Source organism: Periplaneta americana, chromosome 16 (genome assembly GCF_040183065.1).
Source record: "Periplaneta americana isolate PAMFEO1 chromosome 16, P.americana_PAMFEO1_priV1, whole genome shotgun sequence".
Lineage (NCBI taxonomy): Eukaryota > Metazoa > Arthropoda > Insecta > Blattodea > Blattidae > Periplaneta > Periplaneta americana.
In genome coordinates, this window is record NC_091132.1 from 48,437,163 (window position 1) to 48,581,341 (window position 144,179).

Below are 144,179 nucleotides of genomic sequence, written 5' to 3' on the forward strand. Positions count from 1 at the left end.
CAAAAGGAGAACATGTCCTCTTTTCTAATCATCTTATCCTGTCCGGAAGACATTAAAAAAAATTGAAATTTCCGGCATTTCCCATTTCAACTAGAATTAATATGAATATTTAATAACGTGCGATATTATGCATGGAATATCTAAACAAATGGTAAAAACCTATGAAAGAATTTAACTGATTTCCATGGTTGAAGCTGAAGCACATAAAGAAAAACATAAAATATGATGACCTATTGACATGCATTGAATTCTTACACTCTAAAATTGTCACTATTCATGATTCCAAGCTATTTTATCAATTTTATTCTGCAATGTACAAAGATATCCCAATCAAGTTAATTTGGACAAAGATTTAAGTTTAGATAAACAATGGTGCAAATTCTTCAATTCCAATAGTTCTGCGAGCATTGAAACTTTCTCAGAACTCTTAAAAATATGTCAATTCTATTTCAGTTGCAAAATCAGACACATCACGAAAACATAATTTTTCAGTATGAAGAAAAAACGTTTGCAAGGAACCAAGAATTTGCAACCAATACTATTCTTTCATCATACAAATCCATGTGATGTATCTTGGCTTTGGAGCATAATAGTGCTATAGCCGTTGTAGAATCATATGATGATATGAAATATAACATTAACTCATTTTCGAAAAAAAAAAAAAAAAAAAAAAAAGCGATGTATCTGATTTTGCAACTACACGCTTCATTTACCTCATTTATTTATCCCAAGTCATAATGGACGTTCTGAGAGAGTATTTTTCTTAATATCTGCTCAATGGACAAAATAACGAAATCGCATGCTAATGGAGACAGTCAGAGGTATCATCATGATGAAATATAATTTCAAGGACATGTCCTGTGAACAGTTCCATAGTTATTTGTTACAAGAAATAAGTATGTCTCTTCAGGCTCTTGTGCACAAAGTTGGCTCCACTGACAAGCAGGGTAGAGATATAATACTGAACCAGCAGCTAATGAGAAAACTGAGTAAGGTGAGCCATTGTTTTTATCTTTAATTTTGTTCATACCAATTTTTAAAAACTCCTCTTTCTTCAGTAATGTCCTCTTATTTTATATTCCATGTCCTCCTATAGAATTTCTTCTCATGGTAACCCTACTTAATTTGTATTTCTGTTTTACGTATGTAATAGTTTTTTAATATATCTTTTTCATCATCATCATCATCTTCTTCTTCTTCTTCTTCTTCTTAACAGGTGATAGTCCTAGAAGGACTACTCCGGTCTACAAAAGTTTTCCCGCCATCTCTTCACATGGCGACTCAGTGATCTTTTCCCTGTTGGTCTGTAGATCAAGATCGCTCGAGGAATCCTTGTTCTAGGCATACGCTTGATATTGATGACTATACTGCAGTACAGATTCCATTCCCAGTTCTTGTAGGATGTCTTCATTTCTTTTATGATCCCATTCAGTGTATCCTTCTGTTCGGCGCATAAACTTCATTTCACTGGCAGTAACTCTATTTTCATCGCTTTTTCGTAAGGTCCAAGATTCGTTGTCATAACAGAGGCCAGGTCTTGCTAAGGCCCTGTACAGACGAGTGCGGGTATGTTTCTGGGCTGAAGAGGGTCTCATTATACTGTTGATAATGCCTGCAGATTAATCATTATTGAATTTAAAAATGTTTTGTGAGATATCTAGATGAGATAGAAAGGAAAGCTTGAAACCAAGATAATTAAATTCATTAACCCTTTCTAAAATGTTACCATTTATATAAATTTAGCTCCGTACAGGTTCTTTGCCGCAGAATGCCATTATTTTTTTTTTCGTGGATATTTCAATGCGATATTTATCAGCTATTAATTGTAAACTACAGACTGATCGTTGTAAATAATCTTCTGAAGTGGCTAGCAAAACCAAATAATCTGCAGAAGTCAGTAGGTACGTCCAAACACAAATTTCGATTTATAGTGATATGACCATGTCTTGAGTTTATAAATTCCCGTACTATTGGGTTCATATAAATATTCTTATTCTAAGAGGGGTGAGAGAGGACATCCTTGTTTGACACCGGTAAAAATTTCCAACCAATCAGACATTTTCTTATCAATTTTGACAGAAATGAAAGTTTCTTTGTATAAGTTAAAAATATTTTCAATTATTTGTTGTGGAATATTATCACATACTAGTATTTCTATAAGTTTGTTGTGGTTTACATGATCAAAATATTTCTTGAGATTAATAAATGTAATATGTGTTTCTATATTAAATTCCCGATGTTTCTCTATCAAAAGTTTCATTGTGAAATATCCATCACAAGCAAGTTCTTCCTTTCCTAAATCCATTCTGCTCTTCTCAAAAAATACGTTCTCATAATTTCTAATTTGTTTTTATGTTGGAGCAAATTTTACAACGGTTATTTTTAATGTTGTTGTTGTTATTTTCTAATGCCAGGCATTTGACAATAAAGTCATTTGACCTCTTGCACTCCAATATTTTTCAAAGAGACTATCATGGCCAGCCACTGAAGCACAGATTTTGAGATGTTCCGAATCCATTTCTTGGTTTGAGTTGCACAATGGGCAGTCAGGGGACTGATATATTCCAATTCTATGCAGGTGCTTGGCCAAACAATCATGGTCTGTTGCCAATCTAAATGCAGCTACAGACGATTTTCGTGGTAAATCGGGAATAAACTGTGGATGTGGTTCCATTTTTTCCCTTGAGATTGTGTTATCAAATTTTGTTTGTTGAAGTCTAAGTATGTAGATTTAATAAATCTTTTCACAGAGTAATACGTAGATTTAGTAACAGGTCTGTAAGTAGCAGTGCTGCCCTTCTTTGCTAAAGCATCCGCATTCTCGTTTCCCAGGATTCCACAATGGGATGGTATCCATTGGAATACAATTCTTTTATTGAGTGATATTAATTGAGAGAGCATTTTAGTTATTTCTGCTGTTTGAGATGAAGGTGTGTGTTTAGAGACTATTGATAGAATAGCTGCTTTGGAGTCTGACAATATAACTGCATTATTAAATTTATTGATGTGGCATAGAAGATTCCTGAGACTTTCACTTATTGCAATGATTTCACCATCAAAACTTGTTGTTCCATATCCAAGAGATCTATAAAGTGAGAAGAGACAGCACGTAACACCTGCATCGGCACCTTGTTCTCTGGAGATCAAGGATCCGTCGGTGTATAAATGAAGCCAGTTTTGTGGAGGATACCTAATATTAATTGTATCTAAAGACAATTGTTTCATTATTTCAGTTAAGGGGATGCCGGACACCTAGACTGAAAGAGGTAAGTTTACAGGTGAGAATGGATAAAATACAAGAAACCTTCATTTAATATACCTAGTAGTTATTCTCAATTCTTCATAACACGATATTACATAACAAGTGAGCGTCTGTCATTTACTGACACAAATGTAGACTTTAATAAATTCTTTTTCGATAGTATATTGGCGGACCAAAAATTTGGGACACTCGAATTTTACTTTGTATTTAATGTCACCAATATATTTTATATGGTGATTAATTTAATTATACGATTATAAACGTAACATAGACTGAAAACTAAAATGATCATGACTTCATAACACCAATAATTATTAACAATAACATCACGATCTAGATTTGAACAAAGTTTTGCTTATGTAGAGTGTGACAACAAGGGGCATTATTGTTGGTGTTATGAAGTCATGTTCATTTTCTTTTTTTGTGTAGTAAGATTATCTTATTAATCACTATTTAAAACGTATTGGTGACCTATTAAATACATTATTTTGCAAAGTAAAATTCAAGTGTCCCAAATTTGTTGTCCTCCAGTGTTTTTGCTATCAGAACGTCATACCGAAAAGCGGCCAGCAATAGAGTTTCTTGTTAAGTTCAAATAATTAACCTCAAACGGCGTTGTAATAATATTCCATTAAGGGCTTTATTATAACATAAACGCTTTCATACGAATAAATTGAACGCTGCGAAGTGATTTGGTCGATGCATTATAGGCAGCTATACAATTTCCCGTCCCGCAAGCGATTATTTGTAATAATCGTGTGTATGATTGACGGCTAAATTGACAACCACTGTTGCCAACATTATATTTGATTGCACTCATTCTTTAATACACTTTTTAACTGTAGAAAATGTGTCCATTTCCGATTCTGGTGTTCCACATACAGTAATCACTAAATCAATATATGTATATACGAGTAGTATGACATGAGATTTTTAACATATTAGACAAGATTAAGATTAATTCAGTATTATATTTTTTCCCTGTTCTTTCCGGGTCTTTCCGCGAATTAATATGCCTAAATGTGCTGGATTGGTTTAATCCCAGATTTAGTCCCGGATTTTGTTGAGAAAATTAATTCGAAATTGATGTGAGTTGTTTCAATATAGATCACCATTGTGGCTCAATACTAGCGCACTAGACATTTAAATCTGGGTTCAAATCCCGGTCGATCCATTCTGAATTTATACCTTGTGTTGGGACAGTTCAAAGCGACATAGAGGTTTTCTCAGGGTACTCCGGCTCGTTTGTGACTCTCAACAATTCTCCATAATCATAAGCATCATCGTCATCATCATCATCATCATCATCCATTAAGAGTATAATGTGGATCCACCGCCTTTGCTGCATTCTGTACAGTTTCTGACGAACTAAGCGGTCTGCACTTCCCGGCACTAGCGACATCTATGAGCACGCTCGTAGAGTCGAGGCGAATAACAGTAACTTTTAAAGGCCCTGCCATTCCATAGAAAATATTAGAAACTAAATTGTTTCGGGATCCGAAAATACATAAAGAGAAAATATGTCATGGTACAGATGCATTATAGGGACCAATCTCCTTATTGGTTGAATGGTATGAATGTTACTATCGATATGTATTGTTATAGTCGATGTAAAATATGTTGCCAACTTCTAAATTAACAGTCAGTTTTATATTGTTGACTTGTAGCCTACTTCAAAATAGAAATAATGGCAGTAACAGTAAAATGTATTTTCCCTGTACCAAAAATATAATACAAACTGACTGAAATCACATATAGTAACAAAATATTTAAATCATTTTTATTCATTTTTTTAAAATTTGGTAGCATTTAATGCTTATCGAATATCGAATACTAAAAACGATAATCGAACCATCACTTCCGCTGACCTTTTTTTTTTTTTTGCGTATAATGTGTGATCAAAAACGTTATAATAGTATACTAGACTCACACAGAGCGCTGGTGTGCTGTCCAAAATTGAAACCAGTCTGCGCATGTTTACGCCGCCATGCTACTGGTAGAAATAGAGCGGTAAACACGATTGTCATACTTGTCCTTTGTTTTGTCTCGGGTGTTTTTAGTGAATAGTGTGAAAGTAATGGCAATATAATTTTGAAAGATGATATATTATCGCCGCGGACTCATGCTTAACATGTCGGCATCATACAATAACGTGCGGTGTGGTTTAAAAAAATAATTTTGCCGACCGATTGTTGCTCTGTAGGTTTCACTCTAAGCGTCACGTTGTCACGTCTACTTTCTCGATAAGAATAAGCACTAGTTTGTTATATTGTTAAATGGCTATTATTATTATTATTATTATTATTATTATTATTATTATTATTATTATTATTATTATTATTATTATTATTATTATTATTATTATTATTATTTCATATACGAGTACGTTGGCTTTCTTAACTCTTAATAATAACTCTTTAATAATAATTTTTAATCACATACCTTAATGTTCGTCCTCAGCACAAGACATTGCAACCTCGGGTTTAATCTACGTGGATTAGACAAGTAAGTGTCATTTAATAATAATTGAAGCAGCTTATTGGTTGCATTATTGAAATTGAGGCGAGTGATTGGAGCGGCGACACAAGAAATTGAAAACAATAATACAATTAAATTTCAAAGACCTGCCGAACGCATGAGGCCGCTCAAAGACCTGCCGAATGTTAACCATGAGAGCGCGGCGATAATACCATCCCTGTTTAATTTTCCAAGCTATTTGCAAAAGGTACGATATAATATTATCTCTGTTGTTACGATATCAATATCATTAAAAATCAATCAGTAGTTTACGACAATAAAGAATACTTAATTGTTAGTACAGGTATATCAGACTATAGAGAAATCCCACTGAGTGAATTATTTAGACTTACACATCAGATGTTAAAACATTAGTGGAAAGATAACTTTTTGTTTTTATTATGTAAATGAATTTATCTGCAAAATAATACACTTTCATTCAAGATCCATATATGGATAAATAAATATACAGATAATAAATAAATGAATAGCTATAATAGCTAAGCCTCCTTTGTGAATTTATGATTCAGAGTTCACCTATAAATAACTCTTTTACATTTTGCCGGATATATTTTATTAACAAAAGCAAGGAATTGCATCTTATTGATATTGCATATGTGCATAAAAAGTATGTACTATCACTCCGCAAGCAATGATAATATATCTATTTTATTTATTTAAAATAACAATACAATATGTAAAAAATCCACACATAAAAGTGTGTGGTTTTTTTTATCTTGCATAAAGTGATTGTTTAGTTTTTAGGTCTTCACGTTACCTATTGTTTGCAATTTATTAGGTACCGGTACCGATACTTTTTATAGTTGATAGCATTCCCTTTATTAATTGAAGAATGAATTCAATGTAATTCGGCTACCTTCGCACATTATATTTTGCCAGATTACCTATGTCCTGTGGTCTAAAAGTACCGGTAATATAATTTTTGATTCTCTAAAACTTAACAAGTCTGTACTGATTATCGCATATTTATTTCACTTAGGAATTTGATTATAACAAGAACTTGTGTAATCAAGGTGCATATATTTATGTCTTGTGATCTAAGAGTTAATATGTTAATATAATTTTAGATTCTCTGAAACCTAACAATTTGCTGATTATCGTAAAATTATACAATCTATAATGTGTATTGTGTAGGCCTATTTATGGATGTATCAGTATGTTTTCTATAAATTGCTGCGTACGTATTTTCTTTTCTTTAATGCTCTAACACATATCAATGAAACTTTGAATATGTTTATTTCGTCCTAATTTTACGTTAAACGTCGAAAATGGCCATAATATGTCAATTTTAGATCATCACAGCGTTAAATTGCGTGATTTACGCACTGCTATTATTTGTCTGCTCTCCAACAATATGGCGGCAAGCGCAGAGTTCAATTTGCCCCGGTTTCCTCGTTTCGCGCAGCCGAGACTGTAGGGACTTGTGTGTGATGGGTGGCCCCTATAATGCATCTGTTCCTATGTCATTTTCATGAAACGGTTTATTTCTATTGATGCGACCGCCAATACAAAATCGCAGCATAGTGGTATAGCGGAGTTTCGCTAACCCGTTTGAAGATAGTCGTTTAGGAGTTTAAGCAAGAACTAAATTCATTACTCACAGTACATCATCTGCTTCTTTTTATGTTCGTATTATCTACGAGTATATTTCCTTGGCCAAACACCTGCATAGAATTGGAATATATCAGTCCCCTAACTGCCCATTGTGCAACTCAAACCAAGAAATGGATTCGGAACACCTCAAAATCTGTGCTTCAGTGGCTGGTCATAATATCTTTGAAAAATATTGGTGTGCAAGAGGTCAAATGACTTTATTGTCAAACGCCTGGCATTAGAACACAACAACAACATATTTCCTTGGAGGATATTTATGCAGAAAACACATTTCATATCAAGTAACAAATACTTCATTATCAAAATAAGTATTAACGTATTTATACCAGGGCATTCGAAAAGTAATGGTAACATAGTTAATATTTCGCACTAAATTTAGGCATTTAGGTTACTTTCGGCATTACATACTTCAAATATAGCCCCCTGCCATGTCAACAATACGTTGCCAAATCCTTGAGAGAAGACGGATTCCATCTGCAGCATCATTTCTGGATATCTTTCTCACTGATTTATCTAAAGCTCTTTGGTTGTCAGCTCTTGATTGAAAGTGAATGCCTCGCTTCCACCCATCTTGCAATAGTTAATTGTGGAGGTCTTCTCTCCCATAAGCTTTCTTAATACCCTAAAGCATTGAGTTTCATGTTTTTCTCTTGCAACTTGAATTTTTATGAAGCACCTTTGTTCGTACCTTTAGGGCTGTATTGTTTACTACAAATCAGAAACAGACACTGTATTTACAAAATATGGCTACTTCGAGACTTTCAATATTGCAATTTATGAAACAATCGCTGCTCTATTGCGCAGTACAAAATTGCAATGGTCACCGCTAGGAGCACTGATTTACAGCATTGTTGCCATTACTTATCGAATGCCCTAGTATATCTATACTAATAATAAATCTGTAGCCGAAATTTTTCTGGTAATTTTCGATTTTACAAAAATAATTGGTCCTAACATATATAATTAACCACCCTGAAACCGAAAATCGCATTTTTGAAATTTTTGTTTGTATGTCTGTCTGTATGTTTGTTACCTTTTCACGCGATAATGGCTGAACCGATTTATATGAAAATTGGAATATAAATTAAGTTCGTTGTAACTTAGATTTTAGGCTATATGACATTCAAAATACTTTATTTAAAAGTGGGGTTATAAGGGGGCCTGAATTAAATAAATCGAAATATCTCGCTTATTATTGATTTTTGTGAAAAATGTTATATAACAAACGTTTCTTGAAAAATGATTTCCGATAAGTTTTATTCTTTACAAAATTTTGATAGGACTGATATTTAATGAGATAAATGAGTTTTAAAATTAAAATAACGCCATCTAAGACGGTGCAATGAATTAAGAACAAATGACTTCGTCTATAAGGGGCCTTGGACAACAACAATCGAAACAGAGGCCTTGGACATCAACAATCGAAAGCTATTAAATATTGCCTACAGAGAATGTTTCTGTTTTTATATGAAGTAATATCAGAAGCTAAATTAACCGATTTGTATAATTAATTATTATTTCACCATTGGAAAGTGTAGTTTCTCTAGATGGACATAATGCTATAATGTTATTACAGTAACATCTGAGTAAATCGAGGACAGGTAAGATTAAAATAACTTCTTATGCACAGAAAATTTGATAGGCTATTTTGTACATTCGTTTTCTGTATTTCTTAAAATAATATTTATGTAGACTCATTTTAATCTCAGAGAATTAACGAACAACGAGAGTGTATTGATTTAGTATGCAGTAATAGTACGTTAGCTTAGCAATCCATTATTTTATAATTCAAATTTTAACTATGCTCAATTGAATCGTGTTAAAATACATAAAATATATATGCAATAAATGCAATGCAAAAAAATTGGGTAATGAGCGAAGCAGATTATCTTGCGCTGTTGTAAAAGTTGTTCCCTGGATCAAACGTCCTATTTTAATTATGTAATTACTTTATATTTATTTCTAACAGGTGCAGCGGAGCGCAGGGGTACGGCTAGTTCATAATAATATCACAGTCTAGTACATACCGTCACGAAGCTCAATACGTAGTAAATATGCATCCATAGATAGTTGCTAACCACTAGGATCGCTAATATCGCCTCATTACAGACAATGAGAATCAGTACCAGCACAGTCTAGTGTTCCTAGCACCCTCACAACTCAAGCTTCGTGATTGTATATACTAGACTGTCTTAATATCCTAATTAAAACCGAATTAGTAACTTAAACCAAGACTTGAGAATAAGAAATAATACATTTTCCAGTAGAAGAAGAAGATATTTTCATAAATGACTAATTCTTTTCCTGAATTGAACATTAGAGAAACATTCAGAAACAGGAAATGAAAATGAATTAATACGCCAGGGAAAAGTTTTTAAATGCAACGTAAATAAAGCTCTCAGAAGAGAATGGATCTGATATCGGCATATTCACGTCAATTTGTTCGAGACAGGTTTAGAGTTATGTAAAATAGCCAACGGGCCAGCTCTTCATCTGATGATCAGCTTCATAACACTGGTTATTTAATAAATAAAATAATATTTATTTTTCCTTTTAAAGCGGGCGTTGTTTTTTATATTCTCTATAGAATCGTGGAAAGTAATATTTACTGCTCTCACAGTCAATACTCAGTATTCACTGATGTTCTACAAGGATGTAGTCCTAGCGAAACGGTTAGCAGAAACTTATGTGCGCGTGCTTCAGATGTTTACGAACTAAAATTACTAATTATTTATCATTACATTGCCTACTCAAATATTAGCAGTATGATAGTTAAAATGTTACAAATCTGATACTGTATTTCGTTATTATTTACCTACATGTTTAATTCCTGACGAACATGAATTTAGTGGACAATATAAAGAAAATCTTAATTCTAAATGATTATATGGAAAATCAAATATAAAACAGATAGGCATACTTCAGGAAAACTTAACGCAGAAAGCTGAAGGCACTCGTAACTTTACACTTAGGGCCGGTTTCATTAATATATGTTAAATTTAACAAAGTCTTAGACAGATTTTTTTTTATTTCACAAGCCTTACTGAGTGAAATGAAGGTGATATAAGCGAAATGAGTCCAGGATCCTGTGCCGAAAGTTACTCAGCAGTTGCTCTCAATGGGTTGAGGGAAAACCCCGGAAAACCATAACCAAGTAACATGTCTCAACCAGGATTTGACTCCGGTCCCCCTCGTTTCAAGGTCAAATATGTTAGTCGTCACTGCACAGCAGTGGACTATACTGAGCCAACAATAAATTTAACACAAAAACTATTTCATGAACAGTTGTTAACTTTAACAATAAAATTTGTTGTAGCGTACTCTTTGTTAACTTAACATCAGAATTTTGTGCGTTAAAACCTGAACTGAGCCTAGTGTAAATTAAACTGTTAGATGCAGAATTGCTGTCTGATTTTTTTAATATACCGTACTCGTCAGAAGAAAGATGTATATGACTGGTTTCTAAAAACTACTCCAGGACGAATTTTCATCGAGGTTTAGACTCTCGGAAACAGTTGTCAGGAAGATAGCAGATGAAATTCGCGAAAGGTTAGAATAAACAACAGAGATACGCCCCTCTCTCCCAGGCTACAGAATTAATTACGTTAGTTTCTAATGCTACAGTGAGAATGAGACGAAAATATGTAACGTTTCCATCAATAATTGAAGGGCAGCGACCGCAAAATGTTAGTTGTTTTTTAATGTATTAGTAATCCACATTAATTCGTCATCCTTGGCTTTGATTTTCACATCTGTTTTCTTGCATTCCAAACTAACTTTATATTTGTTTACCAATAAAATTCTGTTGCTGTTTTTCCCAACGTCTGATTAAAAAAAAAAAAGACTTCTCTGTATCACTGAAATTTGATCATTTATTTCTTTCCGCTGTTAATTTTCAATAATAAATAATAATTGCCAAATGAGATCGTAATATTTCACGGATTTTCTATTTTTGAAGCCGGTGATACGCTTTCCTGATTCACACTATTCCAAATTTTTTCGAGAGTTAACTAAATGTTGGTGGAACTGAAATGCACGAAAGATTGTTAACAATGCTGTTAAAATTTTAGCACGTCTAAACAAATTACATGTTAGTCCATTTTAAACATTTGTTGATGAAACAGGTTACCTGCATAGTAAAATACATATGATTTTGTTCATGAGGATCCAATAAAATGGAAGTCATTCAGTCACTACTTATAATAATATACAACATATACAGGTAAGTCAGTAAGTTACAAATCGAAGTAGCGACTTACATATTTTAATGTGAAGTGTGAAGCTAGATGAGGGTATTATCCAAGTGTCAAAGTGATCGATATGCTCACAAGCGGCACACGCAAAACAAAGAAGCAGCAGTTACAAGATGGCGGCACCTTGGACGATAGTAGTGCGTAAAATTTCCATGACATTGCGTGTTATATGTGTGTGGTATTCGTAACGATTATAGAGAGAGCATAAATCATTTTTACTCACTTTTCCCGGAGGATGGCCGTATCTGCTCACTCTTGACTTGAAGACAGCATTGCCACGTGGTTTAGAGCATATATGTTCCTGCAATAGGAAGTGAAAGACAATTTTGTAACACTAGTTTATCGATAATTAGTTTGTTTTAAATTAAGCTTACTTTTCTTGTCACAAAGTGTAATTGGAAAAACTTATAAAGCTTTAGATTATTCTAAGTCTACGTAATATTCTTTTACGAACTGAGATAAGATTGTTATTTCATTCTACAGAGCATCCGAAAAGTCTCACTGTTAACATTTTTAGGAACAGTGTTCCTAAAATTGTTAATAGTTAGAAGATGAGTGATTCATTTTACGATCGATAATATTCCCATACTACAACAATTTATTTTGCACATTGTGCCTGACCTTGATGCAGTAATGTGCAGGACTTGGGGCATCCTCCACTTCCCTGGAAATGAACCCTATTTTCCTGGGTTCTGAACTGTCGAACGCCTTCTCCGATTTGCTGTACTTGGAAGGCAGTCTCTTCAGCAATTCTTCTGCCATACCTCTCACTGCATACGACCCTGGTCCTGCAATGTAACAGATTATTGTTTATTCGCCGATACTGCAAATGTAAAGAATTTTAAGTATACTCTTGCACCAGCTGCACAAACTGTTGAAAATCACATACTTGTAAATGAAGGAAAGCTCGACTGTTCTCTTCTCAGAGTCAGAGCACAGATAGCTGTCCTTGCACTCAAATGATTTGAATGTCTATGTTTGGTTACCTGGACCGTCCTCTTTGGCGAGGCGTGGGAACCTGGGACTGTCTTTCAGGAAAGCCGTGATCTTCCGGGAGCCTGGCTTCTTCAGACTGTCCATGGCGCTTCTAGGATCCACGTGGTCCCATGGAGCCGGGGTCTCTGACAGTCTGGTAGCTTCGAATCTCTACAAAACAGAAATTAGTTGCAAATAACACAACACACCCAAAGAAGAGTCTAGAACTTAGATATCGTTAGTGACTGAATATTGCAGTAGCAAATTGAGAGAATGCGTAAAGAAGAAGGATGAAATAATTTATATAATATTGTAGATCAACCGATAATTGCTCCTTTTCATCTCTATCATAAACTTCATCATCATTAAGCTTATTTACAACTTCATAATATTAACCATTACCACCACCACCACCACCACCACCACCACCACCACCACCACCACCACCACAAGCCATCTTTGTAATCTTAAGCACCGCCATCTTCGTCATCTTCACCACCGTAATATTAATCATCTTCGCCACCGTAATATTCGTCATCTTCACCACCGTAATATTCGTCATATTCACCACCGTAATATTAATCATCTTCACCACAGTAATATTCGTCATCTTCACCACAGTAATATTAATCATCTTCACCACTGTAATATTCGTCATCTTCACCACCGTAATATTAATCATCTTCACCACCGTATTATTCGTCATCTTCACCACCGTAATATTAATAATCTTCACCACCGTAATATTAATCATCTTCACCACCGTAATATTCGTCATCTTCACCACAGTAGTATTAATCATCTTCACCACCGTAATATTAATCATCTTCACCACCGTAATATTCGTCATCTTCACCACCGTAATATTAATCATCTTCACCACCGTAATATTCGTCATCTTCACCACCGTAATATTAATCATCTTCACCACCGTAATATTCGTCATCTTCACCACCGTAATATTAATCATCTTCACCACCGTAATATTAATCATCTTCACCACCGTAATATTAATCATCTTCACCACCGTAATATTCGTCATCTTCACCACCGTAATATTAATCATCTTCACCACCGTAATATTCGTCATCTTCATCACCGTAGTCTTAGTCTTTACAACAACAGTCTTCATCTTCAACACCGTAATCTTCGTCATTTCAACCATTATCATTTTCATCAACTTAACCACAGTAATCTTCGTCATCTTCACTATAATCATTTTCGTCCACTTCATTACCATCATTTCCGTCATCTTCACCACAATCGTTTTCGTCATCTTTAACAATACATTTTCGTCATCTTTAACAATATTTTCGTCATCTTTAACAATATTTTCGTCATCTTAAACACATTTCTTTCATATTCATAATCTTCGTCATTTGTCATTTTCAATTTCATCATTTTCGTCTTCACCAATAAACATTTTTGTCATTACTACTTTCATTTTCATCCCCACTATCATCGTCACCACCACCACCATTAGCATCATTTCTTCTTCTTCTTCTTCTTCTTCTTCTTCTTCTTCTTCTTCTTCTTCATTTTGACAACAATCTGCAACTTTACGGTATGGACCATATTCACCTTATTCCTAGTTTCCGTCTTTATTATCACTTTCTTCATAATCCTTTAGGAATGTGACAACGTCATAAGAAAGTAGTTCTTTGTAACTAGCTGCTCGATAAATAAAAAAATTATAGACTTAATGTATTGAATTATTATCCTAACACGATGTGTACAATTATCTAAATATAAATATTAATAATTTATTATTATTTTATTTGTAGTAGGTTATTTATCGACGCTGTATCAATTACTACGTTATTTAGTCTTGATAGAACTGGTGAAAGCGAGATATCATTTGGTGAGGTCAGGTTTAAGATTCGTCTTAGAGTTTCGGAAATCCTCAGAAAAAAACCCGACCAGGTAATCAGTCCAAGCGGAAAATGAATACACTCCACAGCCCGGCTCCGACTAGCAGGAAAACGCGCCTACCACCTGAACTACTCCGGTAACTCCAGGCATGTAGCACCTCCTTTTCAAATCCCGTACTCAGTGCGGCTTTTGAAGGTGTATAAATTCTGTCGTACAATGTTATTTTCCCTTTTTTTCCCGCAGAAGCAAGAGTCGTTTAGCAGAAAATATCTACAATTTCATTCCACACATTGATGCGCAATTGAATCTATCAGTAAATCAAGGGAAGTTTCTGACGTGAGAAAGATCAATCGGCCGATAATTTTTCTCTGTATCTGTAATATATTGCCTATGGATTACTTTACTTCACAAAGCAGTCACGTTAACATTTTTTACCTCCTCCTAGACCAGCTCTAAAACTTCGAACTTCCGAATGAACTGAAAACATAGAAACTAGTAGAACTTAGAAGGAATTTATATGAAGGAAATAAAATTTCTGGTTATGCCCGAGTTATTTGTGTGTGACAATGAAAAAGTTGGAAAATTTTGAGCCCTCAAAATCTCTCAGCCCTATATTATGCAGAAGGATTAGGTGGTATTGAAAAATTACAGAAGCAGACAGAGGATTAAACAAAATAAACATATGCGTCTTATGTTCATAACCCTTAACCTCGGCGAAACTGTAAGCATGAAACCTAGAACTCACCTTGGCACTGGATAAGAACCCCTTCCCACGACGCCGCTGAGTTACTACAGGTGCGTTGAAGTCTTCTGCAGGCAGGTCGTAAGTTCCAGGTCCTGGCAGATTCTGGAATGAAAGCGCGTGATATTCAATGTCCTGTGAAAAGTGTTTACTTCCATAATTAATAGTGATATCCGCTTCATACATTATCCACAGGATGCTGTGAAACATTGGGTTGTAATCAGCGATGCAAAGCGAGTTTTCAATACAAATTGTAAGTGATAAAGGTAACAAACGTATACAAGTGATACAGTACATTTCACTGAACAAGTATGTCTAATGATTAGGGGGCGGATGTTGACGAAATACCATTATTTTCCTTTGAATTTAAAACGATGCCCTTTAATGCAATCATTCATTTTATAACAAAATATATGAATTTTTGTATTGTAACTTCTGTCTTTTTGCCATTCTTGTCCCATAGATTAATTATTTATTTATAAAGAAATTAATTAAAAATTAATAAATTAATTCTTCGTTTCTTCATTACTTTATTTCTTCATTTATTTCTTCCTCTCTTTCTGTATTTATTTACATTTTTATTTATTTACTTATTTATTTACTTGCTTACTTATTTAATTATTTATTTACTTAGTTACTTACTTAGTTACTTAGTTTGTTATTTATTTATTTAGTTATTCATTTCTGTTTATTTATTTATTTACTTGCTTATATATATATATATATATATTTATATTTATTTATTTACGTGATCTATCTATCTGTCCGTCCGTCCGTCCGTCCGTCCGTCCATCCATCCATCCATCCATCCATCCATCTATTTATCTATTTATTTATTTATTTCCCATTTTAGAGATAGTTAAAAATCATTATCTCCGATACTGAATGACAGGTTTTTGTTAAATTTTCGTTTTATTTTACAAAAATGTTACATATCAACAAATCATAGTTAATGCTTTCCCACTGCTCAATATTTTATTTACTAAGGAAAGTGATCCAATAAGGTGACAAAGAATGTGACGACGGTAGTTTTTAATGTCAAGAGTGAGGAACAGGGTGACTAGATGAGCACAAGCAAAATAAGAATGAATACTTAAAATGCCATTTTCTGTTGATGAGATGAAAAATTAAATTAACATGTCATGCTGCAACAGACGTCACAAGGAAAGAGCGTTAACAGGAAAGGAGGTAATACTGAAAAAACGGTTTTGCTGTGAAAAATCTTCTAATATACTCTGGGTACCGGTATCTAGTTCAGTAAATGTCTTCGTTGCAAAACAATTTATTATTTTGTTACAACAAATTGAGTCAGGTTATATTAATATAGATTTATTTTGTATTTCTTCTGAAAAGTGCATTAACATATGAAAATAAATAGGGGTTAATTGAAGCGGTGAGATCAATAACCATTCAAGTCTATTTACACAAGTTTCGAGAAAAATACAAAAAAACTTTTTTTTATTTCTTACCTTATTATTATTTTTTGCACGTAATATTTCTGGTTGTTTTAGAGATCAATATAAAAAAGTAGTATAACAACTTTTAAAGTCGTAACATTTGTGGAAATATCCAAAATTTCATTTCAAATTTGCAAAAAATGAATGACCAGAAGTAAACTTGAATGGTTATTGATCTCACCGCTTCAATTATATTTTTAACATGATTTTTTTCTTATCTCCGTTTAGGCCTTGAATTTCCGTTTCACTGGGCAGTAATCATCTCTGAGTCTACGCCAATAAATTTTACACAGAGTACCACCACCTTTTTTCTCTAGAAAAATCACTGCCTAAAAGTATAATAAGCTGAACCAAGTTTGGAGTAAAATATCCAATATGTTGCATAATATTCAAGTAATTGCGAATTTTAAGATTAAGAAATTTAGAACCGGTGCTTTAAAGATTTTTATGCTCGACCATGCCGAAATGTAGTAATTATACACCTGGTAGCAGTCATTTAATGCATGTCATTAAAGTACACCTACTCATTAAAGTACAGGTGTTTTCAGCCAATGACAATTCAGCTTACAGGTGTTCAGCCAATGACACGTCAGCTTTGTACCGTTATAAAACCGCAAGTATCGATTATTCTCGGATATGCAACCGAAAGAGAATTAGCGAAAAGTCACGGAGGCTGGAAATCCAATACTGTCGCAGAAGGTTATGTTCTGTTACTATAATAATTAGCGTTAATTTTAAATAATATTCAAATAAATTCAATTTGTCATCTCGTTTTTCAATGTCGAATTCAATAATCAAGGTTATACCAAGTTTAACGGGATTACATCAAGGTCAATGACATTATTGTTCCTTGGAAAAAAAAAACAATACTTTCGCGTCTGCGCACATCTCACAATTCACGACCTAGAACAAGGTCACTTCCGATCTTGTCAGATACAAATAAAATGTATACATCTGAATAATTTCAATTTACAAATATGGTCGAGCATAAAAAGTCGTATGAAACTCGCCTATAATGGTAATTAAGAAGCTCGTATGAAAATTATTAAACTCGCTTGCGCTCGTTTCATAAACATCCATACTCGCTTCTTAATTACTATCATTATAGGCTCGTTGTATAATATACTATTTTAAAAACTTCTCATAATTTTAGAAACAGCTGATTTGCAGCCCTATATGCCAGCGACTTTATTAGACCTAATTATTACATTTATCTTATCTGTGTACTGTAATTGAGAAAGTTTCCAATGTTGCTTTCTTAGATAAAACAAAACAGCTCGATAACGGTCATTTGCTACATTTCAGAGCTGCTTCATGTAAATTAGACAGGCTCCGCATACGACCGAATCGCCTGTGAACCTTTTACCTTTCAGCCTGCATGACTAATTCGACACACTCTCTCGTATCGGAGAGTTGATAATTAATTACACGATCAGATTGCAAATTACCGCAGTTGTTGAAGCGCTCTGCAAAGCGGCGCATGGATGGTGGAGTCGCGTTTGAGCCTCTCCAAAGTTTCGCTGCACTCTGATTCACCACGGTATAGGCCCTATTTACATCAACTAGGAGTGAACGAAGCAGTTGCCGCAACATACATACAGATGCGCAGCTAGTGTGTCTATATTCAACCAAATCTTCAAGAAATCAGGAGAGATTTACATTATAGTTCAAAAGCAAGAATTCTTCTTCTTCTTCTTCTTCTTCTTCTTCTTCTTCTTGATGTAGGCCTCAAGACCTGTTAGTTCCAGGGAGTGGACGACCGGGACTCCTCTTGCATTGGTTCCTTATGTCCGCATTTTTTATTTTATCCAGTCTTGTTTTTCCCACAATTTTCCTTAATGTTTTCATTTCTACAGTACTTATCAATTGTTTTGATCTAGTGGTTTCGGCTCTTGTTTCAGCACCATATGTTAAAATTGGCCGTACTGCTGTTTTATATATACGGGTTTTCGTGTCCAATTGAAGATCATGATTATTCCAGATGGTATCGTTCAGAGATCCTGAGATTCGTGATGCTTTCACTATCCGTTGATTAACTTCAGCTATTAGGTCTTTATGGCTTGTTATCATAACACCAAGATATTGGAAGCGAATCACTTGTTCTACGACCTTATCACATAATTGCAATTTACATCTGATAGGCTCTTTAGAAATAATTTAGTTTTCTTTGTATATATTTTCAAGTTACATTTGTCGCATGTCTGAGCAAATTTATAGAGAAGTCGTTGAAGCGAATCCTCTGAATCAGCTATTAACACTGTATCATCAGCATAACATAATACATTTACGTTCTCATTTCCTATTTTAAAACCACGAAGTCCTTTCAATTCTAAAATTATATCATTCATTAAAATATTACAAAGGAGTGGGCTGATAGAGTCTCCTTGACGGATTCCCTTATTTGTTGGTAATATTTTACTGAGTTTACCATCCAATTTTACTTTACAAGAATTATGTGTGTGTATATATATAATCTTGGATGAGGTGTATAATCCCATTAGGTATATTCTGTTTTTCAAGACTTTGTATGACATGTTTTAATCTAATATTGTCAAAGGCAAAAGCAAGAATTGACTTATGAAATTATGTAGGTAGTTGTGAAGCTAGTAAGAAAGTAGGTAGGTATTAGGGTGACCAACTTCTGATCACAAAAATACGGGAGACTTGGCCACGGCAAATTTTAGCACAATTGCTTGAGTTGTGAAGCCACAATTTATTCACTGAATGGTTCATATTAAATAATAAGTTAGATTCCCGGTGTACCATCGATTTATAACTTGTGCTGGACAAGCCTGTGTTCTGATAAAATAGGAGATTTCTCCGGGAGCTCCGGTTCCCCTGTGTCACCCAACAGATCTCCATCATCATCTCTTCTCATCGCAGGTGTAGCGTAGACCAGCCTCTTATGGCGCACCTTGAACAACGATTCTGTCGGTAAATTGCTCTACACAATTGGCTTCATATGGGTGTTTGACGAACAGTCAAGTACTCGCCATTAGTAAAAAAAATTGTCATTTCAAATTAACTTTGTTCTGACCATTTGGAAAGTGACTTGTGTGTCACAGGATATAAGTATAGGCCTATTTGTAAGTAAAAAGACAGGTAGATAGGTAGGTAGGTAGTCAAGTATGTAATGAAATATTTAGTCTAATATAAGACAGAAGATAGGTACATCGGTATTAGAGATGAACAACGATAAAAAAACGAGACTAACAGCGCCCGCAAAGCCGAAAACCAAGACAATGTTGTATTATTTCGCATCCTTGACGTAAAGACTGGTTCTGAGTCTTCCGAGACTCGATATTGTGATCACGTCCCGAAGTCCCGAAGTCAGTAGTTGTTTATACCTGACTGAACTTTCATCTACTTTGGCAACTGTTATATGTCTATAAACAATCAAATAGCTATTTGAATTATCTCTACCTTTCAGTGTATAATAATCCGTCACCCAGTCTTCATTTAATTACTAGGTCCTTATTAAAAGGCTAGAATTTTTTTCTTATGTTTAAGATCAAGTGTGTAATCTCAAGTAAAAAGTATTAACGTCATGTTTTATGTTTCTTAGAAATGTAAATTTATTTGAGAATTGTTTTTTTTTATTTATTTAACCATAGGTAATATCATATAATAGAACCAGAACATTTTGATAACTAAGATACTGTTCTGTTTTGTGTTTTTGTCTCATTTAAACATTTATAATGTTATTTATTTCAATGATGTATGTTATTCAAAGTTACGAAATCTTTCCACGCCGACCAATTGGTATTTCGAAAATGACGAGCGAGACTCGAAGTGCAGCAGGAATGACGAGCCGAGACTCGAGAGACAAATGCAGCGAACACAACGAGCGAGAGCGGAAGTTAGTTTTGTTCATCTCTAATCGGTATGTAAGTAGATAGTTTTCAAGGTAGTTGGATTAAAATGTAGGTGCATAGGTAGATAGGTAGAAATATAGGTGCGCAGGAAGATAGAAAATGGTAGATTGTACCCATGGGAAGAAAATATTAAAATGGATTTGAGGGAGGTGGGATATGACGATAGAGAATGGGTTAATCTTGAATAATTTCAAGGGAAAATTTGTTCCGGGGCCGGGTATCGATCCCGGGACCTCTGGTTGAACGTACCAGCGCTCTTACCAACTGAGCTACCCGGGAACTCCATCCGACACCGTCTCAACTTTTCCCTTTATATCCACACAACTTGCGTGGGCTGACGAAACGCCAGAGACCCATATCGAGTGCACACAATCTCTGTGTGACTTGGAATTGTGGTTTTCTGTTAACGTACACAGTGACGTATATATTATGCAAATCTAGTCTTTCAGGTAAAGCTCCCTGTAAAGCAGATTTGAATAATTTCAAGGGAAACATTCAACCAGAGGCCCCGGGATCGATACCCGGCCCCGGAACAATTTTTCCCTTGAAATTATTCAAATCTGCTTTACAGGGAGCTTTACCTGAAAGACTAGATTTGGATTAATCTTGCTCAGGATAGGGACCAATGGCGGGCTTATGCGAGGGCGGCAATGAACCTCCGGGTTCCTTAAAAACCAGTAAGTATTAGTACCTATAGGTAAGTAAATAGACAGGAGGTAAATAAGGAGATAGAATGGGGTGGATAGCCAACGACAGACTACAAGTAAGTTAGATTTGGATATATTTAGACAGGCAGACAGATAGAGCGAAGAAATCGCATTACTAGAAAAACTCTACCAAGAATGTAATCTCGTGGATGTACAGGTGATTGAGTATATTATTTTACGACGCTGTATCAGCATCTCAGGTTATTTAGCGCCTGAATGAGATGAAGGTGATAATGCCGGTGAAATGAGTCCGGGGCCCAGCACCGATAGTTACCCAGCATTTGCTCATATTGAGTTGTGGGAAAACCCCGGAATAAACCTCAACCAGGTAACTTGTCCCGATCGGGATTCGAACCCGAGCCACCTGGTTTCGCGGCCAGATGCGCTAACCGTTACTCCGCAGGTGATGGATTATGATTATACAATATTATTTCTGTAGTTTCAGAGCATCCAACTTCACGAACTCTCAATGATGAGAGGTTTCCAAATGGATGGACAGAGAGCGCCGGCTCTTTACCTGTCCTACAGATCTAGCCTTCTGAACTATTTCTCCTTGGGATATGCCATAAACATTGCGCAAGCTACGTGAATGTCTCCGAGAAGATCACCGACTGTCGACTGCATGGTTCAGCGGAAATCGAATACCGCTTTGATGTCAGCGGAGTTACGAAATGTGCGCGCACTGAAGTTCGCTAAAGTGGCAGATGAAACTTGGACAATTTCCACGCGTTTAAAAACCATGTACATTTCTACACAAATAAACGGTGTCATATTATGAAAATACACTTACTTAGGGCCGTATTCAAGCACGTCACTCCAACTTTACTTCGCCTTGACTTCAAGTCAGAAGATAGGTAATATAAAGTAGAGTTTCCAATCAGTATTCAGACGCAATTTCCCTTGACAACGTCAAATCCTAGATCATATATGTAACAGATAACTCATCGCTATGTTAAAATCGGCAGCACTTCGAAGAGAACAACCGCCAGGATCGCCATCCGTCCGCCGTAAACGAATACGAGATGGCAGTACAGTCGCTAATGCAATTCAAATGGGAATTATGACGTGACTCCTTATGTAACAACTAGATGGCAGCGTAGTAAACCTGACAAAAGTTGTTAACCTCAAAGGCTATAAGGCCTACCTATCTGGGTATATATGATCTAGGGTCAAATGTAAATAAAAAACAAGTGAACTTGATGTTCCTTGTCAGCAGGTCATAGCTGCTCAAAATGAAAACTGGGGTTATAGCTATTTCTTTCAAACCTATTATTTTTAAAAATATCCATTGAAAGGGAAAGAACCACAGTTGAAAATGTAGGCCTACATCAAAGAACTTGCTTAAATATGAAAACGTGGTGGAAAATAAATCGGGAGTCGTTTAGGTTTCGGCAAAGAAGAAGAAATGGCACGAAATTTTAGTGCACACAAAATATAAGCAGACCCCTAATATTTATGATATTAATTACATGAGAATTTAATTAGAATTTTAAAATTATCTTGAGTAAAGCATGTTAATATAATATTAAAAGTCATTTTTAATCTAAGAAAAAATCGTAGTCCACTATACTGTAGTGTAGATAATATTTTATAAACTCTACTATGTTAGGCCTATATAAATATTTACTGGTCAACCATTTTAAAAAATCAGATCTTTCTTTATTGATTTTCATATGGAATAATAATAATAATAATAATAATAATAATAATAATAATAATAATAATAATAATAATAATAAACAGGTAAAGGTATCCCCGTAACATGCCATGAAGGCACTTGGGGGGCATGGAGGTAGAGCCCCATGTTTTCCATGACCTCGGCACTAGAATGAGGTGGTGTGGTCGGCACCACGCTCTGACCGCCTTTTACCCCCCAGGAAAGACCAGGTACTCAATTTTATAGGAGGCTGAATAATAATAATAATAATAATAATAATAATAATAATAATAATAATAATAATAATAATAATAATGATAGAAATCGAACATACTCTTTATAGCTAGCCTACAAGACTTCTGAATAAACTGATAAAACTGGACTGGATGGGATATAAAATTGAGTTATGATTACATAAGAATAACTTCAGAATAAAGAAGAAAATAATATGATACAGAATGCATAATTCAGGACTTCTTGGGATTTGTCATTTTCTGAATCCATTTCAGTCCTTATACGTAACTTTATCGTACTAAAAAAATGTCTCATTAGTTGTTGAGTCAAATTATAGCGTTAAGTGCGGTGTGACGTTGGTCTTCAAGTATCTTGAATCTTTCTAGTTTTTGGCTAAGTTACGACTAAAGTGTAAGTTAATTTGTGTTAGGAATTAAGAATATCATATAACATCATTTTCGGTTAAAATAGACTTTTAAATTCTGAATATGGACAAACTCTTTCCATAATTTAGAAAAATTTGATGCAAACAGATATACAAAGAGACAAACTGACCGACGGAGAAATGGAAAGACTAGACGGAATATTGTAAATCACTTTTTTCCGTTACAAGGTGGGCCAAAGAAACGGGAAATTTTAATTTTATTGTTGTTAATACATGGATTATTTTAGCAGACTTAGATTCATTGTCATTGTTTAGCCTGATTGTTGCAATTTATTAAACATAATGCACTGGACAGGTGAGTAACGAGGATTTGGTGTAAAATCTCAATTTCTAAATGGTCAATGCGCGGAAGCTGTTTGTAAGGAGTTTCGCCTCCACTTTCAACACCGTCATTATCATGTGCCCTCTCCATAATGAGATTAAAACCTGCATTCTCAATTTAGATTAAAGAAGCTCAATACTAAAGAAGGAACCTTCAAATAAAGAAACATCTGTCAACAGTCGTGCGCAAAATGTTAATGCAGCTCGTTAAATGATAATGATTCAACAATTTTTAAATGGTCAATTGAGACCAAAAATTTTTCGTATTAACAGATTGACTTGGTTCGAGTAAGACGGTGCAACACCACATACTGCAGCCATCTCTATGACGGAAATGAGAAATTTGTGTGGGAATCATGTCATATCGAGAAATGAAAACATTCTCTGGCCAGCACGATCTCCCGATTTAAGTGTATGTGATTTCTTTTTATGGGAGTATCTAAAAAGTAAGGTATACAGAAACATACATACTTATTTAACAAGACAAAAAGAATTTTTTTTTCTCAGCATAGCTCAGTAACGTATGGAACGAAAGAAATTAAGCATTTTTAATAACTTTTAACAAGCTTCCATTAGAATACAGAATTTTACCAAATTGCCGGTGTTTTAAGAATTGTTTAAAAGTACGTTTTTGGAAGATTATTTATTTTCATTCTCAGTTGATTTATTTATTTCATGGTTTCAAACTTTTTCTTCTTTCTGCCAAAAACTTTATGTTATCTTACTATTTGTTCTTATTTTGCTTTCTTTCTTTAATAAATTCTTGAGATATTGTTTATTTTTCACAGACTGTAGTTTCATGACTTTTTCAATTAAATTGTACAACATATGTATGTGTTCTTGTATAGCCCCTACATATGAGTTATACTCGTTGGGTTATACTCAATAAATTAAAAAAAAAAAAAAAAAGAAAAAACAAATCGCGAAACATTGAACAACTGAAGATGACAATTTGGAAGGAAATTTCAAATATCACAGTCGAAATGTTGCAAAGTATAATGAGAAACTTTAAAGAGAGATTACAAAAATGTATGCATGTTTTTCTTTTTTTTTTATTTTAGTAGGTTATTTTACGACGCTTTATCAACAGCTTAGGTTATTTAGCTTCTGAATGAGGTGAAGGTGATAATGCCGGTGAAATGAGTCCGGGGTCCAGCACCTAAAGTTACCCAGCATTTGCTCATCTTGGGTTGAGGGAAAACCCCGGAAAAAACCTCAACCAGGTAACTTGCCCCGACCGGGAATCGAACCCAGGCCACCTGGTTTCGCGGCCAGACGCGCTGACCGTTACTCCACAGGTGTGGACTGTATGCATGTTGGTGGAGGGCATTTTAAATGTGTAATTTTCAAGAAGTAGGGGTTGCAACAAATGGCATACTATATTCTATATTTTCATATAATAAAAGTTAATTTAATACAAGATCTAAAGTTATATTTCACTATTTAAGAATCTCTCATTTCTTTGGCCCACCCTGTAGAAGATGCTGAAAACGTGTTACTTCCGTGTACAACTCGTAAACCAATTTTTAAAGCACCACCATACATGTTCTTTACAGCGCGTATTGTTAGAGATTAAAAAGTTTTTGTTTTAGTTGGAATTACCTGTTACAAAATATGTTTTTCCTTCATATTTTAATAGATAACATGAAAGGGAAATGGTACGGTGTAGATCACATGCCTAAAAATATTACTATCTTAGAGAGATTAATTTTGTACCTCTCGTCTGGTTTTCAGTTCCACTATTTCGGACATTCTCGGCAGGTAGCACGTCTTCCGCTTCCAGAATTTCAGCTGCTCTGTGTAGCTCTGGAAAGCGTTCAGAGGTTTCTTAATACCCACGTCGTAATCAGCGGGTCCAGGCACTCCTGAGTCGATCAAGGATTCGTGTTTACCTTTCATCAAGCTAAAGAAGTTTCCCCTGTACCGCTCGGTGTTGAACGTCTTGTCCTGCGAAAATAAGAAACAAGTTAAACTTCAATGCAACTTGTAGGCCACAAAGCTGCAATGCTCATGATAGAGCTGGGGACGGAGGGAGTAGAACTGTTGAGTTACTCGGTTCTATCGGTTTACGTGTTGGCAGCGGAGCACCGAAGTTACTCGGTTAACCGTAGCCGTTACCGGTCAGTTCAAACGTTCAAACAGAGTTCGCGTGTTTTACTTGATTCTAGCAGACAACAACAGGTGCTGTTGTATTTAAATATTTTCTGCTGCAGGACAAATTATTTCCTTATCCCCAAGGCGGGATGAAAGGCCTCTAGTATTGAAGAGGAGTTCATCCTATTATATGACCTGTCAAGTGGACCTAATGAACATTGACAGTCTGAACATATTCTATACATAATAATAATAATAATAATAATAATAATAATAATAATAATAATAATAATAATAATAATAATAATAATAATAATAATAATATTATTATTATTATTATTATTATTATCATCATCATCGTATTAGAGTGTTTGATTAATATTAAAATACTTTAAAAAAGATGTGCATTATATTTTTCTTCTATTTGTGTTTATTGGATTTGTGTTACCTCATTAGTCACAATTTTATTTGTATTTATTTCTACGAATTATGTTACCTAATTGCTTTAATTTATCAATAATATTACTTTTCACCAAAGAGAACATGCGATGAAAGAGTAATGGAACGGAGAAAAACTCTCTCCGGCGCCAGAATTTGAACCCGGGTTTTCAGCTCTATGTGCTGATGCTTTATCCACTAAGCCATACCGGATACCCACCCCGGCGTCGGACAGAATCGTCTCAGATTAAGTTCCAACCCTTGGGTTCGTGGCCGCCCTCTGCACTGCGTCATACAATAGATGTCTATGAACGTAGGACTGAAGTCCACACATGTGCTGAGGTGCACTCGTTATGAGTGACTAGTTGGCCGGGATCCGACGGAATAACCCAAGAGTTGGAACTTAATCTGAGACGATTCTGTCCGACGCCGGGGTGGGTATCCGGTGTAGCTTCGTGGATAAAGCATCAGCACGTAGAGCTGAAAACCCGGGTTCAAATCCCGGCGCCGGAGAGAGATTTTCTCCGTTCCATTATCCTTTCATCGTATGATGACGCAGAATATCTGCATGGAAATATCATATGTACTTCGGTACATTAAAATAAAGAGAACATGGTTGTATTGAAGGCTAGTAATGTTATAAAATAAATAAACATTATGTTCTTCAGTTTAAGATTCCACGTTTTATTGATTATTTTATCCACTTTCCGTAATAGTAAATAATTCTGTGTGTTATTTTTAAGTGTTTTAGGCAGCGCTTCATGGAGTGCGTATCTTCTTTTTTAATTAGCTGCAACGTTTAACGTTCACATCACATGTTAATTTATTAGCTGTTAGTATTATAAATTATTTTATCAATTTTATTTCCTCTGTCATATATAACAACACTGAAAGTTAAATAGGCCTTTCATACAAAATAACTCGGCAAATAGTTGTAATCACGCAAATGGAATTTGCAACCGCCATCTTGCAATGAAGAGAAGCACTTTTTTCTCGTCAATTCGCAAAGCGAAAGCGCTTTACTACAACGCTTTTAAAACACGCTTGGTTTCACTTTCAAAGTACGTTCTAAAATCGACTCAATCTATCTAAATTTTAAATCTGCCGCCACAAATTTGTACTCTGTACTGTACTCGGTTCAACCGAGTAATGACGTCACAGTAGCTGCTCCGAACCGAACCGCTCCGTCCCCACCCTAGTTCAGAAAAGAATATCCTCCCAACACAGGAATTTCTTTATTTGCAGCACCGTTAGAAACTCAATTGTTACCATTATCGTCATCCAAACTGTTTTTTTACACGGTGTTCCGCACCTGTCAAATTCAGACCGGCGAGAAACGATGCATCACTGCTGGACAGAGGGTCGAATAAACTCAATTTATTAATTTATCCATCTTGACTCGGCTTATATAGAAAATGTATTATAAGGATTCTGCGGTTGCACTGAAGGCTAAAAAGGGTTCCGCAGTGGGAGAAGTTTAAGAAACACTACCCTACAAGACTGTGGGATCTTGTAACGACATTACATACCTGATAATTTGCATCACATTGCTGTACACTTCAAAAGCACTTATTGCTTGTTAAGATATTTCTTTTATGCTCGACCATGCAGAAATGTAGTAATTATACACCTGGTAGCAGCCCTTTAATGGACCTCATTAAAGTACACCTATTCATTAAAGTTCAGGTGTTCCACCAATCAGAAAACACCATTGTAGCACTATGAAAGCACAAGTATCGATTATCCTAGGATATGCAATCGAAAGACAACTAGCGAAACGTCACGGAGGCTGGAAATCCAATACTGTCGCAGAAGGTTATGTTCTGTTACTATAATAATTAGCGTTAATTGTAAATAATATTCAAATAAATTCAATTTGTCATCTCGTTTTTCAATGTCTAAATCAATTTCAAGGTTATATCAAATTAATGTTTATTTTACTCTCTAGATTATATCAAGGTCAATGACATTTGTTTCTTGGAAAAAATCAATACTTTCGCGTCTGCGCACATCTCACAATTTACGAGATATTGCACAAGGTCAGTTCCACTCCCCAGTCAGATAAGAATAAGAATAACATGAATACTTATGAATAATTTCAAGTTAGAAATATGGTCGAGCATAAAAAGTCGTATGAAACTTGCCTATAATGGTAATTAAGACGCTCTTATGAAAATTATGAAACGAGCTTGCGCTCGTTTCATAAACATACTCGCGTCTTAATTACTACCATTATAGGCTCGTTGCATAATGTACTATTATATACTTACACTTGGATTATAGAAGGCTGGCCCAAGAGTCTGGTCGTTGTCATCTGGGGGAACTTTCACAAAAGTGCCATTGGATGCTGGCTTGTACCCGTTCGCGTCTATTTTTGTGGGAACTGAGGGAGCACTTCCACGCTCGTCGAATGTTACTCTGCCCACATAAATCTGCAACGCGATAGCCTAATCAGATTCATTAACTTCACCAATATGTTCACAACTTTTCTGTGAAGTATTCTCAACACAGGCGTTGGGTTAACATGTCCTGTAATTAACTATTTAATTTTTTACAAATAATTAATAAAAGATAACATAAAATACAATATAGTAATAATGATAAACGTGAACACCTAATTACGGTAAAAAATACTGTTAACTTCTCACTCTATTATTAACACAACTTGGAGGAGAAGCCTAGAAGAAGTGGAACATGGCATATATCACACTCGGGCTGATGCTCGCCACGTAAGAGATTTGTGGTCGTTTATGATGATGTAGTCGCAGTAGATATGGACATCATAGTTGTACGGTTAAAAATACTGATTTATTAAATTGGCACCCTTTACACATAGGCGCTTCCACTCGATGGTAATGTATCTCTTTACAAGTAAAATGCCCGGAATTCCAAACATCTCATTCCAGATATGCAAATACAATTCTGAAGAATTTCTTAAAGTTAACTGAGTTCAGAAACAAGTGCTACATATTTCACAATCTGAACATAATTTTATCGTCTTTTTTAAGTTACCTTTCCTCTGCTTGTTGGCTTTATAATCCACGGCTGCGCTTCATAATCTTCCATCAAATCCAGGCCGTCCTCATAGTTGTCCTTGTGTTTAAAACGGGGCTCTGAGTACCACAATGCCGTGCCTCCCTGAGAAATAAACAAAACTTTAACTGTAATATATGCTGCACACCTAACCTCAAAATATACAGTGAGACAGAAAAGTCGCTTGACAAATGTAGAAAATACATCGTGTCCCAGAAGGTTCTTTACAACTTTGAGCATGGTGGAATATAAAAAAAATCTGTTTCTGAACACATTCCTCGTGTAAGCCTAGAAATCCATATAAATATTACACTCTACCGTTTTTTGACAGAAGTATTTACCAGTAGACTACGTGAAGTCAGACCTATCATAGTTACTTGCTAATGCAGGCTATTATTAACATTAATTTATTAATTTCTTTATGCTCGACCATGCCGAAATGTAGTAATTATACACCTGGTAGCAGACCTTTAATGCATGTCATTAAAGTACACCTACTCATTAAAGGTCAGGTCTTTCAGCCAATGACGACTCAGGCTACAACTGTTCAGCCAATGACAGATCAGCTTTCTACCGTTATAAAACCGCAAGTATCGATTATTCTCGGATATGCAATCGAAAGAGAATTAGCGAAAAGTCACGGAGCCTGGAAATCCAATACTGTCGCAGAAGGTTATGTTCTGTTACTATAATAATTAGCGTTAATTGTAAATAATATTCAAATAAATTAAATTTGTCATCTCGTTTTTCAATGTCTAATTTAATTTGAATGTTATCTGTGTAGGTTCTTATGGCCTAGCAAGGTCACTGTGGACATCTGTTCCTCGGAAAAAATCAATACTTTCGCGTCTGCGCACATCTCACAACATTGCTCCAGGTCAGATACAATTAAAATTAATAATATCAAGTTAGAAATATGGTCGAGCATAAAAAGTCGTATGAAACTCGCCTATAATGGTAATTAAGAAGCTCGTATGAAAATTATGAAACTCGCTTGCGCTCGTTTCATAAATATCCGTACTCACTTCTTAATTACCTTCATTATAGGCTCGTTTCATAATGTACTATATTAAATGCTCGTTGTATCACTTTTATACATTGCTCTGGTCTCATAATCATAAGTAGAGAGCGGAATTTTAGGCCCTAAAAACTGGCATTTTAGGCGCCTAAAATAGGCTCTTAAACTTCTTTATTTAGGATCTATAAAATAAAAAATAGGCTTTTTTTGTTAAACAATGTCACTAATATAAGATTCAACATTTATTTAACGCAAAATTCTAAGATGAAAAGAAACTTCCACACATTTCACACTTTACAAGGGTACACGTGCATACACAAAATGAAGACATCTTGTCTTTAAGTTAGTGTTTTTCATTCACCAATCACATTTCCATAGTTTGCTTCACAGTAGATGATCAGCACCTATTGTGGCTATTGTGTCGCTCACTGCTGTACTTACAAATGGTGAGAAAAAAGAAGGGGTTGTTATCTGTCTTGGAATGTAAGAGAATGCTTATTCCGGTACAACCCAGCGAGTTTGCGTTAATTGCTGACAGACAAAGGAAGATATAATAATAATAATAATAATAATAATAATAATAATAATAATAATAATAATAATAGTAATAATAATAACAATAATAATAATTTGTCCCACAGGAGTTCTTTTACATGACAGTAAATCTACTGACATGAGCCTGTCACGTTTAAGCATTGCCATTGACCTAGGCCGGGATCGAACACGCAACCTCGAGCACAGAAAGCCAGCGCTATACCGACTACGCTACCCAGGTCGACTGAAAGTTGGAATTTTAGGATTGAAAGAATGTAAGAATGAGAAGGGGTGGCCCGGAGATACTTCTCTATTGTAAATAATTGATTAAATGGCGATCTTACTCGTGTTAATTGTGTAAGCATGTGCGGCTTACAGCTGTTTCGGTGCTTCTTCACACCATCCTCAGAGCCTACTAGATCTCGACGTCATCTCGAACTTCGCTGCCTGTTGTGTGGGTGCGTTCGATTGTTGAAATGTCGTGTCAAATAGTGTGTGTGTTCTGAAATTGATCTGTGTGTTGAGAATTTGATCAGGGTGTGTTTTAGTGTGTCTGTATATTTCATATTGTTCTAGTGTGTTGAGTTCTTGGTTTTTGGGTTATATGTGTAGGATTTCCATGCCTGTATTTATGTTATTGTATGTGTGGTTAGGATTAGTTATGTATTCGGCACATTGTGCTTACACAATTAACACGAGTAAGATCGTCATTTAATCAATTATGTATATTCAATTGTTAAAAGTAGCGTACGAAAGATTCAATATGAATTCTCTATTGTGTTGTTGTCCGTCTTGGAATGTAAACTGTATAGGATGTTAAGAAAAACAGTCGACAGTTATGAAAAATGATGCAAAAACTTAAAAAACTTAAAAATAGGTACTAACGTCGAAATAGGCGTTTTTAGGCACTATAAAACCTCTTTATTTATACCTATATTTCCATGAAAAATGTAAATATTAAATCTCAAACCTGTATGTATAAAGGAAAAAATAGGTTTTTGCCTAAATTCCGCTCTCTAATCATAAGAGAGTTACTGCTGCTCTGGACTTCAGCGCTGTTACGCCGTCCACTTTCACCGCGGATGTAAACTTAGTCATATCGAGCGTTGCAGCAAGCAACAAGTGTCACTAAGCCCAGACCAAATCGGCGGCAGAGGGGACGGACAATCTTGTTACGTGGAGCAACGTGAAGCGCATAGAGCTGGGGACGGTTTATCCACACGAAAACACATTACACACACAGCAAGCCAAGACTCGAGAAAACTCCCATTACGCGACTTGAAATCTGATTTATCACGAATATAGGAGCATTTTCACAGCATTGCGGATAAAAGTGTTTGCTTTCCTTTGGAATATGTGACCTATTACTCCCAAATTATATTGTAATCCTTTATTTAACGAATCTTTATGACAGAGATTATTCAGAGAAATTCATAAATACAATTTTATTGCAAGTTAGATATTGTCTCACATCTTTTTTACAATGCAAGTTGCGAGAATGTTGTAATTAATTGTAATTCATTACTAGAGCCAGGAAGTTCATGCCCTAAAAACCTACTAAATATAGATTCAAGCATGTCTTTAAAACCCTTAAAATATGCCAATAAATATGCACGAATAAGATTTTACATTTCTTGATATCACTAATATATAAGTAAATAATAATAATAATAATAATAATAATAATAATAATAATAGTAATAATAATAATAATAATAATAATAATAATAATAATAATAAGCAATAGCTCAATAAATGAACTTAATAACATTATAAGTCGAACTAGATGAGATTAAACTACTTTAATTGTTGAGAGCGGCACACTACTGTACCGCGAAATTCGCTGGTGTGCCACGAAACTTTCAATACTTTTCTGGTAAAAATACGTAATTATAATAATTTCACTCAATATCAGTTTTCAAAAATAGAATATGATGCTTTTATTTTTAAAAATCCAAACTATGGATTTTATGCAACATAAAATAATTTTTTTAAGTATTTATTTATTTATTTTAATTTAATTTTATTTATTTATTTTAATTTAAGTTTATTTATTTATTTATTTACTTATTTATTTATTTATTTATTTATTTATTTATGTATTTATTTATTTATTTACTTATTTATTTATATATTCATTTATTTCTTTATTTATGTATATAACAGGGCAAAGCCCCAATTACAATAGACAGCATAGATATTTGTTTAAAACATAGAATTGCAGATAACATGTAAAAAGAGATAAAACAGATACAAATGCAAGATACAAGTGTAAATACAAATTAAAAATGAATGAAAAAAAACAGACAAATAGATACTACCTAAATAAAAGACACAGATATAGAGATACAAAATAAAAATAAATGAAAAATATTTTTAATGAGCTTAAACGCGAAAATATGCCACAATAATATAAATAGGCCTATCATGAAATATTATGAATTTATAAAAAATTCAAAATATGCAAATATATAGAACATACAATTTGGTTTATATAAATATTTAAAGAAAATAATCTGCCCTCAATGAGGGTGACCATAAAGATCCAGAATAAAAGCACTACAGAATAATTTAGAAAGACAGGAATTGTTTAGTAAAAAAATTCAGAGAACTGCAAACCCAACAGAATCATCAATGGCCAAAATATAAATGGTAATGTAATATTTGGATTGAAATGTTGATGATTCATGAAGATAATTAATCAGCAATTAATTAGAGCCAATGAAAAAATATATGCAAATGCATGAACTTTCCGGCCCTATTCATTACAGACAGCCCTTTTAAAATTATTACGTCTATTTACAGGTAGTGAAGTGTTACTAATTTACATGTTTAATGCCATTCATCGTTTCTTTTACAATACAGAGATCTTATAAGAAATACATTAAAAAGGAAAACTGGAGTATATTGAGTAGGCCTATTTCCTGAACAAATGTAACCCATGTAGGTTGGATTTTCTGCAGTAAGAGTCTAACAATGATAACCCTGTGATTTTATTTTTAAATTCCCTCCTTTTATTATCGTATTACGTGGCACATTAAATTATTAAAAGTACGTTTTACAGGAATACAAAAACAACACAATCAAGTTTTATAATCATAGGTACGAGTAGAGGCCAACGAAACAAGGCAAACAATCCTCGCAAACATACGTTCGGAAACCAGACGTTTTCGAAAAAAACTATAGGATTCTAATGTCTCGTTAGTGTAAGTGGTCTGGGCTAATATAGCATCCGATGTGCACTGGAGGAAAAGTGTGTTATAAGTTATAACATGTGCTCAATGTGACCACCCTTCAAGATAAAGCAGGTATCAGAACGTTTCTTCATCGACAATCGTACAAGTTGAAGTTTCCCTGGCGTGTCTTTAATACGTTGACAACCATAGACGCATTCCCGGAGTTCGTTAACATTATCGACAGAGCTTGAATACACAAACATTTTCATTATCCTCATCCAAAAAAATCCAGAGAATTGAAGTCGGGGCACCTGGGAGGTTATGGTGTTGATAAGCCATGGCTGATACACCTGTTGTGTAAGTTTGTGCGTAAGAACTCACGACCGTTCATATGAAAGTGAGCCGGTGCTCAGTCATGCACTTATCACAGCAGCTGCCTTTCTCAAAGAGGCATATCGTCCTAAAGGTCGAGTAGCTCGTGTTGGAAAAAGGGCGGTACGGATACTACCAAGTCTGTTAGGTAAGAAATGGAGATGCAGATGTACCATGTTATTTGAGTGGTGGCCACAGTTATGACATATCTCGGAAACTATTGGTTTCCGGATCAATGTTTGTTAAGAACTTTTCTTGTTTCAATGTGACCTCTAGCTATCCCTCTCTATTACTGCAATTGAAGTACCGGTACATAAGATAATTGTAATATAAGGGCTTTATAAGAAAGGTAATTTAAACGTAAAAATGACGTTTGGTTGCAAAGTAGTAAATTTACTTTTCTATCATTTGTCAAAGTTTTAATTAAGGATGATAAAATGAACATGAATCATTTTAAAAGGTACAATTATTGAAAGTACAATGTTGGAAAACAAAGAAACGAATGCTAGGGAGGTGGTAAAAACAAACAATTGCTAGGGAGGTGATAAAACAAACAAATGCTAGGGAGGTGATAAAAATTGTAGGATAAATAGCCATGATAGGTTGAAACTCGTCGTTTCGTACCGTTTTATTGGTCAAAACTAGTATGACATAGTAGAAGTGTAATAGTCGAAATAAAATTAAATTACATAATAAGATAGACAAAATATGGTTCGACAAAATGTACAAAAATTAAATAACATCAAAATATGCTGAAATAAACATTCGAAATAAAAGTTTGTCATATAATAAAAAGTAAATACAAATTATTAGATGGAAATTTGTATCATACACATCTCAGCAAAATAAAGATTGTATTATCATTTATCGAAAATAAATAAAATTGACGAGTTTAGTTTATGATGCTTATACAAGCAATTTCTGACAAATACATCAAGAATCACAGAACTTAATATAGAGGGATGATAAGTAAATCGAAGTAGAAGTAAGCAAAGGATATGAAGCATAACTACACCAGATATATTATTTACATATGGCAATATTTCTGTGCATGACGATATCAGAAGTATTAAAGTCAAGACCACAAACATCGTGCATACGTCTGAACACACTGGATACGTGTGTTCACAATGAGCATTGACAGTATTTGCTCTGTGCAAGCATGCCGCAGGCGTCTGTCCATGTTCCATTGCACTAAACAAAGTACTTCGTGATTCGATTACAAACGGAATCCCCTGGGATAAACAGCTTGTGTGTGGACGTCCCCAAACGGATTAATATTACAACAACATTGCCTATTTAAACAGAAAATTTTGAGGAAGGATACTTAAAACTCACCTACATGCGTTGAAATGTAGACAGGCGAGACAAATTCGACACTGTCGAACCTCTGAAGACACCCTCTCTAGTTGGCACCATATACATTGCAGTCTATTGGGTTGCTTATATTCTGCATGTTTTCTGAACTAACAGTTTATCCGCAGAATTATCTGTTCCCAAAGGAGATGACGATGACGATGAAATTTCTATACAACTAGTGACACTTTTTGGATGAAACTTCAGTAGAGCTGTTTCGATTTCTATCAGAGATATTGCCCATATTCTTACATTGTGCCGGTGGACATATCCAGAAACGTGAAAAGTGACCTTATGACTGAACAGCATACGCCATAAAAACTGTTCGTCGTTGTCAACATATTTCATTAAGCATACTCACAGCAAACTCATACCTTTCGTGATTATCATCTATATGAAGTGCATGTAATTGCAGTTTATAAGGAGTTAGATTAAGACGTTTCTTTTAAAACTTTATGAACTGTTGTTTTCAGAAGTCCTAATTGTCGGGCACATTTACGAACTGATTTATTTGGACTCTGAACAAATATTCTCCGGATGGCTTCTACCGTTTTATCATTTGTGGATGGTCTTCCAGTATGCTTTTTCTCCAATAGGCTTTTGGTCTCTTTTAACTGTCTATCCCAAAGACAATGTTATTCTCGTGTGGTGATTCTTCATTAAATACGCACCGAAATTTATGTCGCACACGATTCAAATTTTGCCAGCCACAAAACATATTGCACTTTTCTTTGGGCACCCATCTAGTATAATTAATTGTAACAATAACAATTATTATTGGATTTGTTTGATTTTTACCTCTTTTGTTTCCTTCAGTGTCTCAAACTTATAGACGAAAGACTTTGAGAGTTTTATTTTCATCTGGCACCAGTGTTACATATCTACCTCTATTAAAATATATATATATATATATATATATATATATATATATATATATACATATATATATAGTACATAAAACGCTCTGAAACCCTACCAAGACTTTTGGAACACAGGGTTTGCATATCGTCATTCGTTATAGCTTGCCTTTTTTTGCGAACTTGCAAAACATTTACCACAAATTACAAAATAATCCGGATATTTCTGAAGGATGGTTTTCTATTTATGCTGCACTTTTTCTGGAATTGGTTCTGAAAATTTTCTTTTAATACTTTTAGATATCTTCGCTACACGTTTCCGGGCATCTGGCATTGAACTGTTTGTTGATTCCAGATGTTTCATAACATTTAGGTAAATATTATTTGTCAAGAGCCGTTCTACTTGGGAGATCATTTTTATCAGTGTCTGAAATGAGGATTTAAAGCTTTAGAAAACGGAATTTAACAGATATCATTTCAAATTTCACATTGTGTAGCTGAAAATGCTTCTTCACTTTCTTTTCTTGCTGACGAAATAACATTTCTCACATTTTTTTTTACAGAATTACAACGGCATTTTAATGCCTTACAGTCTATTTTACACAACTTACATAGTATTTTTTCTCCTTTTACGGTAAAATGTTGACTTCCAAAATCATCTATAAGGACATACAATTTGAAAACACGCGATTTTCCTGGTTCCGTCTTAATAAAACTGCACTACACGTAAGAGAGGTTACTTCAATCAAGGCGACACTCCAGTTACTGAAACGAAAGTGTACACTCACTCTCTCCTCTGACGTCATGTATCCTAACTCGCGATATAGTTATGCTGATGTCTTGTTTACAAAGGAATTGTTCCATCTCTTAATACAAGTTTCATAAAGCGATAGAGCACGAGCGGAAAGAAATAAGTTTTTGACAAAACGTATTACTGGAAACAATGTAAAATTACAAATTATAATAATTACACGGCATAATGAATTATATATATGTAACTCGGCGGTTCAAAATCATCAATGGAGATAATTAGTAATGGAGAAAAATTCGTCCCGGCATCAGGAATCGAACACAGGACTCTTAACTTGGCGCGCAGAGTGCTCTTACCATCTGAGCTATGCCAGGACCCGATCCACAACGCCGGCGGAACTCTCCTCTATTTGTATCGTCAATGGCCTACTACCTGCATTTTAGGCATGCAGAAGCACATATTTTTATTTTTATTTTATCTTTATTTTCATTTAAATCCACCACCAACAGAAGCAAGCTTCCAATTATAGGTGGCTTACATTGATACATATAGAAAATACACAATAAGAAAAAAAACAAGCAACACAAACGAAAGACAGAAAATACATACCGGTAATAGATGCTAGAATATAATATCGCAGTTAATAGTAGTAGTAGTAGTAGTAGTAGTAGTAGTAGTAGTAGTAGTAGTAGTAGTAGTAGTAGTAGTAGTAGTAGTAGTAGTAGTAGGGTTTAAAAGGGGCGCGTCAGCCACTATGGCTATTTGCGCCCTTATCTGAAATTCTTAATAAAACAAAGACATAAATAATATAATAATCAGAGTGCTAAAAGAACTAAAAAGCGTTGTCACGGTAAAACGAGGTACACAAATGCAGTATACGCAAGGTGATTTGTACAGAATTATAAAAGTGAGCAATTCTACGACCCTAGGTGGTATTCAAAACGATCAAATAAAATAATAAAACTAAGGCCACCAGAGATAAATTGTGTATCACATTTCAAAAACAATAAAATTTTATAAATTATTCGGATGTATAAAGTCCGAAATGTCAACAATGTAAAATCAAATATAAAACAACTAATGTAACCTCCGGATGTAAAGGGTCCGGAGGATAAGTAAAACGGGTTAATAAAAAACTAAATCACCTTATCCAGTTCTGTATTCGATAAAAATCTCAGAACTGCATTTGTACAATTAAAATCATTTCCAAGAGCGTCAAGTAATGTTGGCCGAATTCCATATTGCCGGCGGACACGGTCATATTTCCTGCAACGCCATAACCGTGTAAGTTGAACACGGCACATATCACACTCCGGCTGAGACTCGCCACGTAGGAGATTGCAGTTAATATAGTGCCAAATGTCAATTTAGTAATACAGAATTATTTTAAGACTACTAGAGTAAAAACATTATAATACACTTATTCATTATTTAAATATCTAAGGAAATACAATTCTTTTTAATATTGTATGAAATTTTTTAACTATTAAACTGAAATCTAATTGAGAATCACAGTTTAAAGACAGAGAGTTATAAGTAGGGGTAGGATTTTGATGACCTATAAATCGTAAAAAAATATCCTAAAACAATGCATTTATGACTTTAAAATCTTTCAAAAATGCCCTTAAAATGCCCTAAAAATTGATCTTACATTCTAAAATTGGCTTGGTAAGAAAGGAATTTTATGCTGCTTAATATTTAGACTAGTAATTAAATTAAGTTCTAGTACCAACATTTAAGTTTATTTAATTTTACATAATTTTTTCTAAGTGATACACTTTAATTAATTATTTTACCTGATGTAGTTTCCATGTAGCCCATCACAAGGCCACTCTTTTACGGAATTAACAAGTATAGAGGAGTCTATATTGAAGGGATGATTGGACTGATCCATTACAAGGGGTGTACTACGTTAAAAGGGCAATATTTATGTAGAAAAATAGTTAAAATATTATACAAAATAATGGATATTAGCCACCGGCGTAGCTCGGTCGGTTAAGGCGCTTGCCTGCCGATCCGGAGTTGCCCTCGAGCCCGGGTTCGATTCCCGCTGGGGCTGATTATCTGGTTGGGTTTTTTCCGAGGTTTTTCCCAACCGTAAGACAAATGTCAGGTAATCTATGACGAATCCTCGGCCTCATCTCGCCAAATATCATATCACTATCACCAACTCCATCGACGGTAAATAACCTCGTAGTTGGTACAGCATCGTTAAATAACCAAGTAAAAAATAAAAGGGTATTAATGGACAAAATATGTAGACAAAATATCGAAGGAAATAAACATTATTTTATATTAATAATGGGGATTTGTGGCCAAAATTAAATGAAAATGCCTAAAAAATGTCCGAATATCACAAGAGATGCTCTTATGAGTTGAAACAGGCAAAAATGCAAAAAAAAAATGCCGTAACAAATATGTCTTAAAGCACTCGGTTTATCACATAACATATAAATACTAAAGCGGCTATGTTTCTGGGTTACTAGAAAAAAGATGCAATTTCATCAAAATCCTAGCCCTAGTTATACAGGGACATCATTTTATTTTTACTTCAATTTTTATTGTACCTGAGTTTTTGAATGTACTTCATTCCCACCCCTTCTACTAATGAAGTTTCAACTGTTTTCCAGACAGAATCAAGGCCGCTTATAGTAAACAGCACTGAGTTACTGAGTATAGTACGTTCCAGAAATATGTTCGCGTTTTCCAGTGACGAAAGAACTTTTAATATTGAATCATATTTTCGCACAGGTACTGTCCGTTTGCCTACGTCACATCCCGATTTCCCCCACCTGCTTCTGCACGGCCCTCTGTAAAAGCAGGGCTGTCTTAGCTCTTTTCTGAAAACATTAAGTTCTGTTATGAATTGGACGTTTACGTAATATGATACAACTGTTTAAAATTACTTAAATAAAAGGGTCTCGTTAAGCAATTAACTGTCACGTGATTCCCCTCCTTTCTACGATCCTGCGGCATAACCACTTGGACGGAGAGTAGATAGCATGTCCGAGTAATTTTATCTATGCGGGTCGGGCAGAAGTGAAGATTGAATTTACATTACATAAGGTACTCTTTTATAGAGTAGGTACAGAATTATTTCAACATGAGTTACTAGTACGAAGGACGAAACTGGTAATTGGAATTAGATGCAATAGTCTATAGTGCGATAATATGCACAAAAGAACTGAAGCCTATAGGCTATCGAACTGAATGGCTACCATCTTCAAAAATGTGTTTAAATATCCATTTTATGATTATTTTTCAATTGAACTTCATTATTCTCTATATTGTACGCTAATGTGCTGTAGACAGTATAATATACACTACATAATGAACACGTTCGCATGGATAGCTCAGTTCGTGAGTAAAAACACTCATTCTTAATACAGTACTGCATTTTGATTAAATAAAAATCCTAATGAAAATTATCGAACTCAAAATCGCCATATGTCCTAGTTTACGTAAATGGATGAAGTACTTTTCTTCCATCCTATATCTAGTAAAGTGATGTGTTTGTGTTTTACGCCAGTATCATCGAACTCCAGTTGTGGAAGGGGGGTAGCGAACGGGTTTTCCGGTTCTCTAAAGGTATAGCCAGGTTAATATTAAAAATGTTAGTAAAAATAAAATGATGTCCCTGTATAACACACATAACAAACAATGGAGAGTTTTTGAAGAAAAGAAGTTCTAGGACTTAATGACTTTATGGCCATTTCATTGATTACACAATATTCAATAGAAGACGGCGAGCTCCTCTAATAAGAATACACATACTATCAATGGAGAACCGCCACTGGTTCATACACACTTCTCCTGTCTTTGGAATGAGAGCACATTGCGATCGGACGGAGTTACAACTGTGCTAAATTGTGACACAAAATCAATTGTCTGCCAGGCTTCATGCAAACAATTCATAAAACATCAAACACCTCTCACAAATTGTGTAAGCCACTTCGGTGTCAAGCTATTTGTAAGGATAAACATCGACACGCGATGGGAACATTCATCGACTGGATGACAAATTTCAAAATACAAGTCGCGAAGACATCAATAATTCTTTAAAAATGACTAGAGGATCAGCCTAATATTAAGAGTCTCCAGTTCAATTGCCGGCTAGATAAAGTGAAATTTGTAATATACAAGGATTTATATTTCTGCAAGTTTTTCTAATATTTTTTTCATCGACTATTACACTTTTACTACGTCACACTGCTTTTGACCAATAAAACGGTACGAAAGGACATCTTTCAACCAATCATGGCTGCTTATCTCACAATTTTATCGCGTCCCTAGCATTTGTTTAATTTTATCGCGTCCCTAGCATTTGTTTATTTATGCTCGACCATGCCGAAACGTAGTAATTATACACCTGGTAGCAGACCTTTAATGCATGTCATTAAAGTACACCTACTCATTAAAGGTCAGGTCTTTCAGCCAATGACGACTCAGGTTACAACTGTTCAGCCAATGACAGGTCAGCTTTCTACCGTTATAAAACCGCAAGTATCGATTATTCTCGGATATGCAATCGAAAGAGAATTAGCGAAAATTCACGGAGGCTGGAAATCCAATACTGTCGCAGAAGGTTATGTTCTGTTACTATAATAATTAGCGTTAATTGTAAATAATATTCAAATAAATTCAATTTGTCATCTCGTTTTTCAATGTCTAATTTAAATTTCAATGTTATCTCTGTAGGTTCTTATGGCCTAGCAAGGTCAATGTGGATATCTGTTCCTCGGAAAAAATCAATACTTTCGCGTCTGCGCACATCTCACAACATACGGAACATTGCTGAAGGTCAGATACAATTAAAATTAATAATATGAAGTTAGAAACATGGTCGAGCATATAAAGTCGTATGAAACTCGCCTATAATGGTAATTAAGAAGCTCGTATGAAAATTATTAAACTCGCTTGCACTCGTTTCATAAATATCCATACTCACTTCTTAATTACCTTCATTATAGGCTCGTTGCATAATGTACTATTTTATCACTACCCTAGCATTTGTTTCTTTGTTTGCCAACATTTCAAACTGCACTGGTCTGGACGTGAAACAAAAAAAAAAGTTACAAATCACTCCAGTCAAAGCACAGCACTTTCAAATATGACACGCATTGGCATTCAAGAACAAGAATTGATAAAGATCACTGATCATAGCTATGAATCTTCCCTGAAACCCTAGTTACAAATAAATGAAGAGCACCATTCGAAAATCCTGAATAAGTTGAGGATGTATATCAACGAGTTCCACTTCTTTTACGCACACGTCCAATATAACATCAACTGAACCATAAACCACTAAAACATTCAAATTTAAAAATTGTATATTCAATAATTGTTCCTTTTAAAATTATTCATGTTTATTTTTTATGTCATCATCGTTAATTAAAACTTTTCTTGTGTTATTTCATCATCCCTAATTAAAACTTTTCTAACACTTGTTTATATTATTTAGGTTATGTTCAGGCTTCGAGACTTCGGACCCGATAGAGCAGTTCAGTGGGAAATCCGCATAACGGCGTACTGAGTGTAGTGGTAAAGCGTACAGTGGGTGGGGGTACTGTAGAATGAATGACAACAAATTCGCAAAGGAAAACGCTCTGAATTTGAAGGTTCTGACGAATAATTTGGTTTTCATACAAACCTATTTTCAAACTGTGTCTGAAACTATTACACGGTTATAAAAGTCAGAGCAAGAGATGCCGGAAGCCCTCAAATTAATTTAGAAAATGATGCAGAGAATTAATGAGACATCAAGTACACCGGTTACTGAACGTGTAAAACAATCAATTTTATCTAAAAATAACGGATATGGAACATTGTGTAACATAAACAGCAAATTAGTGGACATAGAGTCACCCGAGAATAAAGGACTGTCTCTTAGAGACTGCAATGGTGTTAGGTTTCTTCATTTTGCACCTATCACGTCATGCGGCGTAGAGCGCAGCTTTCTACAGTACAAGATTTACGTTTGAGACACTGAGAATGTATCTTGTAGTACATTGCAATTCGGTACTGTAACTGCACTTCCTAAAAACGACCAATAGGATAAATGAAAAAATTAAAATTGCTACATGCTATTTCCACCATTAACACTGTGTATAATTAAACACAAATGCTTATAAGATACAGGGGAATAAATGCTTTTATATTCTTTTGACATTTCATCATTGTGTAATGCACATTTACTTTAAGAATGTACAGTTTCCCTGGAAAAGGATGAGACGATTGAATATTCCTAAGTCTCAGATGTAAGACACTGCGCATGATCGGAGACCAGAGCACCGATACACAAGATAACGAATATTGAGTTACTTAAATTCAGGCTATTTGGTTTGTTACTAGCATCGTTCCGAAATTCAATTAAAAAACTGCAAAAAATATGATAATATTACGTAAATAAAAGATAAATATATATATAAATCGTGTAGTTAAATCGACAATGGACCTTCATGACTAGATCGACACCCGCACAGAAAGGAAAGCTTTCATGTCGTTTCCATAGCTCAGACGGTAAGACTTCTGCGTGTTGTGTAGAAGAGTGCGAGTTCGATTCTTAGTCTACACAACAATTTTTTTTTGTCTAAATAACGTTGAAATAGCTAAGTCACGTTGAAATATAGTTTTACAAAGTCCTGAGATTAAGTGTTAATGATCGCAAACAATACAAAATTACATGTTATAATATTATAAACGTTAATCTAATGAATGCATTTATACACACACATATATACAATGTAAATGCATATATATTAAAAACTAACAATTAAAATAAAATTTAAAAAAATATATAATAATAGACAAACTTTTACAAAGGTTTAGAGTCCTTAGGCTATGTCATTTGTTGAGTAATTATTACAATAATTTATTAATAGCTTTCCCATATGTGTAAGAAATGCACTCGCAGAAAACAATTTTTGTTAAAAGTATGGCTTTGGATTATTTCATTCTCACCCCTGCAGTTAATTTTAACTATTTTATCTACGTGTTTGCATTCAATTTTATTCATGTTATGATTGAATGTATAAGCACTGTTGCAGTTATTGACTAATTACATATATTAATAATAATTATTAAATACATCTGTTAAGTAACCAATTGCAGTATCTTTTGCAAAATCTTGAATGTTTAAGTTGTCAATAATATTTCTGTACTATATACTATAATACGTTAAAAGAATTTGCAATAGATTTGGGATCCTCTACTTTATAATCATTGGTTTTAATGAAAAAATATTTTCTTTCTTAGGATATCTACAAGTTTAAATTTAATAATATTACGAATAGGTTTAATTGCATTATCTGAATTTTGTACTTTTCTACTCAAATATATTCTATTTCCCTCTTTCATAATTTTTGATAAATTACACTGTACTTCTTGCAGTATTTAAGAACATGAAGATCATTACATTGCAACTCATTACATATAGATTCTTCTTTTTAATACATGATATTTTGAAGTCCCTGCGTTATCTACATGTTTTAACTTTTGAATTTTTTCACAACATTGAGTGGAGAACATCCACTGAAGTGATTATGAAATTAAGTGAAAAATTCAATATATTTACTCTTAATATCAGTAGTACCAGTATCGTATATGTTTTTCCAAGATTCATTTTGTAGACATAAATGTAAATAATCACTAGATACAGCAATTACGATCCTTTCTTAGTTTTTAAATTAATATTTTGAAATTGTTTAGTGACATTGGAAACACATAGGATTTGTTTATCATGGTCAGACAAGCCATTGATTATAGGTTCTGTCGAATAGGAATTCAGTCTAATTCTGTGTACAAAACGTTTATCAATGGCTGTGTTACTTCAGCTTGTATGCTATGGGAAAATGACCCTACGAATAAGGTTTCCAGTTTCAAGGAGTGAATTTAATTTACTTTTACGGAAAAGTTCCGAGAGATAATCTATGTTTATGTCACTACAGATCACAAATTCCATATGAGATTTCTGAAGTCTTTTCTTTACAAATTCAATGTTGGCTATAAATATTAATAAATCATGTAAGAAATATGAATGATTGTAGTTATAAGTCTGATTTACATTATAAAAAGCAAGAAGTTACATTCCTCGGCAAGATTCGAACTTCCGGTGATGGTTTTGTCGTCCAACGCACAACCACGGACCTATTCAATGCTTATGTTAATAACATACAATTTAGCTGTAGCAATGTGGTGTCATAACTTGGGGTTTGTTTATTTGTTGTAATTAGATTTAATTTGATTAGTTTCGCAACAATTGGACTTCCTGTTATATCCTGTAATTTAGATATTTAATTTAGGGTTGATTTATTAACTCTTACTATGCAAGATGCCTCTTATTTCAATAATTCTATATCATGTTAAATAGTCATTGTCTACACTAAAGTATTATCGTCATCTCTCATATCTCATCGTAATGGCGAACCGACGTGACATGAAACAGCGAGTTATAGCTCTAGTTGAGGCTGGATATGGGGCTAGATCTGCTGGCCGTTTGGTCGGTGTTCCTGGAAGTACAGCCGCGAGATGGGTTCATCGTTACCAAAATTTTGGGGAGGTCGAAAATCGCCCTATTCCTGGGCGTCCGCGGATTTCTTCATTGGAAGAGGATGCTCTTTTATTCGAGACAGTTCGACAGGACCCCTTTCTGACTGCTAACGAAATAAGAGCAGCATCTAACTTTCCCGGCTCTTCACAGACTGTGATCAGCAGGTTGAGGAACCGCGGTATTAGGAGCCGGAGGGCTGCGCAAATGGAAATATTGGGGGAAGCACAAGCTGTCGACCGTCTTGCCTTCGCTACCAATCGAGTGGATTTCGATTGGAGAAATGTAATTTTCTCCGACGAAACAACCATCTCGAGTGATTACGAAGGTCCTGTCCGTGTCTATCGTGAGGATGGTCTCCGACGTGATCAGCGCTATGTGCACCGACGTGAAAGATCGGGGCGCTTTAGCATATCGTGTTGGGGGTGGATGTCTTACGATGGACCTGGCGTTATAGAACGCATCGATGGCCGGTTTAATGCGGAAACTTACGAGCACATTCTGGAAACTATATTCCTTCCCTCCGCCGGAGAACGTTTTCCCGAAGGAACATTGCTGTTCCAGCAGGATAACCATCCCGTGCACTATGCTGTAAGCATTCAAAGATGGTTTCAAAGGAGACCCGAGATCGAAATCATTAATTGGCCTCCGAAGTCACCTGATTTGAATGCCATCGAAAATTTATGGGCGGAATTGAAAAAGAGAAGGATAGCCACCTATGCCCACCGACGCCCTCGAAATCGAGACGAATTGTGGGATCAAGTTGTTGACACCTGGGAAGATCTCGCCGGGGATCAGAACTTATTCCACAATCTCGTGACATCCATGCCAGATCGACTTAGAGCTGTAATAGAAGCTGATGGCATGTGGACAAGATTTTAAGTTAACAGGTCTCTTTTTGTTTCTTATGATTTTTGTTTGAGGAAGAATACTTTTAACTTCCAAGTAAGATTTATTTTTTTTGACGACGTTCAGCCCACTTGTAAGACCCAGAAATTGGGCATAAATTATTCCATATTTTTCGACAAATTAGACAGTCGAGGAACTCTGAACAAATTAATTACACCTCAATAAAAAAAAAGTTTTACCTGGGATCGAACACGAGACGTTTCGGTTATACAATGGAACCGGCACGCTACTATATGAGCTACCGAGACAAGACAGTGATAGCAGCAGTCCAGAATGTAGATCCCTTAGCAGGCATTTGCCATTCGGTACAGTGAAGCAATGATATTTTGGGACTCGAGCTATGTTGTGAAATCCTGGCCTTAAATGTCAGTCTTCTTCGTGATCCTTATTCTGGTCCTTGTCCTTGTTGTGGTCCTTGTAACAATTCTTGTACTATCTGTCATGTTATGTATCCCTACGTCGATATCGAGTGAACCGCGCTGTAGAACTTTAACTTCCGACGACCAAGAATCGTCTCATTCTTTTTCAGGGTAACTGTACATATGTGTGTATTTCCCCATACTACGGTACTTCACTCTAAGTAGCAACGTTGTTACCTCAACACATCTCTATCTACCTGCAGCGAGTAAACAACCTATAATGCATGCAAAGTAAACTTATTGTATCGGGCCCAAAGTCTCGAAGCCTGGTTATGTTATAGCTTCTGCTATATGATATTATGGATAGTCACGTATCAGAGATTGTTTAATACTAAGATTTGTTAAAAATCATCTGTGAAGTGACGTTGATTACTGGGATCCGGATAATTGAAGTGGAATGCAACTGTTTTCATAAAAATGAAATTGAATCAACAAAGCCTTCTTGACTAGTAACCGTCTACAGAGTTCAATGAAGATTCCATAGTTGGCACAACTGATGACAAAAAAAAAAAACAGCTAAACCATCGTCGTCTGGATCCAGAGCTAAACATAACACACTACTGCCATCTAGCGTAATACTTTAGAGATGGGACAATAATACATTTGAAGACAGTTGTATTTTCGTAAATCAATTAATACTGTATTTTACTGTATTGGAGTACTTCGTTACTTCTAATCTTTATATACTTTCTTCTAATCGTGTAATAGTCAATTAAATCCCACACGAGTTTTGATTTTCTCTAGATAAATCAAAACCTCTAGTGAGATTACTGTTGATAATCTGTATCAAAATCATCCGTAGTTTGGGTCTACGAGAGCTGTACCCGGAACTTTGTTTCGAATTTCAGTACTGACAAATACTACAACTGGCAGTTACTTTCTGTTATGCTCACAGCATCGTTTGCCTTTGAAGACGCTGCCTATGTTCATGAAACGAAAGCTACTAGCGAGTTGTTTAGAAAAATATCCGAAGACAGGTTTGAACCTCATAAGTGACGCCAATAAGGCATCACTCATGAGGTAAATAAGCCAGCAGTTAATGGGGTAGGGTGGCCCGTTTACATCCATTTTTCCGAAATCAACTTTCCGACTGACCATTTTTCCGAATGGTCATTTCTCCAAATGATCATTTATTTTACGCGTTCAATGTTTACCGAAATTAATAATCCAATACATTATTAGCATAGTTTCCGTAGTAACCATACAAAACTACAGTCAACTTCGGTTATAGTGAACCTCACATAAGAGTTATTGCAGGAACAACGACGATATAAATAAAATAAGTAAATAAATAAATAATTCATTTTTTTTCAGTATGTAACATTGTGATTTTAGCTGCTTTGGTAATATCTGGTAAAGTTGGTAACATTGAAAAGATGGCCATTTTAGTTTCTTAAGAAATAATATTACCTGAACCTCACTATACATTCATCCCGTGTGATAAAAGACTAATTTAATTTGTCATCTAGTGTAAGTATTCAAGTTCGATAATTCTTTGGCTCATGCATAAGAACTGATGGCCTTAACTCTGCCAGAAAAAGGGCATTATTATTATTATTATTATTATTATTATTATTATTATTATTATTATTATTATTATTATTATTATTATTATTATTAAACAACTGGTAGAGTAAAAAAAGAAAACGAGCCACTTGTACTATATTACACTGTACACCTGTTGTACAGATGTAATTACCCAGTCTTAGTATTAATAATATCAAGAATGGACTACGCGATATTCACACACAAAAATACATTCCTCTTCTCTACTCTTCAAATTACCTTTCTCATTGTAGCGCATGACAATGTAGCTACTGCAATTTGCAGTTGCACAATCAATTTCCGCTCTCTCTCTGTAGCAGAAGCCACGAAAAGAATAGTGTTATGTTCCCATAGCTACCGTTCAAGTAATTGAATTAGTTTTTATGACGCACTATACAGTTTAAATGAACTTATTCATAGAGTTCCATGGCCCATTTAATACCACATATATACTATTTTTAGAGTAATTAATACAGCATCATTTGCTTCGCTATTGTCCTCTTACATATCCACAAAAAAATTACAGAGCACCGCTCAATCGCAGTAAAAATTGTAACTTCGTTATTGATCTCGCATTTGTAACAGGAAATTGTTACGTCAAGTCAGTAATTTCCAACTATAGGATGTTTACAGCGCTCACAAATGAATGGAGAGAGATTGAGTAACTGATTTCACGACTACCAAAGTAAAAATGAGTATTGAAATCCCAACTATAGTTATATTAAAGAATATTAAGAATCTAATCCACTCTAATCTTGCCTCCTGTCATTCAGTTATTCTCTCACATAACTCACTTTAACTTTGTCACATTCCTCAGCCTCATGCCATTTAGCTAATGTCTCATCTAACCCACTATAACTTTGTCACATTTCTCAGCCTCATGCCATTTAGCTAGTCTCATCTAACCCACTGTAACTCTGTCACATTTTTCTCAGCCTCATGCCACTTAGCTAATGTCTCATCTAACACAGTAACTTTGTCACATTCCTCAGCCTCATGCCATTTAGCTAATGTCTCATCTAACCCACTGTAACTGTCACATTTCTCAGTCTCATGCCACTTAGCTAATGTCTCATCTAACACTGTAACTTTGTCACATTCCTCAGCCTCATGCCATTTAGCTAGTCTCATCTAACCCACTGTAACTTTGTCACATTTCTCAGCCTCATGCCACATAGCTAATGTCTCATCTAACCCACTGTAACTTTGTCACATTTCTCAGCCTCATACCACTTAGCTAATGTCTCATCTAACACAGTAACTTTGTCACATTCCTCAGCCTCATGCCATTTAGCTAATGTCTCATCTAACCCACTGTAACTGTCACATTTCTCAGTCTCATGCCACTTAGCTAATGTCTCATCTAACACAGTAACTTTGTCACATTCCTCAGCCTCATGCCATTTAGCTAATGTCTCATCTAACCCACTGTAACTGTGTCACATTTCTCAGCCTCATGCCACTTAGCTAATATCTCATCTAACCCACTGTAACTTTGTCACATTCCTCAGCCTCATGCCACTTAGCTAATGTCTCATCTAACCCACTGTAACTGTGTCACATTTCTCAGCCTCATGCCACTTAGCTAATGTCTCATCTAACCCACTGTAACTGTCACATTTCTCAGTCTCATGCCACTTAGCTAATGTCTCATCTAACACTGTAACTTTGTCACATTCCTCAGCCTCATGCCATTTAGCTAGTCTCATCTAACCCACTGTAACTTTGTCACATTTCTCAGCCTCATGCCACATAGCTAATGTCTCATCTAACCCACTGTAACTTTGTCACATTTCTCAGCCTCATACCACTTAGCTAATGTCTCATCTAACACAGTAACTTTGTCACATTCCTCAGCCTCATGCCATTTAGCTAATGTCTCATCTAACCCACTGTAACTGTGTCACATTTCTCAGCCTCATGCCACTTAGCTAATATCTCATCTAACCCACTGTAACTTTGTCACATTCCTCAGCCTCATGCCACTTAGCTAATGTCTCATCTAACCCACTGTAACTGTGTCACATTTCTCAGCCTCATGCCACTTAGCTAATGTCTCATCTAACCCACTCTAACTGTCACATTTCTCAGTCTCATGCCACTTAGCTAATGTCTCATCTAACACTGTAACTTTGTCACATTCCTCAGCCTCATGCCATTTAGCTAGTCTCATCTAACCCACTGTAACTTTGTCACATTTCTCAGCCTCATGCCACATAGCTAATATCTCATCTAACCCACTGTAACTCTGTCACATTTTTCTCAGCCTCATGCCACTTAGCTAATGTCTCATCTAACACAGTAACTTTGTCACATTCCTCAGCCTCATGCCATTTAGCTAATGTCTCATCTAACCCACTGTGACTGTCACATTTCTCAGTCTCATGCCACTTAGCTAATGTCTCATCTAACACTGTAACTTTGTCACATTCCTCAGCCTCATGCCATTTAGCTAGTCTCATCTAACCCACTGTAACTTTGTCACATTTCTCAGCCTCATGCCACATAGCTAATGTCTCATCTAACCCACTGTAACTTTGTCACATTTCTCAGCCTCATACCACTTAGCTAATGTCTCATCTAACACAGTAACTTTGTCACATTCCTCAGCCTCATGCCATTTAGCTAATGTCTCATCTAACCCACTGTAACTGTGTCACATTTCTCAGCCTCATGCCACTTAGCTAATATCTCATCTAACCCACTGTAACTTTGTCACATTCCTCAGCCTCATGCCACTTAGCTAATGTCTCATCTAACCCACTGTAACTGTGTCACATTTCTCAGCCTCATGCCACTTAGCTAATGTCTCATCTAACCCACTGTAACTGTCACATTTCTCAGTCTCATGCCACTTAGCTAATGTCTCATCTAACACTGTAACTTTGTCACATTCCTCAGCCTCATGCCATTTAGCTAGTCTCATCTAACCCACTGTAACTGTGTCACATTTCTCAGCCTCATGCCACTTAGCTAATGTCTCATCTAACCCACTGTAACTGTGTCACATTTCTCAGCCTCATGCCACTTAGCTAATATCTCATCTAACCCACTGTAACTTTGTCACATTCCTCAGCCTCATGCCACTTAGCTAATGTCTCATCTAACCCACTGTAACTGTGTCACATTTCTCAGCCTCATGCCACTTAGCTAATGTCTCATCTAACCCACTGTAACTTTGTCACATTTCTCAGCCTCATGCCATTTAGCTAGTCTCATCTAACCCACTGTAACTGTGTCACATTTCTCAGACTCATGCCACATAGCTAATGTCTCATCTAACCCACTGTAACTTTGTCACATTTCTCAGCCTCATGCCACTTAGCTAATGTCTCATCTAACCCACTATAACTTTGTCACATTTCTCAGCCTCATCCCACTTAGGAACTGTCTCATCTGACCCACTGTAACTGTCACATTCCTCAGCCTCATATCACTTAACTATCCTCTCAACTAACTCATTCTAATTTGTCCCGTTCCTCAGTCTCCATACCACTAAGCTATTGCCTCAACTAACCTAGTCTAATTTTGTCACAATCCGCAGCCTCACTCACATGACTTAGCTATCGCCTCATCTAACCCACTGTAACTTTGTCCCATTCCTCAGCCTCATCTCACTTAGCTATCGCCTCAGCTAAATCACTCTAACTTTGTCACATTCCTCAGCTTAGCTATCGCCTCAGTTAACTCACTCTAGCATGCTAGATATGCATAATATATAAATATATGTACGTCTGTAGGTACGTTAACGGAAAAACCACAATTGCTCGATTGTCATAATATATACGTTCCTTTAGGTACGTTAACAGAAAAACCACAATTTCAAGTCACACAGAGTTTGTGTGCACTCAATGTGGGTTTCTGGAGTCTTGTCAGCCCACTCGAGTTATGTGGATATAAAGGAAAAAACTGAGAGTGTCGAGTGAAGTTCCTGGGTAGCTCAGTCGGTAGAGCGTTGGTGCGTTCAGCCAAAAGTCCCGGGATCGATACCCGGCCCCGGAACAATTTTTCCCTTAAAATTTGTTCAAATTTACCTCAAAGGGAGCATTACCTGAAAGCTAGATTTTCATTAAAAAAAAGTCATTTGTTTTTTCCAAGGAGTCAATAAAATCACTACATGTTGTAGCACGATCAATGTATCAAGTACGTAACAATGCAATTTTGTCTATAACCGCTCTATAATTGTGTTTTCTTATGTCTACTTCTTTCGCCACAATGGCGACACGTGTACCTCGTTGTTATCGGAACGGCACGGCTAAGATCGTCCACGCCTTTTCTCCAGCTTAGCGCTATTCTTTCGATCTTTCGTTCCTGAATCGTAATATTATAAATCCATAATTCGTTGATAGTTATAATATGATGCAAAAAGTTAGGAGAATTCTCGAGACAGTAGAAAAGCGACTTTGAAGCCGTCACTCTTGAGTTGTTTCTCACCATAGTTCAAGCATTTAGTGATCCATTTATGAGATAATTTTCTCATATGCAAATCGTTATGTACGATGTGAAAGACACGTACTACATAGGAAATTGTTTAAATCTCTGATTAGTGAAATGCTTGAATGAAGACAATAAGGATATAATATCATTATCCAACGAATATTAATATGAGAAAGGCGAATGGGCTGACGAATCCAAGGAGGCATTTTTGCTGCCAATACCGAAGAAAAATAATGCCAAGAAATGAAATGAGGTTAAGAATATCAGCCTGATATCGCAATCGGCGAAGTTTCTACTGCGAATACTGAATCAACGTTTCTATTCTAAAATGGAAGGAGAGTTAGAAGAAGAGAAATGTGACTTCATGAAGAGAAAAGGTAAGATAGATGCAATTTTACTGTATTGCTGCGAACAATCGACATAAGATATCTAGAGAAAAATAAACACGCGGACCTAGAAAAGGCTTTTGACAGAGTGGCTTGAAATCAATTTATGGGGATCCTAAAGAAACTTAATATGGATTGAAAAGAGAGAAGGTTATTCAGTAATCTCTATATGAAACGAGTCCATGTCAGGATAGGAGAAAAAATGTCAAAGAGGAGTAAAATAGGAAGAGGAGTACGACAAGGATGTCCTCCATCACTTAATCTTTTCAACATCTACTTACAGGATTTAGTCAAGAACAGTTTTCAGAACACTGGAGGGATGGTAGTAGGAGGAAGAATAAAGTGTATAAGATTTGCTAATGATACAGTGTTGTTAACAGAAGAGGAGATGGTACTAAGGGATATGCTACTGGAGCTAAATTATAACTGTGAGCAGAATGGGATGAAGATAAAATAAATGCAAACAAGATGACTATGATTATCGAGAGAAAAATAGTGAAAGTAAACTTGCCAGGAAATCAAAAGGATAGCGATGGCAGAAGAAGCTTTTAATAGAAAATGGAGCATCTTCTGTGTACCTCTAGAAAGATACTAATGAAGTACTTCGTGTGGAGTTCGCATTGTATGGGCAGAAACATAGACATTACGACGAAGTCAAGAATAATGTCTAGAAACATTTGAAATGTGTATGTGGAGAAAAATGAAGCGTGTGAGATGGACAGACAGAATAAGAAATGAAGTTGTGACAGAACTAGCGGGTGAAGAAAGAATAATGCAGAAACTCATTAGAAAGAGAAAATGAATGTCTGGGTTAGTGACTAAGAAGAAACTGTCTACTGAAGGATGCACTGGAAAGAATGGTGAACGGGAGAAGAAGATATCATTGTAATATACGTTACAAGAGGGGTATGTGGACGTTTTCATGTTCGAGGAAAAGATTGAAAAAGCGAAACGTAGTTGAGCTTTTTTAATTTCCGAGAATATGAAAATAAACATACCGCTCGTGTATCGTACATTATTTTGTGCGAAGATCGTTTATTACATACCTGAAAGAGGAATTTCTAATTAGTTGCAAAGAAATCTCCATCTTGGTTTCTGTTTAATGACGGCAACTTTAGAAAACAAAAATATATATACTCCAGCAGGCCGTGATATATGTCTGTCTTTTTTCCCCCCAGTCTATAAATGCGAACTTAAAACAAACGGTAAGGTTATATAATGATTTATTTTTCATTTTAATATTTTAACAATATTATTTATATAACATATTGCAGTAATAACATCGGCATCTGGAGTCTTGTTGATTTTTTCACGGCTTCCTTAATGTTACTTGTATCAGGAATACAATAGTTTTCGTGGAGTAGTAGACTTTATTTAATTTTTGCAAATATTTAAAAACAATAATTAACAGTGCAATTTAGGTGAAATTGCAGTGGTAAGTTTCCAATTTATAATTATTACTATGTTAAACGTCTCTAAAAATAATATGTTAAAAGCCTAAAGCAGTAAAATGAATGTCGCGCTTAAGCGGTAAGAAGAGGGAAATTGTTATGTGTGTTACGTTGGGAATACTGAATGTGGAATTTCACACTTACCGCGTATAGAGTTGAGCTTAAACGATATTTCCAAGTATCTGTGACAACTGTGACTGTGACAATTAAATATCTGTGACTTTTATCTGTGATTTTGTCACACCGATATTTTATATCGATAAGTAAGTACAATATGCATGAATTACACAGATATTTTGTCACACCGATAAAAATTAACAGGAAATATTGAAGAGCAGTGCAATGTGAATACGAATTCTCTATACATGCCACACATCAGTGTGTATATGGGAAAATGCAACAAATAAGTTATGTACATGTACCATTAACAAATAAATACTAAGCTAACTCAACAGAAACATGTAAAAAGTTAACCTCATATACAAAGAGGTTATATCGTAGTTGATTTTAGATATGGAATCAGTTGATAATTTTTTAATGTAGTTGGGTATGGAGAAATTGAGGTTATGTGATTATCCTAATTGTTTTAAAAATTGATCCTTTTTATTGTATATAATATAATGGATAAATAATTATTTTAAGTCGTGCATTAACATTATAATATTGAGTCAGAATAAAAATTAACGAAACATCAGTATTCGGAAAAACAATGGAAAATAATTACAAAACAAAACTGTTGTTCAGACAGGATTTTACACAAGATAAAGTATTGGTAACCAATGGTATTATTATTATTATTATTATTATTATTATTATTATTATTATTATTATTATTATTTAAATCGTATAATCATATAATTTATAATAAGATGGTGGAACTAGTGCTGAAGTAGTTTCGGCGAATTCGGATGTGAAAATCGTTGCATTTATAAGGAGAGAGAGTTCCTCGGGTTAAACTAGCGCTGAGGTAGTTTAGGTGATTTCGGAAGTGAAAATCGTTGAATTTGATTTTTTGTGGAGATGCAGTTGATCGTACATCCAAGGCATAACAAAGCCTAAACTAACCAAACCTAACCTGTCACAGATTCGTATATGCAAAGTGTAATGCGGAGTACGAAGGGAACTACCTCAACGCTAGTTTAGTCGTTGATCGTATATGTCTAGGCATAATAAAAGCTTAAACCAACCAAACCTGACCTGTCACAGATTCGTATATGCAAGGTGTATAAGGGGAATACGAAGGAAACTACCTCAAGGTTAGTTTAGCGAAATAAGTTCCCCATCATATCAGCCAGTTTTGTCTCGTTCGGTTTTAATTGAGTGGAAAATACTTGCACATTAATATAAATTGACAGTAAGCTTAATATGAAAATATGAAGATCTCGGAGGAATACATAAAAAATTTATAAAACATATATACAGACTAAAATATGAAAACAAAATGTCAGATTCATGATTATATTATTATAATGCCGCTAATAACTTTGCAACACATCATCACTTTGAAAAAAATAATATTGAACGAAAAAATAATCAAATACCACCGCCCGATTGCTGTTATTGTATCATGCGCATGCGCAAAGAGGTGAAAATATCAGTCACAGACGTTGCAACGGTGACAGAGTACTGAATACGGAGCAGATTTCGATAGCGATATTTTGTCACAGATATTTCGCGTCATCAGTCACAGGTTTATCTGTGACAAAAAAATACCTGTGACAAAATATCGGTTTGTGAAATATCGCCCATCTCTAACCGCGTATTGGTTCTGTGCGGAAAAAAAGCAAATACGCACGATCTAGCACAAAATAATAGACGACATTATAGATCATATGCGGAGACTAGGAGGAAGGTAGAAAACAGGGAAGATTGGATAATGCTGGGTTTGTAGTAAAAGACCTGTCCTTGGGCAGAACACCATGAGTGAACGATGTACGTTTGAGTCCTATTCTTCATCGTCCACAATCTTATCGCGCACGGCTACTTCCTTCCCGGAGAAAATCATGCTAAATATTTTACCGACTTTTTAAATCCACTGCGATTGGCCTGGTTTAAACCCGGGAACAACGGATCCGACAGCTAGCATGGTAGCCTCTACATCACAAAGGACGATAAGAACATTGAGACTGAATTGGATAACGCCATGTCGGTATTAACAGCCAATAGTAATTCCTAGCTTTGTACACTTTTCAATGGTTTCATCGCAATGTTGTCTGCTTTAATCCTTTGAATTCCAAGTGGTTTTGTTTGGTTTTATTCAATTGCTTTTCCAAGATGGACAATTGCTTTTGGTAGTTAGTCTTTTCAGTGACAGCTTATACTGCTGAAAGAGTGACATCACACTAACTGCCTATGTTGTTACAAAATGTGTCATTTACGTTGTCCAACATCTTTTAATTTATAATTAAAATCCAGTATTTGGTCACCGACCCAGTGCAAATATGTTAGCTGGGTACAGGACATGGCGAAACAACACGCTGTAAGTTAGTGCAGTGGTTCCCAACCGGTGTGTCGTGTAACCCCATGGAGTGTATCGCGAAATTTTGGCATTGAAAAATAAATTTTATCCCATCCAGGAAGTTTCTTTACATCGTATTTTTTTTTATTTATAACGAAGTCTTTGATATGGTACATTTTATTTTGAGACAGACTTTACCAATGAAACTTGAAGATCTGCAACAATGCTCAGTTTAATTTTTCTGCCTGGCGATAATTTGAATTAAAGTGAACATCTACAACAATACTTAGTAATTCGTTTACTCTTCCCACTCAGTAATAAACAGAGTTTAGAATCGTCAGAACATATTGGTCAGTTTCAATATATACGTGTGAGTGGGTGATAGTGCGATCATTTCACCAAAATGGTTTTATTTAGATTTTGTATGAACAAATTTTTAATTGAAAACACTCACTCTCTATTAAGTTCTGGGTTAGATTACAGCAGTGCTAATTCAAATAATATGATCGAAAATTCTCTTCAGGGTTCGCAAAACTGTACTGCGGTTCGTAAATATTATTAGTAATGAATACTTGCAATGTGGTTTTACGTGGCATGGAGATGAATATAAACAAAATCCCGAGTGTCTTATATGTGGAAATGTTTTGTCAAATCAGTTGATGGTGCCGAATAAACTAAGACATTTAGAACTGCCGTTTTCAACGTCATACTTGTGTGAATCAGCATTTTTGTACCATGAAAATAAAGTAAAAGATTGCTACATCTTGAAGATGATTTACGTGTTGGCCTATCAGTCATAAAGCCACGTATAGAGAATCTTCACGCAACCCACCAAGCTCAGACTTGAAGCTGTAGTCGGGTGGTCCGGCAATAGTAAGATATTTTTTCTTCTATATAAGTTATAGTATAGTTTCATTTTGATATTTCTATATTTCTTTGAGATGTCTGTTTAACCTACGCTACAGGGATCAGCGAACCGCGTAATAGGTTCTTTATTCACTCAGTCTGACAGGCGCCTAACGCATTTAAAACCAGTAGACGCGAGGTAGGTTACTGAACTTTAGTATAGCATAAAGGGGTTTTTCCTGTCTAGGAACGCGTTGGTAGCGTTGTTTGTATCTGGCAAACAATAGTAGCGTCTGGTGAGCGCGTCACCTTAGTGAGCATTTAAAAGGACGTGAGCCGAGTGTGTATTTACCCAGACGATTGCCGGCCTGTGAGCCGAGTGTGTATTTTCGCAGACGATTGCCGGCCTGTGAGCCGAGTGTGTATTTTCGCAGACGATTACCGGCCTGTGAGCCGAGCGTGTATTTTCTCAGAATATCACCGGCTAGTGAGCCGATCGTGTGTTTGGTTAGAAGACTGCCGGCCAGTGGCGTGCTACTCACTTATATAATTTACGGCCTGTGAGTCGATCGCGTGAGTATTAATAATATTTCCGGCACTTGTTCCGATCGTGTATATCTTATCATTCTCCGTTTCCCAGCCGAACGAAGTGATAAAGTGTAGATTTCGCACCTTTTAGCTTTGTGATTTACTCAATAAGCTGACGGCAGCGATTTTAAACTGGCGTTAGACGAGACGCCGAAAACACACGGAATGACAACAGCCAGTATTCCGTCGCTTGGACTCAAGCAAGGGAAGTGAGCCGAATAAATACACATAGTGGAACTTTACCCCTTGGTTTCTTTTCGTGGGAATTACCAACATCACATTACATCCTACGCCCACAAAACCACAAGGTCCCTGAGAAGAGATCTCCTCTACCGGGGGACAAGATCCTCCATCACCCACCGACGTGTGACTGAGCTAGTCAACTTCACCCCTGCCGGCGACGCGACAGAGAGGAAGATAAACAACAACAACGTGAGCCACCAGGTAAAACCCGTCGCAAATGGCGCCCAACGTGGGGCTCGAGAATAAAAACAACATCGCGTGGCTACGAGAATAAAAACAACAACGTGGGGCTCGAGAATAAAAACAACATCGCGTGGCTACGAGAATAAAAACAACATCGTGTGGCTACGAGAATAAAAACAACATCGCGTGGCTACGAGAATAAAAACAACATCGCGTGGCTACGAGAATAAAAACAACAACGCGTGGCTACGAGAATAAATACAACAACGCGTGGCTACGAGAATCAACAATACCACCGAGGCGTCGGGACGAGAACAACAGTAGCAGCAGCAACGTGATTATCGTCAGTACTAGACGACAGCAGAGAGGCTGACGCAGCATCCCCGCCGAGACAACGAGAGCGGCGACACCGAGGGTGGCGAAATCATCACGGCTACGCGGGACGAGTAGGGTCGACGCTACATCGAGGAGGAAGACAACGTTGATGGTAATATTTTGGAGGGTTATACATGTATGAACTTTCTTTGTGTGTAGGGAGGATAACATTTATTAACGCATAATTTTGTGTAGGGTTGTACGTATATTTATGTCTGTGTGTGTATAATATTTTGGAGGGGATTGTTATTGTGTGATCTGTATATAGGTTATGGCATATCCAGATGTTATTAAGGAATAGGAGAATTGAGACCGAAGGGACGGAGAGTGAGAGGAAAATAATAAGTAGAGAGAATAGAGGGATGGAGAACGTAGGAGACAGCGAAATGGAGGGAAGATTAGAATTGGAGAACAGTACGGGGGACGACGAGATCATAGGAAATAGCGAAGAAACCCAGCAATGTAGCGAGAAGGAAAAGGGAGAAGAAGGGACGATGCTAGGACAGCTAGGAATTTTAATGAAACATATTACAGAACAAATGAAAAAAATGGATGAGAGGTTAGGCCAAAGTACTGAGCACGCGAAGCAAATGTCAGAACAATTTAAGCAAAATTTTGAACAAATGAAACAGGATAATTCAGAGCAATTGAAACAGAGTTTGAGACAGATGGATGAAAGATTAGGTCAAAGTACTGAGCAAGCGAAGCAAATTTCAGAACAAATAAAGCAAATAGATGAGAGGATAGGCCAAAAGACTGAACAACTGATGAGGCAGATGGACAGCAAACTATCAGAAATGGAGAGTAGGATGGGAGAAAATTCCAGAGAGATTAGGGAACAGGTAAACCAGCTGATAGAGAGTCGAATAGAAAACTTGGAGGGAAAGATAGCAGACAATAATACGGAAATAGAAAGTCAACTAGGCGTCGTAGTAGATAAGATGGCAGAGAACATGAGGGAACTAGAGGAGAAGGTGAGGAACAGCACAATTGCTGAGAACGAAAAGACGAGATCGGCCATAGAAGGAACGGTAGATGAGAGGTTACAAGGGGTGGATCGAGAGATGGAGGCGATTAGGCGAGTAGTGAGAGACCAAGGAAAGGAAGAGAGAGAACGCTTAGAGAGTTTAGAATCAAGATGGAATTCGATGCAAGATAGGATCCATGGAGTCACTGTCGATAATTCAATTAGCGAACCGAGCGTGAGCGGAACGCCTAGCGGGAGCAATAGTATGGGATTAGGAAATATAGTAGGAGGCAGTAATATAAGTAATCATGTGGTAGGAGAGAACCAAGACCCACGAAATCAGGAACAATGTAATTTAAATATTGTAAACGAGAGGTCATCTTTAGGTCGCCCACAGTATCCCACGCATATCATTAATGAAATCGGTTATCCCGTATTTGATGAGGTGGAATTCTCAAACCCTCACTGTTATATCCGCGAATTGGAAACGTATTTTCACGTGAAAGGGGTACCAGAGGAACTAAAAATGACCGTCGTGAGAAAAAGTCTGAGAGGACGGCCACTTAATTGGGTTCTCGTAGCTTTAGACGCACAAGTTAGTTATGGAGAATTCAAAACAAAGTTCTCTGACCGGTATTGGGGGCAGAGGCAACAGCAGAAAATCAGAAAAGAAATCAATGATAGTAGGTTTGATGCTAAGAAAGGCATATCGATGATTGATTACTTTATGGAGCTTGTCAAAAAGGGAAAGAGTCTAAATCCACCAATGCCAGATTCTGAGTTGATACAAACTATCATATCCCATTACCCGGAAAATATTAGGTATAATTTAATTATCGCGGGACCACGAGATTTTGGGGAGACAATTGACCTCCTGACCGCGCTAGACAGTTCTGATATGACACACAATGGAGGCGAAAGTTATGACGCAACTAATTGTGCAGAGAAGAGTATACAGGGTTATTCCAGCCACTCGAAGGCGGAGAGAGGGGCACATGGCGCCCTCTCACCACCTCGAGGGAACATGAATGTAAATAATTGGGCAGCTGACAGACAACCAGGCTATGGGTATAATAATAATAATAATAATAATAATAATAATAATAATAATAATAATAGTCGGGGTCAAAGTGGTATTGTCAGCCCAAACCGAAATAGGAGGGATATTCAACCTGTCAGAAATATGTACAACCGCAATAATCCTGGTGCTGACCGCGGTAACGGAGGTAATGTAAATAGGATGAGAAATAATGGGGGCGGACCAGTCCGCAGAATCAATCACATAAGATGGTATCCGGATAGAGAGGCAGATATGCACCCTAGGGACAGCAAACCACCCCACTGGTTTAGAAATAGGAGATATAGGCAAGGATCCTGGCAGCCTAATTTTGGTAGGGGCTGGAATAACAGGAGAAACTGGAGGAGGCAGGAACAGGAAAGAGACCGCAGAAATGCATTGATGGTGGCGGCGCAGCAGGGAAACAATAGAATGCCAGCCACGTGTAGCGACGAGTGTGACAGGCCGGCAAGCCCGGGTAGAGATCCTACAGCAAGGAGGAACGAAATGAGAGATGAGTGTGGAAATGGGTCCGCTTCGGGAAACTAGGATGCAGAAGTCTTAAGGACTCGGAGATTTCTGTAGCCGAGTGTCATAGAACACTATCTGAAGGGTCCGCAAACGCGATCAACATAAACCGACCGAGTGAAATCACATGCCGAGAAACGGATAATAAGGGCATATACACATTACCCTGTATAGATGTAAAGATTTTTGGTGTTAATTGTTGTGTGCTATTAGATTCTGGGTCAACCAACAATGTGTGCAGCATGGAATTTTTTCAGAAAATTAAAGATTCAGGAGTAAAATTGCAGGTACTTCCGATTTGTTCACTGTACTGCGCTGGCGCGTTAGGGAAGAAGCGGGAGAAAGTTAGATTCCAGGTGCTCTTCGAGATCGAATGTGGCGATCTAAGACTACAGGCAATTTTCCTAGTTGTGCAAAAATTAACCATGGATGTTATAATTGGCGTAGAGAGTTTCTACGAATGGCAGGCGTTATTAGATTTCGGAGGAAATAATTTAGGCGTGATCACCCAAGAGGGAAACATAGGACACGTACCGTTTAGCACGGGGGGCGCATTGACAGAAGGAGATGAGAGATCAAAAGGAGAAAGAGAGCTGCAGGAGGAATTATTCTTTGTAGAACATATCCGAATTTGCAAGAATGCAGTAATCGAGATCAATCCGTGGGAAAATGAGGACCGTAAGAAGGGAACATGTAATGTAGACTGCGGGAATTGTGATTTGTGCATTGTAGAATTAGCCCGGGTGCAGCCATTACGTAATAGTCACTTGTACGAAAGTGACGTTGTTAACGCGGTAGGGTCGCGACACTGTGTTGAAGGAATAGCCGCCGTGAACAATAGGATTGACGAGGGTACGTTCGAGGCAGTAAATAGGAAAGTCAGTGAAGCGTACGGGATTAGTGAGAAAGAGAGAAGACAGTTAATGGACGTGGTAGTGAAAAATTTAGATGTATTTTCTGATACGCCGGGGCTGTGTAATGTGTACACTCATAAAATTAATGTAGAGGGGTTAGAGATATTTCGGCATAAGTGTAGGCCCATTCCACTTTCGATACGAGAGCAGGCAGACGAGGTCATCAACAACATGTTGAGGGACGGAATAATTGAGGTGTCAGATTCTCCGTATGTAAACGCCTTGTGTTGGGTAAGGAAGCAGAATGGTAGCCTGCGGGTCACGATCGATGCCCGACATGTAAATTCCTTTTCAGTCCGAGACAACTTCCGCACGGAACCCATAGATACCCTTTTAAGTAGGATGAGTGATTGTTCCGTGTTCACGAGCTTAGATTTAACGAGCTCATTTTGGCAGATCCCTTTAGACGAGGAATCTAGGAAATATACCGCGTTTTTGCACAACGGACGCGTATATCAATACACGCGCTGCCCTTTTGGCATTGCAAGTTCAGGATCGGCGTTATTAAGAGCACTCGATAGGATTTTCATGGATTCCACAAAAGAGTTTTTAGCGCAGTATGTGGACGACTTTTTGATATATGGGAACAATATACAGAGACACATTCGAGACATTGATTTTGTATTAAGTAAACTCAGGGAAGCTGGCATGACAGTGAAATTAGGGAAGACTGCGTTTTTCAAAATTGAGACCGAATTCTTGGGTTATGTGATTTCAACGGAAGGAGTTAGGCCGAACCGAGAGAGAGTGGAGAGCATTATGAAGATCCCACCTCCTAAGAACAGGAAGCAGGTTCGGAGATATCTGGGTATCCTCCAATACCAAAATAGGTTCCTGGTCAATTTCGCGCGACACGTGCATCCACTGAGGGAACTCCTAAAGAAAGATACACCATTTAGATGGGGAGCAGCGGAACAAGAGGCTTTCGATCGGTCGAAACTATTGTTCGCTGACTCTATTCTGCTGGAAAGGCCTAACGACCGCCTACCTTACCAGATATACACTGATGCATCTTCGTATGGTTATGGCGCAGTACTGTGTCAAACTAGCGAAGACAACGAGCGACACGTGATTGCCACGGCCTCGAGAGGTTTGTCGCGAACGGAAAGTAACGCGTCAATTACGGAGTTGGAAATTTCTGCAGTGTACTTCGCACTACAGAAGTTTCGGCAATACGTTTTCAATCGTCAGATTGTAGTGTACACGGATCACGTGAGTTTAGGCTTCCTAAACCGGTGCAAACTGACCAACTCTAGGATATCTAGGTACGTACATGAAATTCTCGCCTATGATGTAACTATAAAGCATATTCCGGGATCAGAGAATATCTTCGGAGATTGTCTGTCCCGTTTGAATTCAAAATCGGGGTTGCCGGAAACTATTACCGCCCCTAAATATGAGATCGCGGTCATGAAAATTCATTCCACCGGGAATAGTTCACTCGCGGGTAGATTTCGTAGGATGGCAGATTTGCAAGATGAGGACCCCGCGATAAGAAATATGAAGAACACGGCTAAAGAGATCTCACAGGCTCAAGGTGAGTCAATCGGTATGCATTCTGGAGTGTTGTATAAGCTACACGGGAGAGACGTCCAGAAATGGAAGGTGTACATTCCTACTAGCATGGAAGAAGAACTAATTCGTGATTTTCACGTATCTATGAGTCACTCAGGGAGCGAGAGAGTTTCGCTAACCCTGGCTGAATCAGTGTATATCAAACAGCTGGCAAGGAAAGTTAGGAAAGTTGTCTCTTGTTGTGTAATTTGTCAGAAGGCAAAACCTATGAATGTAAAATTCGACACTGTACCACAAGTTATTGTCAGGGGAGGCAAAAACGAGCTTGTAGCTGTAGACGAACATGGTCCTATGCCGATGTCTGCATTTGGACATAAATACATTTTTGTAACATATGATGTGTTCACTAAATTTGTAAAAATCTACCCTGTGCGATCATTATCAAGTAAAATTTGTGCAGATAAAATACTTAATGATTATGTACCGAAGTATGGTCCAGTGAAGGCATTGTTGTGTGATAACGTTTCTGTACATAAATCTAGGTTGTTTACTGACAGACTAAGAAGCGCAGGTATCAAAATGTATAACTGCTCCGCCTATTTTCCAAGCGGAAACCCATGCGAGAGAGCCCTCAGGGACATATCATTGTATTTTAGAATCTTATGTCATAGGAACCACAAAGACTGGTTTAAACAATGTACAGTAATTGAGAAGGTGATGAACCATTCGGTGAACCCTACTACCGGGATCGCTCCCATAAAACTAATGTTAGGGATAGACCCGGATCCAATGATCGGAAAGCTCCCGGAGGCTATACAGGAGGGTGATTCGATGAACGAGGAACAACTGTGTAGATTGGCTTTGGATAGGATAGAGAAAAAGGCAGAAAAGAGAAGGTCAAAAGTAAAGAGGTATAGACACCGATGGGAACCGAAGGTTGGAGATCAAGTGTTGTTAAGAGACATAAAGTTATCATCGGCTTTAAGAGGCCGGTACTCGAGGATGGAGCTATTGTATAAGGGACCATTCTCTATAGCAAATAAATTTGGAGACCATACCTACGAGTTGAAGGACCTAAACAAAAACAAGGCTTTAGGTAGATACCATAAACAACTGCTAAGACCATTCAGGCAAGACAATGTAAATATAGATATGTAAGTTGGAATGGTGATCTAGACTCTATTGTGTAAAGGCAGGATACCAATGTACAGTGCGGCGCAGTATAACTGCGTACGCAAGGCGGATGCGTGATGGAATAATGTGTGAAACTGTAAATAAGAATCTTATGAATTTTGTAAATATCGTATGTAAATAGTGTGAGGGATGATTAACATGTATACTTGAATGATGACTGTGTGCACAGAGAGATTGTTTAAAAACATATATGTCATGTTTATTTTAGAATTTGTATAGCTGAGCAAGATGGCGTGTATCCTGGCTGATCGCGATAGGAATAACGGTAGAATGGCATTGTCGAAGGCGAGATTTCCCAACAATGAAAATTCTTTAAGGGAATTTCCATTGTTGAGAAAGGGGCATTTGAAGCTGTAGTCGGGTGGTCCGGCAATAGTAAGATATTTTTTCTTCTATATAAGTTATAGTATAGTTTCATTTTGATATTTCTATATTTCTTTGAGATGTCTGTTTAACCTACGCTACAGGGATCAGCGAACCGCGTAATAGGTTCTTTATTCACTCAGTCTGACAGGCGCCTAACGCATTTAAAACCAGTAGACGCGAGGTAGGTTACTGAACTTTAGTATAGCATAAAGGGGTTTTTCCTGTCTAGGAACGCGTTGGTAGCGTTGTTTGTATCTGGCAAACAATAGTAGCGTCTGGTGAGCGCGTCACCTTAGTGAGCATTTAAAAGGACGTGAGCCGAGTGTGTATTTACCCAGACGATTGCCGGCCTGTGAGCCGAGTGTGTATTTTCGCAGACGATTGCCGGCCTGTGAGCCGAGTGTGTATTTTCGCAGACGATTACCGGCCTGTGAGCCGAGCGTGTATTTTCTCAGAATATCACCGGCTAGTGAGCCGATCGTGTGTTTGGTTAGAAGACTGCCGGCCAGTGGCGTGCTACTCACTTATATAATTTACGGCCTGTGAGTCGATCGCGTGAGTATTAATAATATTTCCGGCACTTGTTCCGATCGTGTATATCTTATCATTCTCCGTTTCCCAGCCGAACGAAGTGATAAAGTGTAGATTTCGCACCTTTTAGCTTTGTGATTTACTCAATAAGCTGACGGCAGCGATTTTAAACTGGCGTTAGACGAGACGCCGAAAACACACGGAATGACAACAGCCAGTATTCCGTCGCTTGGACTCAAGCAAGGGAAGTGAGCCGAATAAATACACATAGTGGAACTTTACCCCTTGGTTTCTTTTCGTGGGAATTACCAACATCACATTACATCCTACGCCCACAAAACCACAAGGTCCCTGAGAAGAGATCTCCTCTACCGGGGGACAAGATCCTCCATCACCCACCGACGTGTGACTGAGCTAGTCAACTTCACCTCTGCCGGCGACGCGACAGAGAGGAAGATAAACAACAACAACGTGAGCCACCAGGTAAAACCCGTCGCAGACTTGACATTAATTTAAATAGGCAAGTTTCCAACAACGATAATAGAAATCTTTTATCGGACATCCAGAATAGACAGGTTGAGATTTTTCACACATACCTTTGCCACTCAAGTTGATGCTTGTTTTTTTTTTAAGTATTTTCGACTGCGTGTTAATTAGTGCTCTTTTCTGACTGATTGCTCTGGAACGGCATTCCAGCACCCTTTTGTTACATTTTTTGTCTTGGAACCGAAATATGTGTGAATAACTATGTTTTTAATATTATTTTTCTTTGAATTCCGCTTAGACCTCGAAAGTCTTAGTAGGACGAAATGGAGGTTAAAAACAACAAAATTCCCGCGCAGTAAACAGTAATAATTTCCCCGTTCGCTATAACATATTCTACATAGAGTTCCACCACCTTTTTCTCCAGAAGAAAACTACTGGTTATTATTATATCGTCATTTTTAATAAAAACAAGTAAGTGTGTCGCGATATCGTGGGCGTTCAGTAAAGTGTGTCGTCAGTCAAAAAAAGGTTGGGAACCACTGAGTTAGTGCATTCAGATTACCGTTGGTCGTCAAGTTGCAGTCCCTGTACGTTTTATTTGTGCTAACCGATTCTTGGATTTGTCTACAGCTATTAAACTTCTGTTATGACATTGTCCATTCTCGAGATCTACGCATGCAGTACCGAGTGTGAAAACATGATACAGAATGAGTGATAACTCCTTGCACCAAAATGAAACTGGTAATAGGTAAAGAGGAGATATTTCAAAAATCTAAATAAGTTTTTTCTCTAACATTCACCGTTTTAAACGAAATCGTTATGTTTCTATGAAGTATTTGGCAACATCATAGCTCTACTGCAATAACTGTACCAAGGGTGGCCTGCACTTCTTACCTTCCTTTCTCTCTCTGGTGTACTCAGTCGGTGACGCGCGACAGTACGCTGCGTTGCAAGATTTATTTCAACGATTTTCGCAATTATTCAATTCAAATTCATGGCTAAACGATTTGATATAGGCCTACAAAAAAATTGAAGACATTGTTCAGATTATTTTTTACCCCTCTGCTATGGAACTTGCTGATATATCAAGTAGGGTTGTTGATTGGTGTAGTGCGAATAACCTTATGATTAATTCTAACAAAACTGTTAAATTAAACTTTGGTATTAATCGTCTTACTACTGTTAGTAATACTCCTGTTAGGTTTCTGGGCATCTTTCTTGAGCCTAGAATGGGATGGAAAACTCATGTTGACTATGTTGCTAAGAAATTAAGTAAAGGCCTATATATGTTAAGGTTTTTAAGGAATAATTTACCTAATAAGATATTGTTTACAATATTTCATAGCCATATACAAAGTCATATAAATTATGGTATTATTCTTTGGGGTCACCATACTTCTGCTCAAGCTCTTTTCATATTAAAAAAGAAAGTTTTAAGATTAATTTATGGAGTACCAAATACGACTCATTGTAAACCTCTTTTTATAAGGTCACAAATCTTGACATTGCCGTCTATGTATGTATTGGCCTGTCTTCTTTACATTCGGAATAACATTAATAATTACATAGCATGTACTTCTGTTCATAAATATTCTACAAGAAATAATACAAATTTATATATTGACAAATGTAAATACAGTATTACTCAAAATAGTTTTCTATTCTTTGCTTTTAAATTATTTAATAGTCTACCTGTTGATATAAGGAATCTTCCATTCCAAGTTTTTAGGAAACGAATTAGGACTATATTATTGACAAATCCATTGTATGATGTCGATGAGTTTTTTAATATTCATGTATCTTAATTTATATCCATTGTATGATATCATGTATTTTAAATTGTATATGACGATGCCATACATGTTCCACATGTTTTTGCAAAATTATCTACCTACCTACCTACCTACCTATCTATCTATTTTTTTTATTTGGTTACTTAACGACGCTGTATCAACTACTAGGTTATTTAGCGTCGATGAGATTGGTGATAGCGAGATGATATTTGGCGAGATGAGACCGAGGATTCGCCATAGATTACCTTGCATTCACATTACGGTTGGGGAAAACCTCGGAAAAAACCCAACCAGGTAATCAGCCCAAGCGGGGATCGAACCCGCGCTGAACGCAACTTCAGACCGGCAGGCAAGCGCCATAACCGACTGAGCCACGCCGGTGGCTCTATCTATCTATCTATCTATCTATCTATCTATCTATCTATCTATCTATCTATCTATCTATCTATCTATCTATCTATCTATCTATCTATCTATCTATCTATCTATCTATCTATCTATCTATCTATCTATCTATCTATCTATAGCACTCAGTCATTTCTCTCTGGCTAATTCAATAATAGAGCGCTTGAAACATTGAGGAAAGACCATTTATCTCCTGCTTAACGGTGTTTCATCGAAGGAAAAGTGTATTAAAAGTTTGTTACATTTAACATGTAGACTCACCTCTTAAATTCTGGTGCATCGGTTCCCTTTCAGCCTGTATATCATGAAGACAACGATTAACTGAAAACTGTTATTGTATTTTTCAACCTTAACATTTACGGAAGGGGATCCATGTCTTTGTGACAGACATTCCAACAGTCCTTCAAAAAGTCTGAGCCAGTGCTAAATCTATTGATGTTGTTGATTTAATATTTTTCGAGGCTGATGCATTTACAAATCCTATTACAAATCACCTTTCAAATTCCCCATTCTGTATTGAACTGGATTAATACTACACGACAGAAAAGTAGGTTAAAGAGGCGGTTGCTATGGTTACAATACTTGAGCAAATGAAATAATTACCTCTCGCGATTTACTGCAGTGATTCTTAGTTATGAACTGAAACGTTAATCTTTCATGCATGTGTTATCTAATAACAAGTGAACAGATTAAATGTGATATAGCATATAATGCTCATCAGCTACAATAGTAATTCAAACATTAAGTTGAACTTTAAGTAACATAAGAATTTCTTCCGTATTTTACACAAGAATTCACATTTGTGTGTATCAAATATAGAGTTTAGATTTAAGAAGGCACTTTTCATAATAAACACATTATTTCTATGTTCAACGTTACTTACCCTGTATATTTATCGTTACAAGAGCGGTATGTTGAAGATTTCATGTTCGAGGAAAAGTTTGAAAAAGCGAAACGTAGTTGAGCTTTTTTAATTTCCGAGAATTGAAAGAAAACATACCGCTCGTGTATCGTACATTATTTTGTGCGAAGATCGTTTATTACATACCTGAAAGAGGAATTTCTAATTAGTTGCATTGAAATCTCCATCTTGGTTTCTGTTCAATGACGGCAAATTTGCAAAACAAAAATATCTATCTTCAACATTGTTGCTTTAAAATGTTTTCTGTGTTTACTATACTCCAGCAGGCCGTGATATACGTCTGTCTTTTTTTCCCCCCAGTCTATGATGAGTCTGGAATCTTGCTGATTTTTTCACGGCTTCCTTAATGTTACTTGCATCGCGAATGCAGTAACTTTAGCGGAGTTGTAGAGTTTACTTAATTTTTGCAAATATTTAAAAACAATAATTAACAGTGCAATTTAGGCGAAATTGCAGTGCTAAGTTTCCAATTTATAATTATTACTATATTGAACGTCTCTAAAAATAATATGTTAAAAGCCTAAAGCAGTAAAATCAATATATCACTTAAGCGGTAAGAAGAGGGAAATTGTTATGTGTGTTAGGTTGGGAATACTGAATGTGGAATTTTAGACTTTCCGCGGATTGGTTTTGTGCGGAAACCAAGCAAAAAAGCACGATCTCGCACAAAATAAATATATGTCAATAAGGCGTATTTTGTTTTATTTTACAAAATATCTCACGGCCTCTCCTCCACTCTGTAAGCCTACACGAACCCCCGGGATCACGACCCACGTTTGGGATCCGCTACACTAAACTATCAGGATGAACATGAAGGAAAAAATCTATCTTAATGAAAAATTTCATAAATACTGATGTTTTCTTTGACATTCTCCACAAAACTCTCAGTTAATAAGGAAACGAATTTTTTTTTATATAACAACGCAACGATGGAATTAGTGATAGTGAGATAGTATTTGGTTAGAAGAGTTTGAGTATCCGCAATGAGTTTACCGGACATTCGCCTTACAGTTGAAGAAAACCTTCGGAAAAGCTCAAGCAGGCATTCAATCATTTAACATGGAACCAACACATTAATTACCTTTGTAATAATTTACGTAAAATTGTATATTATTTTGTTTTATTGAGGAATTACTTGTCAATAAGTTTATTACGTACAATATATTTAACTTTATTTCAATCGGTAATTATGTATGGAATAATAGGATGGGGTAGCTCATTTAAATCCAATTTTAATCCACTTTATTTTTTACAGAAGAAAATAATTAAAATATGTCTTCATAAACCTATTGATTTCCCATCTCAAAATTTGTTTCTAGACTTTAATGTACTTAACGTAAGACAAATTTATTATATTGCATTAATAAAATTCATACATAAGAATCGAAATAATTTTGAATTGTACTCTCATAGTTATGAAACAAAAGGTATGAATTCTTTAAGACTGTTTGAACCAAAATGCAACACTGTTACAGTATTTAATCATAGTAGTAATTTAGGCCCAAGAATATATAACAAATTTATATTTAAATATCCTAATCTTGTCAAATCTAATAGTTCTAGTATTAAATTTTAAAAAAATTATATATGGATTTTATAAAAATTGAAAAATTGTAAATTTAAATTTATATATTATAATTGCACAGTAGACATAAGACAAATTGTATTGTATAATTATTAATTTCAATTAAGGAATCCGCCCCTGAGCACGAGTTCTACTCTTTCAGGGGCGAGCTAAAGTTTTTCTGTATATATTATATTTTATGTTACAATTATTAGCAAAATAATAAATAAATAAACAAATAAATAAATAAATAAATAAATAAATAAATAAATAAATAAATAAATAAATAAATAAATAAATCCAAGCGGAAACAATATCGGATCAGCAGAAAAAGACCCTACCGACTGAGCTGCGACGCTGGAAAAGGTAATTATTAATAAAATTATGTTAAAACCTCCCATTAAACTGCACACACAGATACAGTAGACTAATATTTAAAATTAGTTGTCCATACTAGGACTATGCTATATTTGAAATATTGCTTTCAGAAATAACTGTACGTAACTGGAGAAAGTAATTGAATATTGTCATCCTCCATGAATGCCTACTGTATCACGTGACATGCGAGATCCCTGTGTATTCAACAAGCTTGACAAGCTGAGTGAACATTATCTATTCAAACTTGGGCGGGAGGGGGGGTTACTAAATGTTCTATTGTCCTTTGCTCAAGTCTAAATTTCGCAACATTGTTTATTATGGGATCCTAGTTTTTGCAGTTTTAGGGTAGGTTTCAATACGAGTTTATTAACATTTCCATTGGGAGACGTAAAATCAGCTACAGCTAATACTTCACAAAATATGAGCTATCTCTGACTGTTTTGCCTTACAACATACCTTAATGCGATGGGTTCTGAACGTTGGATAGTACTTTTCTGGGCCAGGAATGTCCAACCTCTGTTTGTCCGGCTTCCCAATTCTCGATGCCAGTGACAGAAAAGGCGCATAGTTCTCTGAGAAAGAGCGACTTTTTAATGTAAATTATAATATTATTATATTATGAAACTCATTAAGAACATCATCCCCACTATTATTTACTACAATTGAATCGCCCAATGCAAGGGCTTCAGTCACAAATTTTGAAAGAATGAGATATCGATGGAAATCATATATTTATGGTTGGCTCCACCGGCCTGTGCAGAAAGGTATTCAGTCCAATGCTTGGAAAGAGAAACTGAAGCGTCAGGCTCAGAGTTCTATGCAGAAAGGAATACAGTGTACAGAATGTTTTCTTTAGTTTTCTCAAAGCTAGGTCTAATGGACTGAAGCCCTTTCTGCATGGAGCGATTCAATTATTTTATAGTTTTAATCTTTATACGCAGCGTTGATATGTTTGTTTCAATTCGCTCTAAAGAAGTTGGTGAATGTGCTTAAATGTGAAGTTATGACTTTCGCTCAGAAGAGGAAAAGTTTCACGATGATGACGATGATGATGATGATGATGATGATGATGACGACGACGACGATGATGATGATGATGATGATGATGATGATGTCGAGAAATATTAATTCTTATAAAGTATGAAAGCTTAACCACGAGGACGTACCCCTATGACTAATATCGACGTTGGATTGGGGGCAGCTAAAAAGATGGGCCACGGAAAATAAAAGGTAAGAAATGCAACACAAAGACAGAAACCAAGCAAGTTACAACTGAACGGGTTTCCACGTTCTTGACTCTTAAGCGGATATGCAAGAATTACAGTAGCCCTAATCCACGTTACCAACGTCTGCTGACACACTACCTAAGCTTCTTCACACAGACGATTCGCTGTTCTTTTATTTCTTTTTTTTTTTTTTTTTGTACCTAGGCCTAGCGTATTAACGTATTACTTCTGCTCATATCATTCATGTCATGGTAGATTTTAACTTTGAAATCATCTCAGTACCTTAGGTACTCTTTTGCTATTTTCTTTTCTAGTCTTTGCTCATATTAATTCAATGAAATTACATCTTTCAAAACTTACTGTTTTTCTTATTATTATTTAATGGTTTATTTTTTGTTCTTCAAAGAGTATTAAACCTTGCGGAGTAAAGCGAGTAGCATATTAATTTATTTACTAATATTTACTTCAGACATTGGCATACTTGAGGACGGTTATCAAGGCGGTGACAAACTTTCGCTATGAATAATACTACAGCTTGTGATTCAACACAACCCTTTTGGTTACGGGAATAGAGTAGTAACATTATTCTAGTATCCTCTAAAATATTGATTCATAACTACATACAGTATTTGTACAACCAATTGAAAACTAGAGACCAAGTCTTAGGGATTTAAGATATTACCTAAAACATTAATTTCCAGCTAATAACTCCCAAACATTACGAAAGTAGAACAACGCAGGACACAAAATAAGTATAAACTTGCTCGGAGATCTCAATTTAAGAGCCAAAATGTACAGTCAGAAATAGTCCCTCACCACAAACGCAAGGCAGACGGAGCTTGGGTCGACTTTTAGTTGGAGGATTATATACTTAATTTTCTTGGTTTTATTATTTTTATTTTGCATACTAGAGAGCGTGTTCATAAATTACTTTTGAATTTCTTCTACACAAGTAACACAGAAAGGACTCTAATCTTTCAATATATTAATATTTTGAATACTGCTTTCGTAAAAAGCAATTAATGTTATTAGAAGCGAGTACAGTATAATATACAAAGTAGCAGACCATAGAAATTTGTACAAAATTAATTTTTTAGTCTATTTAAGACTGTGTAATTTTTAAAAAATTAGTTATTGATAATGTTAAAGCTTTTTAAATTAATAACTTCTGAACTACATTGCGTTAACTTGATAAGGTACTTTACATACTAGTTTCGTCCCAGCTTTTCGCAATTATGCAACATTGTATAAGTATAAGTATAATAATTTATTTAATCTGACAGGATTAAGGTCATAAGGCCTTCTCTTCCATCCTACCAGATAGCACATATAAATACAAAAAAAGAAATACAAACACTGATGAAAATGACAGAAATTAACTTAAACCCCTTTAGAGGGCCAGCAGAGTCAAAAGAACACTATAGAGCTCTCATCGAGCTAATACAACAAAAAGAAAGAAAACAGAGATAGCAATGATGATATTGATAACTAACAATAATAATAATAATAATAATAATAATAATAATAATAATAATAATAATAATAATACTGAGTGTTATTTTGGAAGGATGATTTGCAGCTAGTGGCGGGGTGTACTTGTGAGTGGTAGTGTTGTATAAAAAAAGGTGTGCGTTTTGAAATTCAGTTGAGTGTCGATGTGTTGTGTTTATATTTTTGTGTATGTATACATTTCGTATTGTACTAGTATGTTTACTTTTTTACTTATTAGTTGAACGTGTAAAATTTCCATAATTATCTATTTCTCTATTCTACTTGACTGTGTGATTTGGTTGTAGCACAGTCTACTATATAGGCCTACAGTCACGAAGCTTGAGTTTTGAGGGTGCTAGAAACAATACACTGTGACGGTACTATTTTGCATTGCCTGTAATGAGGCGATATTAGCGATCCTAGTGGTGAGCAACTATCTAATGTTTGCATATTTACTACGTATTGAGCTTCGCGACTGTATATACAAGACTGTGGTTGTAGATTATGACTGTGATATGTTCGTTATAACGTGTTCTCCCAGTTTGTCCGATGTAGAAGTCGTTATAACTATAGTATATAAATTTGTAAACACATGTCAGGTTGTTGTTGTTGTTTATTGGCATTTCTGGCTTTGAGCCAGAGGCCGTTTTAGAATCGTATAAGTGCAGGATATCCTCTCCAGCCATTGTACATAAATAATAATAAAAATATATTTACATATATGACACTATTTCTGACATAAGTGCCAATAGGTGTGTGAATGCAGTGATTGATTCCTTTTATTTTGGTGTAGGCCTAATTTGTTAATTTGCGATATATAAGGTTGTATTTGTATGACCTGTTCGAGAGTGTAGTGTTCTCTCTGAAATGTATGCAATGTTGCAATTTAATTTCCTGAAAGAATATGTAATCTCATATGTGATTTTATTCCGATATGTACGTGTCTTTAACTCCTGCTTGTGTTGTACTTCTTTGTTTCTTGTTATTATGTTTCGTGTTTTTCATGACGTCTATTATATTGAGGTTATATCCATTCCCTTGCGCTATATATTTGATTATTCATTCATTCATTCATTCATTCATTCATTTCATTCATTTATTTTATTCCATAGATCTTACATGAGCAATGAAGCTTTAAGATGTGGAACATGTCAAAATTTTACAATATTACAATTACAATTTTTACAAATTTTTATAGTTTTACAATTTAGTAATTTTCTGCAATTTTTACAATGTTGTACAATTTTTTTTACATTTTGGCGAGATGTAGTGAGATGAAATGAGGTCCGAGGATTCGCCAAAATATTACCCGGCATTTGCCTTTTCGGTGGGGGAAACCTCGGAAAAACCCAACCAGGTAATCAAATCAAAGGTGTTGATGCCAAGGACTCGCCATAGACCATCCGGCTTCAGTCCCACGGCTGATTATGTGCTCTTATTCATTGTAGCCTCATATATCATATTTTCTGGGATTATAAAGAAGCCCTTTTATATGCAAACCAGAAATCTAATACATATCTTCTTCCCTCTGTGTACAATTAGTAACCTACATAAACTTACGTTATTTTTCTTTATTGACAGTTAAAAGAAATACACAGTAATGGTATTCGCAACAAGATCGATGAACTGAATTGTTGCGAAATACGTAAAAAATATGCCATCTTCGTTACATTTTGTGTTTAGACCTATGTATCGCATACTTTTTAAAATATTTTTGAGGTAATTAGATTTGTGGATAATGCCTGCGTAAAAAAACATAGGGAAGTTTCAACATTTATAACAATTTTGTGTTTGTAGCTAGTACATTAGTGCTGGACTTTCAATGCACGCTCCATTGAACACGTGCAGATATCGCTCCCAACGTTCCAGTTCTACCTTAACGCTTCATTGGACAGACAAGCTATTGTGCTGATATTTTACTAGGCCTACTTTTCATGTTCATAATGGATCAATTGTGGAAATGTGAATTCTCTCCTTTCTCAATTGCTCGGTATGTTCTTTAGCAATACAATAATAATAATAATGATAATAATAATAATAATAATAATAATAATAATAATAATAATTTACTTCGTTATTTGACGGTGCTGTATCAACTAATAGATCATTTAGTGTCAGTGCTTATAGTGAGATGGTATTTGGCGAGTTGAGGCCGAGGATTCGCCAATAATAATAATAATAATAATAATAATAATAATAATAATAATAATAATAATAATAATTTACTTCGTTATTTGACGGTGCTGTATCAACTAATAGATCATTTAGTGTCAGTGCTTATAGTGAGATGGTATTTGGCGAGTTGAGGCCGAGGATTCGCCAATAATAATAATAATAATAATAATAATAATAATAATAATAATAATAATAATTTACTTCGTTATTTGACGGTGCTGTATCAACTAATAGATCATTTAGTGTCAGTGCTTATAGTGAGATGGTATTTGGCGAGTTGAGGCCGAGGATTCGCCAATAATAATAATAATAATAATAATAATAATAATAATAATAATAATAATAATAATTTACTTCGTTATTTGACGGTGCTGTATCAACTAATAGATCATTTAGTGTCAGTGCTTATAGTGAGATGGTATTTGGCGAGTTGAGGCCGAGGATTCGCCAATAATAATAATAATAATAATAATAATAATATGATGATGATGATCTCCTTACTCACTACAGCTCGACTGACGAGGAAATGCATCTGAAGACCGTGGCATTTATGTTTCTTCACAAATGGTTTGAAAAATTAGAGGACACGAAACCAAAGTGGATGAAGTATCCTCATCAAAGATATACGTAGGCTAACAACGAAAACATGATCAATTCCTTGGTGAGATGCATTTCTCACTCCTGACTAATAATATAGGAAAATAGCATAATTTATTTTTGTAATGAGCTCAAAATCATTCTCAACTACGTAACTCTTAACAATAATAACTATTATTATTCACGTCATATTTTCTGTTTTCAACAAATACAAATACAACAGATTTTTCCGCTTATGTGACTCAGCGCTAGCGCTCTGGTCTTGTGTCCACGAGACTCGGTTTGATCCCCGGAGAGGTCATTATGGAATTTTTGTTGGGCAAAGCAGAGCTGAAGAGGATTGTTATTGGGGTACTCCCGTTTTCCTCTATCATTTAACCAATTCTCTTCACCCCCCCCGATTTCATCTATCATCTGCAATAGTAAAAACAAGCTGGGGTGAAGTCTTGAGATAATACAGGTTTCCGATGCTGAAATAGAAGGGCTAGGGGCTCCGAGTCCTAAGGCTTACCAGATAATCGCCCGAGAATTGAGACCAGGCTGTCAGGGCTGAGGCAGGATGGCTCACTTGTCAGCATCGGATTCACGAATTCCACCCGGGCCACCTGTCAGACTTAAGACAAATGTATGGACGCACAAAGGGCCTGTACTTAGCAGAAATCAGTCCCGGGTTTGACTCTCGAAAATCAAGACAAGCCAAGACAAGAGATTTTTTTTGCGAGCCTGGGAACAAAACTGCACACTGAGCAGATTATAATAGCTTTCAGACAAAAATTAAAAAATCTTTCCCTTACGCAAATCAGACATATATTCATACGCACTATGCTCCAATCGTCATGAAACTTTCACATATTTTCACATTATTTGCTTTGCGAATGTCGGAAAAATTTAGTTGTTTTTATCATGTTTCAAATTTTATCATAGTTTATAATTTATTTTCTTGAATTATTACTCAAAAGACATATCTAAATTAATTTAATATTGTATAGAGTTATTCAAAAGTCGAGAAAGATTTGAATGTACTCTTACGTTGTTAAGACGTAAGCTTATTGAAAAATAACAATTTTTATTACAGTTTTTTTTATTAAAGAATGGGATTTATTATAAACCAATCACAATATATTCATGATATGATTGCCAACTGTCGTTTCTATCATTACTAGCCTCTCTTCTAGTAAATGAATACCATTGAGAAGAAATTAATATTGCAGGATATCTTTCAATTCCTTTACAAGCTTCACAATGACGGCAAATTAAAATGCCTCTCCTCAATATAAATTCATTTATACCATGTCTCAAAGCTACATTTACAGCTGAAGTGAATTAGATAGTTGACTAAATAGCCGGATGTGACGTCAGAAGTCATGATCCAAAGCTACATAGTGCTTAGCAATCAAGTCCGTAGTAGCTAGTACCCGAAAATGCTTGCTTGATTGACGACTTGTACACTAAACAAACATGTCTGGCTGATCAGAAATTGTAGCTATGAAATCTGAAGATGCTTTCTCTTCATCGTTCGTGATATTTTCCTATTTTTTATTTATAATTATTATACGTTCTGTCTGTTGATAGTGTATGATTTCTAGTAAAGTAATTCAAGAATAGCACGAAAATATCTGTATCGTATTTGATTTCATTTGTTATAAAATTGATATCTTTAAAAGATCGGCTTTTTTTGATATTTTAAATCTCAATAAAACTTAAGTATCAGCATAATGCATATAATTACTTCAAAAACCAACAAATGTAATCTAAATTACTAGCTCAAATGTCCGGAATTATATATTTCCAAATAGTTTTCCTCTAACATAGTTTTTTTTTTAATTTCTCACAAATTTACGTTTCCTGACTTACGCCCTTTAAAAAAAACGATTCATTTGTTTTTATTGTCACAGTTATATAGTTGATTTGTATAATTATTGTTCAATTTATTACTGCATTGTTGCAACACTTTGCTGGACTTTCATTGGCCAATGGCTGTTGTTCAGCACATAAATATCAATAAATAAATAAATTTGTTATTATTATTATTATTATTATTATTATTATTATTATTATTATTATTAAAATATCCTCTACTATATTCCATTTCTCGCAGTTCAGCTCTTCTAGTTTGGCAGATCTGCGCTCCGCAATTGTCAAGAATGACGTAAGACACCTTCGATACGGCTGAACACTGAAGGTAAGCGTTCACTACATCGTATCGCACTCCTCGTACGAATCGCACGCAACGGATATTTTAAGTGCAGTGCGTTCACTGTAACGGCTCTACCTCATCGTCTCATCGGATTCCCTATCAGCTGCTTAAAACGTATGACGTAAGATATTGACATTGCTGAAAACAGAGGAGTTTTAAGGTTAGGTCTATTAATCATGAGTTTTAGCGAATAAGAATTCGTAATTGTTTCATACTTCTTAATTGAAGAGAAAGAAACGAAAGAGATATTGGTTACATAATATATATGTAAGAAACGACTTGATTACTGTAATGGGAATGCCTCAAATTATATAATTCTTCGCAATTTTCTACAAGCGAAATAAGTTTTCCGTGTGCCATTTTGGCGCGACACTGAACATGGCACAACATAATAGTAACAGATCGACAATTAAAATTGATTTATTAAAGAAGGTCATGATCGCACGCATCGGTAAAGTTGCTCATCCGAGAAACGTGGACGGATTTACCGAGAGCCGATGCGTGCGATACGATGTAGTGAACGCTTACCTTAAGTCGCACTCCATTTCATCACCATTTCGATTCGCATAACGTCACAACACCACACAATATTAACTGACTAACTATTATTATTATTAAAAGGAACATACATAGCAACGTACACAATCCAAAGCAACAACACGTAAAACTCTCTTAAAACGTGCGTCACAGAATTTTGTTTCACAGCGTTCAACCCGTCCCCTTCTTAAAGTAGCGTCACTTTCAGTACATTGTAATGATATTAGTGATAAGTGTGGAAGCAACCACAGTCCGAACAGAAAGAGTAACAAGCTGTTCGCCGTTCTTAAGGTACCGCTCTGTGACACTTCAGTAGGAACCATTAGGCTCACAGAAACTTATTTAACGTTGATGGAATCTTGTGGTCACGATAATAAGTTGTCAAACTACTTGCAACCTCGTGTTTAAGACTTGTTGAACAGTCTGCTAGAAAGCGATGCAAACTTTAGAGTTGACGAGAGACGCTAGAGGTGGCAGTACGATGACCAGCAGAGAGAGAGAGAGAGAGAGAGAGAGAGAAGAAGACTAGAGAGGATGGGTTCCATGACAGACTGGGATATTGCGTCGATATACAGAGTGTAAGGGGTATAAGTGTCCCGCGCCGTGGCGTCGTGGTCTTAGGGTACGTACACGTTGGAGCGACGATAAACGATAAAAGAAGCAGCGATGCTATATCAGAGAGAATTGAAGCATGCATTGTCATTGAGGCGTGCATATTGGAGTAACGATAAAAGCGAAGATGCACGATAAAAGCGACGAAAAACCAAAGTTTCATTTTCTTCGCTCTTGTCGTTCATATGATCTCTGATTAAGATAATATTAATCTGTATAAATACCGGTGGTTATCAATATATCCGAAAATTAATCGATTTATTATTATTTCGGCTTATTAAATTAATTATTGTAGATATTGACAAATTGATCAGTTGTGTATTTATTCGTCATATGTTACGTGATCACAAGAACCAATCACAACACAACGAATTTATACTTTCTTTGGGATGAGAAACGGTTTCAATTTTGTACGTATTTAAGGTACATTAACCTTGAACTTAGCAGCTGATATTTCCTATATATCTTCTTTCATTAAATGATGCATAGAATATCTTCTACTGATAAATCAAAATGTTCGTTTCCCGCGTCCTCGTTGCTCCGATATGAACACTTGATTCTTTGATAATACCAAAGCGTCGCTAGATCATTTCTCTTATCGTTTATCATTGCTCCAACGTACCCTAAGGCATCCTGCCTAGGACTCGCGTTACGGAATGCGCGCTGGTTCGAATCCTCATGGGGGAAGAAATTTTCTCATGAAATTTCGGCCAATGTATGGGACCGGTGCCCACCCAGCCTCGTGATGCACTTAGGGAGCTACGATAGGTAGCGAAATCCGGTTACGCAAATCAGCTATAACGGCTGGGGGGCTCATCGTGCTAACCACACGATACCTCCATTCTGGTCGGATGATCGTCCACCTCTGCTTCGGCATGTGACCGTGAGGCCAGCAGCCGGCTGGTAGGTCTTGGCCCTTCGTGGGCTGTAGCGCCACGGATTATTATAAGGAGTATAAGTGCCATTATTTTAATTGATGATTGTTCATGTCATAATAAAGAAAATAATGTCCTCACAATTTTTTTTCTAATTGCGATATTTAACTAATAATTAAAGTTTACAATATTAGGCGTTTGGCAACGTTGCTGGAAGGGGAGGAGAGAGTTTACAAGTACAGCTCAAGCGGATACAGACATACCGGTACAAAACAGATGCTCTGTTCTAATGCAGGGGCGGACAGTTGTTTACATAAATCGAACAGAAAATACAAACTTTCAACCTCATTAATATAACTTTATGGTAGCCTAAATTACCATTTTATTTTAAAATACTGGCACGAACTTTTTTTAAATGCAATATTTTACTAATCTCTCCCGCTTCCATAAAGCAGTACCATTTTTAAAGAAATGTCTGTCCGTGTGATTTTCGAAACGGTCTAAGAGACTCCTAGTTTCTAATAATAATCGTAGAGAAACCGCTACAAAAGTACGCCGATTAGGTAACCGTCATTGCGAAAAACATTGACGGTACATCTTCTTGCCTCACTTGAATTACGACGACTTTCTCCATATGATATTCATAAACTATGAATGACATTGTAAGTTGTTTATCGAATACCTGGTACCGAACTGTAGACCTATGGACAGGGAGCAATGATCTCAGCTGACTCGTACTTATGTCTGTGCAGAGTACTGCCTGCTGAACACGTTGCCACGTCTCTCACGCCAGAATATTAAACATTTAAGCATGCAATTTTATTTAATCTCACGAAAACGTAATAGAACACACAAATATGTATTAATATTAACTCTGCTAGATATACCCACTGATGTAATTGTATTCGTAATTTTACTAACGATATAAGCAGTATAATGCGAATAAAATAAGAGAAGAAATATTTTTTCTGGGAAAACTATCAAGTTTTGACCCTATGTTGTATGGACATTTTTTGATCCTGTAGACCGTCCCCGACGACTGTGAAAAGGACGGCACTTATACCCCTTACACTCTGTATATTACATTTTATTATTGGATTACATCATTCAAGGGGAGTAGAGTAGTATAGTGTTACCCCATTATGTAATACGTCAAAGACATTTATAGTACCAGTATATACTTAATCCTTTCGAAACAATTAAGTCTTTTATAGTGTTTTCCTGGTGTGTGAACCCTTAAAATGATTAATCATATTTTCAAAACAATTTAAATACGAATTTACACTGAATGATATATCATCAGAACAAGAGCTTTCCGATTAATACCTATTGTATTCAGAATCACATCACAGAGATTTCAATGCACCAAAGGAAATAAACTGACTAACAAAAATCTCCAGAATTACGGTCGACTGAGAAAAGTACTTGAGAAAGAGAGTGTAGGAAAAGAACATGATATTGTAACTGTTATGTGCGCAAGCAAAGGACCGAATAAGAGTGCAAGATATTTACTACGTTTTCATGGAGTATTCAGATCGATCTGAATACACTTACCGTATTGAAATCTTCATGAAAACGGGATTCAAATCGATCTGAGTCTCAAGGTCGATATACCTAAAAAGTGGTAAGCTTATCGGATCGTATTCTGTTCGAATTGAGTTCCATGAAAACGGGTATCGTATTCAATTCGATCTCAATACGCTAAGCGCGTGATCGATCGTCATTTGGTTGATGTGTCAGCTGTTTTACCAACAGCGAGGGCAATATGCATTTTGAAAAAAGAAAAAAATCAATATTACCATTATCCATTAACAGCCACGGTATTAAGTTTTCATGCGCCTCATTTGGAAAACGCAACATTGTTTATAGCTAGACAGCGGAAAAAAAGTCATTCGGAAGTGAAGGTAACTACAACGCGAGTACTTTGTCTCGTCAGAGGGTTGTTGTTTACGTAAGCACAGTAGGCATACTAGAGGCGCGTGTAGGTAAGAAATGTTTTCGAATCAATGATTCATAAGGTGCCTCATATATTTTGTGTACTTTTCTATAAACCCTTTAAAGCAGCCGTGGCGATAACGTGACTTGCTTGCTTCTATCCTCCGCCAACCCCCACCCTCTCACTCACTGGAGTTAAACTCCGTTCTATTTGTATTTGTCTCTGACCTGCGAATGGCATATGTCTCTCTCGAAACCATGTACGAAAGTTTCAAGTAGGATGGAGGACGCATTTTTTGCTGTTAATATGATGAGAATATTAAATGTATTATTTGTTCACAAGTATTACGAGGAAAACGGTTGTATAACATAAAACGGCATTATACTACATGTTACAGATGAAACATTAAAAGGTTAAGTGTTATTGTTGTTGTTATCATCATCATCATCATCATCATCATCATCATCATCATCATCTCTGTACGTCGACCCTTTTTCCGCAGATGTACGAAGAATGCGGTTAGCTCTTCAATTTGAACTCACTGATTTACTATGTGATGTCAAATGAAAGCTAGATGTAAGGACTTGACAAATGTTGAATTTTCAAATCTTTACCAAAAAATAAATATCCGAATCTTCGTTCTTTCGCTTGCTCTGTTGAAGCCATGTTCGCTACAACTTACGTTTGTGAAAAATTATTTTCAACAATTAAAATAGTAAAAACCAAATTTAGATCACGACTGACAGACAAATACCTTCGTGATCAACTACGACTGGCAGTAAGTGACATAATTCCTGATTCTGAAACTTTGTCGCAGAGACGTGCTGAAGACAGTTAATTTTATGTAGTGATATTGTTCATTTATTGTTCATTTCTTTCTTCGTTACATGTACTAAACATTAGTTTGTAGCCTTTTACTGTATAAAATTATATTTAAGTGCTTGACGTAAGGAAAATGAAAATCCGTTAATAAGTCAGACAGTTGCTTCACTTCCCCTTCGGGTGTCCGCCTCCCTCCATAGGTGCTATGCACGTTGCAGGTTACACAGTGGCTCGGCGCACGATTACATTCTCGCCACCGCTGCTTTAAAGTGAGGATTGTCCACCGTTTTGAATGGAATATTGTAACTTATCATTCGACACAAATCCTGGAAAAAGTCATATTTCATATTTGAGGCGGAATTTGAACTTGAAAACTTATTTTCTTCTAACATACAAGAAACATTTTTCATGTTTCATGTATTTCTGTGTATTACAGTGATGTTCTATCGATTGTTTTGTTATCTTTTTTAATGCACACATACATAACCGACATTTAATTGTTTCACCAGTATCACTACTAAAAATGTCGACATCATATTCTTGTATTAAAGAATACACCCTATGTTTTTAACATGTCTTCGGCATTATGATCACTTCACTGAACACAAATGAATATGTTTACGTATGGGATTTCAATGTTCTCTATTCACGTGGGCAGGGCATGATTGCGGCCCACGGTCAGGTAAGATGCAGCAGATAAAACAGGGTCCCTGTTTTGTGGGCATAGTTGCGCCCCGTTCCCATGAGGTAGAGAAAAGGGGCATGGCATAGTTGCGCCCCGATGAAATAGGTAGAGAAAAAGACATTACGGGAACTCGAGCCTCGTAGTCAACCAACCTTATTGATTTCTTAGGGTACGTACACGTTGGAGCAACGATAAACGATAAAAGAAACGATCTAGCGACGCTTTGGTATAATCAAAGAATCAAGTGTTCATATCGGAGTAACGAGGTCGCGGGAAGCGAACATTTTGATTTATCAGTAGAAGATATTCTATGCATCCACTTAATGAAAGAAGATATATAGGAAATATCAGCTGCTAAGTTCAAGGTTAATATAACTTTAATACGTACAAAATTGAACCCGTTTCTCATCCCAAAGATAGTATAAATTCGTTGTGTTGTGATTGGTTCTTGTGATCACATAACATATGACGAATAAATACGCAACTGATCAATTTGTCAATATCTACAATAATTAATTTAATATGCCGAAATAATAATAAATCAATTAATATTCGGATATATTGATAATCACCGATCATTATACAGATTAATATTATCTTAATCAGAGATCATATGAACGACAAGAGCGAAGAAAATGGAACTTTGCTTTTTCGTCGCTTTTATCGTTACTCCAATATCCACGCCTCAATAACAATGCATGCTTCAATTCTCTCTGATATAGCATCGCTGCTTCTTTTATCGTTTATCGTCGCTCCAACGTTTACGTACCCTTAGATGCAACAGATAAAAAAGGGTCCCTGTTTTGTGGGCATAGTTGCGCCCCGTTCCCATCAGGTAGAGAAGAGGGCATGGCATAGTTGCGCCCCGATGAAATAGGTAGAGAAGAAGACATTACGGGAACTCGAGCCTCGTAATCAACCAACCTTATTGATTTCTTATTCTTTATCGATACTATTAAAATGAACACCATGAAGTTGGCAGTACTTTATTAACTGCTTTTCTACTGTTCATGCAGTGATTATCGATAGCCTACCGTAAAAATAAATACCATGAAGTTGGCAGTACTTTATTAACTACTTTTCTACTGTTCATGCAGTGATTATCGATACCCTACCGTAAAAATAAATACCATGAAGTTGGCAGTACTTTATTAACTGCTCTTCTATTGTTCATGCAGTGATTATTGATAGCCTACCGTAAAAATAAATACCATGAAGTTGGCAGTTCTTTATTAACTGCTTTTCTACTGTTCATGCAGTGATTATCGATAGCCTACCGTAAAAATAAATACCATGAAGTTGGCAGTACTTTATTAACTGCTTTTCTACTGTTCATGCAGTGATTATCGATAGCCTAACGTAAAAATAAATACCATGAAGTTCGCAGTACTTTATTAACTGACATATTCAAATGAGAGTCGTTGGAATATGGGGTCTTAGCAGTGCTGACATTTTATTAGTGATTGTCATACCGTCTGTGGCGTACAGTGAGGTTAATTTAAAATGAATGTTATGTTTAGTGAAAAGGGTAAAGAGTTAATAATTCACAATGGTTTTAAGTTTCGTTTTGCGAAACCCTGTACCGTAGGGTTAAGATATCGGTGTACAAACAAAAAAATGCAGTTCAGTGTTAAAAGAAAAGTTACGGACGACATTTCTGAGAGACCCATGAAACTGATAATTCGTCAAGTGAACTCAAATGAAAATACAACAAATTTGAATAAAACTGATATAATATTAGGAAATGCATGTATTCAACAAGGCGAAAGGCGTTACCGCCATTACCGAGGAACGATGAACAATTTCATTCTGCATTACAAACAATGCAAGTCAAATCGTACAGGAATGAAGATATGTTATTAGTTAATAATCAAGAAAAACAGTTGGTGGTGTTCTCTTGTGAAAGCAACTTGCAGTTTTTGTGTAAAACAAGGAAAGTTGTCCACACCTGTGGAGTAACGGTCAGAGCATCTGGCTGCGAAACCAGGTGGCCCGGGTTCGAATCCCAGTCGGGGCAAGTTATCTGGTTGAGGTTTTTTCCGGGGTTTTCCCTCAGCCCAATACGAGCAAATGCTGGGTAACTTTCGGTGCTGGACCCCGGACTCAATTCACCAGCATTATCACCTTCATATCATTCAGATGCTAAATAACCTAGATGTTGATACAGCGTCGTAAAATAACCCAATAAAATAAAAATAAAAAAGGAAAGTTTACATGAACGGAACATTTAAGTGTTTCCCAAAATATTTCCTCCAACTTTTTACGATCAACGGATTCGAAAATAGACCTTACATCCCACTAGTATTTAGCCTTTTAGCTACAAAACAGATTGATGCCTATTTTGAAGTTCTGGCTAGTGTGAAAGGTAAATATGCCGAACTTGGATTAGATTTTGAACCAGAGGAAGCATTTGTTGGTTTTGAATTAGTATTCATGCTGCAGTTCGTCGAATTTGGCCACACTGTAAACTGAGAGGATGCAGATTTCATCTCGTACAATCTTGGTACAGAAAAATTCAGAGCCTTGGTCTTCCAGCGAATACAAAAATCCTGAGAGTGAAAAAGGTGAGTTTACTTCTGTTATGATTAATCTAAATAATTATATTTCCTTCCTATTGCAGTAGAGGTTATGTATAATGTTTCATTTTATAGGAAAATGGTTGAAACACACGTTTGGCTTGATGTTCCTGTTTCCACATGAAGAGGAAAGTTGCTTTACTGAAGACTTGATGAGTGATAAGCCAGTGGATGAACAAATAGATGCCTACAGCGATTATTTGTTGGAAATATGCATTACGCCAGAAGCTCCATTTCCTCCTGAAATCTGGACGTGTTACTCAGCATCAAATGAACTGACGACAAATGCATGTGAATCATTCCACGCTAGTTATAACAAATCATTCTACCAAGAACATCCCAACCTTCCAGTATTTTTAACTGTTTTAAAATACATACAATAAAAATATGTAGAAATAATTAATTAAAATTAAGTTAATGTTGATAGAAGAAAATTTCTTATATCGTCATTTGCAAAAACAGAAATAAAACAAAATTAATGCAGAAACATGCCCGATTTTCAACAAGTAAAGATGTAATTTTGCATGTTCTATTATTGGTGTACGACGTACAGTAGGTGACCATTTGAATGTGCAGACTGGGTGTCACCAAAACTATTAAGAAAGTCATAAATACATGAAAAGGTTCGATACTTCGGTCCTGTTATGGATTCGGGTGGTCCCTATCTGGGTAACAGGCACAGCGCCAGATTTGCACGGACAAGATGGCCAGAAACACCTCGTTCATAGTGCTTTAAATCCCTCTTTTATTGCTGAGAGTAGAGTGAGAAGGCGATAGACGGGTAGAGTAAATAAATTTCATAAAATGTCAGTACCGGGAGAAAAAGTGAAAGGCGACTGCCATGTGTCATTTACAAACTCTGAGATTTTCAGCTATAGTGTAATACTCAATTCGATTGAATTTTATTTTTTCTTCTGTATTTTTTGGACCACCTCGAGGACTCAGGTGTTCCGCGGACCATAGTTTGAGAAACGATGAAGTAGACGATGGTGGGAAAAACTGGATAATGCGCACGATAGAGCAACGCCTTGGGAAAAGCGACTCATTCATTTGTATCGAAACTTTCGGAAAGACTCAGAGGAATATTTCGAAACACTCTGTCGAATCACGACACATCTACTGGGAGACAAAGTGCCGGCAGTCTGTCTATTGCATTTTCGTTGGCTATCAGCTGCTCTGATTCGATACTGTACACAAAAATACGACACCTGACAACCTCGTGGTATTGGGTTGAGACACGAGTCTCTTGATGTTTCGAGCTTAAGTAGAACATTTATTAATAATCACATCTACTTTAAAAATATACCATCGTCACGACATTTTGAAAAATTACATTTCAAATGTACACATAGTCATGATAGATACTGTATAATGATGTTGACAATGGTGAAAACGGGATTTATCGTAAGGCGAACAATTATAATGATAATTGATGATAACGATTCATGACTAAACAATTATCGATTCAGTTCATCCCTTTTACAATATCTCGGACGTGTTTACATCATATTAACTTAGCTTCTCTTCCGTTTAGGACTGTACAAATCTAATGCGGCATACCATTACATTAAACATTTCAAATCAAGTCAAATACATAATATAGGCATTCATGTGGTCACTATGGCTTAGAACTCATTATAAATAATCACTTATAAGATCTAGATTGCCTATACTGTTTGGTTAGGACGAATCTGTGTACATTTTTTTATTTTATTGGGTTATTTTACGACGCTGTATCAACATTTCAAGTTATTTAGCGTCTGGATGAAATGAAGGTGATAATGCCGGTGAAATGAGTCCAGGGTCCAGCACCGAAAGTTATCCAGCAATGCCTCATATTGCGTTGAGGGAAAACCCCGGAAAAAACCTCAACCAGGTAACTTGTGACCGGGATTCGAACCCGGGCCACCTGGTTTCGCGGCCAGACGCACTGACCGTTACTCCACAGGTGTGGACGTCTATATTGAGATTAATACTATTACTACATAAACGCAAAGGAGATACGAGATGATAAGCTGTTAGACGTGTACGCGCAATATTTTTCATCAGGTTCGTTAAAAAAAAAAAAAAACGTTCTCAGACATAAGTGGATTCAAATATTGCCAACATTTTAGCTGCGAAATTACGCAAGTTAGGAGACTTATCATTAGGTAATAATAATTCATACAATTCCTTGTCGGTTTTACCTGGTACCTATTTGAAAATGCATATAGAGTGTTAGTTGGGAGCCGGAGGGAAAAAAAGCTTTGGGGAGGCCGAGACGTAGATGGGAGGATAATATTAAAATGGATTTGAGGGAGTTGGGATATGATGATAGAGACTGGATTAATCTTGCACAGGATAGGGACCGGTGGCGGGCTTATGTGAGGGCGGCAATGAACCTGCGGCTTCCTTGAAAGTCATAAGTATCCATAGTCATGAGTTTAACCTACTAGTACAGAATAAATATGATGATTATTAAACGCTAAGTAAGTTTATATTACGGTATCTAACATATATATATATATATATATATATATATATATAAATTATGTATGTATATGTAGGCCCTATAGGTATGTATGTATGTATGTATGTATGTATGTATGTATGTATGTATCTCTATACAAATGTACACGCTGTGACTGATATTTACCAAAGTTTGCATATTAAGCCTTCAGATCTAGGAGAAAGACATAGAGTACATTAGCATTGGACAAATGGACTTTGAATTATTGAAATGGATTGAGAATGAATCAAGCAAGTAGCTTCCGCGACGCTCACTCAAACAAGCTCGACGACTGTTGCTTTGATATTCTAGTTGAGAGTGTCCGCTCAGAGCTCGTTACGTCACAGCTATACTATATACAGCTAACCTGTTTGCAATGTTATTAATTATGAATAAAATCCAAGCCCTAGTGATGATGATGGTTACGGAATAGACAATGATGATGGTTATTATGATGGTTATGGAGTCTACAATAATGATGAAACCACCGGCGTAGCTCTGTCGCTAAGGCGCTTGCCTGCCAATCCGGAGTTGAGCTCGGGCGCGGGTTCGATTCCGGTTTGGCTGATTATCTGGTTGGTTTTTTTCAGACGTTTTCCCCACTATAAGGCAAATGTCAGATAATCTATTGCGAATCCTCGGCCTTATCTCGCTATCACCGATTTCCATCGACGCTAAATAACCTCGTAGTTGATACAGCGCAGCGTCGCTAAATAAAAAAGAATAATGATGGAAATGATGATTATTAATAGACTAATGGTTTTTTAGTTGGTTATTTAACGACGCTGTATCAACTACGAGGTTATTTAGAGTCGATGAGATTGGTGATAGCGAGTTGGTATTTGGCGAGATGTGGCCGAGGATTCACCATAGATTACCTGGCATTCACCTTAAGGTTGGGGAAAACCTCGGAAAAAACCCAACTAGGTAATCAGCCCAAGCGGGGATCGAACCCGCGACCGAAAGCAACTTCAGACCGGCAGGCAAGCGCCTTAACCGACTGAGCCACGCCGGTAGCCACTAATGGTGACGACGATGATAATCATGGAGTATGCAATAATGGTGATAATTATGCAATGTACAATAATGGTGACGATGATTATGGAGTATACAATAATGATGATGGTTATGGATAAGATAATGATGATGGTGATTATAATGGTTATTTAGTTGATGGTGATATATAGATAGGCAATGATGATCATGATAGTTACGGAGTTGATGAAAATAATGATGGTGATTATGATGGTTATAGAGCAGACGACAATAACATTGATTATGTTGATAATGGCGATGATCGTTATGGAATAGACAACGATGATATGACTGATTATGAAGTAGAATGATGACGTTGATGTTGATGATTATGATGACTATGAGGACGGTGATTACGATAGTCAATGGAATAGACAATGATGATAATGATAACGATGTTTATGGAGTAAACGATGATGATTATTGTGGTTATGAAACAGACAATAATTATGGTGATGGTATAATGATTATAATTATGGAGGAAATGATGATAATGATGATGATGACTATGGTCATGATGGTTATGGAGTAGGCGATGATCATGGTGGTGGTGGTGGTGGTGGTGGTGGTGGTGGTGTTTTAATTATGGTTATTAAATAGATAATTCTAATTTATTGTGGTGATGATGATACTAATGATGATGATGACTAATTACAATGACAGGCAATGACAGCTCTAAAAAGCTAGGATGATTGTGATTATGATGATAGTCGTAATAATTATGGTTATTTTTTACAATGGTGTAATGATATAATTACATGATGACGTAGCCTACAGATATTTGATTTTACGTGGTAATTATAATGCTAATGGAAGTGGCGATGCGAACGCTTGAGTACGGTATTTTCAATTTGCAGAAATTACTGACGCGTAGTCATAAGATAATAAAAACAGAACCTTAACTTACATTCAGTATTGCTGGTCAAATGAGGGACCTCTTACACAGAGTAAAAAAAAAAATTGTGAGGCAGTAATTTTATAGCTGAAGTATAGAAATTTCTCTAAATACAAATAATAAAATTAATACTATTTAGGTTTGACCATGTTAAGTATGCTGAATTCAAGAATGACATAAAAAGATAAAGACAAGATTTTCAGTTTTTTCTAACAACTAGTAAAATTACCTGAAAATTCAATTTAGTTTGTGTGCTTGGTTTTATTTAAAATTACGTTAAGATACTGATTTCTTACCTAGTGTTCTCTCGAATCCTTCTGGCAGATAATAAGTGTTGGGACAAATATTCGAAGGCGTAGTACTCTTCCCTTGAAAGGTAAAGCGATCTCCTCCCCGATCGTACATTTCAGAACAAGCTAGAAACGAGGTAAACATGTCACAAGCCTCCTTACGTCCCCTCTCTTCCCCACTAGTGAGCATTCAACCCAGATTGGTAGGATGTATTATATCAAACTGCATGCAGTTTTACAACCATTTGCACCGTTGTCAGAAGAGGCAATGAACAACAAAAAATTAACTCTGTGAGCTTACAAATATTGCCGCCAGGTGCTGTTTTGTCGTTACTATATTGCATAAAGCATTATAAATAATACAGCGTGGTTCAGTCATTTCTACGCCTTTTTAACAGCGTCTTTACATGCATATTGCTTATATTATATTCTGCTAGCTGTTACAGGAAATACGCGAATTAAAAGCATGTAATTTTTCATGTAGTGCAGTGATGCAACGGACAGAAAATGGCGAAGAAAGAGCAGAAAATTTATGTAAACCAGCGATATCAATCTGTGACCCTAGTGGCAAAATTCTGAATTACAAGAACATTTTCTTATTTTGTCTCATTTTAGTCCTTAGTTTTTGTTCAATATGTTACATCACTGTAATCTATTATTTCCTGTAAATGGCAGTGGCTCAAAGAATAATGGTAAAATAAATACATTAGAAAAGTTCATAATTTAGGCTTGCGATATAAATAGTTAATTGATGTTTGACAATATACTTATTAATACAATAAAGTTTGCAGCAATATACACATACTTTTCATCAGATAAGCCAGAGCTTCTTGGCGTCGTATTGCTGATATTTGTGATTCTGGTTCATAACCAGCTATTCTCAATGACAAGGGTATTCAAAATTCATTATTTTCATCTTTACACTGACGGTTAACAATTATTCCTGAATATTAGAGTTTCTATATTATATAAGTAATGTATAATGTATATGTACAGTATGTGTGTAGTATGTATATATATATATATATATATATATATATATATATATATATATATATATATATATGGTTTATTCAACGACGTTCGCAACTGCAGACATTATATCAGCGTCGCCAGTGTGCCGGAATTTTTTAACGCAGGATTTCTTTTACGTGCAAGTAAATCTAATGAAATTAGCCTGTCGCATTTAAACACACTTAAATGCCATCGACCTGGGTCGAGGACCGAACCCACAACCTCGAGCACAGAAGACCAGCGCTTTACCAACTACGCTACCGAGGCCGACTGTAATTTAAGTATGATTCAACATATTTTATGGTGAAATATTGCAAGAAATGAAATGTGATTTCAATATTTGCATTCAGTAGTCATCAAAGTGCATTCATTAAAACATTTATGCAGGCTGCAATATTTCATATAGAGAGTTTAATTCATTGTTGTCGGTGGTAGACTAGTGGTTAAAATGCTGGTCTTTAAGTCGGAGGTTTGAGGGTTCGAATCTTCACATGTAGTTCTATTTTTATATTTGCAATTACTTTCTATCTTTACATTAATTAATTAATTTTCATTGGAACATTGATTGACATGGTATTTACTTCACTTAATATTTTGTAATAAATTAATTTTCATCCAAACATTAAACCACATAGTGACTATTTACTTCATAATTTTGAATTAGTTACTGAATTATTTAATTTTCATCTAAATATTAACGCAAATAGGGTCTACTTTACTTTAAATTTTATATATTTAAATTAGTTACTTCATTTTCATTTAAATTAATACACATTATTTTAATTTATATTTTTAAGATTCATTTGAAATTTAATTCTTTCATATGGATTTACTTTACCATTGTATTTGATTATTTCACAGGCAACTGTAGTGAAAGTTTACTGTCTCCTAACCTCAAACATGCATACATACAGTAATCTTGTCCTTGTATACGATCTCATGTTAAAATGATGTCGCTTTAACTGTGGGATTCAAAATGGCGATTGTTCTGCTAGTATAATAAAGTGCTCTAGTGCGAGTTATGACGTCATCGAGAATACTTTCAAATTACATCCAATAGCTTTTGTCTCTTATATTTATTTATTTAATTTATTTAACTAGCTAGCTAGCTAATGAGTACAAATTAAAATTTTATTATAAAACAGAAACGTTTCTAGCCACTACCGTAAGAGTCAGGCTCGTGTACGGCGTGGTCTTAGTCAATAATATAAAAAAATTTACAAGGACAGTTTACTAAATACAGTAAGTAACTTAATAATTCAAAATAACACACGAGAGCAAAAAAAAAAAAAAACAGAGAAAAAACACATTTAATATAAATTGACAATCAGGCAGAAGCCAGTGATATTCAATAAAACATGAATATAGTCGACAGAAATAAAAAAGTAAAAAACACATAGGGCCTACATTTGTTAATATTATATATCATGAATAATTTTATAAATTTCTTTTTTAAAAGCCCCAATTTTAAAATATTTCAAATCTGGAAAATGGTTTGCAATTTTATTATAAAGTCTTGGGCCGATCTGAAAGAGGATTTTCTCTCGTGTATCTCGAACAAAACACGTTTCACGTCGAAATGGGTACAGGTATAAGAAATGCAAACCATTTAATATTCAACAGGATCCATCTGTTGAAATTCTGAGTAATATTTATTTACTTTAAAATACAATCTTGCAGTTATATTTTTGTTGACATGTAAATTAGAAATTACTGCAGCTTTAAAGGAAAAAAAAAAAATGAACAGAAAATGTTTCCACAATCAATTGTAATATACATCAGTGGACTTCGACACAACACTTTTTCATCACAGTTAAAACAAGTACATACTTATAATACATTTATTTACAAGAATCTGATTTGTGGTTTCAAATCTAAATTGTGCGACAAATGTTCGTTTCTAGGCCTCGTAGCAAATAGCACATTTTATTATCTTTGTCTATTTAACGTTGCAAATCATTACAAGAAAGATATTTCTTGCACCATAAAAAAGAAAACAAATATGCAATGATTTGCTTACATTATATGTTCTCTTCCTAATTATATCTCGCTATTAATGTCACGTTAAAATTGAGCCAATACATCTTAATTAACAATAATGAATTACATCGCAACACTACTGTAAATGTGTTTCGTATGCAACTAGAGTCACCATGTACAATCACGAAATTTAAATTAACACAAGGTCGCCTAATTATTTAATTGTTAATGTCTTAATGCAGTGCTCTCAATTGTTTATTGTTACATATTTATGACATACACAGTATGTTCTCTCTAAAAAAAAAACAAAACAAAAACAAAAACAAGGTTATAACAACCTTAACATAAAACAGACCAGTCTAAGCAGATGCAGTGGAGATAAATTTTATTGATAGATTATTTTAATATAATTAAGCTCGGTAATTCTTCAAAAGAAGTAAACCAGAGACTTCGTTAATAAAACCCTAAACTAGCCACACCTAACCTTCGTATATGCAAGATGTGTAACTGAAGCACGAAGGAACTTCTTGATTTGATGTGGATTGTAAACGCGAAGATAAATTCAGGTAAGAATCACGCTGGTAGGCCACTGCACGAGAGGTCCGCGCATGCGCCACAACCAAACTGTTCCTGTCGCGAGCCCCTTCTCTCAAAAACTCCCTTTCCCCCCCTCTCCCGATTGCTTCTTGTGGTGGGGCAACGTGCGACGGTGGTTCACTTCTTCTGAAGGAGGCCTACTTACTTGATGTGTTCTGATTTCCTTTAACCTGACAATGTGCACTCAACATGTTTCGCAGCTGTGTAAGCACTAGCAAGTCATGACAGGGCTATTTATTTTATTTATTTATTTTTCTAATAATTGTAACATAAAATGTAATATAAACAGAAAAACTTTCTCTCTCTCCTGAAAGAGTAGAACTTGTGCTCAGGGGCGGATTCCTGAATTTAAATTAAGAAGTATATAATACAATTTGTCTTATGTTACTACGCAATAAGAATATATAAATTTAAATTTACAATTTTTCAATTTTTATAAAATCCATACATAACTTTTTAAATTTAATACTAGAACTATTAGAATTGACAAGATTAGGATATTTAAATATAAATTTGTTATAATATATTCTTCTTCTTCTTTCCCTTAGTTTAACCTCTCCCCTTTTAGGTGCGTTTACACGACCCACGCCACCCGGGCCTTACAGGGCCGCGACCTGTATAATATATTCTTGGGCCGAAATTACTATTATGATTAAATACTGTAGCAGTGTTGCATTTTAGTTCAAACAATCTTAAAGAATTCACACGTTTTGTTTCATAGCTATGAGAATACAATTCAAAATTATTTCAATTTTTATGTATGAATTTTATTACTACAATATATTAAATTTATTTTATTTTAAGAACATTAAAGCCTAAAAACAATTTTTGAGATGGAAAATCAATAGGTTTATGAAGACATATTTTAATTATTTTCTTCTGTAATAAATAAAGTGGATTAAAATAGGATTTAAATAAGCTATCCCATCCTATAGGCCTAATTCCATACATAATACCGATTGAAATAAAGTTAAGTATACTGTGCGTAATAAACTTATTGACAAGTAATTCATCAATAAAACAAAATAATATAAGGCAACAATTAGAATTATGTAATTTAATGTTTAATATAGATGTAGGAGGTTTGTTACATTTTTCAGATAATGAGAATGGAATAATTATGGTTTTAGTTTTGTTGATAGAAAGATAATTTATGTCAAACCATTTTTTTATTAATTTAAGTCCATTATTTTAATTATTATATACATCATACCAGGTTACTATTGAATTTATTTTTAGAAAAATGTGGTAAACTGACCATTAATACCGGTGCAGTGCCAACGAAATGCTACGCGTGCGATTCACAACCGTGCGACTAAGTGCGTCGAAGTGAAAGTAAGATTATTTGAAAATCTGCTTTTAAACTGAGGTGCGCTTATTTTCTATTTAATGCAGTATTTTTTAATAATCATTCTGTTTATTTTGAATTAATTCCTATTCATTCTGCTCACAGCTTCCTCTAACTGTGAACTATTTAAATAATGATTATCGGACTAATGTTCATGTGAAATTTTTTGCTCAAAATGGCCCATGGAAATGATTCCTAAAACTTAATGAATAATCGTGTATATACAATAAAGTCTCTTCATATGCCGCTATACTGACAATGTTACTCAGCCTCGCTTCTGACGTAGAAGTACAATTTAAACGCAATATCCCCTGCTAGTTTGTGTAAAAAAATTAATTTAAGACACTCGTTTTGAATTTTACAAAAAGAAAAATAGACGAATACATAGTCTATGCACATAACAAAGCATTTCTCTTTAACAGTATAAGCACTCCAAGCAGATTTAAATCACTGTATCGAGTAGAACTATGTGATTTTTGCTACATCATAATGTACAGATACGGGATTAAAATTTGGAGCGAGTCTTGATGAGAGTCTGCCTATATATAGGCAACAATTTCACACGACTTTCCACAAGTAGCATATATACAGGGGCTTTCGTTTAATGCACATGCGCAGTGTGTTGTAAGCGAAACATAAATAAGGGAGTGCCAAATTTCATTTCCGTATGTGTACATAGTTTTTACCTCACCCACCTTCGTTCTTGCGCCGAAGTGTAGTATTCACACAGGAATTCAAATCTCTCCTACTGCAGTTCCAATGTAAAACACTTTCCTTTCATTTGCTGTGTACCTGTATGTAAGTACATTGTAAATTTGCAAGCTAGTTTCCGTAGAACATGTACAATATTCTGCGATAGTGGCACAGAAGGTCGTGTCTCAGAACACATCAAATAATAATAGTTTATTACTACTTCCAACAGTAGCGCCCTATCATAATAATAGTATTGTCCTAATATTATTTTATTACTACACAAAATACAGAAATGAGTGTATACGAATAATAAACCATCACGAGAACGTATGACAATCGGGACGCAATGTCTTTAAAAGTGGGTAGACGTCCTGCTGGGTTGTGCAGAGAAGATTCGTTAAGTAGTTTCGTGTTACTACAGCATAGACAATCGAAGCAGGTCACAGTGCGTAGAAGCCAAATACACAGTTCGAATCCCAGCCATGAACTGGAGGTTTGTACGTTATTAATATAAGTTCCTGTGATTTATTGTATGGAGGAATGGTGCTGTTCTGACTGCATATAATAGACTCCATTTGTAGGTCTATATACATTTATTACAGTGTCGATAAAAGTCACAATATACACTTACAGCAAAGCACTAGGTGAATGAGGTAATACAACAGGTAGTTGAAAGGCTGGATGGATGAAAGGATAGACAGATAAATGGATGCGTAGATCGATGAGTGTACATGGATGAATACATTTTTGAGTAGTCGGACGGTGTATAGATAGATGAATGCATAGATGAGTGGCTGTATAGATGGATGAATATCTGGATTGGATGTATACATGGATGATTACATAGATGATTAGGTGAAATGGGTGTATAGGTGGATGAACACATGGATGGATGGATGGGTGGATGAATAAAAATATGTATTAATACAAAGATGAATTTGAGGATGAATTGATGGATTACGGGATGGAAGAGTGTGGATGAGTACAAGAATGAATAAGTGAATGAATGAATAGTGGATTGATGAACGTATAGATAAGATAAGGTAGAGTAAGATAAGATAATCATACAACCTCATAATAAAACATTGTCTTAACTAATCATCGCATTCTTGTACTAGTTCCTGACTGCCTAATTTACGGAAACGCGATATCGTTAAAATCTCTAAATATTTCCTGTCGTGTCACATTACTTGTATTGTAAGTTTTGGGACCTGAAGTGTCCAAAATGGAAATATAAGTACAGATCCAGAAACAAAGTCTGGGTCACCTGGTTGGCCCAAATTTTGTTTCTGGGTCTGTACACTCTTTGACACGAGAATAAATCGCCGTACAGAGACTAAATCCCACCTCAGAATAGAAAGGTAGAAATGAAGGAAGAAAGAAAGGTAGAAAGAAAGGAAGAAAGAAAGGTAGAACGGGAGGAAGAAAGGTAGACAGAAAGGTAGGCAGGAAGGAAGAAAGGAAGAAAGACAGAAAGGAAGGAAGAAAGGGAGAAAGGAAAAAAGAAAGGTAAGAAGGGAGGAAGAAAGATAGAAAGAAAGGTAGAAAGGGACGAAGAAAGGTAGAAACAAAGGTAGACAGGAAGGAAGAAAGGTAGAAAGAAAGGAAGAAAGGCAGAAAGGAAGAACGGTAGAAAGAAAGGAAGAAAGGAAGGAAGAAAGGCAGAAAAGAAGGAAGAAAGGTAGAAGAAAGGAAGAAAGACAGAAAGGAAGGAAGAAAGGGAGAAAGGAAGAAAGAAATGTAAGAAGGGAGGAAGAAACGTAGAAAGAAAGGTACAAAGGGACGAAGAAAGGTAGAAACAAAGGTAGACAGGAAGGAAGTAAGGTAGAAAGAAAGGAAGAAAGGCAGAAAGGAAGGAAGAACGATAGAAAGAAAGGAAGAAAGGAAGGAAGAAAGGCAGAAAGGAATGAAGAAAGGTAGAAAGGAAGAAAGAAATGTAGAAAGGAAGGAAGAATGATAGAAAGGAAGAAAGAAAGATAGAAATGAGGAAAGAAAAGTAGAAATAAAGGAAGAAAGGTAGAAAGAAAGGAAGAAAGGCAGAAAGGAAAGAAGAAAGGCAGAAAGGAAGAAAGAAAGGTAGAAAGGAAGAATGAAATGGAGAAGAGAAGAAAGAAAGAAACGTAGAAAGAGAGAAAGAAAGAAAGGTAGGAAGAAAGGTAGAAAGGAAGGAGGAAAGATAGAGAGAAAGAAAGAAAGAAAGAAAGAGAGGCAGAAAAAAGGAAGAAAGACAGAAAGGAAGAAAGAAAGACAGAAAGGAAGGAAGAAAGGTAGAAAGGAAAGAAGAAAGGAAAAGAGGAAGGAAGAAAGAAATGTAGAAAGAAAGGAAAGCAGAAAGGAAGAAAGAAAGGTAGAAAGAAAGAAAGAAAAGCAGAAAGGAAGAAAGGCAGAAAAGGAAGAAAGAAAAGCAGAAAGTAAGGTAGAAAGAAAGGAAGGAAGAAAGGTATAAAGAAAGGAAGAAAACCAGAAAGGAAGAAAAAGGAAGAAAGGAAGATAAAGGCAGAAAGGAAGAAAGAAAGGCAGAAAGGAAGGAAGAAAGGCAGAAAGAAAGGTAAAAAGGAAGGAAGAAAGGAATGTAGAAAGAAAGGAAGAAAGGCAGAAAGGAAGAAAGAGAGGCAGAAAGGAAGGTAGAAAGAAAGGAAGAAAGCAGAAAGGAAGAAAGGTAGAAGGAAAGGAAGAAAAGCAGAAAGGAAGAAAGAAAGGCAGAAAGGAAGGTAGAAAGGAAGAAAGGAACGTAGAAAGGAAGGTAGAAAGAAAAGCAGAAATGAAGGAAGGAAGGAAGATAGAAGAAAGGAAGAAAAGCAGAAAGGAAGAAAGAAAGGCAGAAAGGAAGAAAGAAAGGAAGAAAAGCAGAAATGAAGAAAGGTAGAAAGGAAGGAAGAAAGGAAATAAACAAATAAAAAAGGATAAATGACTGCGGGAAGCATTATTCCGAAGCTGTTCCTTCTACACATTGACTAAAATACGAGGTTGCCAAGCATTCGCATGGAAGTGACTTGCAAGGTCATTGCTGTTCAGACTATTCCCGACATTATTTGTCGCCGTATCCAGTGAAACGAAATATAACAGAAGTTTTCTGTGGTGCTGACGGTGCGCGTGAGCTGTCTGCTAATGCGCTCTGCTCGGTTGCATTGAGTCAGGTGGGAACATTTTGTTTGAACTTCTGTACTGAAGTTTACAAATTTTCCCAGAACACAAAACACCGTTGATATTTCAAGGCCTCAATTCTAGACAAGGTATTTCATTGGTCTTCTTTATCGATCATGGCCGACTGCATCAGGTTATGATTTTATACATATTTCATGACTTACTCTACAGTACGGAATTTAAAGAATAATATCAGCCAATAAAAAATTGCCTTACATGTGCAAAATCATTACCAACTGCTATTGAGTGGTTAAAATAGTGTTAACGACTATTATAGTTAAGTGTTGGTTGTTTTAAACAAAATGATGTTGAAGAAATGGAAAGTAGATTAACAAAATGTTAAAAAATAAACAGGCTGTTAATTTAACACTAGTTTAGCCGTATTAAACATTTGTTGAAGAAACTGGCCATGAATGTTATGGTTAAGGAGAGAAGATGGTATTTTTTTTAACTTTTTTCCTATTTGGTGTAAAATATTAATTTTTTGTATGTAGAGAGCTCATAGTTATGGCAACTCAACCAAATAAAAATATTTTGAAAAAAAAATTATTTGGGGGCCCAAATTTGAAAAAAATATACACAATGCAGGATTGTACTAAAACCGATATATCTAAACCGTTTTTAAAGATAGATTCAAACAGTTTTTTGCAATGTATTTGCAAAGCATGTTCTACAAATTGTTTGTAACAGAAGTTTGATATTAGTTCCTACGTTTGTAAAATAAACAATTAAAATTTAATAACAATTTTCCGATTTCCTTTCTTGCAAACAAACGGACGTATTTTTAAAATGAAATCAATTAACAAAATTCTGTTACAGATAAAAGTTTCCTAATAGTCTAGAGAATGTCTGTTCTAAATTTCATGCATGTATCTTTAATAGTTTAGAAATTATATCCATTTTTGTCTGGCAATGTAGCAAAAAAAATGAAGTTACTGGAAACCGATAAAAGCGGGCGTGTGATTTAAAAATCCATAGCGCAGGAAGTTTAAAAATGACGTCTCAACATCAGATAAGGGCACAAATACCCACAAAAGTTATGAAATGCATTCCACACATATGAAAGGGTATTTTAACGAAAAAAAAATGTTTTCGAAAACTTAATTTACCGGAAACAACAATAAAAGTGGGCGAGTGATTTAAAAATGGCAACTCAACATCCGATAAGGGCACAAATACCCACAAAATGGTATGTTATTCATTCCACACATATCACAGGGTATTTTAAAGAATTTTTTTTTAATTTACTCATTTTTCACCAAAAAATATCATCCTCCCTTTAAATATAACGATTTTTTTTTTTCGCAAAATTTTATTTCTCCTCAAGAATTTAAAACCTATTAATCCTAGCTGTAAAAAAGAGAAAGAAAAGACTGGAGTGAGCGTTCTTATTTTAATATCTAGCGATCGTCGGCGCACGCGCGAGGGGCTCTTCCTTGCAGCTTCTCACAATAATTCCAATTAGCAGTTGTCGCTGTCAGATGTCTCCTGCATTGTGAGTCGAGAGCAGTCTTTGTTATTTTAGGAAATAGCAGCGAAATTAGCCAAGACCCAAGATCAGTTTTATTGCCTTATTGGGTAAATAATAATTATCGAGCGAGATAAATCGAGACGCGGTCTGTTAGCCGAGCCAGACGACTTGGAAACCATCACGCGAACGGCAGGAAGAGAAGTGGTGTCTGAATGAAACTTGGCCGCTCTCACGAATGCATCGCTGAGTCGTTCTTTACTTCGCGTTTAGTGAAATGTTTTTACATCATTTGTAAAAATTGTCACTGAAAAATTTGATCCCAAAAGGGAAAGTCGCCAAAGGAGAAAAATTGTTTATTAAACACTTTTCAAAATGTAAAATTTGATGATCATTCGTAAGGAGAAGGTACACCTTTATGCATAGGCGAAGAGAGAACAGTTTCCTTGGGGGGGGGGGGGGAGGCAAAGAATCCCGATATAACGAGGTTACGGGGGATATCATTTACTTCCTCCCCCGTTATAGCTTGACCGTGGTACAGTATATCGGAATATTTGAGAACAGGAAGAATATGTTAGACTAAATTCAACGGAAGAGAGAACAGGAATGGCATGGTGGAGATTAGGTATCTGGAGACTCAAGAATAAGAGAGAGAACGTAGAGGAGATAAATGTCCTTTGTGTGGACTAGCTGAAGACGCAATGGATATTGCGCTAAAGTGTCAGGCAACGAATGATTTGAGACACAGTTGGGTAGATAAAAAATTTCTACAAATAAACGCTATAGTAGCTTATAAAAAATGAATGGTCACCTAAACGCCAGCAATCTGCATAAATTAGGAAAATTTCTTTTTAAAGTTAAAAATAGATGGGAAGAGAAAGTCAAAGTTCTAACGGAGATGGAATTATAAATGTTGAGTAGTCACACGATAAGAAAATACGAAAAGTAGTCAATGAAGTTAACAGAATAATTCTTAAGAGATTGAGCATAAAAAACGAAAAAGCTAAGGTAGGAATTTTAAATACATGAACTATACTTATTATTAGTTGTGTATTATTATTATTATTATTTATTATTATTATTATTATTATTATTATTATTAGTATTAATATATTATTATTTGTTTTATTGTTATTATTAGTATTATTATTGTAAACAGAGGATACTTATAGGTTCAATATGTATTAATTTTTGCTATATTTGTATAGAGAGTGATGGCGGATTAAGAACAGGAATACATCTAATCATCCATGACGTGAACATAGATTGATGAAATAAATAAATAAATAAATAAATAAATAAATAAATAAATAAATAAATAAATAAATAAATAAATAAATAAATAAATAAATAAATATCGGAATATGATCATTTAATAAAAGTATTTTCGGGGTGCATGTTTCTTATAGTGTTACATCCATATCCACGATGTTTCGGACCGAGTAGTATAGGGCTTCAACTGTAGGTCTACTACAAATTATAATAGGGCATAACCATAGGCAGAGTTATGGGGGGGGGGGGTATGTGGGGGCACTGCCCTCCTCCCAAATTTATCTGAACTCTTTTTTTTCTATTAACATTACAAAATATTGAATTCAAAAGACTTTTCTTGTTTTTGTTTATGAATGGGATATTATTAATTTGTAAATGGTACCAAAGTACCATCTTCCTGGAAAATGGCTGTTTTCATAAAAAAAAATCTTTGGACTATGGTTGTTTTATGAAGACTACTGAAAATTTCCACTCCTTTAACATGGGATTAATGTGTTTTTTTTTTTACTAACACCTAATTCAGTAGATGGCCGCTACAAATTTCTAACACAGAAGTACAGGCTGTTACAAAAGAAACATTACAGTGCTTCCATTCCTCAAACGAGGTATAGAAATTCTTATACATTCAGAAATTTAAAATAAGTATTACAGTCCAGACACATGACCTGAAGACAGTAATTCGTCAATTTAAGCAAAGAAACTTAATCATAAACAAAAGGAAGAAAAATCTTTTGCATTCAATATTTTCTAATTTTAATAGAAAAATAAAAGAGTTCAGATAAGTTTGGGGGGGCAGTGCCCCCCCATAACTCCGCCTATGCCTTTATGGCTCAAAAGATTATATTTTTCAATGTTATTTTTTTTCTTCGTGTAATACATTTTTCTCTTTCTTATGAAGTTATGATGAAAGAATTATCTCTAATAGTGTTTGAAATATGCCCTTAAAATTTCTCACATGTAGCTTCACTATCGCTTTAAATTTATTCTTTGCTGCTCACATTCCGCAAGTATAATATATACATTTGTTTTTCCATTTACATTTGTTTTCCCTGATAACTGAAAGGTTAATCAGATAATTTAATGAAATGTACTCGTACAAACATTCTTGAGCCACACAACGTTAAAGCTGTACCGTATCACTCAATTTTCGCCTTAATTTTTCGTTCCGGAATGAAAACCGAGGCCTTAGTTTTCAATCGTGTTTCTCATCTTCTTTGGTCTTCCTTGAAACGAGAAAATTAACGAAAAATTTTACATAGGGTAAACTAGGTAGTTATTGACCAGTATACGGTGATTGACCGGTTCCTTTTCTCAAGTATATTGTGAATAAACCACGATCGTGATTTCACTTTTTGCTGCATATACCTCTAGTAACAACCCTTATTTGTGGTTAGTTGTCGCTGTTCATCCCACTGAGTTAGTGTCTGTTGTCTGAGAGGACTGAAATCGATTGGAAATGCAACTGAACCTAAACAAGTGTAAGTAACTAGAGAAATTGCTAAGAATAATGCACACAATAATTTATTTATTCTGCAAAGGATACATAAATTCTGGTGCTCGTTTTTACACTCACAGTGTGAGAAAAGGTATAAGGTTTCCGTCCACAGAATATTATTTTGTTAAAGTTTTTATATGACATAAAAGTGTTTGTCCGCAAACTACAGTGATTGGTCGTTCATAAATTATTTGTTAGAATAATGACCAATTTGCTCCAATTCTATATATGTTATCGGTTAAATGATGGGGATTTTTACAGGACTGATACTATATTATAACGCCTAAGCCAGGTAAAGTGCATTATACAGGGGAAGCTTTACGAAACGCTACAGAACCTGTCCGCAGTGGATTTGATTTAAATGAAGCTGCCAAGAAGTTTGGTGTCCTAAAAGCAACCTTAGCGTCCAGAAACAAATATCCCGTTGAATGAAAAGTGTTCTTTGGTCCTCGTCCAGTGCTGGGTGAAGCCATTTGTAATAACATCAGAGAAATGACACACACTTGCTTCTGATAAGGCACAAAAGAGAAAAATGGAAGAAGAGGCAAGAGAAGAAAGGAAGCGAATAAGAAATGAAAGAAAAGGCAGCGAGAAGAGTTCTTTTCTTATTTTTTTTAACTTGGTTATTTAACGACACTGTATCAACTACGAGGTTATTTAGCGTCGATGGGATTGATGATAGCGAGATGGTATTTGGCGAGATGAGGCCGAGGATTCGTCATAGATTACCTGAAATTTGCCTTACGGTTGGGCAAAACCTCGGAAAAACCCAACCAGGTAATCAGCCCAAGCGGGAATTGAACCCGCGCCCGAACGAAACTTCGGATCGGCAGGCAAACACCTTTGCCGACAGAGCTACGCCGGTGGCGAATAGTTCTTAATGAGAAAGATCAGAAGAAGAGAAACGAAACAGACAAGAAAAAAGTGAAAATTGTGAAAATGTGTTGTTCAATCACTAATAAATGAGTATTCAATAACTGTGCAGTAGACGGTCAATCACTAATAAGCGTGTGGTCAATAACTGTGCAGTAGACGGTCAATAACTGTAAAAGTGGACTTGTTGTGTTTATTTAATTTATCTTTGCATTAAAATTTTCTTTTTTCTTTTGTTTATTGATTTTGATTTGTTTCTGAATCTTCACTTGACCCAATGCCTTTAAAATTCTCTTAATAAGTTACCACTGTTTTCCGCTATTTCATTGTTTTATTATTCATTAACTTAAGTGGTCAATCACTATACAGTTTACCCTATTGTTTCATCAAAATCACAGCGTAATAATTGCTCTTTTACACATTTCTTACGCGTTCTTTCCTTCATGAAAGATCACCCTCTGTCGCGAAACTGTTCGTGCCATCTTCAGACTGACGGTGCGGGAGGACCGGGACGTCCAAATTGCTGTTGGAACACGTGGCGAATCGCGAAAGCGCTGTTACGTAACGCATATTCGAACACACACCAGCTACTGTCTGTTGGCAGGCCAGCCATTTTATCCAACAATGATGTACACGTTTCCCGCTAAATAACAAAAGAAACTCAGATGACAGTACGAAAAAAGTTCAAACTGAACAAAAACAAATGTACCAACCCTAATTTGAGTGTGCTGATTACAGATCTGAAGTCCGTTTTTTTTTTCTATCACGTCACAATTTTAAAATAATAACATTTTTAATTTTACATTTGAAATACATTTAGATCCATTTTATTTATTTTATTGTAATTTTGCTACCGAACAAAAGCAAGTGTACCAACCCTAATTTGAGTGTGCTGATTACACATGTGAAGCGCGTTTTTTTCTATCGCGTCACAATTTTAAAATAATAGAATTTTATTTTTTACATTTTTAATACATTTAAATCCATTTTATTTATTTTATTATGATTTTGCTACTGAACAAAAACAAATGTACCAACCCTAATTTGAGTGTGCTGATTACAGATCTGAAGTCTGTTTTTTTCTTTCACGTCACAATTTTAAAATAATAACATTTAAAATTTTTTATTATGATGTGTGACAATACGTTCAGGTCAAAACTGAGTGCTTTTGAACCTGAAGCTTGGGACATATTTGTACTTGTGTGAACTAGGTTTTTAGATTATCGAGGTGATAATTATGCTGAGCTACAGTATGTAACATGTTTAGAACATTTCAGAATCTAGGTTGTAGCATATCTTTAAAAATGCACTTTCTTCATTCACACCTTGGCTTTTTTCCTTCAAATTTCGGCGCTGTAAGTGACGAACATGGTGAGATATTCTATCAGGACATATCAACTATGGAATCCAGGTAACAGGGTCAATACGGTTCGAGCAGGATGGATGATTCCTGCTGCGATCAACCACATGCCAACATGAGGAAAACAAAGGTCTCAAGCACTTCTAACAGAGTTCTTAGTGATTATTACATATTGTAAGTGTATAGTTTCTTATAAATGTATTTAAAATAGGCCTAATATAATATAACAACTTACAAAGAATATGAAGAGTCCACTGCAAGAATGATGGATGTCACTTTCTTGTCGAAAATGAACCAAGACTGTCAATGCATAGCTTAAGACATATAGAATGCACATAGAGAGTTATATGGCATTAACACTGATAGTCATTGTCCAGTAATGATCGGAAAATCACAGTTAAGCTTTGAGCGCTAAGCATTTCAAACTTTCAATTGCTTCTCCTGCAAAATGTATTCCAAATGACATCCATCATTCTTGCAGTGGACTCTTCATATATAAACTAAGGTCAATCCTACCTCAGATTTTACAGTACAGATATGTACTGAATGGTAAGATTTATAATTAATGTTACAGTCCATAACTCAAAACCCTAACGTGTATGATATATCTGATTACAGATCTGGAATCAGCGCATCAATTTCAGTATAGAACACTTGAAAGTTTCTCAGTAGCAGCCAAAAAGTTTATTTATTTATTTATTTTTTTAAGACGAGTGTAATTTGTGAACACAGCTTATTCTTATATTTCCTACTAAAAGAACAAGTCTTGGGAGGAAAATCCAATTTCTGTTGTGAATTTTATATGGACTATAACTATTGAAAAAAACTCCAATTAGTTCATAATTATAAGAAGTTATATTACTAAAAACTTTCGAGAAAATTCTTTTGATACTAATATGCAGGTATAAATCGTAAAGCACGTTGATATCCTTGTTTTGGTTTATAATATTATTTTCCGAGCCATGTAGATGCTCTTTACTTTGTTGGTTTGAAGCTATAATCAGTTCAGTTTATCTGTTGCTTTTCAACCGTACAATATATCTTATAATGGAGTAGACTTCCTCGTTGTCGTTAAGTTATAATTTTCCGTGCGGATGATGAAGCTGCTTCTCAATTGACCTGAATCACGCAGTTAGCATTGTTTTAATTTTAATTAAACTACATTGTGCCGGCATCTTTAATGTTCTTACAGAGTCCAGCCCAGGTTGTAATCTCTTCGTCAATAATCTGCTTTCATTGGACGGTGTTCTTTGTTATACAGATTTAATTAGTATTTTCAACCTTTTTCTTTTGTGGGTCTGAAAGTTCATTTTCATTTTCTTCACATCAACAAGTGATGGAAGAATAATAAATGTTCAAATGAATACACTTCGGACCATAAAATGAGTTGCACGTTTGACATCGCCTAAACAAGTTCACAGTGATGCCTGGAAGCATGAGTTTGTGAACGAATCTTCAGCGAGTAATGAATGCGTCGGTTAAAGGCGGAATGAATAAAATCAACGAGTAACTCACTAAAATAATAATATTTCAGCCTACCTTTATAGATTAATACAAAATGTACACAAAAATTCATTAGCCGAAATTTAAAATTAAAATACACATATTTTATGTTACCAAAGGATTACAACAACGATGTTTCTTATCTTGTACCTTGTAAAAAATATTTTAAGAGCAAGTTTTGGATATAGGCCTATGGAGTGAGAAATGTTGCTATAATGGGATGATGATCTTGGGGTATTCCATAAGCAGGAACATGAGCTACTGGCGAAGAAGTCAAAAAGAGGGTAGCAATAGCCAAGAAAGCTTTTAATAGAAAAAGGAGCATTTTCTGCGGACCTCTGGAAAAAGAACTAAGGAAGAGACTAGTGAAGTACTTTGTATGGAGTATGAAATTCTATGGGGCAGAAACATGGACATTACTGCGAAGTGAATAGAAGCATTTGAAATGCGAACATGAATGGGCCGTGTGAAGTGGACAGACAGAATAAAAAATGAAGCTGTGTTGGAAAGAATGGGCGAAGAAAAAATGATGCTGAAATTGATCGGAAGAGGAAAGGAAATGGTTAGGTCACTGGCTGAGAAGAACCTGCCTACTGAAGGATGCACTGGAAGGAATGGTCAACGAAAGAAGAGTTCGGGGCAAAAGAAGATATCAGATGATAGACTGCATAAAGATAGGCCTATATGGATCATATGCGGAGACTAAGAGGAGGGCAGAAAACAGGAAAGATTGATTGCAGAAAGCTGGATTTGTAGTGAAAGACCTGTCCTTGGGCAGAACACTATAAATGAATGAATTGGAGACAGGTTAGTATACTGTCTACAATTTACTATCATCAAATCCTATTAGCCCAGAAATACAAAAACATTGAGTAGAAGAGTACAAAAGTTGATTGAAAAATGCAACAAATGGGTAAGGCTTATTAACTTTTAATTTAAAAAAACGATACGTGTTAATCTTTTTATTACCAAAACCATATACTTTTTAAACACTGCAAAAGGATAAACCATTTCTCATCACTTTAGTTTCATGATAAGAGTAAAAATCAGAATCATACGGATAGTAGTTATCATGTAAAACAGTGTTGATATTTAGGGAAAAATTATTTTTATTTCCGAGAAAAGTATTCATTTGGGATTAATAAGGTTTTAGAATTGTTTGTTACACTCTATCCAAGAAATTAACTCTGAAAATATGAACAGTTTTATTACTTCCACCCTGTATATAATATGATGTGAGTGTGTATGTGTGTGTGCGTTATTTTGCAAACTTTCTCGTGAATATGTCAGCGTTTCTTGGTGCATTCTGACACGGGCAAGTATAAAACATGAAACGAATAAAACTTAGAAACTGGAAATCAATACCCAGTTCTCATGAAAAACAAAATCGAGTAGAAGTTACACAGCAACGGGAAGCACCTGCGATATAATTAAACAGAAACTCGCGATTCTTGTTCCGCTTCGGTGTGTTACCTAATAACTTCTCCACAACTTATGCAATAAACTAGTTAACGCACTCAATATTGTCCCTAATTTCTTCAAGGTCTATTCCATTATTCTTATCTTAACGTTAATTATGAAATTTAAAACTTGCATATCACCCTGCTTAACTCACAGTCTCGACACCATTTGAAGGGTTCAGAGCCATAGTGGGCCAAGCGCCATTTATTAAAAACGGAGAAAGTAAGGGTTAAAGTTAAGTGAATTCCATATTTTAATGAAGATTGACATACCATTCAGTTTTAATGTGTGTACTTTATATTACTTGCTGTATGTTTTCATTGAATTATGGTAATAACTTCATTTTAACCCTTGTTTTCTACGGTTTTAGTAAATGGCGCTTGGACCATTACGGTTCTGAACCCTTCATTTTCTTGTAAGGCCAATACATCTGTGTTTTCTTGACGATGTCATTCTTTCTTCTTCTTCTTCTTCTTCTTCTTCTTCTTCTTCTTCTTCTTCTTCAGAGTGAAGGACACTATGCGAAATGGAGAGGTGTTTGTATTTCAAATTCATTAGCAATTCTGCATTATTTCCTCAGAAATACGGTATGAATTAAAACTGATGGCACAGCGAGAGTTGCAGGTGCTCTGTTACTATGATATTGCAAAGTAAATATTTACTGTAAATTGGTAAATGTTTTTAACTGATGCTGAGTTCTTGGCAATAGTTATTAACTCTATTGCTCTTCTAATATTTTTCACACTCAGTGGGTTCAGAGGAAAGGGTTGAATATCGCTGAAGATAATTCTGATACATTTCTTCTTGAAGACTAACATAATGGATAAAGTAGTGAAGAAATAATTCCAATTTTGTTCAAATGTTCTGATAAACAATCGTGTCTTGTGAATACTCAAAAGAATGCAACTGAACTTTTCCTTAGATAATCATTGTTGTACATTGAGACATTTCTTTCTTTTATTGGTCAAAATGTTTTGATATTATATGTTGATATATTGAGTTGACTAATCTTAACTGTTAGAAATAATAAAATTGATATGGAGTTTGTAAGATATTACCACAATCTAGTATATACAGTCGCGAAGCTCAATACGTAGTAAATATGCAAACATTAGATAGTTGCTCACCACTAGGATCGCTAATATCGCCTCATTACAGGCAATGCAAAATAGTACCGTCACAGTCTATTGTTTCTAGCACCCTCAAAACTCAAGCTTCGTGACTGTATATAGTAGAATGTGATGTTACTTCCCGGCGTGGGTTCAATTCCTGCTTGGACAGATTATCTGGCTGTTTTATTTCAAAGCTTTTTCCAACTGTAGGACGAATGTCAGGTAACCAAATTGCGAATCGTCGACCTGATCACGAGAAGTATCATCCCGATACCACCAATTCCATGGACGCTAAACAAACTAGTAGTTAATACAGTGTCGTTAAATGATCCAACTAAAATATGATAATTAAGTTGATTAGTGCACTGGTTAATATTTACAGTGTGGTAATTAAACTTATAAAATCATTTAAAGCCACCGGCGTAGCTCAGCCGACTGAGGCGCATGCCTGCAGACTCGGAGTTGCGCTTGGGCGGGGGTTCGATTTCTGCTTGGGCTCTATACCTGGTTGGAATTTTTTTCCAAGGTTTTCACCAACCGTAAGACGAATATCAGGTATTAGGCTATATGGCGAATCCTCGGTCTCATCTCGCCAAAATAATACCATTTCGTTATCATCAATCCCATCGACGCTAAATAACCTAGTATTTCATACAGCATCGTTAAATAACCAAGTAAAAATCATGTAATATTTTCTGAAATTATTTGAGATAATTTTTAATCGGTTATTTAACAACACTGTATCAATTATGAGGTCATGCAGCGTCCGTAGAATCGGTGATGACAAAATGATATTTTGGAGAGCTGAAAATGAGGATTTTTCATCGACCATCTGACTTCACATTAGGCCTACTCTTTGGGAAAATATCGGATAAAATACGACGTAATCAGTCTAAGCAGGATTCGAATCCATACCTTAGTATACCTTAGGTACAGGAGAGACTGGCCCGTTATCATTCAGGTTTTAAACAGTATATGAATTTGCTTTACAGCTGCTATTACAATAAATGGTAGTAGAAAGTGGAATGTAAAGAATGGATTTAGTGTTGCGTTAATAATCCGTGGCGCTACAGCCCGTGAAGGGCCTAGACCGACCAGCCGGCTGCTGGCTTCACGCCCACATGCCGATGTGGACGATCATCCAACCAGAATGGAGGTATCGTGTGGTTAGCACGATGATCCCCCCAGCCGTTATAGCTGGTATTCGCAACCGGATTTCGCTACCTATCGTAGCTCCCCAAGTGCATCACGATGCTGGATAGGCACCGGTCCCATACACTGGCCGAAATTTCATGAGAAAATTTCTTCCCCCATGAGGACTCGAACCGTAACGCGAGTCCTAGGCGGGATGCCTTAGACCGCGACGCCACGGCGCGGGACAGTGTTGCGTTATCTACAGCAAAACCACCTCATACTCATATTACTAAATCAATACCTAAATATGGGATTGCTGATAGCAGGTTTGTAATTACGGTTGGTCCTCAAAATGATATTTTCCCCCCAATTCTATTATCTATAAACCGATTCAAATGATATAAAACTGAGATTATATTACAAGTATTACAACATGACTTTAAAATCAGCTATGGCAGAAAAAATCGAAAACTCGAAGCAGCATAGATGGGCTTTCAGAAATAACTTTTAATTTTGCCTGGTAGGAACACGAGGATGATAAGAATATAAAGGAAATCTTCGAATATGTATGAAGAAATACAATCGTATCAGCAATATTATAAATATCATTAGCAACGTATTCAGGGACACATACTTCCTAAATTAACATTTCACTACCAGCCATGGGAGCAGAAACATGGACATTACGACGAGGTGAAGAGAAGCGAGTAGAAGCATTTGAAATGTGGTTATGGAGAAGAATGGAGCGTGTGAAATGGACAGGCAGAATAAGAAATGAAGTTGTATTGGAAAGAGTGAGTGAAGAAAGAATGATGCTGAAACTGATCAGGAAGAGATAAAGGAATTGGTTGGGTCACTGGCTGAGAAAAAAACTGCCTACTAAAGGATACACTTGAAGGAACGGGAGAAGAGTTCGTAGCAGAAGAAGATAGACGACATTAAGATATATGGATCATATGCAGAGACTAAGAGCAAGGGAGAAAATAGGAAAGATTGATTGGAGAATGCTGGGTTTGCAGTGAAAGATCTGCCATTTGGCAGAACACTACGTAGGCCTATGTATGTACGAGCCAAGACGACGTAGTGATCTGGGGCAAAGAGGCGTCCATCGAAGTATTAGAACCATTTTTCTTAATATACATTCATAACATCAGGTCACAAAGTCTAATCCTGAAAATGTAGTTCATGATGATAATGAAACTGGTTGTCTACTTTTAATAAACATAATTATGATGATTCTTTTTGTAAGGATTAATACAACCATAATTATAAAACTTACACGTAGTTGCAATACTTGGAGATACTTTCAACACCCGGTTTAACCGCAAATTATTCTACTGGTATAGCCTAATTATATTTTAATGCATTGAACTTCTCATAAAGTATTTATCTCACTGAAATTGACTTGACGGTCTTTGTTTATGTACTTGCAATAAGGATTCGAAGGCAAAAATTAATTATGAAGGAAGAAGCGCGCTCCCACGGAAGTGAGCCGAGGCATCGGACATCCGCGGTCATGAATAGGTAACACTTTGGATCTATTACCCGGGTCGTGTATTGATTTTCCATGGATGAAGTCTGCGACCTCTACCTTAGTTTACTTTAATTTCTGTATCCATACCTTCTCTTCAACACACAAACACTAAAACAAGGTAAAAGCACACCTACGTCATCATTGAACCAATAAAATACCTCGGAGTTTTCAAGTACCTTTACTTAACTAGTATAGAATGGCCATAAACTCTTTATTCATCTCTTACCTATACTTTTCCTCTCTTCCTCTTCCTTTTACCCTCTTCTTCCTCTTCTGCTCCATTTCACCTTCTTTTTCCCTTCTTCACTTTCTTTTCCCATCTCTTTCACGTCTTTCCTTCATTTTCCCTATTCCATTTTCTTTATATCTTTCCTTCGCTCTTATTTTCTAGTCTTTTTCCTCTCCTCTCCTCTTCTTTTCCTCATCCTTTACTCTTCCTGCTCATCTCTTTTTTCTTTGCTCCTATTCCTCCTTATCTTCTCTCCCTGCTTCTCAGCTCTTCCCTTTCTTCGCCATATTCCTATGTATCCAAATATAGGAGAAATAGAAATCAAATGACAAAAATGCAAAAATAACATAAGTCCAGCGAATGCCGTAGGTATGCTACTACATTAGCAAAGAATATAATTTGAGAATCAATAAAACGCGCACGTAATTTATTTCATTAATCGAAAATATCACTCGAGAGTATATTGAATGGATCAAAGCGATGCGCTACTGAAAATAGTCGAATTTTAACAAATTTTTATCACTCTTTTTTATTTTCAAGAGAAATGTACGGTTTCATGAAAATTTAACTCAATATCTCAATTACAAGGATAATTGTATATATTGGTAGAAATTGTGTCAATGTACGAGTTATGTGTAATCAAAATTTTAAATTTAATTATCTCAAAAAAATAAATTTTCTACGTTTTGAACTTCTCAGCGGTTAAAGCTAGAGTTATGAAACTTGGCATATTTATTCATTAATAACTCTGTTGTGAAATGAACCGTTTGATTGGCTGTATTCAGCATAGTTTTATTGCTAGAGAATTATACATAAAGCAGTATTATCTTTTATTAATGTTTGAAGGTTGAAGAATGATTTTTTTTTTTACAAATGAACAAATTAGAAGAATAGGACATTACTAATGTTCCATTGCAAAATATGCAGTGTTACCTGTAAGAAAAATTAGATTTAAAGAAGTGATAATTTTTTTAGACGTAGGATTTTCACTAAGAAAATTTAAAAAAAAAAACTTTATTTTTAAAAAGTGTTCATGAGAAAATATTGAAATTTACACTGTGTTATTATGATACTGATTTCATATTCAGTTAAAATTTAAAATTTCAGTAGTGCATCGTCTTAATTAAACAATACATTTCGTTAATCGATAATATTACTCGAGAGCCAATAGAATGGATTATTTCTTACGTAGACAATGGATTTCATTAATCCGCAATATTACTCCAGAGATAAATATATTATTTGTCACGTAAGAATTGGACTTCATTATTCGAAATTATTGCATGAGAACCTACGGAGTAGTTAATCGAAAATATCACTCGATAAACAATAAAATTAGTAATCGATGCATTTAAATAATCGAAAATACCACTCGACAGCAATAGAATAGATTATTTCCTGCGTCAATAATCGAAAATATGACGCAAGATCGAATCGAATGAATTATTTCTTACGTTAACAATAGACTTCATTAATCGAAAACGCCACTCGATAAACTATATAATGAATTATTTCTTTCGTAAACTATCGAAGTCTTTATCGAAACAACCAGTTGAGAATAAATGAATCGCACTTTTTAGAAAGGAACTAAGTCAAAATTTGTCATTTTTATTTCTTCTGATGAAATGATTATTACTTCCAAGACGCAAAGATAAACAAAGGAAGGAACTTAAACAAACCTTTCCCTGTATCTCTAACATCGAGTTGATGTTTATATTACGGCACTGGTACACTGGTATTTATTCATGATTGTAAGTTCTTTTGCTCTCCTGAAAAATAGAACATTTTGTCTTAGTTCCTTTCTAAAAAGTGCGATTCAAATATAATCTATTATTTCTTACGTATAATCAATTTTATTTCACTAGTTGGCAATGTTGTCACTTGAAAACCAATAAAATAGGATATTTCTTATGTAAATATTCCCCAATTTGAAGCTCAAGTTTTATTATCAATGTCACAGTTTACATCATATATTATAAGTTCACCTTTAAATTCTGACAGTGAATATAGCTCAGTGATCGTTTTTAACTACATAAATTTTTTGCATTTCGGAAGTGCGTTATACTTGCACTAATGAGAAATAAGAGAGATAATAATAGCGAGTATGGATATGTCTTGGTAGAAAATAGTAGAGCTGTTTGTAGCGGTTTATATGACTGTCGAGTTTCGTCACCGTTTTTGAAGCATCTTCCCGTTTACTTCCGATTAATGTTTTTCTTTTTTTAATAAACAGTGGACATCATTATTCGAAAACGTTACTCGAAAAAAATGAGTGAATTATTTTTTTTACGTACAGAATGGACTCCACTAATCTAAACTACCACTGGAGAACTACCGGTAATTCAATGCATTCTCATACAAATAATGCACACCATATTTCGAAATCGAGAACCAAATAGAATCAGTAATTTCTTGTGTATGCTACGCATTTCACTAATTGAATACATAACTCGAGAAGCAGTAAAACAGCTAAACAATTGATTTCATTAGTCTAATATAACATTCGAGATCCAATCGAATAGATTATTTCTTACGTTAACAGTAGATTTCATTAACCAAAAATACCACTCGAGGGCCAATTGAATGGATTTATTCTGTCTTAAACAATAGACTTCATTTATAAAAAAAAAAATATCATTCGTTAACTAATATAATGGATTACTTCTTTCCTAAACTACTGAGGTTTTTAATCGAAACAACCAGTTGAGCATAAATATAATCTATTATCTATTACTTAATCAATTTTATTTCACTAGTCAGCAATAATGTCACTCGAGAACCAATAAAAAGGTTCTTTTTACGTAAATCTTTCAGAGACTATCGGACATTGTCTAGTTTCAAAAATAAATTTAAATTGCACTTTTACAATTCAGATTCCTTTCAGTTATAAGCCCTTTTCTCTGCGATAGTTTTGTAAAAATATAGGCTATATATTTCTTTCCTTCGTTTCCCCTTTTTGTTCTCTTTATCAGCCGATGAATTTATTAGCATAGCCATTTTATTGTGAATTTTATTTAATATTCGTATTTCGTTTCTTTTTTATTATTATTATTTTATTACATTCCATTTTGTTATATTCGACCTTACGTTTTCCATATTAACCATTTGTACTAAATAAGTTGCTTTTACTATATTCCAATGTATTTTACTTTCTTTTTTCTATTACGGTATTATTTTCATGTTGTTTAGTGTCGATTTTATTATGCTATTATTATTTTTTTTGTAATATGTTAGTATTCTGTTCTTTAACTTTTTGTTAAATTTTAACTGCTTGTATACTTTGTGACCTGGTAGAGTGTAAGAGAAGGCCCTATGGCCTTAACTCTGCCAGTATAAATAAAGAATTATTATTATTATTATTATTATTATTATTATTATTATTATTATTATTATTATTATTATTATTATTAATTTGAAGTCCAAGTTTTGTTACCAATGTTACACTTGACATCATATTAGCTATATGTAGCCTACACCTTTAAATTCTAATAGTGAATATAGCTCAGTGTTGTGCTTTTTCATTGCAATAATGAGAAATAGGTTTGGAAGTACATCCCGAAAAGACAAAGTATATGATTATGTCTCGTGACCAGAATATTGTACGAAATGGAAATATAAAAATTGGAAATTTATCTTTTGAAGAGGTGGAGAAGTTCAAATATCTGGGAGCAACAGTAACAAATATAAATGACACTCGGGAGGAAATTAAACGCAGAATAAATATGGGAAATGCCTGTTATTATTCGGTTGAGAAACTTTTATCATCCAGTCTGCTGTCGAAAAATCTGAAAGTTAGAATTTATAAAACAGTTATATTACCGGTTGTTCTGTATGGTTGTGAAACTTGGACTCTCACTTTGAGAGAGGAACAGAAATTAAGGGTGTTTGAGAATAAGGTTCTTAGGAAAACATTTGGGGCTAAGAGGGATGAAGTTATAGGAGAATGGAGAAAGTTACACAACACAGAACTGCACGCATTGTATTCTTCATCTGACATAATTAGGAACATAAAATCCAGACATTTGAGATGGGCAGGGCATGTAGCACGTATGGGCGATTCCAGAAATGCGTATAGAGTGTTAGTTGGGAGGCCGGAAGGAAAAAGACCTTTAGGGAGGCCGAGACGTAGATGGGAAGATAATATTAAAATGGATTTGAGGGAGGTGGGATATGATGATAGAGACTGGATTAATCTTGCTCAGGATAGGGACCAATGGCGGGCTTATGTGAGGGCGGCAATGAACCTCCGGGTTCCTTAAGAGCCAGTAAGTAAGTAAGTAAGTAAGTAAGTAAGTAAGTAATAATGAGAAATAAAAGAGATGATAATAGCGAGTATGGCTATAATGTCTTGATAGAAACTAGTAGGGCTGTTGAAGCGATTTATATGACTGTCGGGTTTCGTCACCGTTTTTGAAGCATCTTCCCGTTTACTTCCGATGTTTAAACTCATGTCCGGAAATCCAGCGGTCTGGCATTCAGTTTCTGAGTAAAGCTTAATTAAAGCAAGCGGCGGCGACCTTCCACCTCAATGGCTTGCACGCAGACTCCAGTTCCTCCCTTCACCCTTCACCCTGCACATGATACCAGATCACATCAAAGCGAACAGAGTTTCGTAATAGTTGCATTTCGCGAAGCAATGTCGGCTTCACGTACGTCACAAAGGGGTTTTGTTTGCACTATTTCGATTGATATTTCGTCTGCTTTCTAAGCTGAAGATCCGATTTCAAATCCAGCGAGACCATTCTTTTTTTAATTTGACAGTCCATCAAGCGGCTCTGAATACACTGTAGATTATTGTCTTGTGCATATCTTCAGAATATAGTTTCTAGCAAAAGTGATGTTTTACTCCTGTCCTTATACTTATGTCAAACCCTTTGATGTTTATACAGGGACAATGCCTGTGAAAAAATGAAGTATTTTACTGCAAACCAATCTCTCTATCTTTCTGACTGCGGATTATATAACAATATTTCTGCTATGAAAACTTATTGGAAAATTACATTTTTTGTAGAAGAAAAATTGAAGGGTTGAGAACCATAGCGGGCCAAGCGCCATTTACTAAAACCGTAGAAAACAAGGGTTAAAATGAAGTTATTACCATAATTCAATAGAAACATATAGCAAGTAATATAAAGTATAGCATACACATTAAAACTAAATGATAGTCAATCTTCATTAAACTATGGTATTAACTTTAACCCTTTCTTTCTCCGTTTGTAATAAATGGCGCTTGATCCACTATGGGCCTGAACCCTTCAATTAATTACTCCAGAATGAATGGACTTAGATAAATGAATTTTGGGACAGAGTTAGAAATATCTGAAAGGCTTCTTGTGAAAATATTACTTTTTGTGTAAACTAGTTGTGACACCTCATTCACGCATTAAAATCCAGATTTTTTTCTTTATATTCTTTAGGAAAAATTGCCATTTTCTAAAATTCCCTTGTGTTTGAAATTCGCAGCAAATTTACCCTAGACCGACATTACCACTTACAAAGATGAAATTGTATAATATCAAAATCAGCATTCATTAAGGGATTCCAAAAATATTCATTCGGATCGTCCGTTTCTGAAGTAGAGTTAAAAAGTATCATTTAAGAAATAACAATATTGCGATTGCAGAGGTTAAAAATGAATACAAGCCATTTATAATAAATGGCAATAAAACCAAAATCACAGCAACTTATAGTTGAAGGCCTACTGATAAAAACCCAAAGATCTTACACATGTGATATGACCTAAGATGTTAAAACGTGTATATCTAAATACACTTAAATGACCGCCGAACTATTCCACGACAAAAAGAACACCAATGATAGAAGGAAAACAACACATTTGTTTACTAGTACACACTGTAATACTACAATATCTTCATAATATGGTCTAATACCAACTAAACATGAATTCATTAAAATAATGATACGTTTCTGGCTCTATCTTCGAAACGGATAGATCGAATTAATATTTCTTTTTCTTTTGGTAGAAAGATGCCTTTAAAATGATGTATCTGAAGACAGGGGGTGCAATTTTAAATTTAAAAATGGGGATGAGGGTGAAAGGATAGAACAGAAAATTTAATCAGCAGAGGTTTTGAATTTCCCCCCACGAAAACTAAATCCACGTATTTTTCACGTGCCCTGTATATCTGAAATTATTCAAGATGGGAAGTTTTGAAATGAACATAGAATATAGTAATACTAGTAATAGTATTAATGATAGTAATAATGATAGGCGTAGTAATAGTATACTACTACTAGTAGTAGTAGTAGTAGTAGTAGTAGTAGTAGTAGTAGTAGTAGTAGTAGTAGTAGTAGTAGTAGTAATAATAATAATAATAATAATAATAGCAATAGTAGTAGTAACAACAGCAGTAGCAGTACTACTAGTGCAGTAGTGATAGTAACAGTAGGAGTAGAAATGGTCTAATATCAACTTACCTTGGTAACCAAATGAAATGCAAGATTTACCCTAGTGGTATACAAATTTCACACCCAACCTTGCTTTGGAATCTAAAAACAGATACCGCAATTTCGTGAGCAAACTATAAAATACAGGGTTGCATAAATCTTAATTGCAAGGGTTAAGTGAATTGCTCTGTATGATGACAATAAATAGTAAAGAATTATTAGGGCTCGACTTCGAGAACATTGTTATATTGTGCCATACTTTGTAGACAGAACAGTCAAGTAGAGTAGGATAATATGTTGGACACCTACTTGCATACCAGTACAGGATGGAAATGATATAACTGTGAAGATTGAAGGGGGCAATAGAATACAATAAAATAAATAAAAAACTATTATGCGTTTTTTTTATATTTAGTGGACGGTTAATTAGAAAATTAAGCCGAAAGTCTGAGAAGTTTGACAACAGTGCATCGCCAGATTCCCTACGAATACACTCACTAACTCAGGTCTGTATAGCAGTACTCCGTCCCTTAGTCATTCAGCAGGGTTGCCAGTAGAGTTGAACAACGATCGAGAAAGCAAGACTAACAGCGCCCGCAAAGCCGAAAACCCGCACGACAATGTTGTGTATGTCGCGTCGTTGACGTAAAGACTGATTGTGAGTGTTTCAAGACTTCCAGTCTTCGGGAGTGATCAACTCTCGAACGTCAAGCAGCCTTGAATCGCCACAGTTGTTTATACCTGACTGAAATTTTATAGACTTTGCCAATTGTTATATATGTATAAACAATCAAGTAGCCTATTTGAAACATCGTCTCTACTTTTCAGTGTATAATAATCCGGTCCCCAATCTTTATTGAATTACTAGGCCCTTATTAAAGGACTAGGAATTTTGTTTTCGTATGTTTGAGATCAAGTGTACAATCTCAAGTAAAAAGAAATTAACACTTTATTTAACATTATGTTTTATGTTTCTTAGAAATGCAAATTTATTTGAGAATTGTTTTTTTTCTATTTATATAATCATAGGTAATAACATATAATATAACCACAACATTTTGATAACTGAGATACTGTTCTGTTTTGTCTTCTTGTCTCAAACATTTATAATGCTATTTATTCCAATGACGTATGTTATTCAAAGTTACGAAATCTTTCTACGACGACCAAATGCTATTTCGAGAATGATGAGCGAGACTCGAAGCGCACGAGAGTTACGAAACGAGACTCGAAAGACAAATGCAACGAACACAACAAGCGAGAGCGGCAGTTAGTTTCGTTCATCTCTAGTTGGCAGACTTCCTAATTGTAGGAAATAAAGATACGTGTTGATATCTTTATTTAATTTCCAAGAAAACCGTCCATTTTATTTAAAAACTGCAAGGGGATAAATCATTTCTTAATTTCTTTAATGACAAGAGTAAAAATCTGGATCGTGCGGATAGTAGCTAACGAGTAAAACAGTGTTAATGTTTAGGGTAAAATAATATTATTTTTAGAAAAGCATTCATTTGGGATTAATATGGTATTACAGTGGAATATTTTGTTACACTCTATTCAAGAAATAAGCTGTTAAAATCTGCACAGTTATATTACTTCTATCCTGTATTCTTAAATGTCTTCCAAATGCGAAAGTAGGTTCAGCATTTGAATCTTCAACAAAACGGTCACTTTCTCTGCACAAACCCAGGGCAGTGTCAAGATACTATTAAAAGCGATATGAACAATCCAAATGAAACCTCTCGTTACAGAAAAGTTCGTTTCCTTGCGGGGTGAATCGTTGTCACAGGAGTACAGTCACACCGCAGTGGCATTCAACTGGGAGAGTGCTGATGCGGACGACGACTTCATGATGTGGTGCGACGCCGGATTCTTGCACCTGGTGTAGTTGTTGTTCTTGTTGATCTTGAGGACGGCAGCGGCTGACGCCGAGTTGTGACGCTGGAGGTTGGACGCGGGCGCCATGACGCTGCCGTTCATCCTGCAGCTGAAGCTGCTGCTGAAGTCATTGTTGTAGCGCAGTGGCTTGCAGCAGGACCGGCTCGTCAGGATGGCCTTAAAACCGATGCGGAACTTCCTGTTGAAGAAGGCGTACAGGAGAGGGTTGACGCAGGAGTTGGACGCCCCCAGCCACTGGGCGATGGGCAGGAGGGCGTGGATGGCCGCTTCCTCAGTCTCCGAAGAGAAGGGCCCGCCGAACTTGACGCGGGTGAACAGAACATACAGGGGCAGCCACGACAAAGCGAACGACACTACGACGACCAGCAACATCTTGATCACTTTCACTTTGGACCGATGGATCATGACATCCATGACGCCTCCAGGGGGGTGGGGCTCTCCGGGCAGGGTGCGCCTGCACACCCTCCTCCAGATCAGCAAGTAGCACACCGAGATCAGGGTCAGCGGGAACAGGTAGCACATGACGAGATGTGCCACCACGAAGTAAATGTTACCGCTGTCTTGACTAGGCCACGACTCCGTGCAGATCTGGAAAAATAAACACAGCCATGTACTGATCAACACAGAAAAGAATGAACTCGTAAGCAGTGCGGCAAGAAATAAAAATTTTGCCACGTATGTAGCTGAAGTTCTTCCATACAGAAGACAAAATGTACCTATGAAAATGCAAAAAGAAAGAATTGAGGACCGTTTTTGCAAAACTCGCTAACTGCAAAATTCGCAAAATTGAGATTTTGATGGATTCGTTAACATAAAGCAGGCCACTACACGATGTTAAAGTTATCTTAGTAAAATTGAATTATTTATCTTCATTATAGTGTGTCAAAGTGTGATGGTTGCACCTATAATCTACTTGTCTCCATTCGTTTTTCGTCTCTCCTGTAAAATTTAGTTTTTTTTTTTTTTTCAGTTAGCAAGTTTTGCAGAAACGGTCCTCAATTGGAAACCTCATTGATTGCCCCATCAACACCACCTGGACCCTGGCTCAGGAATGGGCATAATGGAGGGGTTGTAAATGTGATCCAGTTCACTTCTTCCGCAATATTTCGGACGTGTTTACATCACATGAACTTGACTTCTCTTTCACTTACGGTTGTACAAATCTAATGCAGCATGGCATTACATAAAACATTTCAAATCAAATTAAATACCGTAAACTGGGGTTACTTTGAACACACAGGAAACTTTGAACATTTTTTCAGAAAATCATATTTAGGTTTCTAGATGGTACACTTGTTAGATCGAGGTAAATTTGGTGTGAGAATGATTTTTATGATAATTTACCTCCATCTATAACAAGTGCAGCATGTAGAAGCCTAAATATGATTTTCTGAAAAAATGTTCAAAGTTTCCTCTGTGTTCAAAGTAACCCCAGTTTACGGTACGTAATATAGGCAGTCATATGGACACTATGGCTTAGCACTCATTATAAATATAATCACTTATAAGCTCTAGATCGCCTATGGTCAGAACGAACATAGGATGAATACTATTACTACATAAACATAAAAGCAGTTACGACATGAAAGGTTGTTAGACATTAGGTTCATTTTAGAAAAAAAATTGTTCGCAGACATAAATGGATTCAAAGATTGCCAGCATCTTAGAGCTGCGAAAGGTGTTATTTTCAATGCCGGCTACCTAACTTCCAGGCAGATGGACAGCATGTTGACATTGGATAGCGAGAGAATGGGTCATCGCGGACACCATGTTCCTATGCAAAACATAATCACCTAGGCACAACCTATCACCACGAAAAAATTCGGCACTTGCATTTCTGAAACAATCTGTACTGTTAATTTGTATAAGCTCACAGCAGATATTTAAATCGTAAAAGTTATAAATAATAGGTTAATTAGTAAAGAGCAACGTTTAAATAGTAATTCACTTTAAAAAACCTAAAACTAGCTGTAAGCTTACTGCTCAGTGCAAATCATTGCTTACCTATGTGGCCATCTTGTTTCAATGCTCAAACCTTCTGTCTACTACAGGGACATCATTTTATTTTTACTTCAATTTTTATTGTACCTGCGTTTTTTAATGTACTTCACTCCCACCCCTTCTACTAAGGAAGTTCCAACTCCACACAGACCCAAGACCGCAGATAGTAAGCAGTACTGAGTTACTGAGTATAGTACGTTCCAGAAATATGTTCGCGTTTTCCAGTGACGAAAGAGCTTTCAATATTGAATCATATTTTCGCACAAGTACTGTCCGTTTGCCTACGTCGCATCCCGATTTCCCCCACCTGCTTCTGCTCGCCCCTCTGTAATAGCTGGGCTGTCTTAGCTCTTTTCTGAAAACATTAATTTCTCTTAGGCATTGGACGTTTACGTAATATTATACAGCTGTTTAATTTAACTGAAATAAAAGGGCCTCGTTAAGTAATTAACTGTCACGTGATTTCCTCCCTTTCTACAATCCTGCGGCATAACCACTTGGACGGACAGTAGATAGCATGTCTGAGTAATTTTATATTTTCGGGTCGGGCAGAAGTGAAGATTGAATTCACAGTACGTTGAGTAGGTACAGAATTATTTCAACATGAGTTACTAGTACGAAGGACGAAACTGGCAATTGGAATTAGATGCAATAGTCTATAGTGCGATAATATGCACAAAAGAACTGAAGCCTGTATCGAAATGAACGGCCACCATTTTCAAAATTGTGTTTAAATATTCATATTATGATTATTTTTCAATTTAACTTCTTTCTCTATATTGTACGCTGTGTTGTAGACAGTATACACTGCATAATGAATACGTTCGCATGGATAACTCAGTTCGTGAGTAAAAACACTTATTCTTAATACAGTACTGTACTTTGATTAAAGAAAAACCTAATGAAAATTATCAAATTCAAAATCGCAATATTTCCTAGTGTACGTAAATGGATGAACTACTTTTCTTCCATCCTATACCTAGTAGAGTGATTTGTGTTTTACGCCACTATCATCGAACTCCAGTCTTGGAGGGGGGAGCAAGCGGTGTTTCCGGTTCTCTAAAGGTATAGACAGGTTAATATTAAAAATGTTAGTAAAAATAAAATGATGTCCCTGTATAAGTGTTATTGGCCTAACACAGTGATATATTTTTTTACCTTAAATATTATAATATTTGAAGTGACTTTTGAATAACCAGATATTTCACACCAGAGTTGTTAAAATGTTGATATAGAGTTGGTTTAGGAAATTTCACGTGCAAACTAGTTTTTACAAATTGCATGGGAATGTAAACTATACTTGAACTGTGCTTACGGAACACGGGAGCTAGTCTCGAAGAAGCATTATGACCCTACTCGTATTATGACACAGAGAACAGATTGCTGCCTCAGGATGCATCTCTAGAGTTCTCAATCATATCATCTACATCTTACGGTACCTAATTTTCTTCTTAAGGCTTTGCCTTTATAATATTATATAACATCTTATTGATACGGTAGCAGTTTGAAGTTCATACTGTTTCCTGAGATGATATCTGGTTTCCTTAATCGTATAACAAGCAAATCATTTGTAGTTACTCCATAGCTCGGCTTATATAGACCTTGAAGTGCAAGAATCTCAAGGCTCATTAGAGATCAGTTGGTTGAATAATAATAATAATAATAATAATAATAATAATAATAATAATAATAATAATAATAATAATACAACACTTACTTACAAACCCGGAGGTTCATTACCACCCTCATATAAGCCCGCCATCGGTCCCTATCCTGTGCAAGATTAATCCAGTCTCTATCATCATATCTCACCTCCCTCAAATCCATTTTAATATTACCACCCATCTACGTCTCGGCCTCTTCAAAGGTCTTTTTTTCTCCGGTCTCTCAACTAACACCCTATATGCATTTCTGGATTGGCCCATACGTGCTACATGCCCTGCCCATCTCAGACGTCTGGATATAATGTTCCTAATTATGTCAGGTGAAAAATACAATGCGTGCAGTTCTGCGTTGTGTAACTTTCTCCATTCTCCTGTAACTTCATCCCTCTTAGTCCCAAATATTTTCCTAAGAACCTTATTCTCAAACACCCTTAATCTCTGTTCTTCTCTCAAAGTGAGAGTCCAAATTTCACAACCATAAAGAACAACCGGTAATATAATTACTGTTTTACAAATTCTAACTTTCAGATTTTTTGACAGCACACTAGAAGACAAAAGCTTCTCAACCGAATAATAACAGGCATTTCCCAATTTTGTCTGCGTTTAATTTCCTCCCAAGTGTCATTTATATTTGTTACTGTTGTTCCAAGATATTTGAATTTTTCCACCTCTTTGAAAGATAAATCTTCAATTTTTATGTTTCCATTTCGTACAATATTCTGGTCACGAGACATAATTGTATACAATAATAATAATAATAATAATAATAATAATAATAATAATAATAATAATAATAATAATGATAATAATATAATAGTATAATAATAGTCATAATACTTTATAGCCAGAACAAAGATAAATATTTCTTTTTTTATATGAAACACTCTAGCAACCCCAGAAAGAGTAAGTTACATACTCGTGCTCAGGGAGCATTCCACATAATGTTAAGACATTTTATTAAATAACAGAGTAAAACGTAAAAATAAGAAAAAAGAAAAAAAAAACACAGATATCACAATAATTGAACTTTAAATTTTCTCTGCAAACAGCAATTTTTAATTGATTTTTTGAAATAAGGAACATTAGCAAATTGTATGTTTGGGAATTGACCTATTATCTTGTTATGAAACCTTGGACCGAAGTTGCTACTGTGATTATTTGCTACAGTTGTGGTACATTTAGGTACTGTCAATGTTGTCTGATCTTTTGGTTTTATATTTATGTGAATATACATTAAATATGTACGAAATTCAATAATACGTACATTGTTATAAATTAAATGCGATATCTGTTCTCTCACCTGGAGGTCACTGCCGTCCTCGAGGGGGTGCAGGCCGAAAAAAATGGCCCACGGCAACGTGATGATGAGCGAGAAGGTCCAAATGATGACCACCACAACACGGCAGGCACGTGACGTCATCTGCCACTTTAGGGGGTAGCAGATAGCGAGGCAGCGCTCCACGGAGATGGCGACCAGCGTGTTGATGGACGCGCTGACGGACACGCCCTGCAGGTAGGGCACGGTCTTGCAGATCACCCAGCCCATGATCCACGCTGTGGAAAAGGTGGTATTTATTTGCAACATCATCATGTCACAGTCGTCGCAATTATCATCGCCGTATTAATTAATCTCCGTCATAATGTATTTATTTATTTAATCTGATGGAGTTATGGGCATCAGGCCTTCTCTACCACACCACCAGAATACAAACAGTCATATACAAAAAGAAAAACAAATGCAGAGAGAAGAAATACAGTGTTACTATAAATTATCTTTCCGATTAGAAACTTGAATAATTATCGTTAGGAGACACTTAGAAACATGATATTGGTATCAATGGAAAGAGAAACTCAAATATTTTTGTTATATTGGTGAACCTGTCGTATATTTATTAATTTCGTTGCTAGGAGACGATACCAAGTTCATGTTTTCTAATGTTTGCTAATTTAAGAATAGCACATGTGATTTAACCGAATGGATAACAAAAAATATTTGAGTTTCTCTTTCCATTGATACCAATATCATGTTTCTAAGTATCTCCTAACGATAATTATTCAAGTTTGTAATCGGAAAGATCATTTGTAGTAACACTGTAAATAAGAAATAGGAATAAAGTTGCAAATACAAATGCAAAAATGCAAATCACAATGGGAACAAAAAGTACTAATGCAATATATTCACTGCCTAATATATTAGCGATTAAATTTCTAAACATATAAAAATAAGTAACTGATTGTACAAATATGAAGAGAAGCCAAACAGTAACAATTTGGAAGATTTGCAATAAGTTAGAATACTCAGTTTACGCATTGCACTCTACGCAGTAAAAAGATGTTTAATAAGTTTGTTTTCGAATAGGCCTACTGTTAAATTCCGACAGTTTCTGATGTCATTGGGTAGAGTATTCCACAATCGCGATAGCGAGTCAGTGTATGATGATTAATAATACTATGGGGCCATATTCATAAACATTCTTAGCGCGGGCTTCCGGTGGATGATCAGCGAACTAACTTTTTCGTATTCATAAACCAGTGTTAGCAGTATGATATGATATGAATCCTGTACAAGTAATCAGTCGATAGCCGGGGCTAGTTTAGCACGCTCGTAGCGCGGGCTAGCGAAATGTCTCTGCATAGCACCCATGATGTCTTATATGTTGGTATGGCTAGTATGCGGCTATTTGTGTGTGTATGTGTGTGCGTGCGTGGAGAGAGAGACTGTGATACGATAATAGATAACTGAAGCGGAAGGTAAGGTAGTTAAGTGTAGAAGTGTGAAGGACTTGGAAAAGGAGAACAAGGGAATGAAAATTTCTACGTTCATTAAGCCGTAGCAAGTTTAGAGTTTGAAAGGATGGGGCAATGTGATCAGCGCAACGGACATCGCAGACGAAGCGAACACAAGAATTATGAACACGTTGTAATATTTGCGACTGGTTGACATTGAGGTCAGTCAGTAGAAAATCACAATAATCAAAGTGGGGCATTACTACTGTTTTCACTAAAATTTTGGAATGCTATTTGAATGGATTATTTATGAAAGGGCCTAAGTCTTGAATACTTAATTGTTAGCAATTTAAGAAAAACTGCTTACTGGCCGAAATTTTGAAATTAAGGCTCAAATAAAAATTGTATCATAAATTCTACTAAGCATTAGAGTGTGAAACTTAGTCCTCTTCATATCTAAATCGATGTATCTACACCCAAAAAGCAGTTATTACATTACAAACTCATTTTCACAAAATTAACGACTTAGGCCCTTTCATAAATAACCTATTCATTTAAGGAAAGTAGTTTGGAAAGCACTTTATTGATAATGTATGTTACTTGAGTGTTTCAGTTAAATGCGTATCGAAGTAAACTCCAAGGTCTTTAACACAGGAAGCAAAAGGGATTATTGTGTCGTTTAATTTGACTGGAAGAGGAGGAGTAATGTTGCATAATAGACGTTGATATCTCACTAGGTTTGCTTGTGATTTTCCTGGATTGAGATTCAATCCTAACTTTCTGGTCCATGCATATATAGATTCAAGGTCCTCATTAAGATTGCGTATTGCGTCATTGAGTGAGTCAGGGGTTGTATTGATATGAAAAGTCCACTGCAAGAATGATGGATGTCACTTTCTTGTCGAAAATGAACAAAGACTGTCAATGCATTGCTTAAGACATATAGAATGTACATAGAGAGTTATATGGCATTAACACTGATAGTCATTGTCCAGTAATGATCGGAAAATCACAGTTAAGCTTTGAGCGCTAAGCATTTCAAACTTTCATTTGCTTCTCCTGCAAAATGTATTCCAAATGACATCCATCATTCTTGTAGTAGACTCTTCATATAGATTTGTAAGTCGACTGCGTAAAGGTGATTTTACATGTTGTAGGGTTGAGGGAATGTCATTTACGTAAACAGTGAAGAATAATGGTGTTGGCACAGTTCCTGAGGGACTGAAGAGACAATGGTACGCCGAGAAAATTGTCGATATCGCAAACTTGATCACAGTACTTTGAATGCATTTTTGAGTGCCAATAAGTCAAGTGTATTCAAATGAAAAGCATGAACAGTTCTTTATATCAAGAAACGAATTTTAGTAAAGATCTTTGTTATTGATGTTCCAAAAATAGAATACAATGCATTAGACCCCCATTGATTTCTGCACCTTTCGCTGACTGATACTGAACTGTGACGCAATCAATAAGTGACAAACATGGGACAGTTCATGTTTCTGCCACTGCTTTAACCTCACTGTTATCATTTATAGAGGAGCGGCGGTCAGACAATGACGAGGCTGTGCGTTTCACTGGAACGTAAGTGAACCCAGCAAAGAGCTACAGAATGTGATTCCCTCTGGAAGACAGCGTGCCCACTGAAACTCAATACGTTTGACGTCACTAAAAGGCTTCGTTACTGCGTGTAGCCTGTCGAAAGTTGTAACATTCACTCGTCATATCAAACTAATACATTTCTGTGCTGTGGATATGTTTGCCTTGTGGCTGTGGCAATGCCACACGTTACCCGACTCGCAAAGCAAATACAGTCTCTGTGAAAATATTAAAATATGTATGGCTAGGCAAGGAACCTTCAGTTGTTTAAATATACACGTAAGGTAACTTGTACTTGAACGCATGGGAAATATCATTATAGAGTCGCTAATATTTAAACTCCAGTTACGGTACACAAAAAGTTGCAGACATAACTTTATGTAAATTTTACAGCGTTATAATGCAAAAATTTGGACTATTTTAAAGTGCGAGACGTAACTTTAACAGTCACATGTTTTCCCTCACTCCTATTATTAGGTTGATGTGTAAGTTTGTAGCGTTTTCAATCGCCATAACAACACTGAGTTGTTAGAATATTGTTTATGTTTTTTGTTATTTGCAGTTAGTTGGAGTGTTTTGCTTACCTTAAGGGATTAATATTTGAGACGAAAATTCGCTCCGGCGCTGGGGATCGAACCCGGGTCCTTGGTTCTAGTACCAAGCGCTCTGACCACTGAGCTACGCCGAATTTCCATCGCACCTCCTCGTACTCATCCTCTTTCACAATAGCCCTGCCAAGACTCTGGAATTCTTTACCTGGTAGCATCAGAGACTGTCGAAATAAAATTGAATTCAAACGCAAACTTACTAGGCACTTGGTCAGTAATTAAGACTCGTTCAGACATGGTTTCTTGTAAATAGTTCTCTTAATCTATCACAAAATATTTCAATATCAGGTAATAGATTTTTGTTATTGTAGGTTTAATTTGTAATTCAGTAAATACAAAAATATTCTTTGTTCTTAACTTCTATGATAAAATGTCTAGCTTTCATTAATCAGGTAATCTTGTCGTACTTTAATTTTTATTGTAATTGTAATTGTAAATTTAATGTTAATTGTAATTTTATTGTTCATATTATAGTTGTAATCCCCTGGTAGAGAGGCAGAGAAGGCCTGACGGCCTTATCTATACCAGGTTAAATAAATACTACTACTACTACTTTCACAATAGCCCTGCCAAGACTCTGGAATTCTTTACCTGCTAGCATCAGGAACTGTCGAAATAAAATTGAATTCAAACGCAAACTTATTAGGCACTTGGTCAGTAATTAAGACTCGTTCAGACATGGTTTCTTGTAAATACTGTAGTTCTCTTAATCTATCACAAAATATTTCAATATCCGGTAATTTCATCACTATAGAATTTTGTTATTCTAGGTTTAATTTGTAATTCAGTAAATACAAAATTATTCTTTGTTCTTAACTTCTATGATAAAATGTCTAGCGTTCATTAATTAGGTAATCTTGTCGTACTTTAATTTTTATTGTAATTGTAATTGTAAATTTAATATTAATTGTAATTTTATTCTTCATATTATAGTTGTAATCCCCTGGTAGAGAGGCAGAGAAGGCCTGACGGCCTTATCTCTACCAGGGTAAATAAATAAATACTACTAATACTACTACTCATTCAATCAACAGCACCGGATCGAACTCTCCTCCTACAGTGTTTCCCTTTTATGGCCTGACTCCAAGTTGGGTATATATGTTGACTTGAAATAAAAAACGTCAACGTATATGCCCAACTTGGAGTCAGGCCACAAAAGGGAAACACTATAGAAGGAGAGATCGATCCGGTGCTGTTGATTGAATTCGGCATAGTTCAGTGGTCAGAGCGTTTGGTACGTAGAACCAAGGACCCGGGTTCCATCCCCGGAGCCGGAGCGAATTTTTCTCCTGAAATATTAATTGTCACTATGGCAGATATTATTCTGTTGGGCCAATTAATAACGTCTTTAGTAAATTACCTTAAGCGGGTGATAAGTAAAATTTCTGTTTTTTACATTTTTCAAGCCACGTCCTTGATTTTTTGTAGGCTTAAATATAATTACGCTGTGATAAATAATGACGTGGTGAAGTTTAATTTCTGTGAGACAATTAGTTTCCGAGTTAACAAAAATATTTTAAAAAATTTGCATATTTCGAAATGAATTCTGTCGCTCAATTTTTTAGTAAAATGTTTGACAATTTTTTTTTGCAAGACCAGTGGCATACTTAGAAAAGCATCACGCATTAGTTTTCCTATACAGTATCTTTACTAATTTTTATAACAACTTACAAATGGCTTTTAAGGAACCCGAAGGTTCATTGCCGCCTTCACATAAGCCCGCCATCGCTCCTTATCCTGTGCAAGATTAATCCAGTCTCTATCATCATATCCCACCTCCCTCAAATCCATTTTAATATTATCTTCCCATCTACGTCTCGGCCTTCCCAAAGGTCTTTTTCCCTTCGGTCTCCCAACTAACACTCTATATGCATTTCTGCATTTTTATAACCACTGCATACCTAAAATGAGAAATTTTCCATTGCCATTATAAACATTTAATTTTTTATTTAAAAAGTACTCATTTATTTTGTTGACCATAGTGCAAAGAACATGCAGTAGTTTAAACATTTCATGTTGCTAGCATCAAAATTGTAAGAGCCTTTACACTTCGAACCTGACGAAATGTGCTGAAAAAAAAAGTGTGAGAAAACAGCTTGTAAAATCTGCATGAAATTTAAGTTCAAGGGTGCAGTCATTTATATATTGCGTAATTTTTATGCTTTTGAGTGAAGTAAGGGGAAGTATGGTAAGGTGAAATAATGTAAGATAAGGTGGAGTAGCACCGCCTTTGTAGCTCAGTCGGCAGAACTCTGGCTTACGATAATTGCGGACCCATATTCGGATCCAGGTTACGGTGAAGCCAGGGTTTCCTCGGGGTTCTTCCTCTATCATTCTACTCTCACTATCCATTCCGCTACACTACCGAGAGTAATAACTAAGTAATAACACCTTTTGTTTGGTTAAACTAAGACATATTTCAGAGATTCCTCTCAGATTGGAGCATGTAAGTTACTGCAAGACAAATATGGTTTTTTATTTATTTCAGTAGGTTATTTTACGGCACTTTATCAACATCGACAAGTATCGTAAAAGGTGAAAGGAAGTCTCTTACTACGTCACTGGCTATAGGGTGGAAAATCTGAACTTGAAGATTTCAGAAGACTTTTCCTCGGCTAGTCCTGCTGCCTCTTGTAATGAAGCAACTTCGCGTCTGACACGCGATACGGTTCTGGTCGCAGCTGCGACGTCTTTGCTCTCGACTTTTGTTTCAGTTTACTAGTTTCCTTAATTACTAGCATTGTGAATTCCTCTTGTTACCAATAACTAGACCATGAGCCATGCATCTTGCTGCTGGTTTTACGACCATATCACAAAGTCTTTACAGTCCAGGGATGGGGAAGAGAACCTCACAGAACGCACTTGCACTCGTCAGAGTTAACAGTGCTGGATCGCCTGCATCATGAGTCCACGCAGGAGCCCTGTGTTTAATTCTGAACGAGAGGAGAAATATTTTTGTATACCAGAAGACGGGAATAGTTGTTTTTAAGTGTGTGAAACAATTTTTTAGTACACATCACATTATAACGTGTGAAGAAATTTTACGAACATTTTTATTGATGATTTTGGTACCGACGAATTATCCTGGGAGGCCTGAGAGAAGGAAATAGGATTTGTATCTTTTCCCTGCCATCAAGTCTGTTATGGATAAGAAAGAACACAATTTACTGAAGTATAAGAATATTATGACTAGAGCACGGATGTTTAGGCATTTATTTTGGTAAAAATATGTAGGCATATAGGCACTAAAAATAGTAAAAATAGGCATTGAAATAGGCATTTATTATTCATGGAAACAGACGAAAATAGACAAATACTTAATAACTATCGCATACGGCACTCACTTTCCTTGGCTACATGTCACAACAAGATGCTTTATTAAGTTGCCAACTGTCATAGTCAGCCGCCTGTCAGAGAGAACGTTTTTCATGGTGGAAAAAGATCTTTCTACAGTAGCGTGCAAATTAACCCGAACACGACATATTTTTACATTTTCTGTCATTGTTGGCCTCACAGCTGCTCATACCGCTTTAATTGACATCTGTAGTATGTGTAATTCCATTGTTGAAGGTCTGTCATTTTTTTTATAATATGTGACATTTTTTCTGTCTTTTGTACTTATAAGCATTTCAGTTGTGTTGAAGACTTAATACTGCAATCCTGTGTACATTCTGTCGTCTTCACAAATGGATACAACTCCACGAAAACGGTCTAAAATTATAACATTAGCAGAGCATTCTTCTATGACACAGAGGCAAATTGCTGAAGAATGTCACATCAGTTTGGCTACTGTTAATTCGATCATAAAACGATACAGGGAGACTGGAACCATCACACCCCAGAGAAAAGGAAACTGTGGCCGGAAAAGGAAGACTTCACCTGCAGATGATCGTTTAATTGTCAGGAAAAGTAAATTAAATCCTAGACTAACTGCTGTCGACTTAACCCGCGAGTTAATGGCTACCACTGGGGCGAATATTCACGTCACAACAGTGCGGCGTAGGCTTTTGGAAGCTGGACGAAGGGCTCGTAAGCCTATTAAGAAGCAACTGCTAACCCCTGTTATGTGCAAAAAAACGCTTAATCTGGGCAAAATTACATCCACACTGGACAGTGAATGGATGGAAGAATGTACTTTTTTCCGATGAGTCTCATTTCGAGGTCCACGGCCACCGTGTTTCTTACGTACGGAAAGGATCCGAAAAAGTAACAGCAGCTCATCTCCAACAAGCATCCAAATACCCCCTAAAGTAATGTTTTGGGGTTGTTTTACAAATGAAGGGCCTGGAGCATTAACACCTATCAAGGGAATGATGAATTCTGACAAATATATTCACTTATCGGAAACCAGAATCGTACCCCAGCTGCAAAAATCATTTTCGGATGGCAGAGGTGTGTTCCAACAAGACCTGGCACCATGCCATACGTCTCGAAAAACTACAGAATTTTTCAACAGGAAGAATATTCAGGTACTCCCCTAGCAAGGCAACTCACCCGACATCAACCCCATTGAGAACTTGTGGTCAATTTGCAAAAGAGTGCAAAAAATGGATTGTTCTACAAGGAGAAGATGATTTCTGCCCTCATTGGTGTATGGTTTCGCGATGAAGAAATGAAGAATATTTGTGGGAAATTAGTGGAATCCATACCAAATCGTCTCAGAGCTGTTATTAGGAACAAGGGAGGCCACATAGATTACTGAGGTATGTCTTAGATCCTTTTTTTTTTATCCCGTTTGAGTGTTTTTGCATAATTACGTTGTTCGGATTAATTTACACGCTACTGTACTTCTACTGAAGTGATTGGAGCAAACTTAAAACAACTTATTTCAAAAGGACTGCCTCTACTTTCTTTCAGAGATCGGGAAAAACCGACTGTGTATTGTCTCAAAACGAGGAATGTAAGAAGGAATTAGACTTCGAAGTACGCGTGACTTGAGCGTATTCCGAATCTCAGCGCTGAGCAATCTGATGGCATCACGGTGTTCCGAATTTCACCGATGGAGTCACTGATGCTCCACCGGTGTCGCACCGGTGCCATCAGCTTGCAGAGGTGGTGGCAGTCTCCATCAGCTGCCATCAGTGAATCTGATTGGTTCTTGTATAGGGCGGGAATTAGCAGACGAATGACATCGTGCACTGTTGTGTCGTGGCGGTGTGTTCTGCTGTATTGTTTGTAATGAGCACAACGTAAAAACAATATGTTAATGGTTTATGAGCGAACATGTCAACGGACCAGTTATTACTACTGGTTCAAGAAATAAATAAAATTGTTTATGCTCTCTTTTCTTCGAACGAGATGGCAGTACGAAAATTTCGCAAAATTTTGCATAGACAACAACTTATACAGTCGCCATGACAGCCATCGATCCTTCCAGCAGTTTTGTTCCTATTTCGCTGCAGCGTGACGTCATTGTTGTCCACCGGTCCGGTGACATTCGGAATACGCTGAATTGTGAGTGCAAGCGACAACAGTAACGGGACCTGGAGACTTGCTTTTAATACTTCCCTCATCCTCTTTCTTTCGCTGGTAAACCCCGAAGTGATCTGAGCACTGAGGGTTATACTGTTCAAACATCTTTGTTAAGTGACATAAAAGATGGAATTGGTAGGGGAGAAAAGTTTACGACTTCTTGGAAACATATGTATTGCTGGAGAATAAGGTTCTCAGCAAATATTTGTGTGACGTGAATATATATTTTTAATTTGGACAACTGTTCTTTTTTATTTTTGATATAATTTATGTTCTGTTTATTTTAAATGCATTAAAAATATAGAAAATGTAGAATAACGACGTTAAAAGGATTTTAAAAAAGTCGTTCAACCTTAAAATAGGCAACGGGAGCTAAAATAGGCAAAAAGGCAAAATAAAAATTGAGCCTATCTTCCCCAAATGTGTGGAAACGTGTTTATCTCTAATAGGTCTTTCATACATAGTTTAAAAAAAGCATTTTGACTAACATCCGGGCTCCAATTATGACAAATCTACTAAATGAGTTTACTGTTAAGTTCCAAGATCTGAAACAAATGGAAGAAGAATATAGCAGGCCAAAGCTTTTTCACAACCTCCTATCATATAATATTACTGATGCTACACACATATTGCAACGTGAACTTCTGATATTGTACTCGTAAAATAGCACACTGCTGCGCACGTCACGAGTGCTTTTCAATAATTGCTTGTTATCATAACATGTTTGTTTATGAATGTGATATATCATAGTGTTATATATTCAACACAATTGACTATAAAATAGCAAACTAAAGTGTCATTTGGTACCAAGAATCCATCACTGAAATCTTGTGGTGGCAGCATAAGCTAAAGTGTCGAGCTGTGTGCATAGAAGGTCGCTGCAAGTGCATCGAAGACTTCGCCATCCCTGTTCTAGCTTCTACCCTTCAATCCAGGGCACATGACGATTCAGACTTGCAATATATTTTACATATAAACCAGGGGTGGATAAATTACCGATCGTATAACCTACGGTTGCGGACTTTTTCAAGTACAACTATGTCTTCTTCTCACTATATTTTTATTGTTGGTTTAAGTGTATTAATTTAAGTAAAGTTAATAGAAGATTTTAACTTCTTTCTTGTGCTTTCAAAACATATACTTTTCTTTAAAACTTTTTAAGATATGGAAATATAACTTTGGAATTGACTGTCAAGGAAAAAAAATCATTTCCCTCGCCTGAACAAGGACAATACAAACAGAAGGTGAACAAGAGGAATACAAGGAGAAAAGGGGAATAGAAGGAAAACAAGGGGAATACAAGGAGAATAAGGGGAATATCAGGAGAAAAGGGGAATACAAAGAGAACAAGGGGAATACCAGGAGAAAAAGGGGAATACAAGGAGAACAAGGGGAATACAAGGAGAACAAGAGGAATACCAGGAGAAAAAGAGGAATACAAGGAGAACAAGGGGAATACCAGGAGAAAATGGGAATACAAGGAGAACAAGGGGAATACAAGGAGAACAAGGGGAATATCAGGAGAAAAAGGGGGATACAAGGAGAACAAGGGGAATACCAGGAGAAAAGGGGAATACAAGGAGAACAAGGGGAATACAAGGAGAACAAGGGGAATACTAGGAGAACAAGGGGAATACCAGGAGAAAAGGGGAATACAAGGAGAACAAGGGGAATACCAGGAGGAAAGGGGAATACAAGGAGAACAAGGGGAATACCAGGAGAAAAAGGGGAATACAAGGAGAACAAGGGGAATACCAAGAGAAAAGGGGAATACAAGGGGAATACCAGGAGAAAAAGAAGAATACAAGGAGAACGATGGGAATACCAGGAGAAAAAGGGGAATACAAGGAGAACAAGGGGAATACCAGGAGAACAAAGGGAATACCAGGAGAAAAAGAGGAATACAAGGAGAACAATGGGAATACCAGGGGAAAAGGAGAAATACAAGGAGAACAAGGGGAATACAAGGAGTACAAGGGGAATACCAGGAGAAAAAGAGGAATACCAGGAGAACAACGGGAATAGAAGTAGAACAAGAGAAGACAAAGATAACAAGGGGAATATAAGGAGAACAAATGAAATACAGGATATTAATGGAAAGACAAGGAGAATAGCATGATCTCCAACTTCTCAGTGTCAATGAAGTGATGTTCCATTCTGTTGAAAAATGGAGTTTTTACCGCCTTCATGTGGTTGAGGCATTAACAATGAATTCAAAGATAATGTCGAGATAAGAAGTTCCTGTAAGTGCCATCTCTTGGAAAAGGAAGAGGGCATATAGTCTACACTTTCTTGGAAAAACCTTTGGGGATTTCCGGACATACTTCACTGTTGCTCTACAAATTTCTGTTCCCCATATTCGAATGATGTTTATTTACCTTTCCACTGATGTGGAATGTCTACAGCACACATTTTGGTTAATTCAAGCGTGAAAAATTCTTTTCACCGGCAGTGGAGGCCAACTTGCTGCAACTGTGACGAAATCGATATACATAGATACAAACTTTTATTCTTAGTGAATAAAAGCTACAAAAAGAATTTCCAGATCTTCAACGGTCATGACTTTATAACATGTTGAATTTGTATATTTCAACTTACTGCAACTGTGAAGAAATCGATATACTGGGTGTTCAGTTCAAAATGTGTCTTGGCTCGCTGTATGCCGTCATGTGGCTAGCTGATGAGCCTAGAGAATTCAATCTTCCTACACTTCCGCAGCTCAGGTGTATAATCTAAGAGGCAGAGAAGTTGGCTAGCAAGTACGGCGTTCATTCTGAAGAGTACGTGCCGATACGTACGGTAACGCCAGTAGTGGCAGGAATGTGAACTGTTTGGAAATACGTACTGTCGGGATATGGGGAGAGGGTTAAGACGATTACTTACGTATTTGTTTACATTAACTTCGACGGTCAACATGGACACAGAGCATTTGATTTGTGTTGTGGAATGTTACCGTACGCAACCGATGATAACAAATACCCTGCGTACGACTTGCCGGCGCAAAACACAGTTCGAAAGAGGTTATGGTAGCACACAGACCGTACAGACCGCCATCTGTTGCTACGACGTTCAAGTTACACCGTACACGTTCTCAAGTTCAGATTGAAGAACGCCTTAAATAATAGGCAACTTCTCTAACATTTAAGCTGAAACTCGCTTCAAATCGGTGACCCAACAACAGTGACGTCATGACACACTTTGAAATGAACACCCAATATATAGATACAAACTTTTATTCTTAGTGAATAAAAGCTACAAAAAGAATTTCCACATTTTCAACGGTCCTGACTTTATAACATGTTGAATTTGCATATTTCACTTTTAATAAACTAAATTCCACTTTCAACAACGTGTAATTTGCTGTCACAGCTCCCTAACTGTAGAAAACGATATTCAAAATTTAATTTTTGTCCAGTAGACCGTAAGCCAGGACCTATCTAATTCTAAAAGCAAGATTGTCATGATCGCGAATGGTGTAGTTTCTGAATACTATCGAATGTGTAAACGTTACAACCGTGATCGCGATTAAGTCGTTAATCACGATTAAGGACTTTAGTGTGTCACTAGTACATCCGTGGCGAGAACGTGACTCGCGAGACATTGTGGCTCGCAGTGATAGCTGTGCTTGCTTCTAACCTCCGCCAACCCTCACCCTCTCACTCACTGGAGTCAAACTCCGTTCCATTTGTATTTGTCTCTGACCTGCGAGTGGCATATGTCTCTCTCGAAACCATGTACGAAAGTTCCAAGTAGGATGGGAGGACGCATTTTTTTGCTGTCAATATGATGAGAATATTAAATGTATGATTTGTTCACAAGTATTACGAGGAAAAAGGTTGTATAACATAAAACGGTATTATACTACATGTTACTGATGAAACATTGAAAGGTTAAGTGTTATTGTCGTTGTTATCATCATCATCATCATCATCATCATCATCATCATCATCATCATCATCATCTCTGTACGTCGACCCTTTTTCAGCAGATGTACGAATAATGCGGTTAGCTCTTCAATTTGAACTCACTGATTTACTATGTGATGTCAAATGAAAGCTAGATGTAAGGACTTGAGTGTAGCTCGTTTTACCGTGACAGCGCTTTTTAGTTTCTTTAGCACTCTGATTGTTATATTATTTATGTCTTTGTTTTATGAAGAATTTTAGATAAGGGTGCAAATAGCCATAGTAGCTGACGCGTCCTTTTTAAACCCTACTACTACTACTATTATAAGGACTTGACAAATGTTGAACTTTCAAATCTTTGCCAAAAAATAAATATCCGAAGCTTCGTTCTTTCGCTTGCTCTGTTGAAGCCATGTTCGCTACAACTTACGTTTTTGAAAAATTATTTTCAACAATTAAAATAGTAAAAACCAAATTTAGACCACGACTGACAGACAAATACCTTCGTGATCAATTACGACTGGCAGTAAGTGACATAATTCCTGATTTTGAAACTTTGTCGCAGAGACATTCTGAAGACAGTTAATTTTAGGTTGTGATATTGTTCATTTATTGTTCATTTCTTTCTTCGTTACACGTACTAAACATAGTTTGTCGCCTTATACTGTATAAAATTATATTTAAGTTCTTGACGTAAGGAAAATGAAAATCCGTTAATAAGTCAGACAGTTTCTTCACTTCCCCTTCGGGTGTCCACCTCCCTCCATAGGTGCTATGCACGTTGCAGATTACACAGTGGTTCGGGGCACGATTACATTTTCGCCACCGCTGCACTAGTATAACATCTGTCCCTGTAGGACAAAATAGAAATAGAATGGGAGGAGTTAAGTCAACAGATTGCAGTATTTTCGGAACTTAATATCAGAAGTGTCCACGAAAAATTGAAAGGGGATCTAAGAGAATCCCAAAAATTGGATAAAATATCTATACTCGAATTTAACTAATAAAATGCATTATGCGTTTTCTTTAACAGTGCAGTGTATTTCATTTGACATTAGTGTATACAGGGCTCTGTATTTAGTCACGCAATCACAAAATTACAAGCTTCACATTTTTTGCACTTCAGCGTATGTCAGTCATGTCAATTGTCAGGAGAGCCTGAGCTCTTTACAGCTGAAAGGAAAGAGACGGACGAAAGAGGTAGTATATATGCCGCTTGTTCGAGCTATATGCAGGCATGGCCAGCACTGATTCAATAGATAAAGGGAAGAGAACTTATTAAAACTGTACCCATGTTAATTTTTAGATTTGTCTGAGAAGTATAAGTGTATTATAAGAATGTAAGTTTTAATTTTAATGCTCATGTTTCACAAGTTTGATTTTTTTTTATTCAAAAGAAATATTTTCTCAACTTTTTTAATAGAAAAGTGAAATTTTCAGATATAGGCCTATTTGTTTAGTAGCCTTACAGAATTTTTTCGTAAATCTAATATATATAAATGCGTATTAATGAAGATAGTGTATCGAAAATTTTGAAAATATTCGCATGGAAATTATTTGTAAGGAAATTAATTAACAAAGCAACTACTGTTACATCATAAGCAAAAGATACGTGTCAATGTGTTGTAAAAATGTCAGCTCTGTACTGTAATATTTTTTTGATTAGTTTATTGATTACTTTTATAAGGCTAAAGGTGCCATCAATATTAATTCCAACTTATCATGTCATACTCAATCTCTTTTTTTGGGATATCACTTTCTTTATGAATGATGTGTTTCATCCATTCAGCACAGTATAGTTGTACAACTATGGAATTTATGTGAATATTCCTTCTTAAATCTCTATTATGTTATTAACGTTTAAAACACAACTCCATTATTAAGAAATTCGTATTAATACTTTTGTTTTACAGGCAATATAGATAATATCAAACAGAAAGAAGCCATATAAAAATAACGACCTAAAATTTCACTTTCCGTTTGAAATTTGTGCACCACTGTTTTCTTAATCCAACAGGCTGCTTATTCACATACACAACCCTTCCTCTTTCCATACTTAGCGCTTGATGCCGACGCATGACGTCAAGGTCAGAAAAAAGCGCTTGCTTTGACATCAGTGGCGTATGTCGTCTGACCGGATCTGATTCTGGGTCTACGAAGTGGAGAGCCGAAAGAAGGCAAGTTTGTGATCCGCACGCAACAGGCTTTACGTCTGCGGTCGTGCTTTGAGTAGCCCCCCTGCGGGCGATGTGACAGCGAGTGATTAAAACTCAATCATCCAGGTAAACCACTTCATAACAGCGGGATTAACAAAAACCCGGAAATTGTTGACCTGTTGTGCATGTCATATCTACCACACAAAACTAATGATCGGGGCCACAGTCATCGGACAAACAGCAGGTCCATTGATGAAGCCATCATCAGCCTGCAATTCTTCTGCTTGTGTTTAACATCGTATAAATAAAAAAGAATCCCGTCAGCTCGTTAAGGATATCGACGTGCAAGCAGTCTAGTGCCCATTCTAAATATACCGCGTACTCAACGTCATAGTCGTGGGTTCTGAATTTCATCAGGTCGTGCATTAATTTTTTATGTTACGTCTATGTGCCAGGTGAAACAGAGAAAAATTATAACGTTTTGACATGGAACGTTTACTATT

General features: G+C 35.9%; 2 protein-coding genes across 2 annotated transcripts in view; both read right to left on the minus strand.

The window, feature by feature from the left end:
• Window positions 1–4,466: 4,466 nt before the first annotated feature.
• On the minus strand, window positions 4,467–93,268 carry LOC138691388 (sperm-tail PG-rich repeat-containing protein 2-like). Its single transcript, XM_069813300.1, has 10 exons — window positions 93,030–93,268; window positions 73,043–73,158; window positions 29,497–29,622; window positions 28,755–28,916; window positions 25,669–25,899; window positions 15,260–15,361; window positions 12,654–12,813; window positions 12,289–12,455; window positions 11,891–11,968; window positions 4,467–4,664 (listed from the first exon to the last, which is right to left on the minus strand). Exons 1-10 carry the CDS (start codon window positions 93,211–93,213, stop codon window positions 4,467–4,469), a joined length of 1,524 nt encoding a protein of 507 aa, XP_069669401.1. The 5' UTR covers window positions 93,214–93,268.
• A 29,798-nt stretch (window positions 93,269–123,066) lies between these two features.
• Window positions 123,067–144,179, minus strand: part of LOC138716225 (neuropeptide SIFamide receptor-like) — a 238,963-nt gene continuing 217,850 nt past the window's right edge. Inside the window, exons 3-4 of the mRNA XM_069849066.1 lie at window positions 128,513–128,766; window positions 123,067–124,135 (exon numbers count right to left, since the gene is read on the minus strand). Of these exons, the coding sequence (XP_069705167.1) occupies window positions 123,446–124,135; window positions 128,513–128,766 (944 nt within the window). The 3' untranslated portion in view covers window positions 123,067–123,445. The remainder of the gene's footprint in view (window positions 124,136–128,512; window positions 128,767–144,179) is intronic.

Excerpts from the sequence above, each read along its gene's own strand:
- LOC138691388 (XM_069813300.1), bottom strand. The coding sequence starts at position 93,213 with ATGCTCACTAGTGGGGAAGAGAGGGGACGTAAGGAGGCTTGTGACATG. Across the intron at positions 12,456-12,653 it reads CGCCAAAGAGGACGGTCCAG|GACCAGGGTCGTATGCAGTG; the intron begins GTAACCAAACAT and ends GTTACATTGCAG. Across the intron at positions 11,969-12,288 it reads CTGCACATTACTGCATCAAG|GAACATATATGCTCTAAACC; the intron begins GTCAGGCACAAT and ends TTCCTATTGCAG.